Genomic DNA, 142417 nt, shown 5'->3' with positions numbered 1-142417 from the left:
CGGATGTAGTTGGGCGAATAAGAAAGAAACACCTTACACGACCGCTAAGTTGCGTCGCTCATAATATGAGAGGTTGTCAACATCAAACTTAGAGATATGATGTTCATCTCCGCCGAGACGTGCTCGCCATCACTGCTGCTCGTTGCCGAAGTTCGCTCAATGCCGAAATTCGCTGCCGCTGTTGCAAGCCACAGCTGATGCTGCTCGCAATTGCCGTCGATGGCCCGATGATGATGATCTTCCTCGCGCTCTGTTGAGCTGGCGTGGCTCAAAGGCCCGTCCAAGGCGGATCGTTGGTTTTTGTCCACGTCGATGGACTTATACAAGCAAAGCTTGTTTTGCTGCGAGTGAAAACTGGCCGCGCGGTGTAACGCATGCGAGCCAGAGAACCTGTTCCGTGTTCTCTCTGATCGAGATAATTGTTAACACGACGAAAAGCTTCGTCCTCGAGCTTACTCTGGCGAGAAAAAAATTAATTGGTATGCGTGGGTAGAGAAGACACCCTTTGATTGCTTTTACTTAGTTGGATATGAGTGTGTGTGTGTGTGTGTGTGTGTGTGTGTGTGTGTGTGAGAGAGAGAGAGAGAGAGAGTCGAGCGGGTAGACTGAATATTAACTTTATTACTTGAGCCTGGCAGGCTAGGCCACACGCAGCATCTCGCATTGACTCGCTTCATCGGGTCATAAGTAAGCTCGCTGCACAGAGCGATAGCTGCTTGTTCCGACAATCGGCATCCGATGCTACGACTAGTCGTAATCTCAGGCCTCGCTAATAGTCATAAGTGCTCATGTAGGGTCGCGAATACAGAGACTGCGACACCAAGCATACACGAAGCATGAGTTATTTCTCATGCGTGCGATCGTTCGATCGAGCGACTCTCCCGAATACTCGTATCGCGAGAGAGAGAGAGAGACAGAGTTATACAGGCCGCTGCATAGATTTTACAAAGCCAATGAGCGCCAAGCGCGTAACAGTAGACGAGCGCCTAATACTTGGCAACCCAAGCGGCTATATAACTATGAATTTCTATCGATCATCGCGATCGATCGATCAACGAACTTTCGTTTTTCACGTTAGCTTGATCTCCCACGCATAGCGTGATTAGAGAAGTTTTCATTTAAAAAAATGAATTCGTTCCGAGATAAGAAATATACAAGGCCCCTGATTGAGATTGAAAAGTAAATTATCTCAAATCAAAATTGATATCCTTCGTAGACGCGAGAATTTGTTAGAGACAAGTCTGTGCTGAACTTGCGTATACTTGTTTGCCGTATATATGCAAGTTAAATCTCGCTTTGCGTTGTGCGATACGTGTTTTGTTATTGCGCTATTAAAAGGCTGTCGACTCAAACCTATATACTCGTGGCCTGTGCGGCGGGTTGATGCGTGCGACGTGCAGATACCAGTGCCGCGCCGCCGCGCTCAGTTCGATACGCGACTTCGCAGCGTATACACCGACGAAGCAAGATCGTAGTCGAGTGCGGATTTACCTGTCGTGAAAAAAAAAATAGTCGAGGGTGAACAGTGAGAGTGCTGAACAATGTTTAAATTTAAATTGAAGAGCCTGCGCGATAAGTATAATTGGGAGATCGACGAGGAGCGACACGAATTTCTCCGTCGACTGGAAAAATTATTCAGCGAATGGAAGGGCCAACTTCCGAATCTTCGAGACTTTTTACGGCCCGATCGGATAGATTGGCTTCTTAAACATTCGATAAGGTCTGTGAAAAGAGACCAGGATGTCGACGCAGGAGAGTGTTTCATCGAGTTCGTGGCTCGCACCGGCTACAAGGACGAGCCGGAGCTAGGTGAAGACGGCAAGCCATCGTCGCGTCGCACCACACCTCTGCACGTCGCGTCTCGATGCGATTCGGACAAAAGCATCGTCAATGAGCTATTCAAGATATACGACAGTTTCGACGTCAATTTCACCGACAAGCTCGGATTGACGCATTTTCACGTGGCTTGCGAGTACGGCTGCGAAGATGCGATTCGAAAGTTTCTCGAGCTCGTGCCAGAAACCGGCGGCGGCGACTCGCCGCTTCACTCGGCCGTGATGGACGACCTCGACGACGAGGTCGAATCGCTGCTGAGACGCGGCGCCGATCCGAACGCGACCGATCGCGCGGGATCGACGCCTCTGCACGCGATCTCGCTGGGCCACGGTAGTTTGCTCATGGCGGAGATGCTGTTCGAGCTGGGCCGCGTCGAGTATCGTCCGATCGATGTAGACGCCCGCGACAAGTTGGGCCGGACACCGCTGGAATTGGCCGTGGCCAGTCTCATGCCGGACATGGTGGAGTTTCTGCTGCGTCGCGGCGCCGATCTGTCGAGCTTCGTCTTTCCCACCGAGAGGCATTTCGCGCTGTCGACGTTCGAAGAGATGGCGTCTTGGCCCAGCGGTTTTACTGAATTAAATTGCAAAAAAATAATACAGGCGTCTGCCTTGCTGGACGTCGTCGAGAGTCTTGAAAGTGGAGGATATGAATTGTGCCTAAGCGACGTCCTGACGATTATAAAACTTTTTATTGACCACGAATTGTTTGAGATGTTGCCCTACGTCGACGAGGAGTTCACGAGCGAAGCGAGAAGGCACACGGAGAATCCGGGTACGTTGATCTTCGATCATTATTTTCGAACTCGAAGTACTTCGGACGGTGAAAAAACAGCTAGAATACAAATTATAAAAAAATGAACTTACTTGTTATATTTTTCAATGTTTAATATAGTATACTGCAGATTTTTAAGATTATTTGAATAAATGAATAAATAAAATTTTAAAAATACGTCTTAGCATTTTTTGTTTAAACTTAAATTATAGCCCGTCTGCTCCTCTTTCACCATCACTCAGAAAACGCTGCGAGAAACCCCTTTGATCATGCAAAAAAATATAATTTAATTTTCTTGATGAAGCTTTTAAAATATTCAATGAATCTACGTTTTAGATATTAAATTAGCAGCTCACGCTGCTTTACGTTCACATTCCCGCTCAAATGTTTTCAAAAATAACTTCATCCTGGTAAAAAAAAACGTAAAAACCAAGCTCACCACAGAGCTTTGTAATGAATAATGTATTTGTAGTAAGAGTCAGGGTAAATCGGCAGTTCTAACCTTAGCCTGATGACACTTGAAAATAAATACTAATCGGAATTTTTTTTGTCAATTGCGAGTTTACCATGCTTCATATGTTGGCGCAATAATCTATTATAAAAAAAGTTATGAACACGCTAACTGATTTGCATGGGTCTACTTCAATTCAATATGATCTCTCTTTTGGCTTCACAACTAAATCGAAACTTCTCCGATCTGATTTGAATTAAATTTTTTTCGCTTCAAGACCAGAAAATGTCTATTTCAGTAACTTATCACACTTATGCGCTTGAAGGTGAGCTAATGCGAGTCCTTGATGAATCAACGTAGCGTTGTACTTAGTTTTGAATTAGTCCGCTAGATGTCACTTTCAAATCCACAAGTAAAAAATTTTAATTTCTACGTTATATGAGTAACGACAGAGCTAGTTTAATTTAAAATTCTGGTCATTGGGCAGCGCACGAGCAAGCGATATGCATTGGTAAATAGATAAGGAAATAAATGAGTACAAAGACTTATATTTATGTCAGTCATTCAAATTACTTCGGTCAGTAGTGTAATCACAATCACACCTATATAAATCAAGGGATCGACAAGTAAAAAGTCATCAGTTTTTGAGAACAGGTTACATTTTCCTCCTTCGAGCGAGCGGGTATTCAATATCGAAATGTTGCAATAGATACAGCCTGTAGTACGCTTGCAAAATAAAACTAGTTTATCGATTTCATGCTGCAGTTGACGATATCTTTCGCTGTTACTTACTCTACGACGTCGTATATGGAATTGGATGTAGGTTTTTTATTTTCAAGTAAAGTAATTTTATTGTCAATTTTACTTTTCACATACCAGAAGAATTTATTTACAAAATAAGAATACTTTTATAAATGGTAGAAATATTTCTACTATTAATAAAAAGATTGTTTAGTGTCGTACATTTTGGAAAAATATAAGTCAAAAAAGTCTAGCATCTACGGATTACCATGGTTAACTTTGGTGTTATTTGAGTCGCTGAATCTAAATGAGGATTCAATTTTTTAGTGATTTTAAAATTTTAGTATATGAAGTTCTGAATAAAGTTCAATAATCAGTATCAAAATAAAAAATTAATTTACAAAAAATTTCATTTCTCTTCAGAAATTTTAATGTTTGTGTTCTTGAATTTAGTTGCTATTAACGTATAAACTGTTCGACTGCAGTTTATTTTTTACAGTAGATGACGTCGATATAACAATTTTTATTTGCTTATTCTATAAGATACCTCAATCACTCCACTAATACCTTATTTGCTTTTACAATCCACGAAAGTCGGACAAAAAGATGTCACATTCTTCGGATGGCTAATTTTTAATTTTTCGATGGACTGCGCCCACATGTTTCTGCAAATCAATATTCCGACTGAAAGCTTTCCTACATTCTATGCACATGTGCTTTTTAAGTTTCAAATAAACTGCATCAATATTACTCGTCAGATTATCCTTTCGTCCAAAAAATTTGCCACATTCTCCGCATTTGTAATCTTTGATTTTTTCATGAACTGCGGAAATGTGTTCATTCAACTTATTTTTTTCACCAAAAGACTTTCCACATATATCACATCTCACTTATATTTCGAATAAACATTAAATTGTTGAAATTTAGTTTACGGCTCATCGCGTCAAGCATATTGTTTTATATATTTATGAGAACTATAATATTAGCGCTCATAAAAATTCCTTGAAGGAATTGTCAGCAAGTTAGACTATTCAATTTTTTCGAATATTTTGAGAATGATGTATAACAGATAAATCAGTAACTTGATTATAAACAATATGATCATAAACGATTTTCGCATCATTCCTTGACACACTGATCGTGTTTATAATAAGAACAAATTAGTTTGAATGCTTTGATTTCCGATTAAACGAGCTATAACATCAATAGATAAGTTTTACTCATTCAATTTCCTGAATAGAAGAATCCGTTGTTTATTTGAGGCACCAAAATGGATAAAAGTGAGAATAAATCAGAGGAAATTGTCTCAAACGTCAAGTTGAGTGATAAGAACATACTTTCTTCAGAAGATAAACAACACGTTTGTAATATTTGTCAAGAGGCATTCATATTAGAATCAAGTATGATAACCCACCGGGACACAATTCACAATGATAAAAAAAATTACGCATGCGACAAGTGCGAAAAGACATTCGAATTTCGAAGTCATTTGAATAGACACCAAATATCAGAACACAAAAGTCGCAATGATTTTGCATGCAACCAGTGCGAGAAAAAATTTGTGAAAAAATCGAGTTTATTTACGCATCAAAAGTTGGTACACAAAAGTCGCGAAGATTACTCATGCAACAACTGTATGAAGAAATTTGAAAATAAATCGACTTTACTCAAACATAAAAAAATATTCCACGAAGTTTTCAAAGATCACTTATGTGAAAAGTGTGCCAAGAGATTTGGAAGTAGAAGGAGTTTGCACTCACACATAAAAACAGTCCACGAACATTGCAAAGATTTTGCATGCAACAATTGCGAAAAGAAATTTGGGAAAAAATCCCATTTGCTCTTTCACGTGAAGACAGTACACGAGGGTCAGAAAGATTTTACCTTTAAAGTCCTCAAAGATTACTTAAGTGACAATTGCGGGAAGAAATTTGAAATTGAATCGAATTCGCTCTTACACGCAAGAACAGTCCATGGGAGAAGCAAAGATTTTTCCTGCGACAAGTGCGAAAAGAAATTTGGACATAAATGGCTTTTGCTGTCCCACCAAAAGACGATACACGAAGGTCGTAAGGATTATAAGTGTGACGATTGTGAAAAAAAATTTGGACATAAATGGCTTTTGCTGTCCCACCAAAAGACGATACACGAAGGTCGTAAGGATTATAAGTGTGACGATTGTGAAAAAAAATTCGGACAAAAAAATGTTTTGATCAGGCACAAAAAAACAGTCCATGAAGGTCAAAAAGATCACGAATGCAGCAAGTGCGAGAAAAAATTTGGACTTAAACATCATTTGCTTTTGCACCAGAAGACAGTCCACGAAGGTCGCAAAGATTATGCATGTGAAAAGTGTGAGAAGAAATTTGGGGATCAGAGCAATCTTATCAAACATCTAAAAGTAGTCCATGACGGTCTGAAAGACTACGCATGCGACAAGTGCGATAAGAAATTTGGAGAACGGAGCATTTTAGCAAGACACCAAAAAATAGTCCACGAGGGTCACAAAGATTACGCATGCGACAAGTGCGAGCAAAAATTTGAACGAAAATCGACGTTAAAGAAACATCAAAAGATAGTCCACGAAGGTCGAAAAGATTATCCATGCAATAATTGCGAAAAGAAATTTACACAAAAATCGAGTTTGCTCGTCCACTTAAGGACTGTTCATAAAGGTCACAAAGTATAACATAGGAGACAAATGCGAGATGAAATTTGGGATTCAAAGCCATTTGTGAAGAAAACAAAATACAGTCCACGAAAGTGGCAAAACACCAAAAAGTTTGCAAAGATGAAGCAGGCCACAATGACGAGAATAAAGGATGATTGACAATTGTAAATAAATACAGATACTTACAACCATGTTTTTAAAATTTCAATTTCGCCGAGATGATTGTGTCCAACCTGCTATCAACTATCCTTATACCTTCGCACTTTGTCGTTGAGATGTTTCATTTTTCTTTTCATTTTTTGTGAACTCGATTCGTGCAGCTCATAATGCTGAGAGCAGCTGAGGATTTTTCGCTCGTCTTATTTGGAACTGCGAATGGGGCGAGAACAAAGTTGTCTATTTTCAAAAATTTATTGAGAATTGCTATATTTATACAGATATTTATATTAATTTTATCGCAAAAATTTTGTTTTGAAATTAATTTTATAAAGTAATTTATTGGTTGCAATTAATTTTCAACTGTTTTTCAACTTAATAATATCATAAAAGCGTTATTTATAATTATTTGTTTTGTGCTTTTTTGGTTCGCGTTGAAGGTAAATTAATTTTTACATAATAATTTAAGCCTGAATTAAGATAAGTTCCAATGTTTGATTACAATTAATTTTAAATTGTTCGTTAATCTAATTTTAAATTTTATTATAAAATTGCGAAATATTATTTTTTATTTTTGACTATTGTACATTTTTTTATAAAATTTCAGCACATCGTAATTTCATTGTCAATGAGTTCCTAATTTTTTATATCAGAAAAATTTATTTACAAATAGGAATGAGCATTATTCTTAAACATGAGAATATTCTGACGATTAAAAAAATTTTTTAGTGTCGTATATTTTGAACAAAAGTTTGAGTCAATACAGGAAAAAATATTAAAAAAATTAATAATGTATAGTATTCGCAGACTACGATGCTATATTTTTGAGTTATTCGAGTCGATGAATAGAAGGAATGGCCAGTTTTTCGTCACTTTTGTGAAGAAAATGATTTAGGCAAATTTTTCATTACTCTTCAGATATTATTGTATTCGTGTTCTTGAACTCGGTTACAATTATACGATGTGCAACAGAAACTTTTTTCACGTCAGCAACTGTTTTGATTTATTCATTCATTAGAGATACTTGAATTCACTTCAATCGTGATCTGCTGTCAAACTGTACCCAAAAACACGTCAGGTAGCTAATTTTTAATTTTTTGATGGACTGCAATCATGTGTCTCTTCACATCTCTATTCTTTCTAAAGGTTTTTCCGCATTCTTTGACAGATGCTCTTTGAGTTTCAAATGAACTAAATCTATGTGCTTCATCAAAGAACCTTTTCGTCCAAAAGATTTACCACATTCTTCGCATTTGTAATCTTTGATTTTTTCATGAACTGCGGAAATGTGTTCATTCAACTTATTTTTTTCAACAAAAGACTTTCCACATTCTCCACACGTATGCTCTTTAAATTTCAAATGAACTACATCTATGTGTCTCATCAGATTGGGCTTTAGTCCAAAAGACTTACCACACTCGAAGCATTGGTGGTCTTTGATTTTTTCATGAACTGTAATAATGTGTTTATTCAAGTCACTTTTACGAAGAAAAGCTGTCCCACATTCTTTGCAAATGTTCTCTTTGAGTTTCAAATGAACTGCATCTATGTGCCTCATCAGAACACACTTTAGCCCAAAAGACTTGTCACACTCGAAGCATATATGCTCTTTGAGTTTTAAATGAACTACATCTATGTGTCTCATCAGATTGGGCTTTAGTCCAAAAGACTTACCACACTCTTCGCACTTGTGATCTTTGATTTTTTCATGAACTGTGGCCACGTGTGTTTTGACTGTACTTTTATCACCAAAGAACTTTCCACATTCGTTACATACTTTTTCTATGGGTTTCAAATGAACTGCATCTATGTGCCTCGTCAGAGTCCACTTTCGTCCAAAAGACATGCCACACTCTTCGCATTTGTGATCTTTAATTTTTTCATGAACTGTAGTAATGTGCTCATCCAAGACTCTTTTGTAACTAAAAGCCTTTCCACACGTATCGCACGTGAAATTTTTTATCTTTTGATGGACATTTATATCATGGATTTTCAAACCACGCCTTGTGGCAAAAGATCGTCCACAATTTTCGCAAACAAAATTTCTCTGTTTCAAATGAACTCCATTTATGTGATCGTCCAATTTTTTCTCAGTTAAGAAAATCTTACCACACTCGTCGCATTTGTGACGTAAATTGCCACTTTTACTTTCTAATCTTTGCTTTTCCGAAGCTGACATTGTAAAAATCTCTCAACTTTTTACTTTTAAATTATACCGTCTATCGACTGGTGCTACTATTTACATACTGTCTTCGTTTCACATCTTACGTATACTTTGAACTCATACATTCAGCCGTTGAAAGTCTGTTTACATCGAAACTAATTTGTCGAGTCACTACAGAAGTATATTTTTAGTTGCAAGTATTTCAATTTTAACACTTAATTTTCAAGGCAAACACTTTAATGAACTGTACATGCGATAATCATAAAAAATTCATTGTGATATTTTTTATATTCGCTTTTATGTACGAATATTTATGCATATTTCGTGTACTGTCTAATTTAATACTTATTTATTAAGTAACTTGTTATTAATTTTGGCCATCGTCTGCCAAGCAAATATGTAACAAATTTTCGTTCGAAAGCTTCTCGATGATTTTTTTGCAGCAGATAATTGGCAGCTTATATCGCGTCGGTGAGTGTGCAATACATGATTGACTACATTCAGACGTGATTAACCTTATTCGTAAATAATTTTTCCTTCCATTCGAATCGTAAGCCTTGAAATAACGCATTCTTCGCCAATAAATTTCTTCGGGATGAAAAATGTCTCGAAAACCAGGAATCGTGCCTGTCCAACAGCTGATCAAGAAATTGAGTTGACAAAGAATATCGTATCTTTACTTTTCTTCAATTCAATTTCTCTCCTTACATCTTATTTCAACGCGAAAAATAACTTACTTGTACGAGCTTCTACCTGTAAATATTTCAAACACGCGATGCAAAGTTTATAAAAATATGAAACCAGACGTTGTATCAAAACTTCTTAATTGATTTATTTTTAAAAATTCGCCGAAGTGAATACTTTTATTTTCGTAATTATATATACGCGAATACAGCTAGTAAAATAGCTTTACAGGACTGTCTTGCAACATTTTTCACGTTCTCATTCGAAACTTTCTCGAGTATCGTGCTCTCCTTTTTTTCATCTTGGCCAGTGCAGCCTTCGATACGCGGCGGTAAGCGTCCCAAGCTGTCTCTTTATTTTGGCTTTTTAAAGCTGGATCGGCCCCATTCAAAAACAATAATTCCATCAAACCCGCGTCGTCGTTGGCCGCAGCCAGAAATATCGGAGGATCGACCGAGTTCGCGCTCGGCTCTGGCGGGAGGCAATCGGGATGCACCCCTTCGCGGAGAAATTTGTCCACGAACTCCCGGAAGTTGTACTTGCAGGCCAGGTGAAAATGCGACACTCCGAATTCGTCGGTGTAATTCGCGTCGTATATCGTCATCAAGAGATCCCAGACGATCCAGTACAGGCCGCGTCTGTCCGCGTGATGTATCGCGGTGGTGCGACGCAACAGAGGCTGGCCGTCCTCGCCCAGCTCGGGCTCGTCCGTGTAGTTGGAGTCGATCACAAATTGGACCTTCGCCGGAACTATCCTCGCTCGAATTTCCTGTTCGGTCATGCTCTGGATTCCGTCGATCATGAGTTGTTCGGCTTCTTCGCGGCTCAGTTCTTGGAGCCTCAAGTTGGCCTTGTCAATTAAGTTTTGCTCTTCCGGGGCTAGCATTTTTCACGCACTCACTAATTGGCTTTTTTCCACGAGAATCGCTTGCTCGAGTCGATACGACTCGAAATACGATCCGATTTCTTACCCGTCGCGTCGAGTCAAGAGCCAAAGCAACAATGTAAACACATCGTACGATACAACACAAATTGAGAGGCTTGATATTAATTTCCGGTCTATATACAAATAAAGTTCATATTCCGAATCTATATACAAATAAAGTTTTTTTTATGCCTAAAACATGTAAAAAAATCGTGTCGATTGTGAAAAACATTTTCGTCGCTTTGGACGTTCATGGGTTAATGTACAAGAGCTGAGATACGCATACAATGGAAACAACGGGGAGCCATAAATGCGAATCATTATTCAATCAAATGATATGAACGGTTTTTCAAAATCGCGACTAAATTGATAACATGTTGACATACTTTATTTTTCACAAAATCAAAAGATATATATTATGAATGTTGTTATAAAATTTCGTAGCATACACCGTACTCATGTCATTGCAGAAGTTTTTATTTCGTCGCAAAATGTCTTCAGGAAAATTTCATATTCAAAAGGTTATTTCTGATAATGTATTGTCATTAAATGTTTCTTCAGGTTGCTTTTTAGTTGATGGTTTGTTTATGCACTGCCATTGAGGGACGTTTGAAGTGACTTCGAAAAAAAAAGATTTGTGACAGATGTCAAATTCGAAGAGTTTGCTCCAGTTATGTACTGAACTATTGTAATTTTTTGAGAGTACCTTTTTGTCCAAATGATTTATGACAAATCTCACGATCAAAAGGTTTATTTCGACTATGCACTGCATTTAAGTGAGATTTGAGATTTCCATGTTGTCCAAATGATTTGTGACAAATGTTACACTCGAATGATTTGGTCTGATTATGTACTGAATTTATATGTCTAGAGTTCCTTTGAGACAATATGATTATTGGCAAATCTCGCATTCTAAGGGTTTGCTACGCATATGTTTTATGAATTAATATGATTAATCTGGTGAATTTTTTGTCCAAATGGTTCCACATTCACATTGAGATTTCCTTGCTGTCCAAATGATTTGTGACAAATCTCGCACTCGAAGGATTGGCTACAATTATGTACTGTAGTTATATGCGTTTTGAGGGTATCCTTGCGACTAAACGATTTGTGACAAATCTCGCATTCAAAGGGTTTTCTACGTTCATGAACTGCATCCATGTGCCTTTTCAAATCGCTTGAAAATCCAAATGATTTGTGACAAATTTCACACTGGAATGGTTTGATCTGATTATGTACAGAATTTAAGTGTGTATCTAGAGATCTGTAGCTAAAATTATTTTTTGTACAGGCTGGAAAAGTTTATTTATTATAAGCGAGGAGCTTCAGTTTTAATAAAAAAGGAGTTTCATAATTAGGGCTGTGCGAGTACTCGAAAAAACTCGACTCGTCGAGTTCGAGTTGTTTCCTCGAGTTCGAGTCGAGTACTCGATTTTTTGAGTACTCGAGTTGATTCGGGTACTCGCGTTTTTGTCGAGTACTCGAGTTTTTTCGGGTACTCGAGTTTTTTCGGGTACTCGAGTTTTTTCGAGTAATCGAGTTTTTTCGAATACTCGCAATATATTCAAGTTTTAAGTGAATAAATGATGAATTAACAGTCTCTAGACCCCTCCTTTTGTGTGTACGTGATTGTTAGTGTGATGAAGTGCGGTACAATTAAATTATTTTCTTCTTCCAATCCAATCCGCTGCGAATATCAAACTTATAAGCATGTACACACAAAGAGAGGTGGTCTAGAGACTGTTGATTCACCATTTATTTACTTAAAATTTAAATACATTGCGAGTACTCGAAAAGAATCGATTATTCGAAAAAATTCGAGTACCCGAAAAAACTCGAGTACTCGAGAAAAAATCGAGTATTCGAAAAAACTCGAGTACTCGAATTTTCCCGACTCGACTCGAACTCGACTCGAACTCGGCGAGTCGAGTTCGAGTCGAGTAAAACTCAAAAAATCGGATACTCGCACAGCCCTATTCATAATATGAAAGGGTCATCTATTCTACTTCAGTGAGACTGTGGCACTGGCGAGCACAGGCTTTGTAAGATGGAAAAAATTAATATCGACGTGCTACAATGTTCAGTTTTGTCACTAAAAAAATGGACGCAAAAAAACGTGTTAGACCTATAGAGCAAGTCTGTTTCGACTCGAAAATTCGGATCAAATCAAATTTTTTTTCAAAAAAATCGTGTTTTTTATTGTTTAATTGTTCATAAATTTTCCACATCAACTTTTTTGACAATTGTGACGTCAGATTCGAAAAGTTCATAAAATTTTACGTCGGTTATGACTATTCTGACATTTCTCACATAATTTTTTCACAGAGTTTACAGCGAGTGAAAAAATAACTAAAATTTCGTCCGTTTGGCCCGAAACGGGTTAATAAAAGGACGTGCAAAACTCCCACAAGGCACGACTCTCGACGATCTGTACATATGTGCCTAAATTTTCAAGCTCTACCAAAGACACGCGAACTGAATGAAATTTCAACTTTGAACCGAGAAAGTATTCGGAAAAGTTTTGTAATCGTCGTCGCAATAGTTTATTTGTGTGCATGAAATTCAGTTAAAATATTCATTTTCGCTGTCAGTAAGAAAATTGAGAAGATTTACAAGGGTACATTTTTTCTTAACCATTTAATAACTTTTATGAAGTCTTCTTTTTTTTTGATTTTCAGTAACTTAATTAGTGAAAATTTATCTAAAAGCAAACGTAATTTAATTGTTTATCATAGTGGTAATCGTTTTTTTTTCTTTTTTCAAAAAAATTATTGTAGGTAATATTTTAATCTGGCCGTTACAACTATAATATTTATTTTAACTATGAAACTCATTTTTGATCGTCTATATCTTGAAATAATTATTTAAAACCGATTAATGTAAGACTCAGTTATAAAAATAATAAAATGAAATGTTTGTTAGAAAAAAACACATTTGAATGAAGTAGAAAAAATTAGATATACTATTATCTAGATATATCTAGAATATACTATTAGTTGAAACCAATAAATGAATAGTATATGGAAGAAAAATTGCAATGCAAGTAGCTGAAGTTCATCTTATGCTTAGCTAAAGGGTATGAGCCTAGCCCTCGAGGAATGAATTTAATACATCAACAGAGTGACAAGAGCTAACGAGAGGCGAGCGACTTTTTTTCGAGCGAGAAATAACGTCAACCCGCGTGCGAGCAAGCTTATGTCTCGTTATTGATTTCGGTCTGTATACAAGATGCCCAGAATCGATGTATCCTTGCGGCAATTGTGTATTTATAAAAACTTTGGGAAAAAAATAAATACGAAACATCTACTTGTATACATGCTGCATACGGTTGGTTGTTGTGTGCGCCGATGATTATGCCACTCGTTACACCGTATTATAGTGCATGGATCACAGACGCACGAGATATTACACACAGCACTTATGGCTAGGGCCCTGTAATATGCGTAATCGACGACGAGTTTCTTACTTTTTTCTTATCTGTGAGAAAATGCGACGTTAGATATGTTGTTGTATAGTTGGAACACATATTTTCGACGAAGAAGCGCGTGCGAGGGGGAGAACTCTTGTAATTCTTTTGGATTCGCGTGAGGCGTATCGTGAAAAATTGTGCGACAAATCGTAAAGTCAGCGATGTCGTAACGACGATTATGAATAATTAATTTGTCTTTTTATGCAAGATTCACCTTCTGCGAAAATCTTCATTTTATAATTTGTATGTTTAAGAAAACCGAACAGATCGATAAAAATTATAGATATAGATTGATTCAAATGAAACATCATGTTTTTTTGTAATAAAAATAGTTTATCAATTTACTTAAATTTGATCGTTTCTTAAGCAGTCAGATGGAAAACATAGAAGTGATCCAAAATATAATAGTAATTGTTTTTTACAAAATTTCAAAGTACACTTGATACATTTATTGGGTGGTAATGCGAGAGTGATGCGCTATTCGATGGCAGTTTTACGGCTACTCGTTTGTCTCGATATTTCATCATTTTGCATGGTACTGATAGACGTTCTATGATCTTTTGCTTTGATCTCGTGATTGGGTATTGCCCTTATGCTCACTTTTGATGTGTCTGTATAGATATTTTCTATGTTTAAATTTTTCTCCACAGATAACTTATGCAATGTCTTCATGCTGCGTTTTAATGTGAGTTACGTGACGATTTTTTTGAGAAAATGTCTTGCCGCACGTATTACATGCGTAAGTTATCTTATTATGCACTGCATCCATTTGGCGTTTGAGACTACTCTTACGTGCAAATGTATTACTACATATTTCGCAAGTAGGTGCCATACCTTTATGAATCACATCGATGTGGACTTTGAGATCTCCTTTTTGAGTATATGTCTTTCCACACACACCACACGCATGTTTAACACCATTATGTACTCCATCGATATGGATCTTGAGTTTATCCTTCGTTTGAAATTTCTTTCCGCACAATTCGCATGCAGGTGCCATACCATTATGCATCGCATCGATGTGAATTTTGAGAGTACCATTGTGTTTGAATGTCTTTCCACAAGTACCACACGCATGTTTAACACCATTATGTCCATCGATATGCCTCTTGAGATCTCCTTTTTGCGTGAATGTCTTTCCGCACACTTCGAAAGTAGGTGCCATACCATTATGCATTGCATCGATGTGTCTTTTGAGAGCACATTTTTGTGTAAATGTATTTCCACACATACCACATGCATGTTTAACATTATTATGTACTGAATCGATGTGGACTATGAGACTATCTTTTCGTGCAAATTTTTTACCGCACGCATTACATGTGTAAGTTATCTTATTGTGCACTGCATCCATGTGGAGTTTGAGACCACTCTTGTATGCGAATTTCTTTCCGCACATTTCGCAAGTAGGTGCCTTATCATTATGCATCGCATCGATGTGAATTTTGAGCTTTCCTTTTTGTGTGAATGTCTTTCCACATGTACCACACGCATGTTTAATACCATTATGAATTGCATCGATGTGAATCTTGAGATCTCCTTTTTGTGTGAATGTCTTTCCACATATACCACATTCATGTTTAACACCATTATGAACTGCATCGATGTGGATCTTGAGATTATCTTTTCGTGAAAATTTTTTACCGCATATATTACATGGATGTTTGGCACGAATGCGTAATTTATCAGTTTGAGTTTCGCATAGAATTTTTTGAGCAAATGTTTTTTCATTTGCATCAAATGCATCACTGAGTTCATCATCCGAATTCAATTCTTCTTTTATTTCGTCCTCAATTTCTTTTTTAATTTTCTTTTGGGTTTTATTATCGTAACTATTTTCCATATGCTGCAAATGATCTGGATAATCGTCCTCTATCTTTCTGACTGTTAATAAATTAATGTCGAGCTTCTCGTCCTTACATTCGAATTCTACTTCGATATCGTCAGGGCCACGAGTCTAGAAAAATAATTTGAATTCAAGATTAGGGAAAATTGTTGTTGAAAATGTCAGCTATAAACAGTGCTATATGAACACTTACAAAATTTTCTCGACATCGCAAGGATTCTTTAGTGTTCGCATCGTGTGCATTGTCAATTATCTGATAATCATCATTTTCGATCGGGGAATCATCATCTGGCTCCTCCTTCACTCTGCAATATTCCCAATAATATAAAGTATTATGCCATTTTTTTTTAAATTTCATTCTCCAGAAAATGAAAATTACCTGATATGTACGCCATTGAAGTCCATGTTTTTTACTCGGAACTTGATCAACGACTAATTGTTCTGTAATGATGTTACACATCGAACTAGGTAACTTGATCGTATTTACAAATCGTGAAATGAAAGTTTGAGAAAATTTATGTCAACAGAGACACTCTAAACTTACTATTTATTATTGGAGAAATCATACTATAGATCTCCGGCGTAATAATCCATTAGAAATTTTCTCTGAATTGTATTACAAAGAAATTGTGAATTGAAAAATATGTTTTCATCACAGCGTGCGGGAAAATCTTAAAATCGACTGCCTGAACTCGATGATGAAAAATAATATACGTAACTGAGGCGGTTGTCAATCTTGTACTCGTGTCAATGCACCCCTACCTCAGTTACGTAATGTTAGGCGCGTGTAGTTAAGTAAAGCGGCATATTTGTTGTAGAGATCTCGATTTTTCATTTCCCATTTATCTACGTTTTTAATTCGTTTAAATGATTTTCAGATCAATTTTTGCATGGCTTCGATATCAAATTTCGATATCCTTGTAGTAACGTAAGCGATGTATGCCATGAAAGCTGTCAAACTACAAAGTTTTTTTGCTTTCAAAGCTCATTCAGTAATACTGAAACTTAATTTTCTCTTAGTTTTTTCATTTTCTGCACGCACGATCGTATCTTTTCAAATGGTCAGTAAGCGCGAGAGTGGATCGCGTTTGCAAATGCCATCGCAATCGTCCAAGGATGAATCCAATATCAGAATGATTAATCGTAAAATAAAAATCGTTTACGCGTAGGCGAGTGGACGCATCGTGTTGTTACATCGAATTTCAAATTTTTTCTGCACACTCGTCAATTAATTAACGCCATGTTTACTTCTTCGGTGTGCAATTAATCATGCAACGACGGCTGCGAGGCTCGTGTCCAAGTGTGCTCGCATACGTATATAAAACATCGACGCGGCGCTCGTGAAATGTATCAGCATCGAGAGTAACTGAATCGAAATTTCTTCTTCTTTTTAATAATTTCGTCTATCACGATGAAGGTCGCATTTCTGCAGCCGATTTTTCTGCTCCTTGTCGCGTCGATGCTTTGCGCTACATCGACGATTGCAGCAGTTGTGAACCAACCCGAAGCCGACTTTATTCGTAAGTTTTATTGTAAAAAATATGATAATTTCGTCTAATAATTGGGCGGATCGTGCCGCGCGCGATCGATTGGACTTTCATAATTGCATACTGCACGTTACCGTGGTGCGTTTTGAAAAAAAAATGTTTCATATTGGCAGCACCGACAGAATCCTTTGGTTTGAAATAAGAACATGAAGTTTCTCTTTTACCTGATGTCGTTAGGTGCTTTATGTAGTTGTCGACCGATTTTTTGACTTTGATAACGGGGTGAGAAAATTTGATAGCATCGCTCAATAAATAGTATATTTTGTAACAAGTGCGCGAAGCAGTTGACTCATCCAGGAGTCTTTGCACCCTCGCTACGCTCGGGTGAAAACAACTCCTGGATGAGTCAACTTCCTCGCGGACTAGTTGCAAACGATATTTTCTAACTCTGCTTGCGAGAAACTAGAGTTTTCTGACGCTCTAAGGTTAGAAAACCCGTGTTCTGCGCCCGCAGTGTTAAAAAGATTATAGTTTACCTGCTGTGCTTTGAGGGTAAAATCTATGTTAACACGACGATTTCTTACGTAATTTTATTTGTAAAATCGAATGCTGCAATCAGTATCGACTTGTGAATATGATTTTACATGAAAAAATTTAATTTTTCGGTCATTTTTTTCTTAAATTTCGGAAAGTCCATTCATAAGTGCCCCGCATATGTTTAGAAGAAATCTGAAAAATCTGAAAAAATCTTTTTATATTTTTCGTAGAGTTCATACTTATTGAGATAAAAAATCGCAAAGTTTTATTGCTTGAAATTGTTTAAATTGGAATCGTTTATAGCTGGTACAAAATAGATTTTAGAGAAAATATGCAAGAGTACGTTTTTGTTTAGAATGACCCTAAAAACCTTTAATAGTGGGTTTCAGGTCAAACAGTTTAAATTTTTATTTTTGTAATGTTTTTACATTAACTTTTCTTAAAAACTGTATGGTCTAATTTTTCCAGTTTTTGAGCTATGTTTCAGTACATACTCAACAATCATCTTCTAGTTTTTGAAAATTACTATATCGATGCGTTTTTTTATAATCACACAAAATAGCGTCTTTTCGACACGCAAGCATATAGGGGTCCCGTGTTAAAGTACCGATTTTTGATTAATTATACTTCGAAAATTGTTTGGTTAAAGCTCCTGAAATTTCTCACACATATGAAAAGCACTGTCAATAATATTTGGTTAAAATTTCAAGACCTTTTATCGATAGTTACTTTTTTTTTGAGAAAACTACCGTAATACATTGCCAATGGTTCAATACTATAATTCGAATTTTATTATTTGTATCGGATAACTAATTTAAGATTATCCTATACTACACGATTCTAATAAAAAACTGCTAATATATTTTTCCTATATTCCATAAAAAAGTTCACCTTCAGAACGAAGGTTTTAGCAGTCGATGTACTCGATACGATGTTGAAATTTTTACATAAATGTAAATAATGCATGTGTACTATAGCTATCACAGCGAGAATGTAGGTTTATACTTTCATTTATAATTTAAGTGACACGCGTTCAAGTTTTTATAAACCTACATTTTATTGTTTTACTCTTTGTTTTTAGCGACGATAATAAATTATGTATGGATAAAATAAAGTGGTAATGAAGATAGTACATCGAGTACTTGTCAGTATAATAATCGAGAATCATTGATTAAATTTATTTATTTCAAATTAAAATAAGAAAAATACGACGATAACATTTTTTCCTATTTTGATTTTTGGCCTGCAGCCGCCAAGTAAATATTGTATAAATCTTGATTCGTAAGCTGTTTCAAGATTGGCTCGCAGCAATCGACTGGCAGTCGGTAATGCAGGAGATCCACGAAATAATCCAGGGCCCACTGCTGGAAAAACTTTCTCGAGGTCATCTCGCACAGATGCATGATACAAGCATCTTTGCTCTCTCTAGGAAGTGCGCACCAAATGTAAGATTCTTCGAGCTTCGAGTAGTCCGCGTACGTAAAAATTTTCGCCACCTCTTCGGCCGGTAACTGAATCAGTTCGTAGAGCGACAGGCTCGGATTGATCATCAACTTTTTTGCTTTGCTCGCGAACTCCTCGTCGTTGAGACAACATTTTTCAAGATGCCCCGATTTCTCGAATAATTCATGCTCGGAAAACAATTTCGCGATCATCAGCGCGTCGCTTTGGTCCAACTCGTATCCCCTTTTTTCGAGGCTACGGACGACGGCCGGAGCGCCGATTGCTAGTCTCAATTGATCACCATGAAGGAGATACGATTGTTTGCCAAAATAACTCTCGGTTAGGAAAACGAAGCTTGATAGATCGGCCCCACGATCCAAGAGGACATCGACCAAGCTCGAGTTGAAATCCGTCGCCGCCAATTGAAGGGGTGTCCGGCCCAACTTGTCCTCCACGTCGATTTGTACCAGCTGATTCATTTCGTCAGCGACCTCGAAGAATATATCCACCAAGTCATTGTCATAATAATCACGTGTAAGAAGAGCGTGTCTCTGGCAAATAGCGTGTAAAGGCGTCCATCCGTTTTTGTTGGCCAAACGCGGCTGGGCGCCCCGTCTCAGCAGCACTTCGACTTCCTTCTTTCTTCCGTGTAAATTCCAGAATATATTAACTCCTAAATGTCTATGATAACCATGTTTATCATGATAATACAATTTTATTGTAATGGCTTGCTGTATTACAAACTCTTTGATAATTTTTCAATCGCTTTTTTATCATAATCGAAAATTCACGTCAGATGATACTCTAGTATTTATGAATAATTTGTTACTTATACGAATTACTTTAACTCATTGCAGTTATATCTGAGCGCTGGATTTTTTCTTGACCACTGTAACAATATATAGCTACTTATATTACTGTTCAAGCACAAGTTTTTATAAAACTTCAATAAAAATTGTGCCAAAATAATCTCGTTAAACCTTTTTTTACTATCGTATTTGGTGCTTTATTTTTTAAACAGACGGCTGCCAATTACTACTCTCCGGAAAGTTTTTGTCTTGTGCAATGATCAACTAAGAATTCATAATGTTTTGATTCAAACCATTAATGAGGGTGAGCGTTTAGTTGGCAACTGGACTTTTTGTAAAAGTCACGTGGCTCCGATTTGATCAAACATGCCCTATAAGGTGTAAGATTTTGATAAATTTGCTGACGGACACTTAATTATATTTGCCAAGAGAGGCATGAAGAGAGAGTGTGACAATAATTTTTCACTGAAAATACCAATGTGAAAATCAGTTGAACAATTTAATTTAAACCCAAAAATTTTTTCTAATTGATAATTGATAAATCCTCATCCTCAATACTTTGATCCAATCTAAAATCTTATTTAAATGATTCCGATTTTCTTTCGTCGAGTTTTCAAAAATCAACTACCTTAACTGAGCGTATAATTGACGAAAAACGTTACAGATTCGCAGTGAGTTAATTACTGCCAAGCACGAAAATCGAGTCTAGAACTCTTCACTGTCGGATCGGTTTCTGTTCTGAAATTTGTAGCAGCGTCGCGAGGAGCGACCAAATTTATTTTCGTAAGTCATCCACTGGTAAAGACCGGGCAATGTGATTATGTTTTTTGAACTTTTCAGTTGCTTCCAGCGATGAAAGGGTAAAAATCTTGGATTCGTTCGATATTGTTAAAGATCGATTCAGACGTATACGTTTAGTATGAAATAGTGTACGATATTGAAATCAATTAGTTAAAGAATTATCATAAGGCTCGATTTAGGATGGATAAAAATTCAGGGGCAATTAACAACACAGCAGTTCAATTTTTTTTGCAGATTAAAAATACATATATTGGATCAATTGAGAAACATACTTTTTTTTTCGCAAAGAAAGAAACGAGATTGAACGAAACGGCCGCGCCGATCAGTATCGGCCGTACTTGCGCAGATGCCTGTTGTAGAGCTCGTTGGCCCGAACGTCCGCCGCGAAGTAGACGCTCCTGATGTAGCCGATGTCGTTTTCGAGGCTGTAGCCCTGCGCGGCCCAGCGCAGATACAGCTCGAAGAGCAGGTCGAAGTTGCGCCGGGCCTCGCGTCGGCGCGTGTCCAGGATCGCTATGGACTCGTTCTCGATGCGCTCGCCCGACTTGTACACCTCGCTGAGATCCGCCACGTAGTCGTGAAACGAGTAGAGCTGCTTCTCGGCCAGATGCAGCTGGAGCATGGCTTGATTGAGCCTCTTGAGGGCCAGCGCGGCCTTGGCCAAGACTTCCGGCTGATTTCCGAGGAGCATGGGGACGCCATCCATGATCAATTAATTACTCTGCGGCCTATCGTTGCCGATGGCGAGATCGACTGTGTGGCAGCTGCCGCGCGGCTGTTGTGTGCTCGACACGCGAGAATAATCGCTCGATGTAAATAAAATCGTTGAGAGCGTCGAATACAGGCGATAAACAAATACTTTCTTTGGGCGAATTATAAACCTGAATCGTATCGATCTTTTTTTTTAATTTTACATCGTCTCGGCACTATAGTTTCGCGACTAATATTTGATCTTCGGCGACTGATACTACTTTAGTTCGAAAAATTATTTCTCTATGGCGTGGAAAGAATACTTTATGGGACTCGTACATTCAAAATTGAGAGTTTCCACGATATGTTTATCAAAATGAAAACGCTCGTACGAAGCAATAAACGAAAAAAGTCGATTAATTCATAATCAACTTTCAGCTTTACATTATAATTTACGTTTGAATTTTGTTTTTCACGAAGAAATAGCGTCTGTCACTTGTGGAATTTTCGAATCATAAAAGACCGAGTTTGTTTGAATATCCTTTGTCCTATATATCGATGCCAAATTCAATATTAATTTTGATCTCCCAATTTTTCTTTTTCATCCTCCGATTTTTTAACACAAGTAAAGAAATTGTTCAATGTAGATTTTAAGCTGTGAAAAATTTTTGACATTTAGAAATATAGAGGGGGAGAAAAAATCCGAAATTGGAGAAGTCGTGTTCAATGAAAAAAGTTCTTGTGAACTTGTAGTAACGAAGTTTTACACGAGGTAAAATTTCAGGTTTTTTTAGATATAATCATTTCATTGCAAATGAGTCCGACGTATTTATATAATATAAATTTTCTAATTTAAAAAAAATTTAATAGTAAGAGATAGAAGGAAAGATAGACTTTGACGCACTTTTATAATGTACATCAGTCACTCATTGATAAAAGATTTAAATGCAAATTAAACGCGTGATTTGATAGTTTTTTTCGCAAATTTCGCAAAGTTTATTTTCGAGCGAGCGGCAAATGAGTAGAAAAACTCTAGAAAATTGTTTGACGCTACCAAAAGTTTTTGTGAAAAATCCAACAGTATGTATTATTATACATTTTACAATTATTTTAATGCAGAAAAATACGACTTTATCCCGAAAAACAACATAAAAAAATTGAAAAATAAAAAAATTTATTCGTTTCTTCAAGAAAATGTCTGAGTATTATTACTCATAAAAAAATTGATAACGTAATTTGTTTAATGTTGAAACTAATGTTGCTTCGTTTACTTTACTTTCAATTTCCACATCATAATAAGTAAATATTATTGAATTATTTTTGAGCTACTTCGACTCGTAACGTAAGTATTGACAGAGTAAGTCGCAAATGATATTTCCAGCAAGTAAGATGGAATCGAGAGATATCTTCAATCCTACCGTTAGGTAATTTTTATTTGAAAAGAATTAAACTATGGATATATTCAAACAAAATACTCAATCTTATCAAATCTATTTCAGAGTAAAAAAAGAGCCTCGTGAGGAGCCTCTCAATGATGATGATTATAAAATAATTGACACGACACCCATTACTCAAAATATTAAATACGAAAGGTTTTGGCTAGAAAATTCAGTGAGTGTTGATAATTATTGCATTCATCACAGTTTACTGAAACTTTCATCGTAATTTACATTTTTTCAGAACCGAATGCTTCAAGGATATGACGAAAATCATGCAAGTGAACTGGACGACCTAGAAATCGAAATGGAATGTACAGACATGAAGCCCAATTTATTGGCGAAAATTGAAGATTTCTCTCCAAATCACAGGCAGCATAGCGATGATTATAAAACTAGAAGCATCATTAAATTAGAAACTGTCGGGTCAGTGAAGAAAGAAATTTTTAGCGAAGAAGAAACTGATTTGAATTTCGGGCGTGAACTCAGCGAGATAAATGAAACAGGAAGTGTTTCAAAAGAGATTACTGGAAAAGAGATTAACAATAATCATAGGCTAAAAACTCACGTTGAATCAGCTCGAAATGGCAATATCACACCTGCATGTGGTACTTGCGGAAAAGTGTTCAAACGAAGAAGTGAACTCAATAGGCACATCGATTCGGTGCATCATAAAATAAGGCATGCATGTAATATATGCCAAAAGAAGTTCGCGGAGAAGAGTTATTTAAAAAAGCACATCGATTTGGTGCACAAGCGAGTGGGACATGCATGTGACATTTGTGGAAAGACATTCTCACAAAAAAGTCATCTCAAAATCCACACCGAATCGATGCATAATGGTGTTAGACATGCATGTAATATTTGTGGAAAGACATTCTCACAAAAGGTTTATCTCAAACCCCACGTCGAATCAATACATCATAAAATTACGCATCCTTGTAATAAATGCCAAAAGACATTCTCAGACAAGAGTAATCTTAAAAAACACATCGAATCAATACATAATGGTGTTTCACATGCTTGTGATGTTTGTGGGAAGACATTCACACTAAAAGGTAATCTCAAAACTCACATCGTTTCGGTGCATAATACTGTCAGACATGCATGTGATATTTGCGAAAAGACATTCGCAACAAAGTATTATCTCCAAAACCATATCGACACTGTACACAATGGAATCGGCTTTGCGTGTGATGTGTGCGAAAAGATTTTCACACTGAAAAGTCATCTCAAAATGCATATGAATGCGGAGCACAATGAAATCACCCATCCATGTGATTTCTATGAAAAAAAATATAAATATCAAGCTCTGCTCAGTAAGCATGTCAAATTGTCGCACAATGGTACCACTCATTTATGCGAGACATGCGGCAAGACATTCGGACAGAAAAGAAATCTGAGAGTCCACATCGATAAAGCGCATTGCTCGCTGAATATGACCTAATAAATGTTTATAATTTATGTTCAATCACAAATTCAAATGTAAGATCAAGTTGATCTCTTCAGACGACTAAATTAATCATTTTTATTAATTATACGATGAATTTCTCGGTGTTATGTTTTTTTCTGCCTCTATAATATGTCTATCAGGGTGGTTCGCTTTTGCAAAAATGTTGAAAATGGCGTTTACTTCATGGCGATTCTTAAAGTTCATGTTTTGAAACAACAAAAGCAGGGTTAAAAATCTTTGAAAAGTGTAGTGAACCAAATCGATCAACCATTCAATTTATTTAAAACTCTGTTCAGAGAGTAAAAATAATCTTAACAATATATATTTTAAGTGTTTTTGTCTGCAGAATCAAATGGCGTAGTCAGTTTTGACCCAGGAGTATTAAAGTGCATTCATTGAAAAAAGCACACTTTTTTGATATTTTTTTTCGCAAATTTCGCAAAGATTATTTTCGAGCGAGTGGCAAATGAGTAGAAAAAATCTAGAAAATTTTTTGACACTATCAAAATTTAGGATTTTTTATGAAAAGTCCAATAGTATATATTATTATACACTTTAAAATTATTTTAAGGCCTAAAAATGAGACTTTATCCCGAAAAGCGACATTAAAAAATTAAAAAATCGAAAAATATATTCGTTTCTTTAAGAAAATGGCTGAGTATAATTACTCACTAAAAAAATTGCATACGATTATCTGATAGGTTTTTTTCTCACGGCGTTTTCAGATTCAAAAAATACGCAAGTTTCGCTGAGATAAAAACCGCTGTACCTTATTTACATATCGTCAAAGTTAAGCAGAGAAAAAATTTTTTGTCTTCGCATCACGCGAAAACGATGAAGCTCGTCTCAAAAATTTGTAACAGAATCTTCTTTTACTCGAGTTTTCAAAAACTAAAAAAATAAGTAAAGGATTACACGCGATAATCGGCGCAAAATTCTTGTTAGCTATTTGTAAGAATGAATATTCTACCAGACAAAAGGCATTAAGATGAGAAAAGAAGCAAAAAAATATGCCCTCGCCAATACAAAGAGACACACAATGGCTCGGAACGAGCAGCAGCAGCAGCGGCAGTAATAAAAAGTCTATGTGAAATTTTCACCTAACTCTCATTATAGGTTGAACATCAATTTCATCAAACAATATTATTTCGATCGGAACCGTGCTTCAAGCATTAGGGCAAAAATTTTGATATGCTCATCACGATACGAACGATCGAGGAAAACATATGTAGTTAAGTGTTATTTATCAATCTTGTCTTTTTTTTGCTTCTACGTACAAATAAATTTTAATTTTGCAAAAAGAAAATAAGTTTTTGAGACTTCAATTTATAGCTAAGAATAACACGTTGAAAATCTGTAATTTTTTCATCGTATATTGACAAACAAATGTTAAATACATTGGAATATTATTTCCCCTACTCTTCTTTCATTTCATCAAATGAATCAATTACAACGACACAATGACGAGACAATCAGTGATTTTTTTTTTTAATTCAGAATGAATGATTTATTAGAACACGATTAAAAAACTTTTACAATCGAAGCGAATAATCTCAGTACACAATTAGTTCAGTTCACCGAATTCAGTAGTGACGAAGTTCCTCGCCGGCGGCCTGTGCTGCATGCCGTTCAGCTTGAGCTCGCGCTCCAACTGGGCCGCGGCCGTGAAGTAGTCGTTGCGCACCTCGCTGATGGACGTGCTCGCGGCGAAGGTCAGCTCGGTCAGCTGGAGGTTCAGGCCGAAGTACAGATTCCAGACGCCCTCGGCGTAGGTGCTCCACATCGACATCTCCTGGATCTGGTGGGCGGGCCTCTTGCGACGGCGACGATTCGTGCCAGCGCTGGAGGAGGACTTCGTCTCGTCGTCGCCGTCGCCGCCGCCGTCGCCGTCGCCGCCGCCGTCGCCGTTGTTGTCGAGCTGCAGGCCATCCACGTACTTGTTGAAGTCCTGCAGCTCGGTGCGGCAGAACGAGATGCGGGCCCGCAGGCTGTTGATCTCGCGCTCGTCGCTAGCCGCGGCCATTTCGGCGACCTTCTTCGGACTGGGACTGGAGCGGCGTCGCCGGTTCAGCAGCAACCTGGTGATTTCCATGATGACGATGTAGATGTGGTCGAGATTACAGAGTGTGTGTGCGTGTCTCGTGAGAGCGAGTCGAGAGTGAATTAACGACTGATGGGGGATATACACCGACGAAGTCAGCGATCGACGACTGTTTGCGCGAACGATACGTCGGTGTCGCTGGCGATCGGAGAGATGGCGTTGAGAATCGAGAAAATTTTAATTACGGACCGATTTGAATAAGACATTGAATGCTAAAACTTGAAGGAAAAACAGGCTCGAAGCGAGAAGATAAAAGAAAAGGAAGTGCACGCGACCAAGTTTACGGTTTTTTATCGCTGCTCGTTAAGTCAGGCAGCTTCTGCTCTTGAGTGATTTTATTCGGAGAAACTGGACTGTATACTCGCATTAACTTGTTAGGGTAATTTTTCTTCGAGCTTCTATACGTTCCGAGCTTCTATAGTTTTTGAGATATCTTGGAGCCCGTCTCGAAAAACATTCTCTAAACTCAATTGTTTTTAACAAAAAATTATATATTCTCACCCGTACACGATCTTGCGTGATCAGATGCATACAAATTTTACTTTATGACTGCGAAGTTGATTTGTCCCACAAATTTCTACATTTTTGTCATTTTAAACAACCATAACTTCTGAACGAAGCATTAAATCTTCAATTTGAGTCCGGATTCTAAGAAAGTATTCAATTTTACATAAAACAATGTCTGGTCAAAGTCTTTTTAAGGCCCAAAATGTGGAAAAAAATCGCACACGGAGAAAAAAATTTAACAAATATTATTAGAATTCACAGTAAAAATTACTATAATATCTAGTAAACAGGTGACATCGACACATTTTAGTAATTTTTACTATTTAATGTGGGAAAAATTTATTCTTTTGAATTCTATTAAAATTTCCTATTTATTACATTAATTTTTACATTATGAGTAACTATATTTCTTGTTTGAATAGTAACTTTTCTTATACAGATTTGTAATTATTGATATAAACTGTATCAAATTTTCCGTGGGTAAATGAAATTTTGAAGAAAAATTTTTTTCATTAATTGACTGATTTGATCTCATTGGTAGTTTGTAGGCGTATCTTTCGAATAACAATTTTGGAAATTTTATTCTTTTCGCGATTAGTCGTATCAACTCTAACCCCACGCTCGCTGTATCTTATTCCTACCTTATCACGCAGCAGATGGTCGCTCACCTAGATAGTAATACATTGATTTTGTGCTTGCACAGCAACATTTGCTAAGATTATATTATTTAGTATTATGTTTTTTAACATATAATACGTTACTCTAACATAAAATTTACGACGGTGAAATTTTTACCATACACTATTGCGTAACAGTTTATAGTAAAATATTTAATACCTTTAAGAATATTTGTTTTAATATTAGCAAAATTCCTGATAATATATAGATGACACACCGTTACTATTTAAAATAGTAATTGTTATTGTAATTCTAACAATATTTGTTACATTCTTTTCTCCGTGTGCATCGATCGCGATTAAAAAATTTCATCAATTTGGACGTTGATGAGTTTAAAAATAAGAATTATAATAACACTTTAAAAATTGAATTTTGTTTCTTTTTATTTAAAAATTTCTGACGTCTATTTACATGAAAAATACTTATCTGAGGAACAATGACACAAAACATGATTTCAATCATATTTGCTTATGTCCGAGATATACTAATATTGATTCTGTGAAATAATAAATACAAATTGCACAAATTAATTGAAACATTTTTTGCGATAATTAAATATTATTAAACACTACAGCTATTAAAAGAATGTAATAGTACACTTTTACATATGAGTACATTGTGTAGAAATTAAATAAAATTACATTAATTAAAATAAATCTTTGCTCAAACAGTCGTGTACTTCATTGGCAGGTGTCGTTTATTCTAGATCACTTTCTTTTGTCTGCTCACACAAGCGCCACAAATCTTCGTCGCTCATGTGTCCCGCGATTATTCGACAGGCAGTGTACGGCAGTTTCAGTTGACAATGATCCGCCATGAAGAGATCGGCGGCCAAAAGTTCAAATTGTGGCCTCAACAGAACGTTTGCTATGTGTTTTTTTACTATTTTTCGAGTGAAGTTTTTTAAACCATTTAATGCTGGTAAACGATAATCTTTTATTTTGCTCAAAATGGATGAAGCTTTCCGATAACTCATTTGACAAATTTCTAACAGCGAAACGTCTGTATTCACCATAATGCCTTTCATTTTTTCAACTTCGATTCGATTCGAAGGTGCACTGTAGATGAACATGCTTTCAGGAATATAATTGAGCATCGCCAACATAAGCGAAGGAATTGTTAATCTTGATTGTGCCCGTTTTTTACGTAAGTAATCGGCAGTTTCTTGATCCCAATAAAAACCAAAATCTTCATAAGGAGTCAGGCAAAGGTCAGTGCGTATTAAATCCACTTCACCGTTTTCGGTGTACCGAATCAAATCTTTTATATAAAAATCGCGATATTTCATAAAAAACTTCAAAATTTTCAGTCGAGTGTCAACTTTCCAGTAAAATCCATTCGACGACAACAACCGAATCATCTCAGCGATGTAAAAAGTAATGGGATAATCACGCAATTCGGATGATGTATGTTCTGTGCTAAACGTAATATTCTCGCTCAAATTGTCAAGACTCGCCCCTCGTTCCAAGAGTGACTTTGTCAGCTCATAGTCCAAAAGCGACACCGCCGATTCCAGAGGTGTGAAACCTCGAGCATTTCGTGCCTCGATATTCGCTCCTTTCGAGACGAGTAAGTCGACGATCTCCTCGACTGGTCTTCTCTTCTTCTCTTTCTTGTCGTCGTCTATATTGTCGGTACAGAACTCGGGACAGTCGCACACACGCAGTCGGGCCAACGCATGAAGCGGAGTCGACTCATCTTCTTTGTCCAGCTGATTTGGCTCCGCTCCGTTTTCCAACAGGACTTTCACGACATCCACTCGATGATACTTGCAGGCCATGTGCAGCGGCGAGCACGTGTAAGAGTCGACATTAACGTCCGCGCCTTGACTTACGAATCGTTTCACCGCCTCGACATCGCCACTGAAGCAAGCTCCATGTAAATAGGTGAATCCATGATCGTCGCAATGATTTTCCTCGGAATCTTTCAGAAAAAAATTAATAACGAACTTAGTTTCTGGTTTATCGTAAGCATGATATTTGTTCCATTTTATTTCGTCTTGCTCAACGTGAAGTGGTCCCCTGAAGTTTGGCAAGGAAGGCTTGTAGTTTTGTAAGTCCGTTTTGTTTTTATACAAATAATGAATAGCAGACTTTCCGTCAATGAATATTTTATCAATATTTAACTTCACGTGCTCTTTCATAAATATAAATACTTTTAAAAGCGCCTCGTCCAATGCCTTTTTGAATAATATAGATGGATTTTCACGTTCTATCATATTTGTCAATTCCTTTATTTGTTTAAAATCCATTTGAAAGGTATTACTTCGAAACATTTTCAATATATCTCTTATATTTTTCTCGTTGAAACAACTGTTTTTTAAATTATCTTCTGCCATGATAGATTTGTACTCTACTATACTGAACACTTAACATGTGGTCGAAACTAATGACTCAACTGCACTTGAGACAGATTAGTTAGAAGTTAAAATAAAGATATAAACAGCTTAACGCACTTATATAGACTGATGTAATCAAATGATTAAACACGTTTTTGAAAAATTAAATAAGATTTTTCAAACGAGTGAAATGTTAACACGTGGTCGAAACTGATGACGCAACTATACACTTGAGAAAGGTAGAAGATGAAGATGTGAATAGCTTCACGAACTTATACAGACTGATGCTTGTAATGCTCACTTCTAATGAATGAGCATTTATTTTAGAAAGTAGATTTAATTTTCCGAACGAGTCAGCCTCCAACACGTGCGTCGCGCATCGGCTCTTGGGCCTGTCCGTAGTACGAAATTCAAATTGAATTCCGAGTAAAACTTCAAACAGCTGTATCTCCAGTTCTAGAGGGCTTTGACTCTTTTTAAATATACCAAATAAAAGGTAATTTTGTATTCTTTAAAACCATATAACTATCATTGGGGTTCAAGTTTGTTTTAATCTAAAAACTGTCTTACCGACCGCAGGCTAGTGACACGAGTCGAGACTCGAGATACAAAAAATAATTAATAATCTTGTCAACCTTCCTATGACTATATCTTTGCTTCTAAGGCACCTAGAAGGCTAAAATTTTACAGAGAAACTCCTGTTGACATGTAGAACAAGCCCTGAAACTCTTAGCGCAATCGGTCAATCCGACGCCGAGAAATTTTGTTGTGATTTATTTCTGAAGCATAATGATATTGTTTTTAAGAAAATCAAACTTCGAGCTTCATGCGTTAACTGAAGATATCATTTGTATGCGCCTACCTCGCGGCTTTTCACTTTTTCAATGTGATACTTACGTTCTATTGCTATTACAAATCGATCGAAGAAAAATGTGGTTTTTCGATCCGCCCTACTGAACATTAATTTTTATCGATCTATTGGATTACGTATCTATTTTACACCTTATAAGAAGTGTTTCCGATTCGATTCGAATTCGATGTGTATTCCATACTTTCTCATGTTTTCTCATTTTTATAGCTTTGCTTTTCATTTTGTTCGATGTCGTTTGATCCCTACAGTCCGAGCCAGCGCATCCGCTCACAGAGTGAACTTTCCCGTTTGCTGTCATTTTAAAATACATGATTTTTTTTTATAATTATTTATAATAAGTTACACGGAAAAAAAAAGCTCCGTAAACGGTACGAAAACGCTAGTTGTGACAACAAAACTCATTTTTGTAGCCGCTACCAAAATATTTTAGTTGCGACAACTATTATCCTAGTTGCTGCAACAAAATGGATTTTTGTTGTCCTAACCAAGAAAATAGTTGCCGTAACAAATACATTTTAGTAGCGAGAACAAAAACAAATTTTGTTGTTGCAACTAATACAGCAGTGTACAGATGTCAATAGCAGACACCGTCGGCTCGCGGTAGCCGCAGCGGTATTCGACTGCATATCTTCGTGACAGTTGACCAATTTTTCGTTCGAACGTTCGAAGTTTTAAGCGGGAGAGGGCGCAATGGGCCAGTTAACGCATACATACGCATACATGTGATGTTTGAGCGAGCAACAGACACGAACACGGCAACGAGACGACGGCTGCGGCACGCGCCGCAGCGAGGCAAGAGCGAGCGTGAGAGAGATAGAGGTATCTGTCGCTGTACAGACAGTACAGAGCCGAGAAGTTTTCGTCCGTGCTACGCATCGTAGTAGAGGGGAGCGAACAAACTCTCGGTAGTTGGCAGCTGGCCCTTTTTTTGATATTAGTGAAGTGTGAGGTTATCAGTGTTTTTACTCGGTGTAAAATCAACATGCAGTGACCCTCGTATACTAAACTCGAAGACTCGCTGAAGATTAATCGGTTCCACTCATCACCAACGTCAAGTGTGCTAATCTGTTGGCCAAGGCGATGCTCATGAAGACCCACATGAACTGCGAGTGGTCGTGCCGTTTGGTTTTGGATGTGCAACGAACAAGGATGACTTTGCCTCGTGCCAAACTGCTGCCCTGGCCAACAGATTAGCACACTTGACGTTGGTGATGAGTGGAACCGATTAATCTTCAGCGAGTTGTTCGCTCCCCTCTACTACGATGCGTAGCACGGACGAAAACTTCTCGGCTCTGTACTGCCTGTACAGCGACAGATACCTCTATCTCTCTCACGCTCGCTCTTGCCTCGCTGCGGCGCGTGTCGCAGCCGTCGTCTCGTTGCCGTGTTCGTGTCTGTTGCTCGCTCAAACATCACATGTATGCGTATGTATGCGTTAACTGGCCCATTGCGCCCTCTCCCGCTTAAAACTTCGAACGTTCGAACGAAGAATTGGTCAACTGTCACGAAGATATGCAGTCGAATACCGCTGCGGCTACCGCGAGCCGACGGTGTCTGCTATTGACATCTGTACACTGCTGTATTAGTTGCAACAACAAAATTTGTTTTTGTTCTCGCTACTAAAATGTATTTGTTACGGCAACTATTTTCTTGGTTAGGACAACAAAAATCCATTTTGTTGCAGCAACTAGGATAATAGTTGTCGCAACTAAAATCTTTTGGTAGCGGCTACAAAAATGAGTTTTGTTGTCACAACTAGCGTTTTCGTACCGTTTACGGAGCTTTTTTTCCGTGTACGTATGACGAGACAGACTTTTTTCAATTTCCCAGAATCATATTGATAAATATTCAAAAAGTTTCAAAATAATCCTCGATTAATTCCGGGACTTTCTTTTCTATAAACTTTTTCTCGAAACTCAATTGTTTTTGACAAAATTTTATTCATTCTCACCCTTGCATGATCTTGCAAGATCAGATGCATAAAAATTTTACTTTATGAATGCGAAGTTGATTTTTCCCACAAATTTCTACATTTTTTCATTTCAAACAACCATAACTTCTTAACGAAGCATTACATCTTCGATTTGAGCCTGGATTCTAAGAAATTATTAAATTTTACATAAAACAATATCTGGACAAAGTCATCAATTTGGATAATGACGAGTTTCTAAATAAGAATTATTATAACATTTTAAAAATTGTATTTTTTTTCTCTTTATTTAAAAATTTCTTACGTCTATTTACATGAAAAATACTTATCTGAGGAACAATGACTCGAAACATGATTTCAATCATATTTGCTTATGTCAGAGATATACTAATATTGTTTCTGTGAAATAATAAATACAAATTGCACAAATTAATTGAAATATTTTTAGCGATAATTAAATATTATTAAACACTACAGCTATTAAAAGAATGTAATAGTACACTTTTACATATGAGTACATTGTGTAAAAATTAAATAAAATTACATTAATTAAAATAAATCTTTGCTCAAACAGTCGTGTACTTCATTGGCAGGTGTCGTTTATTCTAGATCACTTTCTTTTGTCTGCTCACACAAGCGCCACAAATCTTCGTCGCTCATGTGTCCCGCGATTATTCGACAGGCAGTGTACGGCAGTTTCAGTTGACAATGATCCGCCATGAAGAGATCGGCGGCCAAAAGTTCAAATTGTGGCCTCAACAGAACGTTTGCTATGTGTTTTTTTACTATTTTTCGAGTGAAGTTTTTTAAACCATTTAATGCTGGTAAACGATAATCTTTTATTTTGCTCAAAATGGATGAAGCTTTCCGATAACTCATTTGACAAATTTCTAACAGCGAAACGTCTGTATTCACCATAATGCCTTTCATTTTTTCAACTTCGATTCGATTCGAAGGTGCACTGTAGATGAACATGCTTTCAGGAATATAATTGAGCATCGCCAACATAAGCGAAGGAATTGTTAATCTTGATTGTGCCCGTTTTTTACGTAAGTAATCGGCAGTTTCTTGATCCCAATAAAAACCAAAATCTTCATAAGGAGTCAGGCAAAGGTCAGTGCGTATTAAATCCACTTCACCGTTTTCGGTGTACCGAATCAAATCTTTTATATAAAAATCGCGATATTTCATAAAAAACTTCAAAATTTTCAGTCGAGTGTCAACTTTCCAGTAAAATCCATTCGACGACAACAACCGAATCATCTCAGCGATGTAAAAAGTAATGGGATAATCACGCAATTCGGATGATGTATGTTCTGTGCTAAACGTAATATTCTCGCTCAAATTGTCAAGACTCGCCCCTCGTTCCAAGAGTGACTTTGTCAGCTCATAGTCCAAAAGCGACACCGCCGATTCCAGAGGTGTGAAACCTCGAGCATTTCGTGCCTCGATATTTGCTCCTTTCGAGACGAGTAAGTCGACGATCTCCTCGACTGGTCTTCTCTTCTTCTCTTTCTTGTCGTCGTCTATATTGTCGGTACAGAACTCGGGACAGTCGCACACACGCAGTCGGGCCAACGCATGAAGCGGAGTCGACTCATCTTCTTTGTCCAGATGATTTGGTTCCGCTCCGTTTTCCAACAGGACCTTCACGACATCCACTCGGTGGTACTTGCAGGCCATGTGCAGCGGCGAGCACGTGTAAGAGTCGACATTAACGTCCGCGCCTTGGCTTACGAATCGTTTCACCGCCTCGACATCGCCACTGAAGCAAGCTCCATGTAAATAGGTGAATCCATGATCGTCGCAATGATTTTCTTCGGAATCTTTCAGAAGAAAATTAATAACGAACTTAGTTTCTGGTTTATCGTATGCATGATATTTGCTCAATGCCCTTTCCGGTTGGAGATCATCTAAAGTACAATCGATGAGACGATTATCGCTTCGTAAGTCCGATTCGTATACGCAGTTGAGATAATGAATTGCAGACTTCCCATCAATAAATATTTCATGAATATTTAACACCACGTGTTCCTTCGTAGATGCAAATACTTCGAAAAGCTGCTGGTCTAATACGATTTTCAAAAGCGTAGATGGATCACGTATTACCGTATTTGTTAATTCCTGTATTTGTTTAAAATCAGTTTCAAAAGTATTTCCTCGAAACATTTTTAACATATCTCTTATATTTTCCTCGTTGAAAAAAATGGTTTCAACATTATTTTCTGCCATGATAGATTTGTACTCGGAACACTTAACGCACTTATATAGACTGATGTAATCAAATGATTAAACACGTTTTTGAAAAATTAAATAAGATTTTTAAAACAAGTGAAAACTTAACACGTGATCGAAAATAACACGCACCAAAACTTGAGAAAGGTAGAAGATGAAGATGTGAATAGCTTTACGAACTTATACAGACTGATGCTTGTAATGCACACTTCTAATGAATGAGCATTTATTTTAGAAAGTAAATTAGATTTTCCGAACGATTCAGCCTCCAACATGTGCGTTGCGTATTGCGCATACGATGTCGCGCATCGGCTCTTAAGCCCAGGCACACTACGAAATTCAAATGAATTTTCGAGTGCTAACAGTGGTTACATAGTTTTTTCATAGCTATAATTAAGTTTAAATGGGAATTGAAGTTGATATCGATTATTTCGTATATGATATAGAAAAATATAATATGCAATATGCATCTAAAAAATGTTCGATCCTTCATATAGCCTCGGTACGTTTACACATACGTATTACGTCGCGATCGAGTGTGAGCAATAATCAAATTGATATTAGTCAGGCGTGATAACTGATACAGTAGAGTTGTTGCATCAATAACTATTTAATTTGACAAGTAATTCAACATAAGTATTTTTCCCCTAAAATACGCAACTTTGCCGCTAGTTTTAAGAAAAAAAGTATCATCAATTAGCGCAGGTATGGTTTTTTAACAAATCTCAAAATCGATAAATATAGAAATATATATCTATACGGATTCTGAAGGCCATGTGCGATATCAGAGTCTAAAACTCAGTCTTTAGGACTATTTTTCCAGGTCTTATAACTTACCAGTATTTCAGGAAAATCTGTGGACCTCGTCAGCGCGTTTATTTAAAAAATCCCAAATTTGCCTCCTAAGTATTTGCTTGAATACAAGCTTAACATATTTAACAATTCATTAGTTTAAATAATACATTCTTAAAACAAAAAAAAAGTATTTTATATTCATATTTTTCACTGCTTATATTTTATTGTACTGGTAAGTTCAATTTTTATACTTAAAAAACATATTTTACAAACTCATAATAAGCATAATTTCCATCAAATTCTACAACTATGCTTTTCCCAACAATTTACATTTACCCCACTGAAATTGGATTTTCCTTCAACTTCGGATTCCAAAAATATTCAATAGATTTATAATAAATAAATAAAAAATATCAAACGTATAGACAAATGCTTATTTAGTACGTCTTGATACCTGATAGTGCGTGCGCAGAACGAAAGAGAACGAAAAAAAATCTTTGCCATGTTTTTTAAAAAATACCAGTTTTTCAATATGTATCTCGTCGTATTTGTCGATTAAAATGTTCAAAATGGAGAATCGAATGTTCCTGAGAACGTAAAAAATAAATTTTGATCGATTTTTTACAGCAAGCAAGCTTGCTGGGGTGGGGGTCGATTTCATCTTCGAGGCCAATCATAAGCAGCTTCAAAATGCATTATAACATGAGAAAACACGTGTAGGTATAGGTAGCAGTAGCGTTGTCGTCGCATTTCTGACAATACTGGTTATGAGGCAGATCCTGACATTTTATTGTTCCAACTTACTTTGATTTTTACTGTGCTTATAATTGTTATTAAAAAAATTTCAAAATGGCTGTTCCCAATAAAGCTTTGAAGAGGAGACAAAAAATAAAAGAGAAAAAAATGAAGTTGGTTGAAGAAAGTGAAAAAGCTAATGGTGCAAATATATTCTAAATATTTTTTCTTGGTTGGTTATAATATTGAAGTTAATCAAAAATTCATTGTTTTCTAGTTGTCAATCAGAAAAGTGAAGAAGTAAAAGTAGAAGAAAAAGATGAGCCAGTTGCAAGTAGGTTAACTAATTTCAGTGACATTACTGAATAATATTAAATTATAAACTGATATGATTTTTCTACACAGAGAAAAGCAAATTCACGCATGAAGTCAGCAAAGTTGAGTTGTCAAATGCAGGAAAAGAAAATGTATCCGGTGCAAAAAAGGAAACTAAGGGGAAAAAAAATTGCAATGTTCAGTCTACCTCAATAGTACTCAACTCATCTATTCATTCAGATGTTACGCAAGATAAATCTTTTTCTTCATTGAAAGATAAAGTTAGTAATAATACTTTGAAAGCAATCAAAGATATGGGTTTTACGCAGATGACTGAAATTCAAGCAAAATCAATACCTCCTTTACTAGAAGGACACGACATTGTTGGTGCGGCTAAAACAGGTTCAGGAAAAACTTTAGCTTTCCTCATTCCAGTTGTGGAATTGATTTATAAACATAAATTTGTACCATCCAAAGGTGAGACTATCTCAGAAGTTAAATCTACTGTTTTCAAAAATGTATATACATATAACCTCCTATTCTTTTTTTTTATCTTTTCCTTGGTTCATAGGAACTGGATGTATAATTATTTCTCCAACTCGTGAGCTATCGATACAAATATATGGCATTCTCAAGGACTTGATGAAATACCATAATCATACTCATTGTCTTATGATGGGTGGTACAAATACCAAAAAAGATCTCAAAAATTTGAAAATTGGTGTAAATATTATTGTAACCACACCGGGTCGTTTACTAGATCATTTACAAAATGCGACAAATTTCACATTTTCAAATCTTCAGTGCCTGGTTCTTGATGAAGCAGATAGAATGTTAGATATTGGATTTGAAAGAGATTTAAAACAGATTATTAAACTTCTTCCTAGTAAGTTCTATTTTTGCAATATTAATTAAATTATTTCTATGGTTTTAATTGAATGTTAACTTTTTATTTTAGAAGAAAGACAAACAATTCTCTTTAGTGCCACAAAAACTGAAAAAACCAAGGCATTGACAACTCTTGCATTAAAAAAAGAGTTAGTTTTTGTTGGTGTAAATGATGATGAAAATAAAGCTACAGTTGATGGATTGACGCAAGGATATATTACAGTAGATAGTGAAAAGAAATTTCTCATGTTGTATACCTTCTTAGCACAAAATCCTAAAAAGAAAATTATGGTATTTTTCATTTCTTGCAAGTCTGTAAAATTTCATAATGAAATTTTGAATTTGATTATGGATGAAACAGTACCAGTCATGTGTATTCACGTAAGTAATTCATTAAACTCTTGAACAAAAATTTACTTCTTTCTTTCAGCTATTTATGTATTACTTATGATATGCATTTTATAGGGAAATCAAAAACAAAATAAAAGAACACAAACATTTGATCAATTTTGTAAAGCATCGTCTGGAATCTTATTGTGTACAGATGTTGCAGCCCGAGGTTTAGATATTCCTAATGTTGATTATATTATTCAATATGATCCGCCAAATGATGCAAAAGTATGTATAAGAAAAAGTAATGATGAAAAATTATATTTTACTTTAAAATAATACTAAACTCTTATTTTCAAGGAATATATTCACAGAGTTGGTCGTACTGCTCGTGGAGAAGGTAATTGTGGAAATGCACTATTGGTTTTACGATCAGAAGAGCTAGGATTCTTAAAATATTTAGAAGAAGCCAAAGTTCCTATTCAAGAATTGGAGGTTGATCCGGAGGAATTTAAGAAAATTCAACTTCAGGTAGGCATTCAAATAGTTTTTTTTATTTCATTGTTTCAAGCATTAGATATTTTGAATTTTAATCTAAAATGAAATTTCAGCTAGAGAAGGAAATTTCCAACAACACTTTATTGAAGGAATTAGCGAAAAAAGCTTATATTTCTTATCTGCGAGCTTATAAATCCCATAGTCTAAAAAATGTATTTAATGTAAATACTTTGAATTTAGCCAAACTAGCTAAATCATTCGGACTCGAAGCACCACCACACGTCGGTGGCAACCTTTTCCAATCAAACAAGAATTCAAATGCAGCTCGCAGAAATAAGCGTACAAATGCGTTTCGAAACAACAAAAGCAACGGAGGCCAACAATTTAAACGTTAAAGCAGTACTTAAGTGCATTTAAAATGAATGTACCATTTGTATTTCAGAACTCACTAATCCAATCTTGGGAACTTATGAAGTGTCCAGTGACTGATCTATTTCTAGTCTATTTGAAATATCATTTAATGATATTTGTGAACTGTTAACATATTGTACAAATTTTATGTGTAAATAAATTTTTTTATGATAAATGCCCTAAACTAAAAGCTTTTTTCTTGCTTACAATAAAAATTTGTTCTTCGAAGCGTAAGCATTTATATGTTGATCAGTATTTTCATAAAAAATAATCAATTAATTAATGCACCCCAATGAAGTCCTGGGTATGTTACACGAGTAAAAAAACTTCATATCTCTCTTCAAGTCATGCGATACATGCTTATAAATTACTGCTTAGGCAGGCAACTTGATTAGCCAGGAGAACGTGCATGACGCGGAGTATACAGTGAGTAAGAGAAATCGACGCGTAGATCACGTATCGCTGCTGGCAACTTTTAATGCGCTGGGCTATCGTCGAATGACTAAAGAAAAGAGGATACGAATCGAATCAAAGTGAAGTTGACGATCACGAACATTTTTGCTAAGTTTAAAAAGCCTCGCTTATTTTCGTACTTTTGTTCACAATGTGCATTACACGAGAGGCTATGTGTCAGACTGATCACTGACGATAAGATATGAAAGAATTGCATTTGACGCACCTTTCCTTGAAGAGGTTGCGAGAATTTTTTTGACGCTGGGCGCTGGAATTTTCTTGACGTTAACGCGCCACCAGCTGCCGATTCTCTGCTTCGAAACAATCATCGATAATCTTTCGTACGAGGATTATTCAGGATATGACAATTGCAGTCGAGGTCGTTTCAATAGAGGAAAACCAAGTTCATGGTGCATGACAAAGATAAATCAATGTTTGCAAAGGTGAACTTCCCGATCTGCGTGCCAATTTAATTCAACGCTATAATAGATAATAATTGATTCAGCAGCTAAAAACGCGCACTAAGTGCCGTGCGTTCAGCATACAATGAATTCGGCACCGGCAGCAAAAGTAACAATCATCATCGGGCCATGCGTTCTTAAAAACATCGTGAGTCCTATATGATCTCGAACTTTGTGTTGTGCGATACATGTTTTATACGTTACTGCTTGCGGGCGCATGGCTCAATTCGTTTCTCAAGAATCTGTGTGAGCCGACGGCATACACATTGCGCTGTGCAGTCTGCCAATGGCGTAGCGATCGTTCAGTTCTGTTTAGACTTTGGCCTGTGCTACGACGCACCGTACGACGCCGCAGCGTACAACAAAGGAAGATCGTTTTTACGGTAACAAGTGATTCTCGACTTGGACTATTACACAATTTAAACGGTAACTCGTTCAAGTGTGCTATAGTGTAATTAAAGATGGCCCAAGACGACGATAGTAGTTTGAAAAAATTACAGACCATGCGGGAAAAGGTCGATTGGAGTAACGAAAAGGAGAGATATCCATTTTTTCACGATCTTCTATTCAATATGATTAAGACGTGGAAAGGACCGCTTCCGAATTTTCGAGACATGTTTCGAACCCGTGACATGGATTGGTTACTCACCGAGTCCTTGAATCACATGCATAACATCGACGATCTTTATTTGGGATGTCCGTTCGTCATTTTCGTGGCTAGCTGCGGCTACAGAGACAAGCCCGAAATGGATGAAAAGGGCAAGCCAATTTTGCGTCGCACCACACCGTTGCATCGGGCGGCCAAGCAGAAGAACTACGCCTGCGTGCGCGAACTTTTCAAGATTTACAACTGGTTCAATGCGAATTACATCGACGAGGATGGATTTACCCATTTTCACGCGGCCTGCTTGGCTGGCTGCGACGACGTGGTCGGGCAATTTCTCAAGCTCGGCCAGGATCCCGATTCTTCTTCTTCTTCTTCTTCTTCTTCTTCTGTGGCTCCGACAGTGAGCAAGCTCTGTGTCATACGGCCATTAACGGGCTAAGGATCCCGATTGTCTGGCTCAAAAATTCGCCTATCCGCCGTTGCACTTGGCCGTGGTACGCTGCTGGGAGAAGGTGACTCGATTGCTTCTGGATAGCGGCGCCGATCAAAATCGGGCGAATGTGGATGGATTCACTCCTCTGCACATGCTTAGCTTGAGTGAATTTCCTCTAACAGACAAAATATTCTTCAAGATCAATGATGAAAAAAATCTAACGGTGGAATTGGACGCCCGGGACAAGAAAGGCCGGACACCGCTTGAATGGGCTGTGGCGAATATTCGGCCGCTCGTGGTCGAAGCACTCTTGGATCGAGGTGCCGATCTGTCCAGCTTCGTTTTCCCAACCGAGGCTTACTTTGGCTCGAAATTTCGACGGGATTACAACATCTTAAGTTTCCGTGGATCGGCCAGACTTGCCACGGACGTCCTGCTCATCGTCGAGATCCTCAAGGAAAGAGGCTACGAGCTGAGTCGAAGTGACGCCTTAACTATCATGAAATTCTTCGCTCACATCGGAAAACCTCGTAAAATTGTGTACGAGGATGGATACAAAGAATACTGCGCGATGTGCGAGACTGACGACAAGGCGACAGCCGGACCTTTTTGTGGTGCACACCAATCCACGATATTGTCGAAGATGTTTTTCCAGCACTGGGCGAACGAGTTTTTGTCGACGCTGTCGTGCCATAGACTGCCAACTGTCTTTTGCGAAGTATTCCTTGATCAGCTGAAAAACGAGGATTTGTTGAGAATGTGCACCGCGGTCGAGATCGTTTTAAAAGAGCAGAGCCAAACTCAAGATGACCTTGAAAAAGGTATTTTCATATTTAAATTGTACCCTTCGTAATTATAATTTTTTTTGCTGCCGTTTTTAATAACTTGCCTTAATTTTTTGTTTTTCTAGTCGACAAGTTCGAAGAATTTCCAAAAATATTTCCACGAATAATGTAGGAATAATTTCATCAGCATTTTCCATTCCTATTATATAATCAATCAAGACTTTTTTATTTAAAAATACATAATGTAGTGTACCATTACTTTTGACAAAAATTCATGAAATAAAAATGTATCAAAATGAATAAAAAACGCTTAATTAGAAAAATTATTAAAAAAATATATATATCAACAGCAGTGAGGAGATCCAGATGATGAGTTAACTTTACTCATAAGAACATCAAATTATGAATATCTGGGCATCTGATCAATTTTACGGCTGTCTTGTGTAACATACGTCATTTCAAATATCATTTTGATATTTTCAGCAGATATCAAATGAAAGGCACTTTATTTTATTACTTGAATACAAGATTAAACAATTATACGGTTGATCAAACAACTAAATTGATGTACTTGCGTAGTTCTTAATATTGTTGATCAATGCGCCCACAAGAAATATCATGTAGCTTGCAATTTCTCAATTTTGACTGAAACATTTCCTTTAAATGATTTTACCCTTCAATCATAGCAGAGACAAAGAAGATATATAAATATCTATTTTCTTGGGTATAGATCTCATTTCTATCAAAGTAAGGCTAAACAGTTACCGTTTCTTTTAAAACATGAGTCGAATCCGGATTAACTTGTAAGTTCTGAAGGGAAAGGGCCCGAAACACCATTTTATTTTCATATCTTACAATTAATTACTAAACAACATCAATATGCTTATACTGTAATCAACTATGACAAATAATCTCCATAAAATAAGACTAAATAATCCAACATACTACAATATACATTGCATCTTTAAACTCATAAGCCTATTTTCAACTATTTACAATCTTGCTTTTACAGCAGGTTCAATTTTAGTGGAAGAATTTACTGATTTTAGAGAAGCCTTTCATCGTAAAATATTTTGTTTAATAATTTTTAATTTAAAATTGTACTGTATTTAATCATTTCCAAATGGATAATTATTTTGAGTTGAAGAAAAACAATAAAATTATAAAATGAAACATACAGCTTTCTAGTTACGCACTACTTTTAAAATTACATAATTTTAGAATTCAGAATAAGAAGAAATAAAACAATATGTTTTCGTTATTCTTCGTATATCATCGGTAACGACTCACATATCGCTTTGTATATGCGCAATCTTATAGAGTCTCAACTCGTCATTTCCAAGGTTACAAGTCGAGATTGTGACGGACGCTCAGTGTACGAGCATACAGCGAAGTACAGCGCCGCATTCCGCAAAGAGAGTGTTCCGGGATTTCCATTCGGAATGCACACACGTTATGACGCCGCACTTCAGTAATTCAGTTCACGTTACGACACAGCAGAGTCCTAAACAAAGAAAGATCGAATCGATAGCAGCGAAATTCTTTTCTTCCCTCTTTTTGGCTGTACAATTGCCCAAGATACCAATTAGTGATTGTCGTGAAAATTAACGAACATTCTAAATATACAAGCAATAGTGTGTTTGTGTGAATGTTTAAGAAGATGGCTGACGACAAGTGTTGTTTGGAAAAATTAAAAAGTATGCGAGAAAAGGTCAACTGGGAGTTCGAAGATGAGCGACGTGAATTCCTCCGTCAACTTTATCCCTTGATGGAAGATTGGAAGGGCCAGCTTCCAAACATTCGCGACTTTTTTGATAACGACGAGATGGATTGGCTACTCACGGAGTGTGTATCAACAATGGTGAACGCTATGTTAAAAAGTTATCGTTCGTCAAATTTGTGATCAGCGCCGGCTACAGAGACGAGCCCGAACTCGGTGAAGACGGCGAGCCATTGCTGCTTCGCCGTACAGCAGTGCATCGCGTTAATAAATTAGACGAGACTTACGTAATCCACAGGGAATCGATCACCCTTCTGTTCAAAATATACGCCAGGTGGGACGTGAACTACATTAACGAATACGGCGAGACGCATTTCTACGTAGCCTGCAAGTTTGCCTGTGACGAGGTCGTCGAGGCATTCCTGGAGCTCGGCCGGGTGGATCCCAATCTCATCGTGCCACAAACAGGTAATTCGCCGCTACTTGGCTGTGGAGGGTATGTTCCACGCATCGGTGATGATTGAACTGCTGAGAAATGGGGCCGATCCTAATTTGCCCAACAAAGCTGGAGAAACTCCTCTGCACATTATATGCAGTCACGACTATGATAAACTCAGTCATTCCTTGCGCCTTTTTCTCATTTTCAACGACAGTGCGAATCAAACCGTTCATATAGACGCAGTTAATATTAACGGCTGCACACCGCTGCACTATGCCCTGTGGCACAACAAAAATACAAATATAGTTGAATCGCTGCTGAGAAGAGGCGCCAACCCGAACTTGGCCTCCAGGGAGGGACTCACTGCTCTTCATTATGTCCATGATATTGAGAACGCGGAGATGTTGTTCCGCATCGCCTACGAACTTGATCAGCCGTTGCTAGTCAATGCCGGCGACAAGGATGGTTTTAGGCCACTACATCATGCTGTACTCATTCGCAACAAAGAGGTGGCCAAACTTCTGCTGCGAAAAGGCGCCAAACCTAATCTTGCTAACAAATACGGAGTGACACCTCTACACATGATTTGGGATGATAACTTTACGGAGACATTCCTCACGATCAATGAAGATCTCAATCTGCAGGTAGAGATCGATGCTCAAGACATTCATGGTTTCACACCATTGCATTATGCTCGGTACCATAAGCAACCAAGGGGTGTCAAATCGCTACTAAAAAGAGGCGCCGGTCAGAAGATGTGTTAAAGAGGGTAAAGATATTTCTACAAATTAACTAATATTCTTCAAGATCAAAAACGACAAGAATCAAATAGAACATTTAGCCTCGAACATGTTAGGCTGCACACTCTGCTGCTCAGACTCTGTTGTTTTCTTTATTAATGAGTGTTAAAATAAATGAATGCATTTGCCACTGTTGTTATTTTAAAATACCAAGTTATGTTTAGAAACGATTGAAAATCCATGGAAACCTGTATTATATCATGAGGCTTTATAGATCAGCCTTAACATATGTAATAATCATTAATTTACTATAATGAAAAAAAAATTCAATAAACCAATTGAGAACATTCATATAATGAACATATTTATTTTTTAATATAGCTACTACTGACATTAATTATAAAGAAAATTAGTAAAGTTTATTAAATTTTCATGTATTGACATGTATTGACATGTATTGACATAATTAAATTCAGGTAAATAACTGTTATTAAAAATTCTACCAGCCTGACACTTGCAAAAAGTTTACCAGCCACAGAAAATTCGCGAGCAACCAAACATACGACTTTACTCACATGCGCGTAAGAAGCGACTTCAATCATTTTCAATCCTTTCCTCTTTGCTGCTTTGAATATTACCAAGTTGTTCCTGATTACATTTATATTACTTATTTTCAACCTTTAAAATAATTTTTTAATTGCCGTGTCTATCTTAAAATTAACATTTTTGGTTTATGAAACTTTATGGACCCAAAATAAAGACCTGTAACTGGTAAATTGCATGCATACAAAATTTTAGCACCGACATCTGTCACTGCATATGCTCCGAAACTCGCGCGCGCGCACCCACACCCACGCCTGGCACGAGAATTAAAGTTGCTGCAAAATCGACCGGTCGATCTCGTTGCGGCGCGCAGTGCACGACACACGCCTGCCTCGACGCGGTGCTCGTCGAGGTCCGCGGTTCATTCGGCCAGCTGAAGAGAGCGCGAGGCACGCAAGATGTCTGTTGCTCGCGCCTCGTATCCGAGCGCCAGGAAAGTCGAGGAGCTCTCGAGCGCGGCCACACGTACAACATATACACGCGTTTTAGTTGACTCGTGGAACGGAGACGGGAAAAATTGATTAAAAATTCACCTTTTGATAAAAGCAATTGTGGTAAGGATATTTAAGACTCGAAGGTAGGTTATTTTGATGAATGAATCAGTTGAAATTTGCTTGACGTAATCGTAATTCATGGAGCTTTTTTTCATTTGCACAGAGTTTTATGTTTGGAAAATTAGTCAAGCAATTATCAACCCTGTAAGAATCTTTTTACTTCGAATCGCCGATTTAGACGCGACGAAATTTGAATTCACATCAATCTCTGTTACGAGCCTTTAATCCGTAATTCGTGTAAGAAAATCAAATGAAAACAAATGCGAAAAGCTCGAAATTACCACACACCAAAACGTATAAAATTCAAGTAAAAAACATTTAGTTTTCCTATATCAACTCAAATCGCCATCGTGAGTAAACTCCCAAACATATAATACGGCATATAGCACGATATACGGAGCATATACATATAATATATATATAGCCGAGCTCACGGCGAAACGATGAACTTGACCCCTTAACTTTCCGTCAATGTAAGAGAGAGAGAAGGAGCGAAAGTACAGTGACACACGACGTCCCATCGAGCTTCACTTTTTCGCAACGCGTTACAACAGTACATAGGCGATAATTATACCCTCGTTGATCTATATTTACTCGACAATAAAAGCACACAAAAAAAATAATTAGTAAAAAATACAGCAATAGGATTGATGCAATAAGCTTTTTTTATACATCGGTCCGAATATATATAAAGTCGCCGTATACTGCACGCGAGCTTGATGGTACAATTGCAAACATATGCACACATACATACACAGTACAATGATAATGTGTATACGTATAGGCCGTAGTACATTGCGCTCGCTATGCACCGCATGAGCAGCAGCAGTACAAGCTCTAGTGTGGTCCGTTGACCTTCCTTGAGGACAGAGCCATGTCCCCAGTCCGGGTCAGGCTTGACTCTTGCGTAGACAGGCGAACATGAAGTAGGGAAAGTTCGCACGCTGCGCCTGCTTGTCTGCTTTATATATACACAGCACAGCACACGTGCCTCTCTCGCACTACTACCGCTGCTGCCACTGCCGCTGCCGCCGCCGCCGTAGTAGTATATAATAGTTGGCGCGACTCCGCTCGTCGCTGCCGCTGTGAGCGAGGAATGCGACTGCACCTCCGACGCGCTCATGTTCGCTTAATTCCAAGTATTTGTTAAAGGCGGTACAATGCAACGAAAGACTCCACCCACCACCTTGGCCGCGAGAGAGATATCGCCCGCGGGGTTTATCGTCGCGCGCGTTATCGGAGGATGGAAATTGGCGCGCGTGATGGAGCGCGAAGACACCCCGATGCCCGTGTGGAGGATGGATGATGATGGTATAATAATTTGATGTACGCCCCGTGATGCGTTTTTTAATCAATTGTATGTAGTGTGCGCTGGTATTTCGTTTCGGCATTGTAGCGGCATTTTCTACATTTGCTATCGCAGAAATTTTGGAAATAATTATATCGAGAAAAATCTGGTGCGTGTTCGAAGCTTAACGATGATCTTTAATACTTGTTTTTGATGCTTTCATTTTCCCGCCCGAGGCTTGATTTTCCGTACACGAGCATAATAATTCGATCCTCATTATACACCGTGAAACATGACTGTGGGTTGGATGGTTGAAAGTAAAAGTGAAAATTTTGTGACACTTGACGAATAATCAAAAGGGGCTTTGAAGCTCGTTGCAATTGACAAACTTGTCCGAGAGCTTCATCCAATTTCTTCATTTCGTCAAAAATTCAAAGACTTCAAATGCACAAAATTCGAGATAGCAACGTACAAAACTGATCGTTCATTAGATTTCTTTAGCGTTCAAGTTGTTCTCTTATAGCCTACATTAATACGATACAATGTCGCGATTATTATACTCCCCAGCGTCGAAACTGATGCAGTCTAACGCGTTATAATATACTTACGCGAGACACCGGTACGTAATAACACCACGAGACCTTGAGCATGTGTGTGTGTGTGTGTGTGTGTGTGCGTGTAAGCATGTGCGTGATATATATAACACACTTATAACGCGTATATGTAAATACATGTTTGGCACACGATCGCGCCTCTCGAGCTTACGGAGCGGCCCGCGTCAAGCCGAGCGGCGATATATATCGGCCAAGCTCTAAGCTCGTTGTGCTCGCCTGGTATTCGACAAAATGTATTGTCACTTGATTGTCAATCTGACTTTTCGCTTTCGGTACTTGTGTATACATACTTGGTATAAGGTACGGTATATCTATAGGCAGAGATAAACGACTCGCTGCTGCTGCTGCTGTACAGCTCGACGCTCGCGCGCGGCTATAATTTGATTCTATTTCGAGAAGTCAGAGATTCTTACTGGAGGAAATTTATTTGTTCTTTTTTCGTCAATCTTTATTGTAAAACGAGATGTAATTGATAAGTAAAGTCGAGGCTTTTCCTCGACGTCGCGAAGTCGTCTATCTGGTTTTATGGCGTAATAAAGAACTCTACATGATATACATCGCCCCCGTAGGCAGGAAAGTCCGGAATTCAATTCTCGGCTCTTGACTTTATCTAACATTTTATGTATTTTCAATGGAAGAGTACAACTATAAAAACCGGACGCCTACAATATCAATCATAAATGCCAATCCTCCTCGTAGATACGACGATCATCATATTATATGTTTTAAATAAAGTGAAAGCTCGGACACCAGATCGAAGAGCCTTTCCCTCTCTAACGCGAGCTCCGTACAGCCGGGATGAATCCCCTAGGAAGAGGGTCGTACACGCGCCCGTTATACATTCAGCGCTACTTTCCTCTCTCTCTCTCCCTCATTCTCTCTCTCTCTCTCTCTCTCGGGGGGGTTTTTCGGAGCCTGCGCATCCACGGCAGCATCGAGCTTTGCTTTGCGCGCGCGCACGCAAAAGAGTAAAAGAGAGAGAGAGAGAGATGAGAGTGCGAGAGAGACGCAACGTTTACATGTCCACAGTGTGCTCGAGAGAGGCCGGCGACGCGACGGCGGCGGCTGTGTGTGTGTGTGTATGTTGGCGCCGTCCGACCACCAGCAGCAACGCGAGAGAGAGAGAGAGAGATCTGCCGCACGCGCAGACACACTGCACACAGCACTCGGCATATATACGTATACGGACACACGACGACGCGGCGAGGCGACGCGCGCGCGAGGGGGGAGGAAAGCGTGGAAATTTCTGCAAAATAGACGAGTCTCGTGCTAAAGCGGCTTCGGCGCGCTGCTGCTCTCCTGCTTCGATATATAACATTTTTCAGGGAAAAACTTGAAATTTCCGCGCTTCGGGGAAACCAAAGGCGTCCGCGGATTCGGTGCTGCTGGTGGCGGGTGCGTGCGGGCGAGATTTCGATCAATCGATTTCGTTTTAGCTCCGCGTGCGTGGGATTGGGTATTTTATAGGTAGCCCTCGAGTATATGGATGAGGTGCAGCGCGCTGCAGGGATCCGCGGATGAAGTCGACAGTCCCTTTCTTTTTTTCGAAAAAAAAACCCGGATTCGTAACGCGCGTTTTCCCTCTTACGAGAGATACATCATTGCCTCGCGCGATGATGTAATGTATAATTTTCCGGGCGCGGCTGAACGCGGCGCGCGATCATTTTCCCGCGACGGCGGTGTACATACATTCTCGTGTACATATACACTCGGGTAAAACTATACACTGCACTATGCACTATGCACGCGGCGTCTCTTCCTTCTGAAAGTAAAATGCGTCGCGGCGTATATATATAAGCTCGATCTCTCTCGTATATATACGTGTGCGTGCGAGTACAGTTAGAAAAAAGCTATAGCGGGAGGCTCGATGCGCGACGATGGTCACACTTGACTAAAGTTACTCGCTCGACGCATCCAGGAGAATATGAGCCTCGAGAGCTCGTGTTCTCTCTCTCTCTGCCGCTGCTGCTGCTTCTTCTTCTTCTCCGCACGCGTTTGTGTAGATATGTGTGTGTGATACCTCTTTCTTTCCAGCATACGTACGCACATTTATATAGTTATAGCGTGAGAGATATCGCGTGTGAGCGTTGCACTTTGCTCTTTGTATCGGAGTTGGAGCGAGAGTCTTGAGTCTCACCGCTCATCTCCTCTTGTATCACGAACTCGATTATGCGTGTTGAGATTTTGTCTGAATTCAACGATACGTTTGAAATGTCTTGATCTTTGTAATTATGTATGATTTTCTTTTTGTATTCGTACACGCCTCGATGCACTGGACTGACCGTAGATGCAATTTTTTTCTCTTGACAATTCGACCGAAACGAATTTCTAATGAACACTTTGAAATAAATCCGTGTTGGATAATTACAAAACTCCATCTCCAATTCGATAAAACTATGAGATACGCCGCTATCAACGCGAATTTCAGATCGACTGCTTTCCGAACGATACACGCGCGCGCGTAGTACGCGACCGACTCTGCGAATCTGCTCTCCTGGTCTGTGGGCTCGGTGCGCTCCTCGCGCCGTATTTGGCGGTACCGCAAGAACGCAACTGTCCGTCCAGCAGCAACAGCAACAGAGATCCGCGCTATACCAGGCAGGTGGATGGCACATACACAACGCACCCTTGCAAATATACTCAATTATATCGGCATGATGTTTTTCCATTTCGAAGAGATCGTTTTTTCTTTCACCCCGTTGGTCGCTCGTTCTTTCGTATCAATTTTTCGTTGTACATTCGTCACGGTAATTCAAAAATGCAACGAGTACACGTGTCCAAGGGGATAGCAGAAAAATTTTCATCATTTTCTTCAATGACGATTTATTCTGGACTCGTTTTGAAATCAAGGTCACACGCTACGCGCTTCTCATCCCTCGCCCGTGATATTTCGTGAGCCGAGCCTGAGCCCGAGTAGTTTTTTCCACATACACGCGTACTTGCTCGCGCATCTCCTCATCCCCTCCTACCCTGGAGTCAAAAAAAAAAAAAAAAAGAAAATTGTCACGCTAAATATCTATGTCAAAGTGTATACGACCATAAAGCGGTAAACGACGTTCGCCGGAAACGATATCGTGCACAGGGGGAGGCAAACATTCGTATACGCAATCGTGCAGAAAGCGATGATACACGCCGAGAGACGAAATAGAGCGAGAGAGATGTATATAAAAAGCGCGAAGGGTTCCGCGAGGAGTCCCCGTCAGGCCTTCAAATTGGCGAACTCGCGAGCAGGCGAGCACGTCGGTCGAGGAGGTATGCCGCGCTCGGCTTGGCTGCTATATATGTGTACTACGAAGGAAAGAGGTCAGAATATATATATAGAGAGAAAAGCAAGGAGGAGGGAGGCTCCCTCTCTGTGTTTTTCTCTCGAGCGCGAAGTTTATAGAGGAGCTGCATTATCGACCGGAGGCACGAACATAAATGCAGAAACGCAGAGCTGCATCATGAAAATTGCATCCGAAGCCGACATCTACAATTTCCTACGTATTAATATTTTGTGTGCAATAATTATTTTACGGGAATTTGCATCTCTGCCGTAAGTTTTTGCATAAATAAACGGATTGTATTATTCAACGAAACTCTTTATCTCGCTAGAAGCGAGACGACATCTCAGTTTACGTAATTAATCCATTCAGTTTTGGATGTTAAAAAATACGATTCATTTGAATTTGGCGCTCGTTGCATATACAATTGCATTTGAAATTAAAACGCGAGATTCTCGCGCCGCGGCACTGCAACACAGTGTGTATATATATCCGTAAAAGCCCAAAATATTCCGATGCAAAAATACACATACGTATATCGCGTTCGCGTCGAACGATCGACTGCAGCAGCCTCCGGAGAAAATGCGAGGACTCGAAAAAATAAGGCGTACGCATTACACAGCATATTATATCGAGAACGAGCATAAGGTTTGCCGTTGCCGCCGTCGCGCATATAATACGATACACACAATTGGCGATTTCGCGTCGCGCGCGCGCGCGTGCTACATATGCCCGCGACTTAATGCGCATAGGTCGCGAAAATGCTTCGATTCGATCAGGAGAACACGTACGTGGGGGAGCTCGACGCGACGCGAAGCGACGCTAACCCCACCACGAGCCACCCACCGCCTTGCCTGCCAGGCGTATCGTGTGTGCGCGTTATATAGCGGTACAGCGTGCTGAATAAGTTCAAGCGTCCGAGTCGTATGCAGTTGCCCGTGTATACCTATATATATATACGTCGATGCACGCAATTTTCACACTCGTCGTTTCGTTCGTCGAATTTTCACGACCGGACTCGGATCTCTCGGCGATTTTCGCTCGTCGATACGGAAAGTCGGCGAAATTTTACGAGGCCACGGTGACGATTACGCGCGCGACCGTGGGCTGGTTCACCGCGAAACGACCAACCGATTTTTTTCCCCCACCGACGACGCGCGCGGAAAGCCACATTATGTAAAATATCCTACTATACGCGTATGGCGAAACGAGGCATTGAAGTCTCTCCTCCTGGAAACGTGCACGCGCACGATAAATAATAATAAAAGATGCAGCAAGAAAAAATTCGCGAACTCTCGCGCGCCGATTTTCCGTATTGTGGCGTTTCATTTTCCCTCGTGCTAGCACTAGATCGTCGTGCGCGCGCGAGTATACACATAGAAAAAGGAGGCACAGCTGCCGATGATAAAGCCGCGCTGCAGCAGCGGTGCAATTGTGTGCACAATAGTAGTTTCGCGAATAACCTGTTGAGCAATTTTCGCGATGGAGGTAGCCGGAGAGCAGGAGCCGCGAGTTGGTAGACGCTCTACAACACACCGACGTCGTACACACAACACACACACACACGTGTACACGGACATTGTGTATACCTATATATGTTATTGTATATATGTACAGTCTCGCTTCTGCGCTGGCGCGACTCGTATATTGTATATATACATACAGAAATATACTACATAGGTATATACATAATGCACACGTATAATATGCAGCTGTACATAAAGCGGAGCTTTTTCTCTTTTACCATCCCTCTTATTACGTATTGTACCGCATTATATTCGCGCGTCGCGAGCGCGGCTAATTCGATATTGCGACTGGGAGAGCCCGTTATTATCATTAGACACTTGAATTCGTGTGATTTTGTTTTTTTCTGGTTCAATTAGCCACGCTTCGTACGTGTGATTACCGCGCGTAAAAATTTCAGGATTTTACTTTTGCTATTATGAAAATTGCACTAGCCTCGTTACGAATATAACATGAAAAGCTCATACGGCTATAATAAAGCTCATAAGCAGAGGCGCGTTTCGCGTTTGCGAAAATTGTTGAATTTTTCGGATTATTTTTTCAGCTTGCGTACGAAAAGAAAAAAAAATAAATGTTGAGTCGTCTGTCATCACACACGCGCGCACACTAACGTCCGTCCTTTTAACACGCGTGAAACGCGCGTGACAGAGAGAGAAAACGGGTCGTGTTATAAACGCGCAGAGGGAGAGAGAAGCGCCGCGCACGCAATACCATACAGAAGGGATTCTCAAACCGAAACGAGCGCCGAGCTCGGCCTGGCCACGGGCTTCCGTCGGGCGCCACGGGCCCGGTTGAGAGCAATTAAATATGTCGCGCTGCCTCCTCGGCTCCTGCTTTCGGCGGCTATTTAATAAAATGTATCCGGCATACAGGTGGCACGAGAAGTCGCGTGAGCTCGCCAACACCAGCAGCAGCAGTAGTGCACCGGTGCTGCGAGGCTCTCTCTGTCTCTCTCTCTCTCTCTCTCTCGGGCGTCGGAGTCACCAGCACAAGTTTGGCACGTATATATGTACGTCAGTGTGCTATATATAGATATATGCGTAAAACGTTGGCTTTTAGCTACCCACCTATATATAGATATAGCACGATACCGGCTACGGGCTTAACTGCACAGCGGGCGGCGCTGTCTCGTCTATAATACATACCTGTATACTCGCGCGAGCTTTTTAAAATGCAATTTTCGAGCTTGCGGATCTTTTTTCCTCTCTTTTTTCAGTCCAGCGAAAGTGAGAAACTCGATTAATCAACAGCTCGAGTGAAATAATTCGACGAAAATAAAAATCGCACTCGCGCGGCGCAACACGTGCGTACGGTACGTCTGCACTCGTGTGCGTTGAAAAGTTTCGAGCTTGCGGGATGGGTGACGAAATTTCATAGTTTCTGTGTATGTCACAGCAATGAAAAACGAGCTTGCGATCCTGTACGCGTTTATCGGTTTTTGTCATTCTTACTTTCTTCTAATTGCTGAGTTTTTTTTTTCCTTCTTCCACGACGAAGTAATTCTTTTAATGCTGCTGCAATATAAAAGCTCTGGATTCTCAAGAAGATTTGTAAAGGTAAAAAGTTTTTTTGCGCGCGTGAGAGTCTATAGCCGCTTTATGGAAAAGTTTTGTGCGAGAAATTTCGCGTGTATATTATAAACTTAAAATCTCGTAAAAGTATTAAATAAAACAAAAAACTTTATTTCAAATTTCTTTCATTTGAATTCCAAGAAAAACCTGCAAAATGTAATAACAGCAGATTTTTGAAAAATATACTCAAAATATGCTTATAAAAATCATGAGCTTTGACCTGAGGCAGCCAAGCAAATATTACACAGATCTTTGTTAATCAACTGCTCGACGATCATTTTGCAGCAGTCGAAGGGCAACTTGCATCGGGTCAGCTCCACGAAGAAAACCGTCGCCCAGCTGCGCAAAAATCCTCTCGACATCATCTCGCACAGGTGCAGCTCACAAGCCTCCCAATTCTTCTTGGGTATGATCCAATGATAAGATGAAAACTCGAAGTAGTCCTTGTATTTGAGTCGCTTCGGTGCCTCTTCGGGTGACCACTGAATAACATCGTAAAGCGACAGACTTTGACACACCGGCTGCTCTCTCGCATCTCTCGCGAACTCTTCGTCGCCGTGCCAAAATCCGGAAAAATCTGCCGACTTGTCGAACACTCGGTTCTCAGTTAACAATTTTATGACCATTATCAGGGCGTTGCTTTGGTCCAGCTCGTATCCTTTCTTCTCGAGACTTTCGCAGACGGCCAACGCACGAGATGCTAGTCTCAATTTTATGTTAACATCATAAGCTCGTGGTTCAATTTCTTTGCCAAAGTAATCTTCAGTGGGGAAAACAAAGCTGGATAAATTGGCACCATAACTCAAAAGTAAGTCAAACGTATTCGGCATGAGACTCGCCACGGCACATTGAAGCGGGGTTCGTCCCAACTTGTCCACGACGTCGACCTGCACCGTCCGCTGGATGTCCTCGCAGGTTTTCAGGAATATCTCCGCAAAGTCGTCGTTGCAGTAATTCTTGCAAATGATTTGCAGGGGTGTCAATCCGTCTGCATTGGCTAAATTTGAATCGGCGCCGTATCTCATCAGTAATTGAACTATATCCTTGTGTTCATTTTTTACGGCATAGTGTAGCGGTGTCTGGCCCAACTCGTCCCGAGCGTCAAACTGCAACGGCCGATATTTGTCGTTGCTGAGATCGAATAAAATCTCCGCGAAGCCTTTATCGCGATGTCTTTGACATATAATGTGCATAGGCGTCAATCCCTCTGCATTAGCCAAATTCGGGTTGGCGTCCCTTCTCAATAAAAATTTGACGACCTCCTCGTTGCTGTGACGCAGAGCCAAGTGCAATGCGGTGTTACCCTCGTTGTCCCGAGCATTGATCCGTACCAACTGATCTGATTCATCATTGATCTTGAAAAACATCTCCAACAAGTCACTGTTCTTGTAATAATAGTGCGAGCAAATCAAGTGCAGAGGAGTCAATCCGTGGTTGGTAGCCAAACTTAGGTCAGTACCGCTTCTCAACATTGATTCGGCCATCTCCTCGTTCCGATGCTTCAGAGCCAAGTGCAAAGGAGTCTCCCCATTCCTGTTGGCCAAACTCAGGTCGGCGCCTCTTCTCTGCAGTAATTCAGCCAGCTCCTCGTGCCGGTGCTGCGCGGCCAAGTGCAGAAGAGTATCACCGTTCTTGTTGGCCAATGTCAGGTCGGCGCCGCTTCTCAACAGCAATTCGACAATAATCCCCTGACGGTGCTTCAGAGCCAGATGTAGAGGCGAATCGCCCGTTTCTCGCCAAACGAGATTGGGATCCTGGCCGAGTTCGAGGAATTCTTTAGCCACGTCGTCGCGGCCGGACATGCAGGCGAAATGAAAATGCGTCAGGCCGGAATCGTCGGTGTAGTTCACGTCGAACCTGTTATATACTCAAAATTTTTCACCGTTTCCGCGAGAAGCCATTCGATGTCGCGAGGCTGAAAAATTTTTCGGAGGTCGGGAAGTTGACCCTCCCAATCGCTGACCAAGTCCTCGAGTTGGCATAGAAATTCGCGCCGTTCGTCTTCGTACTCCCAGTTAACCTCTTCTCGCATGGATTTCAATTTTCGCGAACATTCTTGGTCGTCTTGGGCCATGGCTCATATCAACACACGCTCACGATTCAACGTTTTTATGTTTATCACTTGTCACGAGATTCACTCAAAGTTATAGTCGATGTGCTGCGATCTTTCTTTGTTTTACGCTGCGGCGTCGTAACGTGTACCGAACGTGTTGCAACTAGTCGCGCCGCACTCGAATCGACGGCAGAAGAAACGACTGAGCACTGAGCAGTCCGGCCGATGGAAGGGTGTGTTATTTCTACGCATCTTATGCCGCCGAGAATGAAAATTATGAAGCTCATTTTTTCGAAATAGTACCAGAAAGATAGACAAAATTTAAATGCCGAAGTAAAACAAAGTAGTTTGTCGTCTATTGAGAAAGTTTTGTGCCAGTATTTTGTACACGTATATGATAAAAACATAAAAACTTATATCTAAGAAAATTAATGGAATCAATTTTTTTTTAATATCTTTTTATTTGAATGACATTATCAAATGTGAAAAATTAAATGACAAAAAAAATATGCTCATCAACATGGTGTACTTTGACGTTTGGCAGCCAAAAAAATGCAAAATAAATCGCCCTTCGTCAACGGCTCGACGATCATTTCACAGCAGAGAATCGGCAGTCGATGGCCCGTCAGTTTCAGCAAAGAATCGAGCGCCCATCGTCGGTAAAATCCTCGCGACATCATCTCGCACAGACGAGAGGCGCAGTGGCGACGTGACCACTCGGGCAGTGACTCGAACTCTTCGGTGAGGGCGTTGTAGTCCCTGAACGTGACTCGTTTCGCCGCCTCTCTGGGTCGTAATTTCACCAGGTCGTAGAGAAACAGGCTCGGATCGTCCTCTTCTACTACCATTATCTTTTTCGCTTTGTCCGCGAAATCTTCGTTATCGTACCAAAGTTCCTCCGAGTCCCATGAGAATTCGTTCCTACTCAATACTAGTATGATCGTCAAGGCATCGTTTCGGCTCAGCTCGTATCCTCTTTTTTCTAGGCGCTCGACGACGGTCAACAGGCCGGACATAACTTCCACCGCAGAGCTCATTGACTTCTCAAACTCAGCATCTTCGTCGAGCTCGGCATCTTCGAAATCTGTCTTCCATTTCAATGCGTCCAAAAAATGAATCGCAGTTGGAAAAACGAAGCTAGACAGATCAGCGCCATGATCCACGAGTACGTCGATGGTTTTCGGCGAATTATTCACCACCGCCCAGTGCAGCGACGTCAGGCCCAACTTGTCCTTAGCGTCGACCTGTACCACCTGATTTTTCTCTTCACTTATCTTCAAATACATCTCCGCCAAGTCGGCATACTGGTTGTCGTGCCAGTATATTTTTTGCTGGCAAATAATAAGCAGAGGAGTCAATCCGTCCTTGTTAATCAGATTCGGATTGGCGCCGTTTTTCAACAGCAGCTCGGTCGTCTTCTTGTTGCCTACGGCCAAGTGCAGCGGCGAGTCAGCTGTTTCTGGCACGAGAAGATCGGGATCCACCTGTCCGAGCTCGAGGAATTTTTCAACGACGTCTTCACAGCCGTACTGACCGCAGGCCACGTGAAAATGCGACAATCCAGTTTCGTCGGTGTAATTCACATCGAACCTGTCGTATATTTTAAAGAGATCGGAGATGATCCAGAACAATTTGCGTTTAGCCGCGTGATGTATCGGTGTGGTGCGAAGCGACGAAGGATCGCCGCCGCCGTCTTTTTCCGCGTTGAGCTCGTCCCTGTAGCCGGTCTTCACCAAGAACTTAATGATCTGTTCCGCTACTCTATCCCGACACTTGGCTATGTAATTCACGACATCCAAGAGAAGACACTCCATCACTTCGGGCTGAAAAATGTCCTTGAGATTTGGAAGTTCGCCCTTCCAATGGCAGACTCGGCGATGAAATCGCATGAGGAATTCGTGTCGCTCTTCTTCGCTGCCTTTGGGCAGTTCGCGTAAACTCTTTAATTTTTCCAAGCTCGTGACACCGTCGTCTTCGGAATCGGAATAGTAATCGTCTTTGTCGTAGTAGTAGTCGAAGAAATCTTCGTCGGACGACGAGTCGGACGATGAATCAGGCAACGGGTAGACCCACATTTTGCACGCTCGCGCAAAGACACACAGTCGCTCGTGCGAAAAAGTTTGTTAATTTTTTTCACTAGAATCACTCGCGGACGATGCGAACCTCTTTTGTCGTTCGAGCTGCTGCGGCGTCGTAACGTGTACTGAACTGACCGATGCTATGCACTGCGGTCTATGGAGGACAAACAAAGCCAAGCAAGCGTGAGAGAGACAGAGATACATCTATGCTAGATAACATAGACGAAGTCATCAGCGAGCCGTCTACACGTAAAGTTTGTCCCTTATATGCTGTAAGCATGCAGTATGTCACGCAAGTAAGGTGCAGAGACCGCCACTAGTCATACGCGCGATGTTCGCATACATTCTTTTATGCGCTTTTGCACGTTGCATCGAAGGAGTGGAATCTACGTTTTTGAAGAATAAACATTGAAGTTTCCAAATTCGCCCGAAAAAGTGTATAAAAGTGAATTTTTAAGAAAACGGTAGACGAGCTAATAGTTCGTAAATTTTATTTTAGCAAACTTGCTCGACAGAAGTCAGTTTTCGCATTGTTAGTCCGCAAGAGTTATTTTGCCGCGAAGACTCATTTCGTAAATTCGAAAAATTGAAGGAGTTGTGACTTTGAACATTTTTTAGTACATTTCCTCTTCTTTTCGGGAAATACTGACTCTATCGAGCCAACAAAAAAATTTTATTTTCACAAAGATGCCTTGGTTTTTAACTCATATCAGAAAAAGTGAAAAACAGGTAAAACTGTTTTTGTTTATTGTAAATAAAAAAAAATCATGTAGAAAATCGTGTCTTATTCCACCCACAGGTTTCTTAAACCCACTGTACTGCTAATTATTTAAAAAAAAATCGATCTGCATATTGGATTTTTTTTATTTCGTCAATTTTATGCCTTCAATTGTTTGATAAGTTTAATAAAAAGTAGATAACAGTTTTAATAAAAAGGATAAAACTCATATGTTTCCTAAAAAAGAATCTTTTTAAAAAAATGAATTGAGACAATGCTTGAGTGTTTAATTTTATTCATGGTTTGTGCGTCGGAATGATACAAGAATAATTACCGATTTTTTACGTGAAACAATTGATTTCCCGATAACCAAATGGTCGATAAACTTTTTTCCATGGTCAAACTATATTAATATAAAATTTGGTATTGGACATTTTTAAGAATTTTTTTGCATTTTTTAAAAAACTTTTATTTTAACGTCAAAGATTAATATTAACTAGTTTCAAAGCGACAACATTTTCCTTAAATTTTTGGTTTCATTTCGCTGTGACCCCTAAATATCTAAACAACATATGTGCTAGCAAACAAAAAGACATTTTTTATGTGATATCATTCATTTTTAAAATTTTCAAACACTGAATTAACATTCGTTTGGGGATCAGTTTTTTCCGAATGTTTTTTCGTATATTTCACATTCATAAGATTACAACTTTTTATTATGCATCAAAGTAAGATGTGAGTTAAGGTTACTTCTCAATCCGAATGTATTATATGACATACTGTACATTCGTGCAGCTTCATTTGAAATAAAAACTGATTTCGAGACGCATATTTCAGGAATGCTTATGTCGCATTCCTGAGGTTTAATTTTTTTATGCACTGAATTAATATGTATCTCGAGACCACTTTTTCTTCCAAATGTTTTTTCACATATTTTACATTCATGAGGTTTCAATTTGTCATGCACGAAAATAATATGCCTCTCAAGGGTATTTTTTTCTCCGAATGTTTTGTTACATATTTTACATTCGTGAGGTTTCAACTTATTATGCCTCAAATCAATATGCCTTTTAAGGTTAACTTTCTGTCCGAATGTTTTGTGACATACGTCGCTTTCGTGAGGTTTCAACTTTTTATGTACTGAATTAATATGTATCTCGAGTTTTCCAAATGTTTTTTTACATATTTTACATTCATGACGCTTTAACTTGTCATGCACCAAATCAATATGCTTGTAAAAGTTAGATTTATGTCCGAATGTTTTGTGACATATGTCGCATTCGTGAGGTTTCAACTTTTTATGCACTGAATTAATATGTATCTCGAGATGAGTTTTTCTTCCAAATGTTTTTTTACATATTTTACATTCATGAGGCTTTAACTTGTTATGCACCAAATTAATATGCCTGTAAACTTTACATTCACGAGGCTTCAATATGGAATCATCACTATAGAATTTTTTTTAATGTTGTCCAAGACTTCTTTTCCAAGTCCACCGTAAATACTAGCATCATTAGTTTCCTTATTTAAATAAAATTAATCAAAAATTTAGCCCTTTAAGATAATAGTAGTTAACATATTCACATATAATCTAGACAACTCACAATAAATTTTTCGGTTGTAGAATATTTTCCTTCGTGGCTCTCAAATTTGTCCTTTATTTGATGGTCAGAAAACTCTTTATTCTGGGCATTTTCACCATACCGATTATTCTGAAAAAATAATTAATATAACATTTAGCACTTCCAAATAATAGTAGATGACATATTCACATATAATCTAGTCAACTCACGGCAAATATTTCGGTTGTAGAAAGCTTTGCTTCGTGGCTCTCAAATTCGCATGTTATTTCCCCCTCAGAAAACTCTTTACCCTCTGAAATTTCACCATACCGATTGATCTGTAGAAAAATTAATGTATCATCTAGTACTTTTAAATAATAGTAGATAATAATATATTCTCATATAATCAAGGCAACTCAGAGCACTTTTACTTTGAAATATATTATTATGTAAATCTTTATCGTGAGAGGTTGAAGGTGTGTTATTTGGAATGATATATTTTCCTTTTCTCGTTGATAAGTCTAGAGGCTCTTGCTTAATTCTGTTAAAATTTGAAATTATCAAAAATTTATTTCCAATGTCAATTAAGGTGTAACTTGTTGCTTCTAAGCCAAATTCCGCGGTATCAACAGTACAGGGAAAGGGGCGCTTATAGTATTTTAAAAGTGAAAGTTTATTGAACAAAAATATATTGAAATGGTTCAAAGAACATTTTTAAATTCTTCCAAAATTTTCAAAAATGTTCTTGGAATAATTCAAAATTCAATGTTAAAATTGTTGAGAATGTTCTTTGATCAATTATAATTACTGAAGTAGATTATTGTTACTTTAGTGAAACGTTGAGCTCATTGATCGATTCCATTTTTCGCTATATTTTATTACTATTTCACCACGATAATTTTAAAATGAGGTCGAGTGTTGTAAGCTGCTATTAACCAATTCCTATACTTCAATTGTCACAGCGAGAAGAAATTTTTTTGTATCGGCTGCTCGAGTTCGATGATTTTGAGGTTTATTATTTCTATTTCAATTAATCTACTGAACTGCTCGATATGACGCTAAATAACCGGATAATTATAGTAAAAATTACGCTCAAAAAATAATGTAAGCTTCGATGGAATTAAAAGGGAACTTTATCGCAAATCCATAGTCATTGTGTTTACTGCGTGAAGTTCGAAACAGTACTGGACATGCAGCAGCGAATCTGTGCGCGAAGTAGTTAACTTACAGGGTGTGAAGGATTACAAGCTCCTTTTCTCCCGTTCCATCTCTCTTGTCCTGTTTGTTTTTCCACGTGGAGCAGTTGAGCGGGGAGAAATAGAGGCATCTCGTGTAGCTTGCGGCTAAGGTCCTGCCTCGTGCTATAATCAACGACCCGTCAGGGCAAGCCACGCGTTTCGTAGTTGACGCGCGAAAACGAGGAAGATAGAAGGGCACTATTACGCCGACTTACGCAGTCGAGTTCGTGTGGGATTGTGCGATTAAGATTCGATAATTGTGTTCGTCCGAGCGGCGTCGAGCTCTCTGGTACTAAATACTGCGCTCTAAATACTGCGTGTAAGTTAGTCATCTGCAGAACTCTTGGACAGTGTAATTTACGTAGATGCGAAGTGCGAACGAAATGCGAAAAAAGAAGTTATTTCGATTACTGAACTGTCGCAAAGTCGCTGTAGAGTCTTGCGGTTGGAAGTAGTGATATTATGCAGGAAGAAATAGTTTGTGGAAATAATATAGTTTACAATTAAGAAAGTATTGCCTTAAATTTCAGATACATGCTTATATTATGTTGGTGAATAGTTCTACTTACAATAACTAGCAGATTTGTTTTGATTGTTGCGAAAATTAGATGAGCCCACAATTAGTATGATATGGCAAAAGAGATAATCGAAATTAAGTGTGCTACGCTCTTAAAAAGTACAGAAAAAGAGGGACTACGTACTTCGATTTAATTTTGTGGTTGAACATGTTTTTGCCTACATAGATCGGACGTAACTCGAATTTAACTGTACAGGCAGCTGTACCTTACGACCACTTCTCTCTCTACATATACCTGTATAGTGTATATTCACTACATATACGAGCTTTTAAAAATGCAATTTTCGAGCTTGTGCATCTTTTTACCTCCCTTTTTTTCAGTCCAAGTGAGAAACTCGATTTATCAACAGCTCGAGTGAAACAATTCGACGAAAAAATAATCTCACTCGCGCGGCGCAACACGTGTGTATGTACGTCTGCACTCTAGTGCATTGAAAAGTTTCGAGCTCGCGAGGTGGGTGGCGAAAATTTATGGAATCCGTTTACACACACGAGTCCTCGAGAGAAAGCGTTGATAATTTCATCGGATGAGCTAAGTTAAAGCGCATTAATTCTTACTCTCTTATAATTGTCGTGGTCTTTTTTCTTCTTACCGCGACAAAGTGATTCTTTTATAATGCTGCGTAATAAAGAGAGACACCCATAACCGCTGCTGCTGTAATATAAAAGTTCTCGATTCCTAAAAAGATTCGTAAAAAGAAAAAGTTTTTTTGTGCGCGTGAGAGTCTATAGCCGCTCGATGGGAAAGTTTTGTGCTCGAAGTATAAACTTAAAATCATGTTAAAGTATTGGAGAAAAAACTTAAATCCAAGGAAATTAATTGCCTCAATTTAAAACAATTTTATTTGAATTATAAAAAAGTATACAGAAAATATGTTTATAAAACTTATGAGCTTTGACCTGAAGCAGCCAAGCAAATATTACACAGATCTTTGTTAATCAACTGCTCGACGATCATTTTGCAGCAGTCGAAGGGCAGCTTGCATCGGGTCAGCTCCGCGAAGAAAACCGTCGCCCAGCTGCGCAAAAATCCTCTCGACATCATCTCGCACAGGTGCAGCTCACAGGCTTCCCAATTCTTCTTGGGTATGATCCAATGATAAGTCGAAAGCTCGAAGTAGTCCTTGTATTTGAGTCGCTTCGGTGCCTCTTCGGGTGACCACTGAATAACATCGTAAAGCGACAGACTTTGACACACCGGCTGTTCTCTGGCATCTCTCGCGAACTCCTCGTCGCCGTGCCAAAATCCGGAAAAATCTGCCGACTTGTCGAACACTCGGTTCTCAGCTAACAATTTTATGACCATTATCAGGGCGTTGCTTTGGTCCAGCTCGTACCCTTTCTTCTCGAGACTTTCGCAGACGGCCAACGCACGAGATGCTAGTCTCAATTTTATGTTAACATCATAATACCGATGATATTCTAACTTCTCGCCGAAGTAATCTTCAGTGGGAAAAACAAAACTGGATAAATTGGCACCATAATTCAAGAGTGCGTGAACCGTATTCGGCATGAGACTCGCCACGGCACATTGAAGCGGGGTTCGACGCAACTTGTAGTTCACGACGTCGATCTGCACCGTCCGCTGGATGTCGTCGCAAGTTTTAAGGAATATCTCCGCCAAGTCGTCGTTGCAGTAATTCTTGCAAATAATTTGCAGATGAGTCCATCCGCCTGCATTCTCTAAATTTGGATTTGCGCCCTGTCTCAGTAGTAATTCGACTACATCCTTGTTTTTCTCCTCCAGAGCATAGTGTAGCGGTGTCTTACCGTACTTGTCCCAAACGTCAACTTGCAACGGCCGATATTTGTCGTTGCTGAGATCGAATAAAATCTTTGCAAAACTACACATAGTGTTGTAGCGTCTGTAACCTCTGCAAATAATTTGTAATGGAGTCAATCCCTCTGAATTAGCCAAGTTCGGATTGGCGTCTCTTTTCAGCAGCGATTCGGCCGCCTTCTTGTTTTCGTTTTTAACAGCCAAGTGCAATGCGGTGTTGCCCTCGTTGTCCCGAGCGTCCACTTGTATCAACTGATTCAATTCATCGTTGATCTGGAAAAATATCTCTAACAAGTCAATATTGAAATAGTGGTAAGAGGAAATCAAGTGCAGAGGAGTCAATCCGTCCTTGTTAGCCAGACTCAGGTCGATACCGCTTCTTAAAATTGATTCGGCTATCACCTCGTATCGGTGCTTTAGAGCCAAATGAAGAGGTGTCTCTCCGTTCTTGTTAGCCAGACTTAGGTCGATACCGCTTCTCAAAATTGATTCGGCTATCTCCTCGTATTCGTGCTCTAGAGCCAAGTGCAGAAGAGTATCTCCGTCCTTGTTGGCCAATGTCAGATCGGCGCCGCGTCCCAGCAGCCATTTGACCACCCCCTCATTGTGACGGTGCTCCAGGGCCAAGTGCACAACAGTATCTCCGTCCTTGTTGACCAAACTCGTGTCGACGATGCTTTCCACCAGTAAGCATACGACGATTCTTTCGTGTCGGTGCTTCAGAGCCAAATGAAAAGGAGTATCTCCGTCCCTAGTGGCCAATCTCGGATCGGCGCCGTGTCTCAGCAGCAATATGGCCTCCCACTCGTGCTGGCCCTTCAAAGCCAAGTGCAGAGGAGTGTCTCCATCCTTGTTGACCAGGTGCAGGTCGGCGCCGCTTCGCAGCAGCCACTGGACTACTTTAACCGCGTCCCCGTAGCTTCTCAGCACAGCCGAGTGTAGCGGCGAATTACCTGTCTCTGCAACGATGCAATTCGGATCTTGGCCGTACTCGAGGAATTCCTTGACCACCTCGTCGCAGCCGTACTCGCAGGCGATATGAAAATGCGTCAGGCCCGAATCGTCGATGTAGTTCAGATCAAATCTGTTGTATATCTTAAAGAGCTCGTCGATGATTTGCTTGCCTTGTCTAGCCGCGTGATGTATCGCAGTGGTGCGTTGCAGCAGTGGCTTGCCGTTTTCATCGAGGTCGGGCTCGTCCTTGTAGCCGGTGTCGATCACAAAGTTGATGAGCGGGAGCTCGCTAGACCAGTAGGATTTTTTCTTGATCGTTTCCACGAGAAGCCATTCGATGTCGTAAGGCTGAAAAGTTTTTCGGAGGTCGGGAAGTTGACCCTTCCAATCGCTGACCAAGTCTTCGAGTTGGCAGAGAAATTCGCGCCGTTCGTCTTCGTTCTCCCAGTTAACCTCTTTTCGCATGGATTTCAATTTTAGCAAACACTTTTTATCGTCTTGGGCCATGGCTCAACGCACACTCACTTTTCACACTTTAATAAGTTATTATGTTTTCTCTTGTTAGGAGAATCACTCACTGGAGTCGATGTGCTACGGTCTTTCTTTGTTTCACGCTGCGGCGTCGTAACGTGAACTGAACGGGTAAGCACTTGTGCGCGTCGCGCTATCGAGACTCGAGTAAGGCACACACACACACACACACACACGCGCGCGCGCAGTGTACTACCTGCTATTCTCCTTCTTTTTTTTTGGACGCGACAGGGAGAGAGTCCGCCACTAGTCAATGACTATAGTCAAATGATGAAATTGTCTATATTTATGATTGTTGTAAATGTAGCTTTTCTTTGACTTAAACAGGTTTGTATCATCACGTCCACAAGCAAACAAATCTCAAATCTCGTCAACGCTAAGCATTAGCCACACAACTGTTTTGAGTATTTTTATTAGTGTCGAAGTATACGGTGCGGTCGCCAAAAAAAAAACAGTTTTAGAGGATTCTGGGTGTACGTCGTCCTCGATTTCGTGGTTGGGAAATCCATAGTATAGTGAAAAAACAAATATATCGAAAAAATTATTACGTCATGTGTGTTGTACGAAATTCGAATGTCCCGTTTTCTGCTCGATATAATGATGTCCGCAGTGGCAAATTTCAATGGCTCGGTTAAATTTAAGTGCAGCTTATATTTCCCGAACGAGTTCGATATTTTCGTGTGTCTTAAAAAATTTATAATTCGTTTTGTATTCGTTCAAGATTTTAAGGAGAGACAGATCGTTGCAGATAAGTCGATAGGCGAATTTCGCACCAGCAGCGCGGGGAATTAAAAACCGACTCCGCTTCTTGTCGTATGGCAGAAAGCTGCGGCGTACGCTTCCTCATATACCTACAACGCAATTGAGTTTTTTGCATCCCGCGATTTAATATTCTTAATTGACAGCTCAGGGTTTTTCAAATACGTAAGCTAATTGTTTCTTTTTGTGGAATCACTTCTACAATAATCCGCGTGTTAAGTTTTTTTTCGAGCATCAAGTTAAATAGTATGAAACCGAGACGAACAAGAAATGAGAGATCAGTGTCGGTTTTGCTATGGCGTGCTTCGTGTTGTTTTGCGCAGTCGTTGCGCTGCTCAGCTCGATTTCATCGCCCGCCTCAGCCGTAAACCGAAGTTTGTTCCTCGAACGCGACATCGCGGTAAAAATTTCCTGGCCTTGAGGTCTCCTTCGTGAACACCACCATCTATTACGGCGCATGCGACTGATCCACAAATCAGACGTACTATAAGTCTGCTGCGTCGCGTGCGAGCGACATTCTCGGGAGAGTCGCCTACGCGAGATAAGAGGACAAGTGCTCAGATCGAATTGCGCTCCGAGTCCGGACCGGGCTACTTCGTCTTCAGGAACTACATCAAGGTCGATCCTCTGGGCCGGGATCGAGCGATCGTGCGCTGGCTCGAGGACAACGGCAGCGAGGATTGCGAACTCTCGACCGATCTCGATCGGCTGATTGAAAATTTAAATAGCGATTCACCGTCTATCCAGGCAGATTTGACGTGGTTCGATGGCTCTGCCAGTGAGAAATTCAACCAGTTGAGCTACAGCAAAAGAAAATATGATGTTTGAACTAGTCACCGATAGATGGCGTCGACGCGGATCGTCGCTCGCGCAGCAGAATTTTACTGGTTCAAGGCATATAAGAGAGACGATCTTCCGGCATAAATGTAATTTTTTTAGTACCTCCTCTATCTGGTAACAGCTGAAGTTTCGCGGTTGAAGAAGACTTGTCTTCTAGCCCGCTGGAAAGCTCGAGGAGTTGTCGGTAGAAAAAGACTTGTCTTCTAGCGTGCTGACGACTTCGAGAGCTGACTGTTGAAGAGGGCAACCCCTGACTCGCGGTCACTTGAGGGGCGATGTGCTGTCTGCTACTAGTTGGCTATTTTCGGTGCAGACCGGCTTGCTGAAAGCAAGTTACGGCTGTGTTTAGACTCGGCGTGTCCTAAGGCAATCTATAGAATTTAGATTAAGGACTGCGAGTATGACTCGATGGTAAAAGCGAGTTTTGAACTTAACACTATATTCTGATATACGACTTTATTCACACATTTATACTAAATATTGTACCATAAATTGACTATAGTTTGTTGATAAAATAAATATTATTTATATTTTTTGTTAAATAAAATTCTTGTCAAGATCATTTAATCAATCCTTTCTACCACAGCAAATTCAGTAAATAGAAAAGGTTTTATTGTTTTTGACCTTTCGAAGTAAAAAACATATGACTTTGACGCCTTTTTAGTTAGGGGTTTTCACGTTAATGTCGCACCGATCGATGTTGTGATATTTTCTTGATTTGATTGATCAAGTTCTTTCTCTTTTTTTATTCGTTTCTCGATTTGCTTTTCCTTTGCGTCACTTTCATCTTGTAAAGGGACCGGGGCAACAGAAAATTCAATAGGAGTCTGCAATTGGAACGGACGAATTTTTTTTGAAGTCGGTAGCAATCGATCTTCTATTATTTTAATATTTCTTTCCTTCTTTGGCTCTTCTTTTTTTACGTCCTTCTGCTCGTCCTCCTCATCTGAAATAATTATTATTTCTAGAAAAAAAAAATTTCAATTATTCTATCTAATACAACAATGAAAAAATAAATAAAAAAATTTACCTGGTTCTTCAAAACTTTTCTCTTCTTTTCTTGGTGCAGGAATTTTGCGTTAGAAATTGGCTCATAGATCTTTCTTTTTGGAATTACAGCAGACTGGTGCTTGGGAGGTTCACTTTCCACATTACTGTCCAAATCGTCACTGTATTCATATTGATGCACAATTTCTTGAATTTTGTTTCTTATCATCATTTTTTTTCTGACGGAACAAAAACTAAAACTAAAGCAGAGCAAAAGTATAAGTAGACGTATTATGACTATTCCTCTCAGCAAAGCAAAGGTATACGTCCAATGACAATTCTGTGAGCTTAACGAAAAAACTTATTACTATGCTAATGTTTAAATGTAAACTTACATATGAAAATAAAATCCTGCAAAAAGTCTTGTTTTCAACCGCATTCTGTAGATATTGATGTATGTATTGTAGTGAGCCGTGTCGCCGCAAGGTGGGAAAGAGTAAAAGTGCGGTTCACGCAAGTGAGTTTGTAAAGTCTGGGCGTTATATAGACCCGAGAAAAGCTTGTATCTTCGAAAGCCTCGACAGAGGCAAAAGAGAGGTGAATAAATAACAGAGTTCTTTGAAAAGAGAATCTCGACTAATTCTTTCACCTAAACACTGACTGGTGATTATCTTCACAAGTGCGAAAGAAGCTCTCGACGAATTCCAAGTCTCTGGGTCTTGCACATACCATGTGTAGAGCCGTCGACCCTTTTTTGTCGACAATGCTCGGATTAGTCCCGTTGTTTAACAGAAGCTCGGCCATCTCCTTGTGGCCGTAAAATAGGGCACAGTGCAGAGGAGTCTGGCCCCACTGGTCTACGGCGTGCACATTTACAATTTTACGCTTGACATTGTAGGCTTCCATTTCAAAGACCATCTGCAACAACTCCCTCCCATTAACCATCCCCTTATAGCCTAATTTCCAAAATTCAAAACTGACGAGATATTTTTCACGCTTCTCAAGTCAAAGTAAACTCTCAACTCGTTTCCAAGGCGAGTTCCCCGGTGAACACTCAGCCAGCTTCTACGAAGCTCGGATTTCCTTGGCCATGGAAATAAGTAAGTTTGACTCGTTGTACGCATTAAATTTTTGGAGTATGGCAGTGAAGACCGCTTCAACTATATCCGAATTTGGAGGTGATGATTGGACCTTTGAACCTGATTAAAAAATTCAAAAAATCAGATGAATGAAGTTTTTCGTTATATAAATTTTTTGAAAGTAAAATAGCAAAATAATAGAAAGTAAAATAGTGTTTACCTTGATTATTTTGAACTTTGGTCCTGCATTCTCCACCTTTTTTTCTTCTTTTTTCCCCTCATATTTTTCTCCAAGCTTACCGCAAAGCCCGGCCATTCCTTGTTGGAGAAGCAAGTGTCCCAGATTTTTCTCGACCTGGTGACGATATTATCTGGAACAGCTTCCTGGCCGACTAATACACCGGGATTCGAGCGGGTGGATCTTCGACTCATTGTCGCTGCTGCTAAATAAATCAATTGCAACAAAAAACAAAAAAAAATATCGAAAAATAATATATATAATATGTACTCTTCAGAAGAGAGGTACTGAGTCCTCGTTGATCCTTGGTCCTTGGTCCTCGATGAGCCGCTGCCGCTGAAGTCCTAGTCCGCCGATGATAGAGTCCCTCGACATGTCTAAGATATTCAATATGAAAGTCATTACCATCATTGTACTTGGTCTTTTCTGAATTCCAGGTGGAAGTTTCATATTCTCTCTTGATTTTTCTTCTCTGTGATCTAAGGGTGGGGGGGGGGGCTGTAGTGTTTTTTTCGTTTTCTTTTTTGGCAAGGACATGAGTGTTCTTCCTCGGAATCTTCATCTGGTTTCTGGTTTTTTTGATAAGTGTATTTATATACCAGATCAGTAATTTCATTACGAAGATGAAGTTTGTCTTCTGGTTTCACCTAGACTACGTGGTGCAAAATTGACCGAAAAAATGTCATTTCCTCCTCTTCTTCTTTCGTTAGGGCGGCCATTTCCAATGACGAATTTCCTTGGCGAACGGCTTGGTCGGCGTATGCGTACGATGGAACGACACGACGATGCTGTGCACGCAGTTCGAGCTCGGCGGCGACTAAGAGATCAGCTGGTTCGCCACCAGAATCCTCGACCAGTGGGAGAAACGAGCCATCCACAATTTGCCGAGAGGCCAAGGATTTTTGACCTACGTCGCGTTCAGTAAATTTTTTTACAATCGGTTTTTATACTTTGCCCACTAGATGTGGTCTCATTTCGTGCGATGAACCTTTAGCCACAAACGCGACCTCGAGCTAAGCATCACATCAATCCGATTACTCGTGTGTAAAATCGATTAATTCATTCCGATGATTTCTGATAAATTAACGGTACTCCATTGTAAAATAAATGTCAAAAACGGAAAAGGCAGAAGACAGCGCGCGAAGCACCCTGAGAGTACAATATAACACGATCCTACGTTATATTACAACTGCGAGTCGCTGCAGGCGAATAATTTCTCGGAAAGAAAGAATATCTAGAATACGAGGTTTCGCGGGCTGTGTATACGACGATAATACGACTCGTATATTTATGCACCCATGATCCGATAGCAAACGGAGCTTTATATCGTGCAGCACTCGTATGCTCTCGTGTATGTGTATGATATCTCTGCTGTTAAGGGCCGACATTTGTCGGTCGTCATCGGGGTTTGTACGATCGCCAAGAGGGAGAGAATTGCTATTGTGTGTACGTATATATGCAAGTGACAGCTATGCAAGTGATCGATCATCTCTTACTCTTATATATTTTTTCTTTTCTTTTCTCTTGCCTCCGCCGTCGAGACGAGGCGTCTGCAGCCCTTAGCAGTCTCGCCCGAAATCTCACGAAAATTAACATTGTGTGTAGAAAAAAAATTATACATATACCAACGTGGAGCGCAGAGAGCAGAGGACTATATATACGAGACTCGTTGTAAATTCATCGAGCGTAGGGTCTTATATACACCGAGATCGCTCGCTCGCGACGTGACGTAATTTATACCCGCTCGTAATACATATTGGCTATTACACACCGAGCTCGATTCCTAATTTTGTTTTTTTCTTTCCTGCTCACCCACACCTTCGGGCGGCGCCTGCGAAACCCGACGATCTTATCCATTGAAAAACGATCTCTCGTACAAGCGTATATACGTAGATTTCACCTTGCGCGCGCGCGCGCGCGCACGACCTTTGACAATAATAGAAATATATTTGTCGGGCTTTAAAAGGCGCATATAATATACGCGTATATCCGATACTGTACGAGCTAAGCAATTCGACGCCATTATTTTATTTACGTAGATACGTATGTGACGTTATGGTGTGTATATCGTGCGCAGTGTCAGCATGAGCAACAAACGGCAACAGCAGCAGATCTCGGTGTACGTACGGTGACATTATTAATAATAACATGATAAACATCACACATATACGTGACATAACGCGCTGAAATCGCGTTTGTATAACGTAACGCGTGTACTTGTGTATACGAAATATCCAAAGGCTCTCTCAAGGTAAGGACGATGTATGAACGCGGAATCGACGTTTTTCCGCGTTATGCCCTATACCTTACAAAAACATAACATATGGATATTATTATTATTATTTTATCTATAGCGCGCATGGATTATTTTTCAATAATATACAACGCCGTGATACTTGACCCTTCGAGTCGTCTCTATAACCACTGCAGTCAGCTATAGCGGCGTGACAATTGCACCTAGTCCAAGCGCGCGCGACGACGACAGCAGCAGCACGACAGCAACGAGCGAGAGACTTAATACGTCCGGACATCGATCACGCGTATACATCAGCTGCACACGCAACAACACACAATTCGGCCTGCAATGCGCTGCTGCTACTATAGTGCAGATTGTACACTATTATAATAATGTGTTTTCGTGTAAAGCCATTTTCGACGCGTGTCCAACGGCGCAGCTCCGATACTACTGCACATTGTTATAATATTATTTCTTCGCGTTGCGTGCGTGATTGAGGAAATTAAAAAAAAAAGGAATAGGAAAGGAAAGGAGCGAGAGAAAGAGAGAAAGAAATAACACGTTAATGTACACACACACACACACACGTTCGTGTATACTGCAGTCGAGCGTCGAGTTATAATAACGAGCTTTGTTTGGACAAGGCGTGTGTGCGCGCACAGAGAGGGTAGAGAGTAGTAAGTTTATAAGCTGCCTCAGCCTGCCTGCCTGCCTCGCGTCGACGAAATATTTTCGGGTCAAGGATTACTCGCTAAAAATTCCGAGCGAGAGGCGACGCTTCCTTGCTGCGAGCTTTATAATTTTTATTCTTCCTTACTCACTCTCTCTCCAAAGTCCTTTATGTTTTTGTTTTTGCGCTAATTCTAATAATTCATAGAGCTCTGGCAGCGAAAAATAATAATATACGAGTTAAAAAGAAAAAAAACAACAGCCCCTGGAAATATAAGCTTGGAGAGAGAGAGAGAGAGCCTCTCGAGATCGAATATTGTAATAGAGTCTACGTATATACATACACAAAAATATAAGCTGACGTCACGTCAAGCGAGTCGTGCGATATCACGAGAGAGGGTCGCAGCAGTCAACGTCGTCGTCGTCGTACCTACTTCTGATAGTTAGGGAGCCGAGGAGATAGGGTAATCACGGGTAGGTGTAATTCGATTGTGTGACGAATTGGCACAGGGGGGGTAGCTTAGGTGCTGCTGGTGGCACACGCACGAAATTCGATGTCATATCGCCGCCCCCTCGAGCGTGAACCGAAAATTTCGCGCTGTCGAGGAAGATGAATCAATTTGGCTCTTATATTTATAGATTGACCTAGTCGCAGAGAGAGCTGTGCTCCGCAAGCGCTAGAGGCAGCCCTCGATCTCTCTCTCTTGCTTCTTTTGCTCGGCTTCCTTTTTCCAGAGCCTGCTGATGATGAGAGGGTAGTGTGTGTGTAGTAGTAGCACAAACATCTCTCTCGTGTGTACACATCCTTCGATATATAGATACTGGTTGCCGACGTAATGAAAAACGATTTCTAAAGGCAACGCATTCGTGTATGTATGTATACAACATCGGCGCCGGTTGGGGATGACGTTCGTATTCGGTATACACCTGAGCGGGCGCGAGAGGGATGATAATTGGCTAGAGGTAAAATCAATGCCCTTTTTTTTCGTGCCGAGATAGAGAGAGAGAGAAAAATTTTGTTTTCGAGAATATGACTTTCAAAAGGTCGGGAGACACTTGAACGATGTTATATATTACAACGCGAGCTTTTATTTTTCAAAGTATGGACAATGAGTGAGTGAGTGAGTGAGTGAGTGAGAGGAAAGCGAGCGAGTGAGCGAGCGTTTCTCTCTATCGTCGTTATTATTAAAAAAAAAGGGAGATGAAGAAGAAGAAGGCGAACCTTGAGATCATCGCTTCTGCCTTTAGTTCTTTCTGCTCTTCTCAAAGAACAGCTCGCCTTCGTATAATACTTTTCAACTGCCTCGACGCCGAAGCGTTCCAATTTTTCTACTCCTTTTTTCATTACGGGCCGTATAGAAGAGAAGATCCTTCTTTTTTTAAATTATTTTTCGACACTTCCGAATCTTCTTTTCGAGCTCGAGATTATATATACGTATCCATCGGACATTTCAGGTGATCGCAATTGCGCACTCAAAGCCCCCGCAAAATAGCGACTAATTCTTCTCGACGTTTAATCTTCTCCTCACTCTCGGCCTTTTCTTCCATATAATAATTATTAAGAAAATATAGGTCGTGCCGCATCCTCTATGAATACACTAACGTGGGAACGTTAATTTAAAACGAAGTAATAAAGTTATATTCGAAACGCCGTCGTCGCCGCCGCTGCCCGACGACGACGACGATGCGATTTATCGCAAAGTTTATCCAGCTACACAGAAACGTATATTCAATGCGTCGTCGGTGTCGAATAATCTAATCATGAAGAGCGCCATAAATTTGAATTTTTGAACGTCTGTGTGCGGCTATATATACGAGCTTCAACTTGTCTCGGGGCTTAAATCGTTGCAATTTTGAAAGGCTCGAGCAGCAGTACCAGCAGCCGCTGATAACGAAGTACATAATATAACGCGTGACGGAAACTTTGAGAATTGCTCTCGACACACTGCTGCAACGACACCGCTGCACCCACACGCAGCAGCGAGATTGCCCAATCATTTATGCATCGTGTGTGTGTGTACAATACACAAGTCCATGCAATTTTTACTTCTTTTCATTTACGCTCGCTGGACACCGATATAATATATCTCGTCTTCGAATTTACGTGAAAAAAATAATAAATAAAAGCTCGCAGAGATCTCAAGAGACACGGCGCGTATTGAAGCTCGGCTCGCGGGAAAGACAATCGCGCGATAATCACTCGTTAATGATTCGTCATTGTCTTGGCAGGCTCGCCTCGTAGCGGTACGACAACAACAACGAGCTTGAACAAAAGCAGCTGCGACGTCGAGCGCAATCACGTATCCTGTATAGAGGCCGAAAAATGTCATTAAAATGCAAATCCATCCACTGCTGCTCCGGCGCGTGTCTTTCGGGCCGCGAACTTTTGTGTGCTGTACCGTGTTTGCGAAACTTGCGGACAGTCCTCTCCTCTCTCCTCTGCGTTGGAAGCCGTATACATATACACACATGCCTCCCGATCGTACACGTTGGCTATATAGATATACACGTGCTGCCGCGCGCGATGTGCACGCAGGGGTTGCTATACAGTTCGTATATAGTCGAGCTCGCGCACGCGTGCGGCAGTGAAGCAAAATCGGGAGTAGTAGTGGTAGGTATAGATAGTAGTCGTGTCGGGTCTCCGGGTCGTGTGGGGCAGCAGCGGCACATATACACACACACGCGCGCACTCCCTTCTGTGCAAATAAATGTCGGTGTGTGTGTGTGTGTGTACTGCGCTGTGCAGTACTTATACTATACTGGAGGGGCAGACCTCCAGCGCAGCAGCGGCAGCAGCGAAGCAAGTGCAGCAGCTCTAGCAGCTTTAGCAGTAGTAGCAGTGAGACGCGCGGCGAGAGAGAGCGAAGACGTAGGCCAGAGCAGCAGCAGCAGCAGCAGCAGCAGTAGAGAGAAGAGAGCCGCCGGCCTGCTGGAGAGCTCGGGCCGCGAAAAGCTCTCGTCTGCGCGCGCGCGCGCAACACCAGCTGTACTGGATGTGTGTACGTATAGCGGACCAAAAAAGCTCGTGCGAAGGAAAAAGGTTTTTCTGAGATCTTTTTTGTTACTACTGCTGAGTATAAATGTGGCACGCGAAAGTGAATAAATTAAAGTGAAGAAAAATTAAGTAGCCGTCCAAAAGTTTATAATAATAATAATAGTAACAGTGTGTATCGAGTGCGTGCAGATTCGAACGAGTATACGTGAGATATCGAAGGGGGTAAGTACCTGCAAGCACACAGACAGACACACATTTTGTACACGCCACCCCCGCGCACGCTGCAACGAGCGCAAAAGTGTCACACGATCTAACCTTTTTTTTTCACGGAGACACTTTTCTCTCTGTGCTGTCGCTTCTATGCGCGCGCGCGGTGGAAAGCCGGTTTTCCACACTCACAGAGAGAGAGAGCCTCGATTGTCGTGCCCTACGTATAGACGGCACACATCGATCCCTACGTTATATGCCCTTACACCCTCGCACACCCACACGCACACACATGACACTCCACCAGCTCGATGGCATTACACACATGCACATAATCCTCTCGTACGTGTGTGTCATGTGTGTGGGTGTGTGTGTGTGTGGTTCACGGCGAGAGCTTGATGTATCGAACTGACCCATTTATAATTACGATTGTTAGCGATATACGGCAAATAGCGTGTACTACACAGCGCTCGGTGCTGATGAAATATACAGCTGCGGTGTGTGCATCATCGCGATGACATCATCCTATCTACATTTACACTCGTATATACACCGCACACATCCACTTCCTCGTCCTTTTCGTGTACAGTACACGCACACACACACACGTATAAGCTCGGCTCGTGTGTATAAGGACTGCCGCACTCCGCTCGCTCGGGAGCCACTACTACTGCTATAACTGCTGGCTGTTCTCGCGTTATTGATTTTGCCGCAGAAAATTGTAGAAAAAGTTCTCGGCCCTCTCTACCCCCCCTCGAGATAATGTACATCATCGTCGTTATCGCGAACGGCTTTTTCGATTAGATACAATACGCGTAAAATATCGACGATGACATTGATTACATTACATTGTAAAAAATTGTGTGTGACACAAAGGTAAGGGGCCGCCTGCGCGATGACGTCGGTGGTGGTGGTGGACCCACCGTCGGGGTCAGCAGCAGCTGAATCAACCAGCGATACACCAGCACCAGATTCGTCGACGACGATGGATCAAGCGGCAGCGACGACGAGCTCGGCGGCTCCGCAAGTGGCAACGCCACCGCAGCAGCATCCGCCACCCTCGCCGCTGAGCGGCTGCTACCTGCTGGTCGTCCTGCCGGAGCCACATTGCTCCCAACACCGGGATTTAATACTCAACCGGCTCGCCAAAGGTGAGTCCTATGATGATGATGATAATGTGTGGCTACGTGTGTATGTGTAAGCCAGAGCTCTGGTCGCGCGGAGTATCGATCTTTTCTCTCTCTTCTTTCTTTTTTTTTTTATCAAAATTGGGTTAATATCCCCCGGCACGAGTGAATTTATGCATCGCTGTTTATGTACTGCTACACACTCATGTACACACACATAAAGTGTGTATTCGTCTTTCGCATAATGTACATGCAGTTATAACCTAATGCTGGGACCATTCGTTACGATCACATGTACGAAACAAATATTGTCGATAGCAGCAGCATCGGCATATAATTATATATTACCCATTATACAATTAGAATTTTAATAAGTCACACGTACGGACGCATACACACTCTATACTCTCGCCTCCGCCGCCGCAGTCACCTAGTTCGAAGGCGCGCGCGAGCGATATAATAAAAGCTCACTCGAGCGCGCAACGTACGAGGGGCTTCGTCGTCGTCGTCGCTTCCGTCGCTAATTTTTATTAAGACATCGGCGGATTATTTTTTTTTTCCTCCTTTTACTCTCTCTAATTTTTTTGTTCGATGCGGCGTTCTGTGTATCGATCCACGCTTGCCACAATATTATTATACTTATATATCTATACGAGTGGGCGAAAAGCGAAAAAAAAAATTGTTATAATAAGCGCGCACGATTTGCAGCAGCAGCAGGACACGCGTTCGTGTGTATATGCGAAAAAAGAGGTATATATACATATAAACGGCGCGCACGTATAATACAACTTCCTTGCGGAATACGTTTATATTCGCTGCTGCTGCTGCTATACCGTATTAAAGAAACGTTCGTTACGTGCGCACGCGGGGTCTATATATAGGTATATATGCCTACTATATAACGTGTGTAGCTCTGTTGCTAGGCGCGTCGCCGTCGACGCCGCCGACGCCGCCACTATACGCTAGGCTGCCGCCAGCCGTAAAGAAGGAAAGAAAAAACCCTCCCGTGTACATTACATAACACAGACGTAGACACACTTAGATATATAAAAAAAAAAGCTCCTTTTTTGAGACGGCCTTTTGTTTCTTCTTCTTCTTCTTCTTCGTCCTCGTAGTTTTCGGCTCTGTACAACTCCAGTACACGTATATACAATTCGATCCTTGCCGTCGTCCTCGCGACGACGACGACGGCGGCGGCAGCAGCATTCGAGCTATATATAAATATACAAGCGCACAGACACTCGACTATGCCGCGGCGCAGACGGCGGCTTTATTTATTGACGGAGTCCGACCCTTTAATAGACACAGAATACAGACGTATATAATATATAGAGATAGAAAGACGACGTATTTATCGCACGTATAGCCGTATACTTTCATTTTGACGTCGATTGTCAATTGCAAGCTCGCTGCTGCCGCTGCTGCTGGCGCCCGAGCGACGATGCACATTATATATCGCGTTCGTCGTCGCCGCTGCTGCAGGTAATAAAAAAAGCTGTACCGTACCGCGCTGTATTATAACGCGCGGCTCGAAATCGTTAAAACGTGCTTTATAACGGCGCAGCCTGCCGGTACATATAGAAAAGGAAAAAAGAAGGAGGAGGAGGAAGGAAGGAGAAAAAAAATTAACGACGAGAACGTGTGTATGCGAGCGAGCGTGCGTGCGTCTCTGCTACAACCCTCGATATACGCGACGCGAAGGGTTGTTCGCTCGCTCGGTCTCGGGGATGCATTAAAAAAAAGAGCGACTCATTTTTCTACGGTCATCAATTCACGCGTATGGCACGTTATTAGGACCGCGGAACGTTACGAGGTACAGCTCGTCTAATCGATTGGTTGTGTCTCGGTTTGAGCAATAGGACACGTCTGTGTGTGTATTTATAACTCGGAGAAATAAGGAATCTAGAACGCTCATGTGTGTGTACGTCTGTGTGTGGGTATGTTTGCGGCGATACACGCGGATACAGAGAGATAGAGACAAGGCTCGGTACATTATACCGATTGCCTATGTACATTTATAGAGAGAGACTAGACGAGCGCGACTTTATATACTCGCGGGGGTGGCGCAGTGTGTGTGTGTGTGTGTGTGTGTTCGCTGCGGCGAGAGCTTTTGCACACACAAACACACTGGCTTACAAATATAAAGTCTGCGAGCCAAGCCCGTCGGGTCTGCACCGCATTGCACATACTGCGATCGCATCTATGCAAATTGAATAAAAGTTGCATATCGTGCAGCTGCAGCACACAGCACACGGGTACACAGCTGTGCACAATTTAGGCTACGATATACACAATTCTGGGCCAGAGAGCTTAAAGTGTATATAGGTACAAAAACACACGTCTTACATCCTTATCTCGGAGAGCTTGTACAATAATATCGCGATCGCGCGCGAAAGCTCGAGCCTATATATATACGATATCGTTGTGTACACACGTATATGGACAGATACTCGATTCGACTTCCAGAGAGAAACTCGCAGCTTTATACTACTCCGCGTTGGACGTGTGTTATGTACACTTGGGTACTCTCTACGTTGCTGCTGTCGAATCGCATACATTTTTTACCGAGCCAGAGTGAGATTGGCACTAAGTGCATACGTACAGTGCAGTCCAGCTTAGCTCTGCAGCTGCAGCTGCAGCTGTGTCGTGCGGCAGTGGCAGTGTGTCGGGACTGGCAGGTCAGGAGTCAAGGTCGATATTATATGTACACGAGCTTTTGCACACGTACGTAGTATACTCTGACGAGCGTATGGAAGGCATTCGGATTTATGTACGATGTATACAATCCAAATCAATCTAATAATAATCGTTGTCGTCGTCGTGTAGTATCCTGTGTGTCTGCGGGCGATTATTTTTCCTCGCTCGCTCGCTCCTGTAGCTGCGGATGACACGATGCTCGAACATAACTCGCGAGCTTTTTCCTAGCTAAGGATTACTAAAGCTTCGTACACTTGTTATATATACTGGTGCGATTGTAGGTGTGTGTGTACGAGTGTAGGTGTAAACGTATATTATCGGAGCTTTGGTAAATCGCGTGTCCAGATACTCGCCTCGCGGCTTGTTCCTTAGGTATACGTATATATATATACGCGAGAGCTATATAGTCTCCGCAATGCGCTCGTAATAGCCCCTGCATTGGCGCTTTTATATTTCTCGCGTGTAAAATAATATATTTAGCTCCCTCTCTTTCTCTTTCTCACTTTTATAATATGTATATAAATATATATCATACACACGTACTTGCGGTGCGATCGACGCGAAAAAAGCTCTCGCAACTTCCCGCTCTCCTACTACTCTGCGCACACACGCACGCACGAGTGCGTCTTATTTATCGTGTCGAGCCCGAGAAGAGGAAAGGAAAAAAATTCACTGCAACCTTCTCCGTGCGTTACACGAAATGCATACGAGGAAAGAGAGGGAGCTTGCGATTATACGAAAAAATCCCAGCTGCGAGCCGCAGCCGCATACAGGAGTTTATATACAGCTTGATTCGCGCTCGTGTTTTAACAAGTACGCGAACTCGTGCGCTGCAAGCTCGCCCGGTATATGTGTAGCAGGTGGTGCGGCGCCCACTCGAGTTGTGGAGGATTCTGAAAAGGGAGAGAGAGAGAAAAAAAAGAGCTTGAATAAAATTAAAACGCGGAGAGATATTTTCACGTTAGCAAATTAATGAATTCAATTTTTTGTATTTCATTTATTTCGATCGCAACACTTTGAGTAACGATTGACTGCGGTAAAGCTATTGGATTTAACGAAACATAGTTTGTAACATTTAACGACGTAAATCACTTCGCAGTAAAGAATTTTAAACTAACAACGTGTCAGTATACCCAAAGCCGCCATTATCGTGACGCGAGGTAAAATAAGTGCGAGCAAGAGGCAGGCTTTTGCATCAACGCGTTGACATAAAATCATCACCAATGCCGAGCCGCGAGTATCAAGCTGTGACGGCTGAATAGCGTATACAAGCAACGCACCTATGAAAAAAATTCAATTAAAAAAAAACCCAGATATTATGCAGTGTATCGAATAGTGCGTGCGACTTTTTTTCTCCCTCCTCTGCATCACGTACATAGCGACGCAGCCCACGCCACGCACACAGAAAAGCTCGCGGCGTACACCCGTCGATCTGTATAGCCGCACCGCATATAGCAGCTCTTTTTTTTCACTCGTCGAGTCGCATCGTTTTTGGTGAAAAGCTCGCTCCGAGAGACGAGCGTCACATTTTTTTCTATGCTCCAACCAAGCCCCCGCTGGCGATTCACCGTGGCGCGCGTATTAACGCCGCGTCTATGTAGCGTAGGGCCTCGGAGAGCTCTTTTCTTTCATCGCTGCAGCTATCCAAGTGCATGGCTCCGAAATGTCAAGATCGCTCGCTCGTCTCTGCTGCGCACTTCTTTTAGGCTTCGCGCGTCACATATAAAATACATATATACGACGAGACACTTTCTCTTAAATACCTCGCTTTTTCCCTCCGTTGCTGCTGCTGCAGCTGTCTCTCGCGAGAGTTATGCATGCACGGACAAATTACGAACTTCGCTTGTATAGCTGCTTAGGCACGTTCGCATATACGTATATAATCGCTCGCGTATAATAAAGACCGATTTTCAAGTTCAATTAACGCCCAGCCGCGAGAAAAGAAGCTAATTACTCGGTGTGCATACGACAAGCCGAGCGAGCGTCGCGAGCAGCGAGTCGCGGAGCTTTAATTCATAAATAGGTGTATAGACTCGTGGGTAGGCAGTAGTATAGTGAAAGGCTGTGCCTCTCATTCTCTCGGTCGCGCTCCAGAGAAAGAGGGAATACGTGCCTCGTCGCACGACGCCGACGACGAGCTTGCACATACATTCTATTTCTGTTGGATGCGCTGCCACGCGGAGAGCTTCAGTACACACGTCGCACACATTTTGTATGTATACGTATGTGTGTTCGCGAGCGAGCGAGAGAGACTTATTATACGGAGGGCGTCGCGCCCGTCACATACACACACATACACACACGCGAGTTTATATGAACGCGTCTAGAGGTCATCGGCTCCACTTTCTCTCCTCTCCCTATAAGCGCGAGCGGGGCGTCGCGTGGATGTTATATATGTATTATGTGCTCCCCGTGCTGCTGCTGCTGCTGCTGCAAGTGCCTTTTGATACGAACGCGTCTATGCACACACCCTCCTTGGCGGCGGCAGTGGTATAGCGATGACGTCGATAAGTACATACTCTATTCGCATGCGAGTGTATGTGTGTGGGTGAATATGTATCCAATACCGTGACACATATTGTATCGCAAGCTCTCTCTAGAAAAATGATATAAAAAGGAGAAGACTGCGGTACAAGAGCTCTATGTAGAAAATGAAACGAAGAAAATGGCATGTACAGGATCCGATCGTTAGAGGTCGATCGACTGGAGGGATACATTCTCGCACGTTAAAGTATATATGTAATAGCTGCTGTCTGCCTGCAGTGCAGAGCTCGACGATCAAATCTCGGCGGGGTTAAATTCGCGCAGCGATCCGTAAACAATTATTCGACTCATCGATTCGCTCCTCTAGTTCTCGTTTTCTCTTCTATACACGCATACCTATGTATACACGCGCGAGCTCGTTCGCGCACTCAGACTCGTACAACAGTTAGTTAGTCTAGCTGCTGCAAGCTCGCAAGCTCGCAATTCCAAAAGTCGATCGACGTGTATATAGCGTAGGGTATATAGTACCTGCAACGCATTGCCAATTGCTACCGAGGTGCAGCGATCATGCGTTACATGTTAATAGCTGCTGCTGCTGCTGCTGCTGCAGATGTGTAACCGAAACGACAATAATGTAACCCTCGAGCTGTATAATACAGACAGAGACATGGAGCGGACGATGACGAGGTGGAATATAGTTGGATACGTTGTATAGGCGCATGTATATCTAGATGCGGCATGCGCGCCAACTTGCCATTACCTGCCTCTTTCACTCACTTAGATATATATATACTCGCTCTCTGCACTCACTAACTCTCTCTCTGTCTCTCCTCACACGTACGATCAATAAACTGGATTCGCTTCAAAACATTATATTATAACCTATACGTACACATGTGAGTGTGTAGAGTTGCGGAAACGGTCCGAAACAGTAATAATATACGTAATATCGCGATATCTCTCGTTTGTGTATACCAGTAAATAAAAACCATTACGACTGCCGCGAAACGATTCGCTCGTCGCGCATCTGGACTCGAGAGCTTTTCCTGCGCGTATTTGTTTATCCCTGTGTGTGTGTACAACGTCTCTCCAGTCCTGCCTGTATAATACGATCTACACAAAATGCAATAAACGAGAGTCTGGGCGCGGGCTTATTTGCCAAAAAAAAAGAAAGGAAGAGACGGTCTCGGAGCGAAATTATATGAGACTCGATGAAAAAAGCTCGCGCTCGCTCGGAGGGGTAAAAAGCTCGATATATATACAGGCCGCTGCCGTTGCTGCTGCTGCTGCTGCTGACGCTGAAGCTGACGCAAACTTCGAGAGTCTCTTTCTCTCGCTCTCCCTCGTTTACGTGTGTGTTAGTGTGTGTGTGCAGTACTTCGCAGAAAGTGAAGTATACGAACGCGAGATGTCGCAACTGCCGGCAGGGATGCTGCATATACACTGCAAAACTTCACTCTCTCGTGCTTCGGGGATGGTACACACTGCACACTCATACACACACAGATACACACACCCACGATTCAACGCCGATCGATCCTTCGCAGCTTCGCACGCAAACACTCTCGGGCAGCGGTTTACTTCGCTTTTGTTATACATTCGGTGTCGAGGCGCTTCAATACACATCATAATAAATTCATTCATTTCATTTACTATTTAACCGACCGATAGCTATTTATCCGCATTGTATTTTATAGTATACTGTAAAGTATAAAAGCCGATTATAACGATACGCGACACGTCACTATTCCGAGCTTATGCATGTTAATTTCGGCGTGCGCGCGCGGTCAATACCGAGAGAGCGAAACAGAGATGCGATATATGTAAACGGTGGCACTGCTGCTGCCGCTGCGTATTAATACCGACCTTCGTCTTAGGAAGAGGAAAGAAAAACAAAAAAGAAAGCAAAAAAAAAAAAATAATGTCAAGCACTCGACACGTGATCGCGCGGCGGCCCCTCCGCTACCTTCCATCAAGGTGTGCAGCAGCAGCAGCAGCAGCTTTTCGAACGCACGCGTTGATACACACATACGATATACGTATACAAAAGAGTCGGAGTTTTTTTTTTTGGTTGAATTATTATACGTACATTTGGCAGTTTTATAAGCCCGGCGCATTCGTGCTCGCGACACATATTACATATTCACGCAGCGCCTAGGCCGCCTCCAACCGAGAAGAGAGAGAGAGAGAGAGAGTAAGAGAGCTTTTGAAGCTCGAGCTTGCGAGGTATTATGATATATACATGTAAGCCGCGTATACTACAGGCGGGTGTATGCATGTACTTTTCGTTTATATATATGATAATAATAATATATCGATCCTCTCGTGTGCAGCAGCACACTTGCAGCGCCTTTGGCAACGTCTCGCGCACTGCACCGACTTTATATCACACACAGATATATATATGTAATATCGTCGAAAAAGCCGACGAGATAGATAGATAGAGAGTAAGAGTCCATAAATACGACGGATATACGTATATATAGCTATATGCGCAAGTACTACCAGCTATTGAATTAGCGTGTCCGCCTATAGCATTATATTATATATGTATATATGAAAACGTGGCACACACAGAGGTCTATAAAAGGACGAAGGAGTATTAAGAATAAAAGCGGGATAGATAAAACGCTTACATAGGCAGCTCCGAGTAAGTGTGTGTGTGTGTGTGTGTGTGTGTGTGTGCGTTTGTACCTTTGGTGTGACGCGAATCGCTTATAAGAGAGAAAAGTTACCTGTTAATACTCTCTCGTCCATATCCAGCGACGTACATTAGCCTTGTGTCTCGGGTGAGCGTCGAAATTGGAGTTAATATCGACATTATATACGCAACGAGTGTGTACGAGGATTCCGAGTTTCGTTAGAAACCTATATATACGCACTCGGACGTTACTCATCGTATTAGGATAATGTAGATACATAACGATCGCCAAGCGAACACACGCGTATTCATTATCATGGATATTAATTCAATGCAAATGTATAATTCCGCCTTATCGCGCTCTATAAGACTCTCTCTTTCTGTATTATATTATAATAATACGTGCCGAGTTTTCGAGAATTCGGGCGCGTGAGCAAGCTCATGCAGTCGAATCGTGATCGAGGACGTGATGAAAATTTATAATACGCCCTCACGAGCGAGAGCGTCAGCCGGCTACTTTGCATTATTTAAAGAGGATCTCTCTCTCCCTTTTTTGTGTGTGTGTGCGCGCTAGGCGTGGGACACATCGCCGATGCTCCTACTTATTTATATAACAACGGAATTTTCGATGACGAGTCGCATACGTACGTAGGTATATATAAAATACCTCGAACGCTCGTAAAGTCCCTTTTTTTTGTTTTTTTTTTTTTTTTTGCGGGACTCGTGGCACGCAGTTCTGCGGCTTTATAAATAGTATCTCTCTTATATGCGCGTACCGAGAGAGAGAGAGAGATAGAGACAGGAAATATTGTACTTTGGCGCGCGCGCGTGTCTAATTTTGCCATTGCCGCCGTTGCCCGCTGCTGCACATGGACGCGCGGCACACGACTCCCATAATTATAATATATATCTCGTGTACGCGTACGAAGTAATTGGAGAACTTCACTCGATCACTCGCAGCGCCGGCTATTTTGATACCTCTCGGATACGTCATTTTTTTTTTCGCTTCTAATCCTAGGTAATGCTCGCCACGCGCACACCCGATCGCGAATAGGTGTAACGTTTCCCGATCGTACACACCTCTGTTCGAATTGTTTTGTTTGTGTGTGGCGCAGCAGCAGCACTCGATATCAAAAATATAATATCGATCGCGACTCGTGTGTATGTTTGTACAGGGCGACAATATCTTTCGTCTAGATCAATAGCGGCAGCAGCTCGAGGCATTTACTATTTATTTCAAGAACTTTTTGACCTGATTTTGATATATATAGCGTATGCAACAACAATGACCGAGCGCATGCACACTACTCGATTCCGCGTTTATTGCCTGTCGAAGTATAATTGATCCTGCGCGATGCACGGAAACGCGTTAGGTGCTGCTGTTGTTGCGCTTGCAGCTGCCTGTATGTATGTATATCAAATTGGAAAATTCGAGATATTTTCCCGCAATATCGTGTTTGTGAATTGCGAGAGAGGACGAAAATAGAAGCTATACAGAGAGAGAGCAGATATCGCGGCAAAAAAAAAGAAAAAAGAAAAAATAAGAAAACCCACCAATACACGGCTTCGGGCCGTATCACCTTCAGGGCTTCCGATCAATTTGACACTGATGCTATGTACGCTAGTGTGAGAGAATGCATTTTGTGCCGATGTATAGGCAATTCAGAGTCTCTCTCTCTTATAAGAGGCCGACCCCTACGCGCGCAGCACTACTTCGCGATGTATATATTATATATACAGTAGTGCATCGCAGTCGGCCACTTTACAATAATATATACACGTATATATATCAACGTCTCGTATCATGTGCCTCTTTAGCGCGCGCAAAGTCAACACCTGACCTTACTTTCAGTGTCTATAAAATTATCGATTCTGCAGATCGCATCATCGTGTGTGTGTGTATTGTATATCTTTTTTTCGCGGAGGATTATATACATATGCCTCTCGTCGTCGTCGTCGTTATGTTATATAATTTTTGAATCATAAAAATGCAACCGCGAGCGGAGCTCTGTGCTCTCCCCGATCTAATTATGAATTTATGAAACTGTGCGCACCTTCGAAGCTTATAATAATATTATGCAATAAATATCATCGACATTCCGAACCATCGAAATATATACACGACTTTTCTTTCTCTTCCTTTCTTTATCGCAGGCTTTCTCTCCTGGGACAAGGACAGCTGCCACGTGGACTTGGAGAAGGAATTGCAGGCGCTGGTCGCGCAGGCCCCCGAGGGCGAGGAGGCGCGCAACGGCGAGCGCCTCATACAGTACGCCACCGAGAATCTCGTCACGGAGGTGCTCATCTTTCCCCAAAGCAATACGCTGCTGCAGTGCATGCGCAATCTCTTGGCCAGCTTCACCAAGCATCGGCACATCGTTCACGCGGGCTACACCTTCGGCGGCAACGGTTCCTGGATACTGCAGGTGTGTGGTGATACTTTGAAAAAAGAAATTGTATGTCGGAAAATGCAACGAGATCGGAAAGATAATAGTTTGAAAGTATTTTTTTTTTTGCAATAGTCGGAAAGATTTTTAGAGGTATCAGTAGCACTCTATAAGTTGCCAGCTTTTCTATAAGGGTGCAATCGGTTTTGCGAAAGCCTTATTCATTGCGTTTTTTCTCGTAGAATCCAATTATATCATTGATTTTACCTGAAAAAATCATTCTCAGTGAAGAAATAGCCTTTTTTTGAATTTACAAAATGTAATATATTAAAAAATTCGTTTTTCGATTGAAAAATCAACAAAAAATATTAGAAGCGTTTCAACTACATAATTTAATAGGATTTTTCCCATAGAACGAATACCATCATTGATTTTAGCCTAAAAAATTATCCTCATTGATCACTTTTTTAAACTATAAATATTGCAAATCGTCTTTTGGTCTTTTGGCGTCTTTTGGCCATGAAAAAAAGTTTCTACTTGCATAAAAGCGATGATTTGAAAAGTAAAGCCACTTTTAAAAGCTTTTGATTAGAGGAGTTACTTTTTACTCTGGTTGAAATGGGATAAAGTAACATACGGTCGAAATAGCAACTTTTTCAAAATACGACTGAAAAATTGACGAGAGCAAAGTGCGTCTGAAAGCTGTACTACTAAATTAAATAATCCAACGAGCATTTCAACGTGATTTTTGTTGGGATTTTTTTCGTGAAATCGAACGGTATCGTAACTTTTACTCTACGAAATCATTTTCAACGATAAAATGACGCATTTTTTTAATTAAAAAGAAAAAACATTACATTAAAATACAATTAATTTCGTCTGTGAAAAACAGGATGGAACGTTCAGCCTCGCGGACTTTCTCGACGCGTTCAGCGAGCACGAGGTGCAGCGCGTGCTGCGCGCCTACGAGAACAGCGTCACCGTGGACATACACTGCGCCGGGGTGGGCGACTGGTCGACGGCGCGCCTCGCCGAGGAGGCCTGCACCCGGGCCTGCCGCGTACGCGTCAATCCGGACGACGTGCTCACGGCCGGCTGTCCGGCCATACAGAGCTTCACCGCCTACCTGGGCCAGTATCTCGTCGCGCAGACCCTCGACCAGCTGATGGAGCCGTCGGACGTGGTGGGCAACATACGTTTCAGCCATCCGACCCTGTACGTCTTCCCGGGTGGCCAGGGCGACGCCGCCCTCTTCGGCATCAACGGCTTCAACATGCTCGTGGACGGCGGTTTCGCGCGCAAGGCCTGCTTCTGGGATTTCGCGCGACACCTCGATCGACTCGACGCCGTGCTGCTGACGCGCATCAACAACAGCAACATCGGCGGCATGGCCAGCGTGCTGCAGAAGAAGAAGGAGATGCATGTCTATCCGCAGATAGGGCACTTTTTCTGCAACATCGTGGTATACGTCTCTCTCTTTTTTTTAATTACGTCGAGCATACCCATTCATCGTTTTTTTCTCCTTCTTTTTTTTTTAGGAAAGAAAGAATTCCAACTCTCCCGACGGCGACAAGGACATCGACCCCCTGATCCTGAATCTGATCGACATCGGCCAGGAGATGGCCGTGAATCTGCGCCACATAAACCTTCGTCCGCATCTCTGTTACAGGGATCCAGAACCAATCAATTTGTATCACAAGGTCGGCCACGGCACCCTCGACATGTACGTCCTCAGTCCGAGCAAGGACAGCCGCGAGGTGCGCGACTTCATGGCCAAGTGGAACGCCTCGGACGCCAAACTGTTCGCCGGCTCGCACGGCACCCGCGGCGGCAAGTCCGGCGGCGGCGACTCCACCACGTCCAGCATGATATTTCCTGTCCAGAATCTCGTGTCGATCTGCGCCCTGCTCGTCTGGCAGCCCGCCAGTCCCGAGGAGACCATCACGCGGATCCTGTTCCCGGGCAGCACGCCCCAGCACAAAATCTTCGAGGGCTTCGGCCGCCTCAAGCATCTGGAGTTCCTGAAGCATCCGGTGTGCACGGCCAAGAGTCTGTCACCGTCCGCGTCGCTGGTGGCCCTCAAGGACAAGGCCGGCGCGGCGGCAACGTCGATCGCGATGAAGCCCAAATTCAGTCTGTACGAGCGAGAAACGAAGCGCTTGGCCGAGTCCCGAAAGAGAGAGTTGAGCTCGAAGAGGGACGCGACCATCGAGGAGACCGCGGCGAAAATTACCGCGGCCGCTGCTACCAAGCCTGTCGCAGCGCCTATCTCGGTGCTCAGAGCCGAAACCAAGACGAAAAAGATCGTCGAGAATAAGAAAATCGAGTCCGAGGCCAAGGAGGGCAAGCTCGCCGAGAAAGAGTCGAGAGAAATAATCAAGAAGGATGTTAAAAAAATTGAAAAGTCTGACAAAATTGAGGCGGAAACGAAAAAGACTGATACCGTGAAAGCGGATACAGAGAAGATCACCGTCACAAAGGAATCCAAAGTGCAAAAGATAGAGACGAAGAAGAGAGAAATCAAGGAGATCACAAAATCGACGGTCAAAACGACAAAATCCGAGAGTATCATCAAAGCCAGTTCAAAACCCATAGAAAAGAAGATCAAAGTTTCTGGGGAGAAAAAAGATGTTATGAAGCCATCTCCGACTACACCGAAAAAATCGTTAAACGTACTAGCTTCCAAAGTCGAAGTCACGAGAACGGTTATGAAAGCGAAGCCTAAAGCTGTTTCCAAAACCACATCGTCGGTACCGGCGAAAAGTGCAAAAGAGGCCAACAATCGCAAAGTCGTTGAACAAAAGAACATAGAATTATCGACTGCTGCAAGCTCAACAGCGGCGACAGCTTCAAGCGCGGCCAAATCGACAGTCAAAGCCAAAACGGTCGAACGGAAAGCCGTTGGTATCCGAGGAAGAACCATAAGTCCCAGCAAAAAGTTACCTCTCAGCCCGGCGAAGTCTACGAGAAGTACACCGTCGTCCGTTAAATCGGAAAAGGATGCGGTCATTCGTAAAATCAGAGGAGGCACGACCGATTCCTCGGCTGTTTCTACTCCTTCGGGAATTGACTCCGAATCAGCTATTAAAGTCGTCGATAAAAATCTAACTGAGAAATCAGAAGATATGTCGCTCGATTCCATTGAAAGCAAAGTTTTGGCGGATTTGAAAGAGGAACGCGAGGTCGTTGAAGAAATTGAAGCTGTTTTGCAAAAAGCCGAACGAATCGAAGTGGCTAAGAAAGAAGAGAGGTTCGGAGCCGAGGACGAAATACTGGTTGAAACTGTGGATAAGAAAGGCGAAGAAACGGAAGATGACGTTACAGCTGAAATGGATGATGCACCGAAAAAATTGACTCGAAAAGAAAGCCAAGAGCTCACCGAAGAGGAGGAATATTTGATCGTTGAAAAGGAAGAAATATACACCGAAGATTCCATGCAAAGCGGTGATACAGAACAAAAACATCATTTGGATGAAGTTGAATCCGAAAAAGCTCATATGAAAATAAGCGGTGAAAGCCACACAGCAGGAAAAGAATTGCAACAGCACGAAGAAAAAGAAGCCGCGGAAGAAAAATTGGATGAGGTGCCGGAGAAACTCCTTGCTGCAGCCGGTACTCATGAAGAGTTGCAAAAATCAGAAGACTCGCCATTACAGCATAAGGAACAGCTTGAAGAAGAAATGAAACAAATAATTGCTACAGCCACTGAAACAGTTCAACAGACTGAAGAAAAAGATGATTCTCCTAAAAAAGAAAGCGACGACGCAGCGAAAGAAGCATCTAGTAGTCCTGACAAATTAGATTCTCCGCCAAAACCAGAAGGAGATCAGAAAGACGTTCTCGTTGATAAACTGGTCGAGTCTCAAGAGAGAGTTTCAATACTCGAATCTGGAGCAACAACGACTGCGCCTAGTTTGCCCGAAGATGAACGCACTCCCTTGGATGAGATAAAAGAAGATATCGACGAGAAGCACGTTTTGGAGGACGTGAAGGAAAAAGAAAAGCCAGTTCCTGAGCCAGAAAAAATTGATCAAGATTTGCCGGTAGCCGCTCCGAAGCCCGAAGTGAAAGAATTGAATGTTAAGTCCGCTGTTGCACAAGGTGTTGCCAGAGATATTGTCAAAACGCCCGATGAAGTTGCCGATTTACCGGTGCACGAGGAAGTGGATCCAAAACTATATTCCTTGCAAAATATTGAAAAAGATAAAGAGGTCGATCAATCAGACAAACAGAAAGATGTTCCCATCAGTCCTACCGTAAAAGATCACAAAGAGAAAGGATTTTTCGGTAAGATGGCAGACAAGTTTGAGAAAGGTTTCGATAAATTAACAAAAAAACGACGGGATTCAGAAAAAGATATCGAAGAAAAGCCGAGTTCAAAAGCAAGTTCTCCAAAAGAGTCTAAGCCCGAAGTTCAACAGGACGTTGCTGACGAAATGCCAATTTTTGAAAAAATGGGGTCAGCTAGTATCAGAAAATCATCAGTACACGAAGATACTCAATTACATACTGACGAAGCTAAGACATCAGCAATCAGTGAAAGTGCCACGTTTATTGATAAAGAAATTCAAAGTGCAAATGTGATTAAACAAAGTGAAGAAAATGCTTACATTCAATCAATTATTGATGACAATAAAGCAGAAAAAGAGGACTGTAAAATTATTGAAGGTGTTACTGACGTTGAAAATATTGAAAGTGCAGTAAAAGAGACCGAATCAGAACCAGTAAAGTTTACTATTCCATCTAGCGAGGAGAACGATGATGACGAAGACATTTCTGATGGACCGGTTCGAGATTTTAAAGAAGCTGTTCGGGACGTTGCAGGAGTTCTAGTAGGCACAGCAGGAATTGAAATAGAAATGGAAAAACCAAAAGAAGTCGAAGAAATTGTTAAAACAGTGGCTGAAGTATTGAAAGATGATTTTTTGACAGAAAAAACATTGTATGCAACAGAGGAAGCGCGTAAATCTTCTGTAGATATTGATCTGATTCCTAAAAAAGTAGGCATTACCGAAGAAGTTACTTTACAAGAAGAAATCGAAGTCTCATCTGAAAAAGAATCAGAAAAGATTGTTCCAATTAGTTACGAAAAGGCTGAAATGGTACAAGAAGAAATTTGCACCAAAACAATAAAACGTGAAGATGTACATTTATCATCACCCGTTAAAGAAGAAGTTTTAGACCGCCAAGATGTCTTAAAAATCTGTGATGACTTGTTACAATATGACATAGTAGATAAACCGTGCGTTAAAAGTGAAAGTGATCATAAACTCGATGTTCTAGCTGCAGGTTTAGAAGAGGTTTGCGTGAAACAGGTTGCGAAACGTGAAGTACGCGATGAAAACGTTGGAGATCAATTGATTGTACAGTCTGAAATTAGTATACAGCAAAACCTGTCTCCAAGCGAAGCGGAATTAGTTATGGTTACTCCAGGTTCTACACCAACTTCACCTAAGTTAGCGACAGAGGAGCCCACTGACTTTCCTACTCACAAAGATGATAAAATACCGAAAGAACTAACGATGGATGAAATTACAAGTGCGATTGATAGTCAAATTGTGGAAGGTACAAGTACTATCATTGATAAAATTTCTTTAGAGGGAGATGAAAAAGTCGTCGAGTCAAAAGTTGAATTACAATCTGTCTCTCTAAAATCCGAGGTTCAATCAGAACTGTTTGAAAGTGTTGATGTACCTACAACGGAAAAATATTTGGACGAAGCTAAAGAAAAAGTAATTAGTGAAACAACCAAAGAACGAGATGAAAAGATATCAGAAACTGTTCAAGAATCTCAAGATAAAACTGTTACACGCATGGTAGTTACAGCTAGTAGCGAAGATGGTGGGCACGAAATAGAAATTTGTGAAAGCGGTACAATTAGTTTCACAAAATCTCCAAGTCCAGAAGATTCACTAAAAGAATCACGTGATAGGTCACCGCCAGAAAAAGATTCATTGCGATCGGTATCTAGTACGCCTGAAAGAGACAGTATAGCATCAGAAAAACTCGATACAGAAGATCAAAAAGTTACATTTGATGATAGTTTGGAAAAATTATCTAAATTGGAAACAGATACTACAGAAAGTGCGGTTTCTGTTGATCAAAAAGTTTTGGTTGAAACATTTTCCGTTTCAACTATTGAAAGCGGTGAGGCAGCTAAAACGCCTGAATCATTGCGCTCTGAAGATGCTTCACCAGCTGAGAGTATGTTTGCAAAATCACCAACTGATAAAATTTCTCACGCGTATGAGTTTGAAGCTACTACTGATCAGTTACATCAAGAATCGATTAAATCCAAATCACCAAGTGAAGAGAGAGATCTCGATCAAAAAAATACAGCATCTGTGGTTCCTGAAACAACGGAAATATCATCAGATAGAAAATCACCTAGCGTAGAAAAAGATTCGAGTCGAAAAGAATCACTCTCCCAAAAAGTTGATATTTCCATTCAAGAATCATCTCAATTTATGTCAAATTTGGAAAAAGAATCTACAATGGAAGAAAATTTAACAGGACAAGAAATCCAAAGTCAAGATAAAAAGTCCGATACAAGGTCTAAATCTTCAAGTGCTGAAAGAGAACTAAGCCATAAAGACGAATCAAAATCTCCAAGTGCAGAGAAAGATGATTTAGACAGGTCCAAGTCACCAAGTGTAGAAAAAGACAAATCAGATCGATCGAAATCTCCAAGCGCAGAGAAAGATGATTTAGACAGGTCTAAGTCACCAAGTGTAGAAAAAGACAAATCAGATCGATCGAAATCTTCAAGCGCAGAGAAAGATGTTGCAGACGGGACTAAATCTCCAAGTGCAGACAAAGATCACTTGCACAGGTCTAAATCTCCAAGCGTAGAAAAGGACCAATTAGATCGATCAAAATCACCGAGTGCTGAGAAAGATAATTTAGATGGGTCTAAATCACCCAACGTAGAAAAAGACAAATTAGATCGATCGAAATCGCCAAGTGTAGAGAAAGACAAATTGGATCGATCTAAATCTCCAAGTGCAGAAAAAGATGATGTAGACAGGTCTAAATCACCCAGTGTAGATAAAGACAAAATAGATCGATCTAAATCTCCAAGTGCAGAGAAAGATGATATAGACAGGTCTAAATCGCCCAGTGTAGATAAAGACAAATCAGATCGATCTAAATCTCCAAGTGCTGAAAAAGATCTTAGTTCAAAGGAAACTTCTCCGCAGAAATTGATTACTGCAGATGATATTAATATTTCATCTGTGACAGAATCGAAAGATAAGAAAGTTGATCGATCAAAATCGCCTAGCATTGAAAAAGAATCTGCTTCAAGAACATCAATTTCTTCAGTTCTTGCAGAATCATCTAATATTTTGGTCGGCGAACATTCTCAATTTCCTCAAACTTCGGATCTTGAAAAGCAATTGGCACATGAATCATTTGCGGAACAATTCAGTTCTTCTATTAATGAAAAAGGCACAAGTTTGGATAAATCTCGCTCTCCGAGTGCTGAAAAAGAGTCAACACAAAAAGAAACGACACCTGAACCACTTCAGTCAAAATCGCCAAGTGCAGAAAAAGAAATAAGTCGGAAAGAGTCTGCGTCAGGTAAATCACAGTTGCCGAGCGTAGAAATAGAAGTTGATCAGAAAGAACCTTCACCAGAAAAAACGATTTCTATGCACACTGAAAAAGAATCAGTAAAAGAAAAATTAGCTCAAGACGCAATATCGACAGAAGTAAGTTCATTTGATACTTTCACATCGGTTAGTCATGAATCGAGTACTTTAGTAAAAGATACTGGGGCTGCAGAAATAGCACCGACAGAATCTTCACAAGAATCAAATGTTCTGGAAGAGTCTTTGTCTTCTGTAAAAGCAATCAGCTCCGATATTTTTGCACAATCATTTGGTGATAATAGTCAATTAAATGTAGATGACCAAGTCAGTTTAGTCAAAGAGTCCAAAGTTTTAAGGGATGAATTTACTGCTCTAGGGAGTTCACTACTCGGAAAGATCGAGACCGTAATAAAAAAAGAGGAAGTATTAGTTGATAAGGTTGCTACTGATATTATTTCAGGAGGTGAATCATTGATTGACTCATTCTCTTCGAGTTTCAAAGAAGTTATGGACCCAATTACCTCTCATATTTCAACGTCCGAGCAAACTATTGCAAAAATAGATGGTAAATCAGAACTACCAGATAGTTCAAAAGGTATATCTGACATAGATTCGTTGATAAAAGGTATTGAATCACATGTAACAAGTACAATCAAAAGTGAAGTGGAATCAGTATCGAATTTTATGAGTGCTAAGTTAGAAGACAGCTCAAACAAACTTTTAGCGACTGCATCGGGTATTTTAGCCGATACCGAATCACAATTATTAGAAACAATCAAAGCTGTGGAAAAAGAGGAGTCCGAAATCATTAAGTTGGAAGAACAATTAATTTCGGAAAAACCCTCATCTAAACAAGAATCAAAGTCACCAAGTATAGAAAAAGAAATCAAAGCCCATGAAGCGGTGACTGAGATATTACAAGTTGCAATAGCAGATGACGTAAAGTCACCAAGTACCGAGAAAGAATCGATTTCGAAAGAAACTTCTCCTGAAAAATCGATTGAAAAGGAGTCATCTCCAATAAAATCGGTTTCAAAAGAGGCTACTCCAGAAAAGTCGATCGAAAAAGAAGCATCTCCTGCAAAATTAATTTCAAAAGAGGCTTCACCGGAAAAATCGATAGAAAAAGAGGCATCTCCCTCAAAATCGGTTTCAAAAGAGGCTTCACCAGCAAAATCGATTTCAAAAGAGGCTACTCCAGAAAAATCGATTGAAAAGGAGGCATCTCCCACAAAATCAATTTCAAAAGAGGCTTCACCGGAAAAATCGATTGGGAAAGAAGCTTCCCCTGAAAAAACTATTTCAAAAGAGCCTTCGCCCGAAAAATCGATTGAACGAGAAGCTTCTCCAGCGAAAACGATTTCAAAAGAGACTTCTCCAGAAAAATTGATTGAAAAGGAAGCATCTCCGGAAAAATCGATTTCAAAGGAGGCTACTCCAGAAAAATCGATTGAAAAAGAGGCATCTCCCTCAAAATCGGTTTCAAAAGAGGCGTCACCAGAAAAATCGATAGAGAAGGAAGCTTCACCCGAAAAATCGATTTCAAAAGAGGCTACTCCAGAAAAATCGATTGAGAGAGAAGCTTCTCCAGCGAAAACGATTTCAAAAGAGGCTTCACCGGAAAAATCGATTGGCAAAGAGGCTTCCCCTGAAAAAACTATTTCAAAAGAGCCTTCGCCCGACAAATCGATTGAAAGAGAAGCTTCTCCAGCGATAACGATTTCAAAAGATGCTTCTCCAGAAAAATTAATTGAAAAGGAAGCATCTCCTGCAAAATCGATTTCAAAAGAGCCTACACCGGAAAAATCGATTGAAAAAGAAGCATCTCCCACAAGATCAGTTTCAAAAGAGGCTTCACCAGAAAAATCGATTTCAAAAGAAGGTTCTCCAGACAAATTGATTGGCAAAGAAGCGTCATCTGCAAAATCGATCGAAAAAGAGTCCTCTCCCGCTAAATCGATTTCTTCAATCGATGAAAATCTTTTGGTTTCGCTAGCACAGAGTGAAGATAAATCGGATCGATCGAAGTCCCCTAGTGTGGAAAAAGAATCGGGTCAACAAGAAGGTACATCATCGAAATCTAAATCACCAAGTATAGAACGTGAAGTTTCACTCGATAAAAGAACATCTTCCATTAGTATGGAGTCTCAGGTAACAGAAATTGCGAATTTCCAAACGCAAGAGAAATCAAAATCACCTAGTGTCGAAAAAGAAATAACGAAAACTGAGTCATCTTTGCTGACTAGCATCCAACACGAACACGACGATGCATCAAAATCGAAATCTCCGAGTCCACAAAAAGAATTAAGTACCAAAGAATCATCTCCTGCTAAATCAGATACATCTGATGTTCACCGATCGAAATCTCCTAGCGTCGAAAAAGATTCCACGAAACATTCCGAAAAAGAGCCATCACCAGCCAAGTCCACTTCGACCGTCATGGATCAAGAACAATCGGTACTAAGTCAACATGAATCGTCACCCGCCAAATCTCTCGATGATAGACAAGCTCACGAACGCAAACAATCCATATCTGAGGCAGAAAGAGTCAGAAGGGAAAGTCACAGTGAAGATGCACCGGCAAAATCTCTAGATGATAGACAGGCCCACGAACGTAAACAATCCATTTCTGAAGCAGAAAGAGTCAGAAGGGAAAGTCACAGTGAAGATGCATCGGCAAAATCTCTGGATGATAGGCAGGCCCACGAACGTAAACAATCCATTTCTGAAGCAGAAAGAGTCAGAAGGGAAAGTCACAGTGAAGATGCACCTGCGAAATCTCTGGATGATAGGCAGGCCCACGAACGTAAACAATCCATATCCGAAGCAGAAAGAGTCAGAAGGGAAAGTCACGATGATTCGTCTGCAGCAAAATCTATTGACGATCGTCAGGCTTATGAACGCAAAGTGTCCATATCTGAAGCCGAAAGAGTCAGAAGGGAAAGTCACAGTGAAGATGCGCCTGCAAAATCTCTGGATGATAGACAAGCTCACGAACGTAAACAGTCCATTTCTGAAGCAGAAAGAGTCAGAAGGGAAAGTCACAGTGAAGATGCACCTGCAAAATCTCTGGATGATAGGCAGGCCCACGAACGTAAACAATCTATATCTGAGGCAGAAAGAATGAGAAGAGAGAGTCACAGTGAAGATGCTTCAGCCAAAAATATTGACGATCAGCAAGCCTACGAGCGTAAATTCTCTATTTCTGAAGCCGAAAGAATCAGAAGGGAAAGTCACAGTGAAGATGCTCCAGCCAAAAATATTGAAGATCAGCAGGCCTACGAGCGTAAATTCTCCATTTCTGAAGCCGAAAGAGTCAGAAGGGAAAGTCACAGTGAGGATGCACCTGCAAAAAATGTCGATGATAGACAAGCCTACGAACGCAAAGTATCCATTTCTGAAGCGGAAAGAGTGAGACGAGAGAGTCACAGCGAGGACGCGCCGGCAAAAAATCTCGACGACAGACAAGCCTACGAACGCAAAGTATCGATTTCCAGCAGCGTAGAGAGTCAATACGGCGACAGACAAACCGACCGCTCGAGATCTCAGAGTTTATACGAAACCGGCGAGAAATCGCCCTTCGTCCTGTCTCGAACGGCCAGCTCGATCGAGGAGAGACACGCCGATGAGTTCGGCGCCGTGGGTTACTCCTTCGACGAGAGCCAGAAAGAAAGCGACGAGAACGAGGAGATCATAGCCAGTTACATCTTCGACGAGTATATATCGAAAAACAAGAAGATCAGTCTGAAGGAGCTGGAGGAGCTCGCCCGAGCTCAGTCGATTCCGCGCCAGTACATCATACTGATCATCGAGAACGTGATAACGCGCCGTAAACTGTCGCGTCAGTCGATCCTGGCCGACGACTTTCCGTCGAGTCAGGGAGCTCAGCTACCTCCCCTGATGGCCGACATCTGGTTCGACTCGAGCGATGATAATCATCATCAGCAGCAGCAGCAACATCAAGAGTCGAGTCGAAAAGCGTCCTCGTCGGCCACCGACAAGGAGCTCAAGGCCTTCATCGAGTCCGAGACGATGGGCTCGAGTCCCGAGCCGGATCAGTACAAATTCTCGAGCGCCGATCGTCCGGAGCCGCACATCGACGAGGAGATCGTCATATCCGAGGAGAAGCGCACGGACGTGGAGTCACTCATCTTCGAGGAGTACATCAGACACAGCCGGAAATTGACTGATCTGATCTTGGAGGAGATCGTCCGTAGGACCTCGGTACCCAGATACATCATTCTCGAGATAATCGAGGAGATCGTCGTCAAGAAGAGCCTCAACAGAGAGGCGATAGCCGACAGTGGCATCTTCCAGGACGTCGACGACGACGACAACTCGCAACAGCAGCAACAAACCAAACAGCAGAAATCGGGCCAATCGTCGCCGGACTTGCTCGAAGAGCAATACGAGGACAGCGTAGACAAGAGCATCCCCTACACGGATTACGAGAGTCCCTTCCACAAGGCCTTCGTCGGCGGCATGACGGAGATACGCACGACGCACATAACCACGACCCTGTCGGGTGGAAAGTCGACGACGCCACCGGATTCGGACGAAAAGAGCAGCAGCGCCACGGGGACGAGAAGAAAATCCTCCGCAATTTCGGAAAAATTACTGGCTGATGTTAGCGAAGAAGCGACCTCTCAACAACAACAGCAACAACAAATTGGCTCGACCTTCGGCGCGACCAGTCTCGAGGACATCACGATCGTGACCACGACCACCGTGAAGACCATCATCAGCGAGAGCACGGCTCAACCGATAACAGCCCCGTCGTCGGGTGGTGCTGGCGCCGATCAGCAGCTGATCTCTCTGGAGAGTCATTCGACCGCGGCTGGTCTACCTAGCTCCTCGTTCACCAGCAGCAGCAGTACCTTCTGCCAGGAGACTCGAACCATCCTGGAATCGGTGATGGATCACGGCCTCGCGGAGCAGCCGCTGATACGCGACCTGATCAACGACGACAAGAGCACCTACTCGGGCAAGTCGTCGCCCGACGTCTCCCTGCCCAAGGACATAGTCTACGGCAGCGGCGGTGGCTCGACCGGCAAGTCCACCCCCGACATCACCATGTCGCCCCTGATTCAGGCGCACTTCTCGGGCCGATCGACGCCCGCCTCAGCGGCCAGCACCACCGGCGGCGGCGGCGACAAACAACACCCCCTGTCGAGAACGGCCACCCCCGAGGGTTTCCGCAGCGGCGAGGTGATCAGGACCATCGTGACGACGACGCGCACCATGAGCGACGACGGCGACATCATCACCACGACGCAGGAGGTCACGGAGGCCACCAACGAGCGCGGCGAGACCGTCGTGCTGGCCCAGAAGACCGACGTCAAGGTCGACGAGAGAGCTGGATCGGCTGCAGGTGCTGGACCCGTGGCCGAGATCAAATCCCTCGAGTCGTCTCATCACGCCAGGACGCCGAGCGAGGGCTCGGATCTGTTCGACAGAGAGGTGGCTGGTGGTGGTGCACTGCCACCGGTGAGCCCGAGAAGCGACCTGAGCACGGCTGGCAATAGCCGAGCCGTGACCCACGTCTGGGGCAGCAGCGAGGAGAGACACACCTTCTCCGACGACGATCCAACGGGCAGTCCGATGTTCTCGTCGTCGCCTCTTCGCACCGCCACTACCGTCACCGCTGACTCGGGACTCAAGAAGCAGCTGGACGATTTCACGACTTCCGGCCTGATGAGCAGCAGCTTCTACGGCGAGCTGCCCGACGAGACCACCACCACTACTGTTTCCACGGAATTCATGGTGGAAAAGGAGCCCATGATAAGCGGCGGCAGCTCCAGCTTCAAGAGATACATCGACGAGGCGGATCTCGACTTCGAGAAGGCCTTGAGCGACGTCTCGACGAAGGACGAAGCTCCAGCAGCTCAGAGCAGCAGCAAGGACGACGAGAGCAAGGACAAGAAGCGAGATCCGCTGGCCGACTGGGGCAGTCCGCTGGGTCTGCCGTCGCCTCGGCCGCCGCGCAAATTCAATCTCAAGTCGAGCCCGGTGCAGCCGTGCAGCTCGGCCGATCTCAGCCCGGACAGTCTGAATTTCGACGTGATCAACGACTGGGGCGAGCCGATGCGACTGCCACCGACCCCGGCGCCGGCTCAGGCCACGGCCGGTGCAGGTAGCGAGGCATCGTCCAACAAACCGTCGCCCGCCACCCCGAAAAAGGAGCCGCCCCGACAGCCCAAACGAGTGCTGGCCGAGAATATAAAGAACAAGAGGTCCGAGAGCCCGGGCAAGTACGACAAGCGCAGCAAGGACTCGCGCAACAAGATACAGCCGGTCTACGTGGATCTGACCTACGTGTCGCATCACGGCAACTCGTTCTACACGGCGCTGGACTTTTTCAAGAAGGTGCGCGCCAGGTATTACGTGTTCAGCGGCACCGAGCCGAGTCGCGAGGTCTACGACGCCCTGCTCGAGGCCAAGAAGACCTGGGAGGACAAGGATTTGGGTAAGATTTTCAGATTTTAACTTTGACCGAAGGTGATGCATCTGTTGGTTTTCTTTTGTTCGAGTTAAAAACAATGCAAAGTATATTAATAATTTTAACCTTAATATAAATTCTCATTATTAATTGGTTTCATAACAATTTTTTGTTTTCTGGTTATTTAAAAAAATTTAAATCAGTTTTTAATCACTTGTGATACAATAATAATACTTTAAGCTGCCACCGCTAGATGGCGAGTACCTTTATAACCGTAAACCTGCAAGTGTCAAAGTCGGAATAATTGTATAAGTAAAGAGCGATTTCAATACAATCAGTGTCGCCTGATCTTCCATATTTATAACGGTACGGGCGGCAGAAACGATAGAAAAAATGTTTACACGTTAAAGTATAAAAGCATATTTGGAAACTCACAGCGTATAAAAATAATTTGAACAAAAATACGCTCTCCTCGCGTGGCGAAGCATACGATATTCACACTTATCGTACGCAAACGAAACTCAATTTTTTATTTCTTCTTCTCTTTCCCGCAACGCAGAGGTGACGATGATCCCGACCTACGACACGGACACGCTCGGCTACTGGGTGGCCGACAACGAGGAGGCCCTCGCGGCCCACCACATCGACCTGTCGCCCTCCGCCTCCAGATGCACCATCAATCTGCAGGATCACGAGACGAGCTGCAGCGCCTACCGTCTGGAGTTCTAGGCGGCACAGCAGTGCGGCGGCGGTGGCTGCGGCGGCGGTGGCGGCGGCGCCGGCGGCTACTCGGCTACCATGATACAGTTCCGAAGTTAGAAAATCGAGAGGCAGCTGCAGCAGCAACAATGAGAGAGAGAGAGAGAAAAAAACCCGCGGCGCTAACACGTATACATAATTATCATTACGATTATATTACATTATATGACTCCATGTACCAAGGCCTAAAGCTGTACACGATGCGTATGCGAGCGTGAAAAATTTTTTCAAATTAAATACACGGGCTTTCGAAAATTAATCGTCACACACGATCCACGCGCGAACAGGAAATATCGCATAATTATATTTATAACGAAGCTCTCAAGCACTTTCCAAAATTCCCGTCCTTGATAAGAGAACAAACAAACAAAAAAAAACAAGAATTTTTTGCTCAAAGTGTTACGCACTTCGCGGTGCACGTATTTATAATACACAAGCATTACACACATACTCTCTTAAATGAACCACTGACGAACTGATTTAGAGAACCGTCTGCGTGCGCGATATATACATATACGCGCACGTTTAAATTCACGATGAGTCGATAATCAAGCCGCCCTTGAACTTTTTATTTGCGTCTATTTGTAGCACTCGGAATGGCGAACGTTTGAGTCCTCTTTTTTGGAGCTTTTATATATATACACAGACATTAAGTAAACGTATATTCCGTAAGCGACTGAAAAATTAATCCAAAGCGTGGAGAGCGAGAGGAAGAATGGGGGAGGATGAATCCAAGATTATACATTCACAAACACGATTATAGCCGAGAGACAATGATTATAGTTAATATAGGACAACGAGTCGATTTGAGTTCGCGGATACCTGTCGCGATATGTAATAACATCGATCCGCGCGACTAATTAGCACAAAGTATATTAGAGGCAGAAAATAAAAAAAAAACAATTTAAATAATTAAAAATGCGTCTTCCTTCGAGACGACGAGACGGGGGAGTAATATCATCTTGTCAGTAACTTATACATTAATAATAATGATACGCAATAACGTGTGTACGAATCTTCGAAACGAGTCCTCGATATATCCCTCGGGGATCATACATGCCACGAAAGAGCGAGCCGAAGCATGCTTCGACTCGAACTGTAACTGAACTTAAATAATATAAAATATCGTCCGAAATTCGATTATAGATTTTTGCCGCTTTCGAGTTGTATCGATTCAATAATTTTCAAACGACAAGTCATCTCAATAGCAATTTCGACGTTTGTAAAAAAAAAACGAGAAAACTCACAATTGTTGATATAAAAAGTAAGCTTTACAAATATATGTGTAATTTTTAAGTCTAAGAAAAGGGACGATTTACCGGGGAGCGAATAAATTATGCATGAATTCGCCAGTGTTACTTTGAGAGCGAGAAAAAAAATTTTTCAATAAAGTATTTACAGCATTATTATTATATTCCACTTCACGATTAACGAGCATTTGCAAAAGTCCTTTAAACTGAAACGAAAAATGAAAATATTATATATAATAATATAGCTTTTTGAACAACCTTTTTAAATTGCTTCGATACTGTAGCCGAGTATGTAAAGAGACTTTAAACATCTCCAAATAATAAAAAAAAATAAACCAAACACACGTACGTAAGGATAAAAAAAATTACGATTCTAATAATTGTACTCAAGAGTTTTGCGAGTCTCTTTAAAATGACAAAAAAAAATGATAAAAAAATATACGTAGATGGCAGTGCGTTTCAAAGTATAAACATTATTTATAACGTGTAATATCCATCCAAAAGATCCGTTTGAACAAGCAATTACTTTTGTACTGCAAAACGAAAAATCCGTAAAAAAAGTCGTTGTTCATTGTAGCCAGGAATGCGCGGCGCTGACGCGACAGAAGAAGGGCGATATAAATATCGATGAATAATAATGATGATAGTATGCGAGTGCCCTATGATATCCAAAAGAAAAACAAAACGATCATCTAAGTTTTGGTCGAAAGAAGAAAGAGTTAAAAAAAAAAAATCTACAAGATCATTTTCATTATTGTAAAACAAAGTTTTTACCTCGTTGAATCGTAGATACTTATTCACGTATTAATCCTCTGATTGTATTTGGGAAAAAAATTAATCGATGAGTCTCGAAAAAAATAATGAGCTGATTATCGTTGAACGACTTGTTTTGAAATGGACAGAAATTTAAAATTTAGTGCCTCGCCGTAGAACGCGACGCGCGAGAAGGAGAGAGTGATTAATAAAAATTTAATCGAAAATGAAAAAAAAAAAACTTTAAAAATTGTGCGGCAAGGAGAAGGAGAATAAAGCCTGATCGACGAAGATTAACGAAGCAGTGGAGTGATGATGACGGATTGTGACGACTATGTGCGCTGGACGCGCGCCTCCTTAAATAGTCTAACGTAAATAAAATAAAAAAAGTGCGATTTTTACAAGTAGAACCGAGGTAAAGTGACAGACGAGCGAAAAAAAAGTAGCAGAAACAAAAAGTGAAGGAAATTGAACGAACGAGGATGAAAGAGAGAGAGAAAGACAAAGAGAGAAATAAAAGTGACAAAAATAAAAGGCGAAGTATTGTGATCAAACGATGTCAGGCTCAAGTGGAGTTTGATCTCGTTCAAGTTATTGTAATAGGATTATATAATCAAAGCCTGACAGTTATTGCCTGCCTCGAAAATTAATAATCGCAGCGTAGCTATATACATAAAAAAAAGGGTGTCACGTCGAGAGTGTATTCGTTTTCTTTTCTTTTTTTTTACATACAGTAGTACTTAATAATAACAATAATTAATAAATATACACCATACGATTAACGATAACGAGAAAATTTTTACTAGAATATCGCGCATGATTTTTTTATACTAAAAAAAACCAATCACCACCCAAAAGAAAAGTACTACCCCTTGTCTTCGGTCGTGTTTATCGTAACATTTAGAAGTACTAAGTAAATAAGTGTGTTACCTTTGATTTTTGGTGTCAGTCGTACGTGGAGATGGGGAAGGGGGTTGATCAATAACTGCCAGGCTTGACTTTAAAAAATGAAAACTTTAGCTATTAGGTAAGTTTTTTACCGCCTATTTTTCAGCTGGCCTTAGAAAAAAATACCTTTACATAAGTATAATATATTGTAAACGCTGTACCACAATTGATTTCGTCGGTGGAACTCATAATACCATATGTATTTATAATTTTTCATAATAATAATAATAACGACACGACGAAATAATTATATTTATATCATTGATTGAGTATTAACACAGGGATATAATATTTATAAATATACGCGTAGTTAGCTTTGATGCGAGGTAACGAAGGAAAAGAAAAAAAAAATATTATTGATTGTATTGTTTGTTGAGCAAGCTTCTTTGAGTAAATGTGCTGTTGCATATGTTAAGATTACATAATTTATTGATTTTTAATGATTGACGAAAAATAAAAAACATTCAGTAGGCGAATAAAACTCATATTAAAACGCATTTAGTGGATAAATCTCTAACGAATATATATTCATGTTGCATTGGTGATTGTCATCGTCGTTGTTTTCCTTTTTGTAGCATTTCGCGTGAAAAAAAATCATGAGCTTTTTATATGAATAATAATAAAAAAAAAATGATGAAGCGAAAGCGAGGAGAAGAATATAGGGAGCGTAAAATAATGAAAATGGGTAATAAGGATGAGAGAGTGACGACGAGTCATTGATGTCCTTGTACACTTATGTCTTTCTTTGATTGAATATTGTTGATTTGTTTTTTTATGTTCATTTTATTGTAATCGACCAGCTATTTAGGTAGGAATTATCAATATAAATGAAGTATAAATAAAAATATATTATATATATTATACGAAGTAAAAGTTGCGAATTGTCTCACAACCAAAACACACTCACACATTAAAAACGAAATAAAATATTTAAAAATAGATAAAACTTACAATTATTGCGAGAAAGAAAAAGTAACAAACGTGTGCTCATTCAAATTTTTTTTGTTCGCTTCTTCATAAAACGACTAACAAAAAAAAAACAATTGACCTCAACAATTGCATTGTTGACGTGTACCATAATGATATTATTAATATTATACAATTAACTAATTATACTCAGGACATCACAAAAAAACGACGACAAATGCGTACCTACGAATTACAATTAATTATATATTATTATTATTATTATAACAATTAATTGCCATTGGTGTGGAGATTAAAATAAAAACGAGCTTGAAATCATTGAAGATTTGTATAAGTAATTGTCAAAAAAAAACTACAGGAGCGTTGTGATAATAATAGAGGAAAGGTAAATATGAACACCCCAAAATTGAGAAATAAAATTAAATATTATGCGCGCGATGCACAACCAACACACACATCTCCATCACATATACGCGATCGATACTAGCTCTTCATTGGATAAAATATAGCAGAGATTAAAACTTACAACTATAACAAAAAAAAACACATTATTGTAAATGCGAATGATAATATTTTCGTAATTATAAACGTAAAATCGTTGCATCCAAATTCTCGTCGCACATTCGCATTCGCACGCATCCCCCACGACGCCGCAATATATAATGCAATAGTTTTTTTTTCTCCAAAAAATACTCTCGTATTTACAAGTTAAATAGCTAAAATCGGGGATCGGATCGAGACGAGAATCGGAAGAGAGAAAATAAAAATTGTTGCGCGAGCGCATCGCGTTCTCGTTCCAACACACACACATACGAACTTACCAGGCACACAGGCAAAAAATGGGCTAAATTTCACGGATGGAGTGTTCATGGTGCTAACGACGATTAATTATTATTATTATCGATTATAATCCATTATTAAAAATTATGATTAATTATTAAAATTATTCTATAGACGAACAAGAAAAAAAAACAAATACTGATGTTATAATATACAATTAAAAGGATGAAAAATAAAAGTAAAAAGTAATAAAAAAAAAAACTATCATGAAGCCTCGTGATTATCCTTATTATATCCTAAAAGCCCCTCTAGAAGCGCATGTCGTCGGGCATCTTGACGAAGTAGGCGACCTTGTCCTCGGCCACGCGATAATTGTGTATCCAGCGTGATCCCTTGCGCAAGCTCTTGTCGATGCCGTCCTTCCAGACGCCGGCGGGCAGATAGACCTCTCGCTGTCTGCTGCCCGAGTGCAAGATCGGCGCCACTATGAGCTCCTCGCCGACCGAGAACTCGTCGAGCACCAGGTGACAGGCCGGATCGGCCGGGTCGAGCATCCACAGGGGTCGAATTATGGGCAGACCCGTGTCCAGGGTGACGTTGGCGTACTTCTTGAGCAGCGGCGTCACGGTCTTCTGTCGTAGACTCGTGAGATTCTTGGCGATCTCGAGGACGCTCTCGTCGGCGTACTTGCTCGGCAGATGGCTGAATCTGATCACCGGCAGGAAAGTGGCGAGCTGAAGCCATCTCACATATAGCTCCTTGTCGGGCAGCTGCAGCTCCAGCTCGTCGTCGTCGTCGTCGTCGTCGTCGCCACCACCGACCGAATTATTGTTATTGTTGTCCGACGAGGTGGGCAGAGCCACGTCACCACCCACGGCTCCGGGCATCACGAACGGAAAGCCGATTATGCCGTAGCTCAGCACGGTGGGTATGACCGTCTTGATGGCCTTCCAGCTGGAGGCGAAGGGCGGCAGCGAGACGAAGACGGGACCGCGCGGTCGTTGGACGGCACTTGAGACGCCGATCACGGGCAGGGGCGAGCCCAGCAACGCGTCGACGAAGAGACTCTTGTAGTGATCCGGGCTGGCTAGGGGCCGCGAGCACTGGAAGTAGTGCGGCATGTCGTGGGCCGTGCCGAGGTCCAGATAGAACGCGTCGACCTCGTATTTCTTGACGAGGGCCTCGAGCTTGGCCTGGAGCCAGGGCAGCGTGCGATTGTTGGTGATGTCGAGGACGCCGGCGCTGGACACGTCGCGGTAGCGAGTCAGGGCGGGTATGCGCGGATCGCTGCCGCGCTCGCCGACCAGCAGACCCTCGGCGACGGCCTGGCGAAACGAGCTCGACTCCGTGCTGACGAACGGCTGCAGGGTGAAGACGATGCGGAAGCCACGGCGGTGCATCACGTCGATGGTGTGGCGCATCGAGTGGAAGCGCGCCTCGTCGAGGGCCAGGTCGCCGCTGCTCGGCTGCCACTGCTCCGACAGCAGCACGTGACCCTGGCGCAGAAAGCCCAGCGCTATGACGTCCTCGGTGTAGTTGGCCACGTCGGCCTCGCCGGCGCCCGGTGCTATCTGCCAGACGGGCTCGCTCAGCAGAGCTTGCACGGCTTGCAGCTCCTCGGGCCTGAGTCCGTCCCACAGGTATTTCTCGGCCAGGGTGGCGTGAAGCTTCTTGGCGCTGTCGTTGCTCGCGCACACGCTGTAATTCAGTCGAGCGAGCTCGCCCGGCTGCGCGACGAAGGCGAAGCCGTCGTGTCTGGCCTCGAGGCAGAGCTCCTTGTTGCTGTTGCTGCTGCTGCTGCTGCTGCCGATGCCACCGCTGCTACCCGGGACGATCTGAGGCTCGACCGCCGGCAGTATCGACACGTAGAGCGGCGTGTCCGGGTCGACGGTGATGGTGGCGCCGCGCGAGCTCAGAAAGTATCGACGCAGCACGTTGCCGAACGGCTGGCCCTTGCGCACGTCGCCCGTGATGAAGGCCGCCGACTCGAGGCGCGACTGCTGCTCCAGCGGATAGGCCATGTCTCTCAACTGGCCCGCGCCGTACCAGTGGCCGCCCCGCTTGGCCGACCAGTCGAAGCAGTCCCGCGGCCAGACGCCCGGCTGCAGCGCCTGCCAGGTGACCTCGTAGCAGTCCGTCGCGGGATCGCGACGACGATGGCTCAGATAGAGGCGCGAGTGACCGCGCCACTCGAGGCAGACCTTGTCGGCGAGCTCGTGCTCGGGCAGACACGGAAAGACACCGACGTCGCCGGGTATGCCGACGCCCAGGCGCGCCGACACGATCTCGCCCCCGGCCGAGTTGTACACGTGCATCTGGCGCTCGTTCTTGTTGAACCTGTGGACATGAGGAGGGCGCGAGGTGGCGATTAATCTTCTTTTGTTTTTGGGGGAGTTTCGAAGGGTTGAGAAGGTAGAAATCGTGAAAGAAGGACTTTCTCCGACTTATATACGTTTATTTTTACGCTGACACTTGCAGATTTGCTGGTATAAAGGTACTCGCCATCTAGCGGGGGAGGCTTGAAGTAGTATTATTTTCAACAGAGTATACTGAAAGGAATTTTAGAGGCAAGTCCAACAGAAGTGGACAGCTGTATCAGAAAAAGATATTTTGCTGCCACAGCAAATAATTTAGAGAAATTTAGCATTGAAATATAGCCCAATAATTTTGCTGTGGCAGCAAAATATCTTTTTCTGATCCAGCTGTCCACTTTTGTTGGACTTGTCTCTACGATTTTTTTCAGTGTAGTTTTCGAACAATTGAGTTGTCTTTTTCAGGGCATTCAAAATGTACTCAATGGTTATGATATAATTGTCTAATAATAATCGCCAAAAAAAATCAATTAGTAATAATGTTAGTATATTTTGAAATATCTAAAAATTTATCAAATGGCCATTTTGTGATAATTTTTTGAACTTATAGTCACGATGGTTTATTTTATTTTTTTTTGAATTATAAATAAAATGATACTAGTATCCAACCGTTAACTTATAAAAATCAATAAAATAATTATTATGTTCTAAATTCAATGAAAAAGAGTTAATGGATAAAATTTTAATCGCCGAAAAATCTAATTGAAAGTGAAGTTCGAGTTCCAGCGTGAGGGGCCCGATTTTATTCAAACGAGATTTATTTCAATAATATTTATCACATTAACGTTTTTGACACAAAAATCTAATGATTCGATGGCGAATGACTCGAATTCGATGTTTCAATATAATTTAATGGTAAATCTTGCATTCCCATACTAGTCAAAAAACTCAACATTTCATGGCCAGTCTTCGGCCAACGAAAAAGTTTCTTGACCATACAAGGCCATTAAAACTGGATGTATACTAATCAAATACAAAACGTTTTTTTTTTACTTTATGATCATTTTTCGACTGTGTAAAATTAGAGAAAATTACCATTGAAACACTTCTTCAACAGTTTGTTCTTAATTTTATTCTTTGGCAATTAACATCAGGAAAATACTATAAATGAAAGGAGCCTCTACTTCGACTTATACAATTATTTTGACTTTTCTACTTTCGGATTTACTGATTTAAAGTTACTCGCCATCTAGCGGTGGAAGTTTGAAGTAGTATTATAGTATTTAAAGTGGTTGAAAATTGACCAAAAATGTTTGAACCAATTAAATCTTAATTTTCAGGTCATTCAAAATGTCCTCGATAATTGTAACATAATAATTGTCTAAGAACAATCACCGAAAACAAATCAATCAGTAGTTATTTACCAAAATAGTCATTTTTTTTACCAATGCCTGACTCGAATAAAAGTAAAATCAGATTACGTATATAGCGTATTCATCTTTACACTGCCCTCACCTGAATTTATCGAAGTAGGCCCGCTGCAGCACATGCTGGGTATAGTAGATGTGCGCGAAACCCACGAGAAACACGATGCAGAGAAATAGAAAGCCGACGAAGGTCTTGAGCCGATAGTCGGCGTTCTGACGCTTGGCGCTGTTCCTCAACGCCTGGGGTATCGTCCACTGGAGCTTCTCTTTCAGTAGACTGCTGATGCTGTTCACGCTGGTGATGGTCGAGTTGGCGCTCGGATGAGTCTGCGAGTAGTCGCCGCTGCCACCCAGCTGATCACCATTGCTGCCGTTGTTATTGTTGTTGCCGTTAGTGTGACTATTGTTGTTGTTGTTATTGTTGTTATTGTTGGCGCTATTGTTGTTGTTGTTGCTATTGATGAGTTTTTTACTGCGCGAAGATTGATGATTATGATGATTTTGGGGCACGATGACCCCGATCGGTTGACGCTGACTCTGCAGCGGTATCCTGTATCGAATTCACATTATTATTCACCCATATGAAACGTTCAATTAATTTATTTAACTTGCACGAACCACCCGACAATATTAAAAAATAAAAAAAATTGACGACAATTGTACCTGTGTAACGACATCGCACTGCTGACATCGTATCTCGGCATCATTTTGTCAACGGCAACTATAGCTAGGACGATCGGTACAACGATATTTAAAACGTGCTCGCCCGCACGAATCGTAATAAACGTTTCGTAAACGACGGAGCTCTACTACTACTGTCCGTCCGCGTGTTCAAACTTTGCATGCAGATATAGAAAAAGAGACAGAGAAGAGGAGAGTCTGTTGCTGCGCGATAACGACAACTGATGTTATTTTGCGAAGACGAAAACGATGACTACGACGATGATCTCGTCTCTAAATGTGTACGTGTGCGTTTATGCAATTCTGGGGGATTATTATTTAGCTTTGGGAGACGATAAGAGTATGAAAAAAAAAATAAATCTTTCCCTCGACAACAACAGCTAAAACAAAAACAAAAAAACGAAAGCAAAAGAAGAAGAAGAAGAAGCAAAGACTCACTTGGCCGCGTCGTGCTCGTTGAGATCGTCTTCCGTGTCGGAGCCCAGCGTGCTGCCATTGAAGGTCGAGCCGCTGTTGCTGAACGTCACGCTGCTGTCGCTCTCCTGCCTCGCGAACTTGGACGAGACGCCCTTTACAATAATAATAATAATAATCATCAAAATTAATGATAACAAATATATATTACTTTTACTAGACTACTATAAAATGTCATTGAACTACTTTGATATATTTTTATATGCATGCATCCCAGAGCAGCAGCGGCATCAAACCGAATAGTACAGTATTATAACGATAACAAAACGAGAGATGCGCGCGGCGCTTATCTCTAATCATTGCCAATTGAGGCATGAGACAGCAGCAGCTGATCGTTTCAGAGAGCTAAAAAAAAAAAGAAAAAGATACGAGTATACCTCGACAATGGCCTGCATCGGGTGATTATGCGACCAGAGTAAATAATGCTGCTCGGCGGGCGTGAGAGCGCCCGGGTGTTTGTAATAAACTCGCGTAGCGCGACCGTACATGATGGCGATCGATTTGTTGACTAAATCCGTGTGTTTGTATTAATTATAACGTTTCGATGTTTATGTCATATATATTATTATACCTTGTCGTTACCGATCCGCAGATCGTCCATGTCGTCGAGCTTGCCGGGCATCGACGAGCTGAGCTTGCGGCCGCCCCTACGTTGCTGCTGCTGCTGTTGCTTCACAGCCGCGTCCACGTCGACGATGGTAGCAGCCATGGTCGTCGTCGTCGTTTCGGTACCGGCCCTGACTGCGACGGTATCTATTATTCCGTCGTCATGTTTGTCCTCGACCTCGACCTCGACTCCGTCACCTGCGAAATAATCGTACGGCGCAATCGGACGAATGACAAATTACTCGTTGTTTTATTTTATTTCGTATTTTATATATAGCGTGTGTGAGATTGTGTGTGTACGTGTGATCGGTAGCCGTTGGTGTATATGTATTTAACCCGAAGGCAAACCTCGCAGCGCTCAAATACGTCGAGCACATATTTATTTAGCGACGATTTTTTACGTCTCTTCTTTCGCAAGTCGCTATCTACATACACAAACACGTGTTGATATATACAATGCGCGATATCGATACGCGCGTGTTTGTATCCGATTCTTAACCTAGAACCCGAAATTCAGGCTGCAAAAAATTCGACATGAGCTGCTCCGAGCCTCAGTCCACCACCACCACTGAGAGCGAGTCTCAACAAGAACCCGAGAACCCCGTCACGTACATCGAGCTGCCGGCCTCCTCCTCGTCCTCCTGCGATGACCGATCCTCGATCGTGCCACCGGCGGACGAGCCGCCGGAAAATTTGCCCTTCACCGTCGGCGCCAACATCGGCGTCACCAAGACCAAGTTCACCCTCAAGCAGGACTCGCCGCGTCAGCGTGGCGTGCTCAGTCCCCGCCAGCACCTGCAGCAGCTGGACATTCTGGCCTTCGATCTCGGCGTCGACTCGCAAGCCTCCGCGTCGAGCAGCAGCAGCAACGGCAGTATAATCACCGCCAGCCACGATGTCGGTGACCCCGCCGCCTCCTCCTCGGAAACAGCCTCGAGCGGCTGCCGCTGTCCGCCCGTCCGCGAGTACGACGACATCGGCGACGCCGAGATCGAGTACACCCTCTGCATCGTCAAACCCGAGGCGATGATGCATCGCGCGGCGATCGAGGCGCGCATCGAGGCTGAGGGCTTTCGCGTCTGCGGCCAGCGTCTGGTCCACCTGACCGAGGACGAGGCGACGGACTTCTATCTGGACCAGGAGCCGCCGCGCGACAAACAGACCAAGTGCCTGATCCAGCATCTGGCGAGCGGACCCGTGCTGGCGATGATACTGTCACGGGTCCGCGCCATCGACGCCTGGAAGAGGTTGGCCGGCCCGAGGGGCAGCAACTGGCAGCGAACGAGATCGGGCTGGCTCAACAGTATCCGGGGCAGCTTCGGCACGCACGAGAAGACGAGCGAGGAGCCAGTGGTGCACGCGAGCGAGGACAAGAGGTCGGCCAGGCGCGAGATTCACTTCTTCTTTCCCGATCGTGAGTAGGGTATATACCATATCCGAATGCGCGAGAAAAAAAAAATAACGCGAGTGGATCTTTGTTACAGATGAACTCGACGACGTGAGCGTGGAGGCGAGACTCAAATTTTACAAGCGCGAGATCAAGAGCACGCTGCTCGAAGGATTGGTCAAAGTGCGATCTCAATTTGTTTTTTTTCATCTTTTCACTATAACTTTTCTATTTATCGTACACACGCGCGTTACAGTGCTTCCATCGAGACCCGAAGCCGAAGAACCCGGTCAAGTGGCTCGGCTACTGGCTGCTGGACAACGATCCCAGGGCGCCGAGATTCCACTGCTACTACGATCCGCCGACGGGCGACGAGGACGACAGCGAAATGATTCAATCGCAGTGTTAACAAATATAATAATAATAATAAAGAGAAAGAAACCGAACGAACCTGAGATAGTGCGATGCTGTCGCTGCTGCCTCGTAGTAGTCCGCACGATCGGGCGTTGAAATTTCCTCTGTATCACTGGCGGCCTATTATACCTGAGCATACGTAGATGGGAAGAAATAATATCGCGCATTAAAATCATACATGCGGATCGTTGGCGCAATTTAAGCTCGTTTCGCGCACTGTGCAGCATATATATGTATGATGATACTTATGATATAAAGCGAGAGCGAAGCTGAAATATTATTTATTTGTTGCCTTCTTCCATCTGTCTCTCTCTCACCTGGCGTTGACCAATCGCTCGACGATCTCCTTGGGATCTTCGGCTTTTACTGCTGCTGCTGCTGCGTCTCCGTCGTCGTTATCGTCTTCCTTGGGAAATACGTAGGTCTGCTCGATGAGCCGTTGACGATGATCGTCGTCGCTGTGCCTCTGCTTCTGTTTCTCCTGCCGCTGCTCGTCGTCGTCGTCGTCGTCGTCGAGCTTAATTGAAACATCCGCAGTCGGAGTCGCAGTGGTAGTAGTAGGTGCAGTCTGCAGCTCGCTACATGCAATTCACACACACACATATACACGTACACTTTTAGTCGCGCGTTAAAAAGCTCGAGAGGCGCAAAGACAAGATTGGCAATAATTCGATGCCTTTTTTCTTTCTCGCTACTACTGCTACTTACTTACTTTATTAATCTTAGCTCTTTGCACGCGATTCGATCGAGAAGTCGATCGTAAAGAGAAAAAATAAGAGAAGAAAATAATCTTCACCGAGAGGAGTAGTACTAGTAGCGAGCGCAAAAAAAAGTTTATTATACGAGAACGAGTATGCATAGAAGCGGTATAATTTGAAAGACACACGGTGCAGACGGTGTGTGCGATCACGCGCCTGCCTTGCAAGTGTATATGTATATTCAACGAGAGGCGTCGAAAGGCTAATAATACATACATGTATCGGTGATAAGCCGAGAAAGAGTAAACCGCACATCGATCGACCGACAGAGTTAAAAAATAATGAAAAATATGTACGACGAGTCGCACCTGTATCGGGGCTTGTACCAGGGCCAGGGTGTCCTGATGCGTCTCTGCTGCTGGTCCGGCGTCGTCCTCGTCGGAGGTGTATCTCTACAGGCTCGATTAGAAGACGATGACGATGTTGCTGCTGCCGCCACCTCCGCCGTGGCAGTAGCATCCACTACTACCGCTGCCGCCGCTGCTGCTGCTGCTTCTTCTCGACGCGCGGCGAGATCGAGCGGATCGACGCTGGCTATGCGATCGTCCCACGGGTCCACTATGGAGAGCAGCACCTTCTGCGCGTGTGACAATGCAGCTATATGTAATACGTGTGTACGACTTTGCGATGCGCGCGAATGTATTTCGTACGCGTGTGCGTGACGATATCGGTGTGCAACGGCAGCGACAACGCCACACACGCTACACATGAGTATGTATGCGTTCGCGACGGTAATATCGGCTCTCTTTTTTATCCGAGCTCTGCGCTTGTAGAGAATGCGATGTACCGATGAAGCGCCTGCGGTACCTTTCGTTACTTTTATATAGTGTTTCCGCACATAAAATGTTGGTCTAACTAGGAGTAAATTTTGAAAACCCTCGATTTATATAGTTACTCGTGCTTTACCACTTGCGGATTCGAGGATAGAGGCGGGTACTCGCCATCTGGCGGCGAATGCTTCGAGTAGCGTTGCCGTACTCGATTATATTATAATTGTCATTTTCAGTCGAAGAGCTCAAGTGATCGTTGTATATAATTATTTTCATTTAACCATACTTGCACATTTAAAGATAAAGGTGTCCGAAAAATGATCTTGTCTTTTTGAAACAATTCTACTGTCGTTTTCGGTACGATCAGAATGTACTTGAAATTTTTTTACAAAATTCTAAGAGAAAAATTGCCGTAAACGAGTCAATAGTATTGTAGTAGTTGCTATCGGATGGGCGGGGGAAAAAATACAAAAACATATTTTCCTGAACGTAGAAAATCGCATTTCTTGAAAAGCTAGCTTAGACTTTAGTGTATGCGAGAGAGCTCAGTGTACTTTAGAACTCCAACGCGTGCGGAACATTACCGAAAGATCGCATCCATCGCGAGACTTTTGTGAAATAAATTGAAAATATCTCAAGTTATAAGTGAAAGTGTTTAGCGAGTGCGCAGAACGATGTCTTGTCCTTCCTCAAAAGAATTGTGCGATGTCAGCAATGAATCCTCAAAGGTGGTGAATAATAAAAAAGATTGGCTGAATGACTTCCGTGAAATTAAAACCAAACTATTTAGTTTGGTCTGGGAGGACCAACTCCTAATTTTACAGGAGTATTTTAATATTTTGGAGTATTTTAATAGCCAACAAACTCATCGGTTTCTCATCGAATTATTTCATTGCCACGCGAAAGACGATATTTATCCAGGAGAACGAATCATCCACATATTGTTCGAGGCCGGCTGCTGAGCCGAGCCTACGTTTGATAAAGACGGTAGGGCACATGTTCGGCTGCGAGGCAGTGGTGATGAACTTTTTCGATGCGATAATTTTGAATTTTGTTCGATTTAAATCTATTTATTTTCACTTAACCACTTGCACATTTAAAGATAAAGATTTGCTTGCCATCTAGCGGTGGATGCTTATAATAGTATCATTATATCCAAAGTGGTTGAATAATGTTCTACTTTTTTTCTAAACGATTAAATTGTTTTTTTTTCCAAGTTAATCAGAATATGTTTAATATTTTTTACGCAATTGTAACAGAAGAATCACCAAAAAAAAACAGGTCAATACCATTCTTGCCTCCATCGGATGCATCGGTATCAGATGAAAAAAAAAAATACGTTCGTAATATTCAAATATACACGAGGAAGATGTTTCTGGAAAAAATTGGCCACGCCACGTGTACACACATGTACAGACGCGATCATGGTAATCGGATTTTTTTCACTTTCCTCCTTAAAACAGTCAGCGCGAAATTCGAGCTCTCTCGCGTGCGCATTGTGACGCAAATCGAGGATATAGAGAAAAAAAAAATAATCGCGTATAAAAAATTAGCATCGACTTCTTTCTTATCCGTGATCTCGAGCAATACTCTTATACCATCGATACATTTTTTAACTTTTTAAGTATTCTTCAAACGGAATACTTCGATCCTCGCAAAGAATCATACTGCACACCAACCAATTGAAGGCTCGCAACGATCCGTATCCAAGTTTACGTATTATTTTTTGTTTATTCCTCTCCTTTACCTCGGCCTCTCTTATAATAATAATCGTCGCGCGCGGGCAATTTAGTTAACGAGCGCTGCAGTGTCTATACCGACTCGCTATTCATATTTCCGATATTAATACGAAGTCGCGCGTACACTGCATCGTATAGAGCGCAGTGATCGCGCTGATTCAAATTTTCGAATCAATCGTTAATTATTGTCGCGCGCAGGCTGTAATTATAAAAAAAAAAAAAAACGTGTCGTGCATTACAGCATCGTCGTGCACGGTGCAGTGTCGAAAAGCAAATCGGCACGACGACGCGTGCAGCAAAAAAAAAAGTATATCGCGCACTCCTGCGCGTTATTGCATTATTTGGATGAGTTAGCATCGTGTCGATATACATCCAATATATCGAGTGTCGGAAACGATATTCGTATGATATTTCCTTCATCTCGATGCATCGTGTACAACGAGAAACTAATGTTACAGTATGCAGTGCACACAGAGTTCGCGTGTGCGCATGCGATCGTAATGTCGTTACAGATAATGCATCGGTTTGAGTGACGTAATCTGGAATACCTCATAATGAGTTAGATACCGATTTTCAATCGCGGAAATAGTGATCGTTGTCGTATAGCCAGACACACATGGCTTGCATTATTTACTATTTTTCTTTCTCGAAAAGTAAAAGCTAAAACTCTTCGATCTCGTTTCGATCGACGTACGCCTAGCACGTCGCGCACTTTTTAATTTTTCGTAATCTCGATCGAGTAATAATGCCGCGCTCGCGCGAATTCGTCATCGCACGCGCGGATTTTTTTTTTTTTTTGTGGTAGTTGTTACAGAAAAGTGTCGCGGAACTATTGTTATCGATACGTGTACGTATGCGTATTGCTGCTGTCAATGTCGGAGTTTCGATAAAGCAATGTCCCGTCGCGCGTGTAAAACTCAAGTAATTGTCTTGTACTTTACAAGTGTATACAGATAAAATTTCGGCATCACCAAAGAACGAAGAAGCCTTACCTTTTTTCTTCCGCTGTGCTTTTTCTGCCTCCTCACTCCGTGAAGTCTCTGCTCCATTTTCTTGCACCACCACCCTCGACGCTTCGATGCTTTTACAATACTTATTTATTTATTATTTATTAATAGCCCCCCCAGTGCACACCATACACTCTCGAGCCGCGTCCCGAACTGATTAACCGAGCGAGCTTATTAATACCGCTGCTCCGATCGCTATGGTCTCCGGCCGTTTCGCGCTTGTGTAGATAGGTATGTAGTAGTCGCGTGTCGCGCGGCTCGTACGTACACCGCGCGCACAGGTGTGCCGCGCATATTACTTTATCTCCACCGCCGTACGTCGTTGTATATGTATGTACACACGTTTACCCGAAATCAGTGTCGGTAGTGGTAGTGGCTGCTGGCATCATCCACCCATGAGGTTTGCAATTATAATCTCGAGTTCTTGGGCACAGACACTTTACGAACGCGATGATATATCGTTATTGGCCTCGGATGACACTATATACACGACTGCACAGCCGAGATTTAACGTCCTATAATGAGATTATTACGCGCTCTTTGTCTCTATGTGCCGTTTAGTACCCACCGGTGCAGTTAATTAACAGCTGCAGCGGTTTGCGTCATCGTCGGCGCGGAGCAAACATTTGCGCTTAAAAATTACAACCATTGTAACGCGTGCGCGCGCGTTATCGCGACCTAGTCCTGATTAATTTAATTTTTATTTATTTTTTTTGTTTAATTTTTAATTTTGTATACGCGACAATAATTATACTTGTATAGGGCTGCTATTATTCAGCCGCGTGGCGCGCGAGAAGCGCACGCGAAGCGCACTACTGAGAGTCGATGATGATGCTGCTGCTCTTCCGTCATGTTACACATAAAAATGCGGAAAAAGAGATGCATTAATCACTCGACGAGAGAGAAGAACTCGTGACTCTCTCGTGTACAACTCGATTGAGAACATGTAGAGTATTTACTGCTGCTGCTCTTGCGCTCGTGCATTATTTATTATAATTATTACACATTGCGCTCTATCGTCGAATATACGATGGATGTGCTTTTAAATGATTTTACGCGCGTGCACACGCACTTGTTCTCGATAAGACCCCCCCGACAGTAAGAGAGATGAAAAAAAGGAGATGTGAAAAATGGATATACAGTAACAACACATGGACGGTTAATATTTACGAAACTTAATATATTATTTGATTATAATTCATAGAACGATTTTCTATATATATACTTATTGGATGTATATAACGTTTTGCGTATAAGTGATTATAATACATAGGTTTTTTTATAAGTTGTTGGATTTTCGTTCGTTTTGTTCTCGCGGCATCAATTTTTTCAACTATATACTTTGTATATATTATATATTGCTTTCCGTCGTAATATTCGTCTACAACAACAGAAACGTGTCGTTTTCTTCTTTACTCATTCATTTATTTATCACAAAAAAGGAAAACGTATAAACTAATAATAATGCTATTTATATACGTATATATATACGTGACAAAAGTGATCCCTTTTCTTAGGCGCCGTTTTTTTTCTTTTTTTAGATCGTTCGCGGAGAAACAAAAACAAAAATTTTTTGCGGACCATTTTTGTCGATACATACACACAATATATACGATGGAACAATTCATATATAAATGGGTTTTTTTTCTTTCATTTTGACGCTGAAGATTGCTTAGAATTAAAGAACGATTTGTTGTACAATATCATAATACAGGCGTTCGAATGTCATGTTACGTCATTGCACTGCCGCTTCGGCAACCATATCATATTAGTATATTGTATACGCGGATGATGTACGCGCGTATACACTTCGTTATACTTCACATTTCGAATGTAAAACGTAAAAAGTACAATGATAATTACAATAAGTGATGAAAAATGAAACGAAGTGGTTTTTTTTCAAATATACGCGATGATAGTTCCGAAACATGATCGATATAAGTTACAGTTAATAATTCGTATTCTTTAAACAGGAACGATGCAATAAATATATATTCAATATATAATATAATAAATATAAATAATAAGAGAATGTCTCGCTCGATGCAGTAGCAACAGTAAATATATTTAAGGTGAAAGGATTTTTTTCTCGCTCATTCCATGTATATTATAACAAGTAATAAAATGTCTAAAAAAGTGATGCCTTCCTTCCGCGCGTGATTCGGCTTCGAGGAATCGTTCTTTTCTCTTTCTCTAATTCGATCGAGAAAAAAAATTTGTCATTCGGAGTCTCTGATTTGCTGTTTTGCAGTGATGTGTGTCAGCTAGCGCACAGAATACTGGCGTGTTTGTGTGTGTTTTGTGTATTTTTTTTTTTTAAGGAGAACGAGCACCGTTAGAAAAATTGACGCATTAAGGTTCGCATTGGTGCAGAGCGCGCGCGAATCGTCGAAAAAAACTCGATTCCCATTCGACTACTACTTATTTTTGTATATGCAATTGTTGAACTATTCGCTATAACCTTATGTACGGATAGTTTTTCGTAGTTTTATCCTACAACCTAAAAAGATTTCTCTTTCGTTTTTTTTCTGGAATAGTTTTCTCATCACATTTAAATCTGCTTACACACGAGGTTCATCGTGTTTTCACTATACAATTACGCACATCTTTCTCATTCGTTTAATTATTTGCACATAGACATTTTTTTTTATTTCATTATAAAGTTTACAAACTTTAACGACACACACACACGTCCGTGCATACCCGTACGATTAACTCATTCGAACAAAAAGGAAATCGTCGTACGACACAATACGTCACACAAGCTAGACGTACACCGCGCGTACAATGGAAAAACAAATAATACACGCAAACGTAAGTCAATGAAAAAAAATCTACTAAATTCGTAATTTTTTTTCTTCTATATGTACAATTTTTTTTCATATTCTGAAATGCAACACTCAACGTCGATACAATGATCCGACGCGGAAAATGAAAACTTATACTCAGCATTATGTATACATACTTATCATAATAAAAAAAATGTGCTCCGACAATATACGCTATCGGTGAGATGCTCACTCCGAACTTACTTCTTTTTTATATTTATATGTACAATACAACGATTAGAATGAGTATTACGTCTGTTTTCAGGATAAAACGAGTTATTCAAAGGAAAATCGTTGCAGCAGAATTTTTCCAGAAAGAATCTTGGCTGTCAACGTGATTAATAATTTGACAATTATACGAAAAAAAGTTTTTTTCCTTTATGGCACAGCTTGGAGAGCTGAATGATGTAAGAGAAATGAAAAAAAATAATAATAATACTTTTTCCATCTGTACAATTTTCAATTGCAAACAAAACCCAATCCGAATACAAATTAGACTAGTGCAAAAGGAGCAAAAATACAATAGTTTCGCTATCGTTCTACTTTTTAAGCTAAAAAACTTTACGTTACGATAATCAAAGCTCCACAATGTACACACACACTGAGAATACCATGGGAAATTATTGAACTAATTCCAGTGAACGGAACGACGGCGGAGCTTCCGAAATCGCAAAGAAAATCTCTCTGAGATTCTAACGCAAACAAACAAAAAAACGAAGGATTACTTATACCGAGATAGGGACGGTTTAGACAGTCTGTATTATCTGAGAAAGTATTTATCATAGAGATGCGCGTTTTACTCCTATATATGCAATGTACACTCTTTCGTCGTAACTTTCTCCATTGAAATGCTCCATCCGACGATGACCACGATGTGCGATGATTAATTGCGACTCTTCTGTCATTCGCTCGGACGATTGTTGTCCTCCCACTTGGCCTCCTCGGCGATGCGATCGAAGCAGTCCGACAGGAAAACGTACTGCAAAGGGAAAAATTCACATGGGTCAGATATATCATTACATAACATGATTAATTATTATCAAAGAAAAGGACATACGTATGGCGTAAAGACTTTGAGCCACCTGGGCGGCCTGTTGTCCGTGCGCGTGTACTGAAAGCAGAAGGCCATGGCCTCGTCGTCCACCTCCCAGCGCTGAATCGTGCTCCACTGAAACTCCACCACCTGCGACTCCAACGTGCCGTCCTCCTTCGCAGCGTGAAGCTTGAAAGCTCCGGTGCCCACCGCCGCTATCACGTGGCCGACTTTGCGCGAGTCGCACGGACAGTGCGGAAACACGATGTCCCCGTAGCCGCTCAGCTCCTTGGCCAGCTTCAGGTACTCGTGCTTCCTCGACGCGTCCTGCAGCGCCTTCAACTGATAAAGTCGCTCGCCCGCCGATATGTGGCCGCGATTCACCTCGTCCACCGTCTGCCAGAATATCCAGGTGAGCGCCTGCTCGCCCAGCTGCGGCTGCCTCGCCAGATCGAACAGCCAGCGACGCACCGCCAGGCACGTGGCGCTGGCCGTCGAGTAGTTCTGTATGTAGAGCGTGTGCGGATGCTCGTGCGGCTGCAGCTTGCGCTCGAAATTGTACTCGACGATCTCGAACAGATAGAAGTACTTGGCCGTGTCCGGGTCGAGCTGGGCGCGCCGCGTCACCGCCTCGTACACGTCCTTCGCGGTGGCGGCCTTGGGCACGGTGACGGTGACGAGCTCGCGATCCGGCAGCAGGACCTTGAGATCGACCGCGGGACCCTGATCGCCCGCGTCCTCGTCGAGGCGATCAGTGAGGAACTCCTGCATGGAGTCGCTCTCGGCGATTACGCGCACCGCGCAGACCTTTTCCAGGTACTGCTCGAGGCCGCGGCGGCGCGCGTCCAGCTGCTGCTCGCTCAATCTGTGCGTGGGGGAGAAGAAAAAAAATTACGACGATGAAAGTACTCGAAATCAAAAGTATATATCATTGATAATATGGAAAAATTGTTACTATTCATAAAAAACAAACAAAAATACGTTATGTCGTTTCTTAAGTAATACACAGGAAAAATAGCAAAGAGCATCGTGAACTGTGCGTGCTCGTATTCTATTGTTTACGTCGCACGCGTGACCTTTCGGTGTGTTGCTGTATTTTGCCCAGCATACCGTAGTGCCACACGAAGGACTTGTACCTATGTGTGATGCTGTTCATGCGTGAGACGCAGTTTTTCCAAATTCCAGCGAGTACAGATCAACGATTTTCAACGATATTTTAGTGCATGTAGTTAGTTTGTGATGCGTAAAATCATCGAAGAAAGATCAATTGTTGACGCGAAAGATGGAATCCAGAGATACACTTAATGGCGCTGTCAGGTAATTTTTATGTTATGAAAATGAAATTTTGAAAGTATTATAACCTAACACTTCTAAGTTTACTGGATTTATTTTAGGGTGAAAGAGGAGCCCAGCGATGTGTCGCTAAGTGAAAACGTTTGTAAAATGATTGACGAGAAACCTGATCTAAAAAACTTGCAACTCTTATCACATCCATTGGAAAATTCGGTAAGTGTTGATAATTATAAGTATTCCTTCGGGTTTTAAATGAAAATTTTAACGTAGTTTTGATTTTTCAACAGATCAATATCCTTCGAAAATGTGACATTAAACTTGAAAATGAACTCGATGACGAAGTGGAAGTAGTTGCTGAATGCGAAGATGTCAAGCCTAACATTCATTTATTGGCAGTCAACAAAGTTGAAGAAGACTCTCAAAATTTCTTGCAGGATCTGAAAGATACTGATGGTTATAAAATTCAAAACTCAATTAGAATAGAAACTGCGGAGGGAACGAAACCAAAAAACGAACGAAATAAAAAAAGTTCTACAGAAGAGTTAAGTAACGAGGACAACCCCAAAGCACAAATCGGTACAGTGCATGACGGTACAGCCAACGTATGTGAAATATGCGGGAAGAAATTGGCACATACAAGTAGTCTGCGTAGGCATGTCAAATCATTACATCAGTGCATTACCCACTCATGTGATAAATGCGAAAAGTCTTTTACTCAAAAATGTAATCTCAAAATCCACATTGAAACAGTCCACAACGGTATATACATACATGCGTGTGATGTTTGCGGAAAGACATTTTCGCACAGACGTAACGTGAGAAATCACATCGAATCGGTGCACAACGGTGTCAAACATGCGTGCGTAATTTGCGGAAAGATATTCAACTTAAAGGGCTCTCTCAAAAAACACATGGATAAGGTGCATAACGATATCAACCACAGTTGTGACCGATGTGGAAGGAAATACTCAAGAAAGAGCAATCTCAAAAAACACATAGATGCGGTGCATCGCTCACTTATTACAACTTGATTATTTATTTTAAATTTCATTCACATGTTCGGAAGACTAATTCAGCCATTTTCATTTATAATATCTCGAGTTCCTCCCATACTATTCATCGTGTAAGAACTACGTTTCTTTTGTGCAAAAAAAAAATCAATAAATTTTGGCAAGAAAAACGAAACACTTTTTCAATCTCATAACCCTCTAACCCCCCTTCCGACCCGCCGGTAAAATCCACATATATTACTCACTGGAACGGCCACTTGCCGGGCAGCTTGGGGAAATTGTAGCCGATGAACTCCTTCTTCAGGGCCATGTGGAGCGCCGCGAACTCTCGATAACGCCTCGAGCACAGATGTCGGCCGGCCATGTGCACGTTGAAGACGACGTAGCGCTCGTGCTTCTTCTCGCGCACGTGATAATCCGGCACGCTGATCGGCAGCGAGCGCTTCTCGCTGTAGTCCACCGATACGTAGCTAAAACGACGAGAAAAAAGAAAAAACAAGTCAGTATATACATCCGCCAGTATTGCGTTATCGTTCGTCTTCGCGAAAGATATAAATAATATTGTTGTGTTTGTACGAACCTCAAATCTTCACAGGGCTCGAGTCGCTCGGCCTCCTGGGGCGTGACCGAGATCACCGTGAGGGTGAGCACGTCGCCGCCCGACTTGATCAGGTCCACCACCTGCTTGTGCGTCGCCCCCTCGACCGTCACGTTGTTTCTGCGAACGTAACAAGAAAAGTTTAATAAACATATGTCAAAACTACAGAGGCGCACACGAATGTACAGGCCAACTAACTTTTTGCCCTTATTTTGAAACAAATCCGACTGCAGGGCAGTCATCTGACAACTCAACATGATTATATTGTGCGGGTGTAAGTGCGTGTGTGTGCGTATACACGGCAGTAGCTACGGTGCTTGTGGTGATTTCCGTTCGCGGGTATACTAATACCAGAGAGAGAGAGAGAAATAAAAATATCGCGAGGACTGGTTTTCTCCGCCGAGCGTCGCAGCAGCAGCAGCAGCAGTGGATATAAAATCTCGAGTGAAAGGTGCACCGCGTCTATATAATACGATATATTTATATAAGGCAGGTATCGCGGCACGCACTACGCGAAAACCGTCAACGAAATATCGTCGAGGAGAGTCTCTCGAGCGTGTTGGCGATGCAACGACAATCGCATCGATACTAATGCTGAATTTATAAAATCCGAGCTGCGATGCAGATTTAAGAACATGCATATAATACGAGTGTATTATAATATATAAGCCGCTGCTGCCGCGAGGATGATAATCGGGGTTGGCCATTCATCATTTCGCTATCTATCGTCGTTTCTTCTACTCCTCTTCTCTTTCGTATATATGTGTATGTATACAGATAATCCGCGACTGATAAGAAAAAGACACGTTGTTGAACGTTTTGATATATCAACATTATACAATGTTATATGCGCACAACAAATACATTACATATACAGAGGCTGCGACGCGTTTGCTAATATCACACAAGAGATATCTTTTCGCCGCCGCCAGTAGCAGCTGTTGTTGCAGCGGTACATACTTATGGATAACAAAAGGATCGGATTTGCTGCTCGTTGTTATTGTTATTATTATTTTTTCTAGCTTCCGTGTTTTCGCGATTCGGTGCGGTGCATTGTATACGTACACGTGCGACACGCAGCGTAGCTTAACAGCATGAATGAATGGACGCGACGATGACGAATAATCGTGTAAAAGGAAATTCCGACGCACACCGACCTATACGCACCGAAGCTTTCGTGGAAAACGATATCGTTGTATATGTCACCGTTAAGATAGCGTATTTCTCCGCACACCGCGGTAATCCAATAATTGCGAAATCAAAATTGGGAGAGATTCACCCCACTGGTTTCGGTTGGAATGAGAGTGCGCGATGATATTTTAGTCGGCCCTCCCCGATTAATATCGCGTCTAGATATACATAGCATGTATATATGTGAACCTTGACCGACTGCCGTGTAATGTAATACAAAACGTTGGGTCTCGAAAGTATAACGAGAGAAAGAAAAAAAAAGAGGCAAATGAGTTGAACGAGCCCTCGTGTATATAAGCGGGGGTAGTAGTGCTCGATATACATATATGAATCTTCGTGCTCGTGTTAAAAGTCAAGCGAAACCCTAAAAAAGTCTCGAGGTCTAGAAAGAAAAAATTTGCGACGACTGACCTCAACTCAACATGTGTGTTTGTACGTACATACAATATAACATGTTAAAAATCGCACACGAAATATCGCGTTACACGCGCGCGAGCACACAGCTGTGTGTTATTTTTCACTCTTCTCGTCTTTTCTTTCTTTTTTTTTTTTTTGCTTTTGCTCGTACATACTCGGGAACGTTATGCAGCGGTTTTCGTCGAAGTAGAGAAGAACAACTACTACCTATTACGAGACGACTGCTAATTATCGTGCATAGATGCTGCTGCTGCTCATCTTCGTAAAGTAAAGTAAAGAAGAAAAAAAATCGACATCGTCGTCGTCGTCGAGTCACGTGTGTTCTCTCCGCTCGGCAGATCGCGTCGCCGATCGCACCGAGTTCAGTGGCATCTCTCTCTCTCTCTCTCGGTATCTATAATAATATAATAATACACGCGTATACCCGACGATAATTACCTCTAAAGGCTCTCGTGCCTTATATACGTCGCGTCAAAAGGAGAAGACGCGCACACGCGTAATTGAGGCTCGTTTAATGCACTCGATCATATACATATAGAGAACATCATCATCGGTGGCATTTAACAATAATAATCGCGCGACGATGATCGAGTTCTCGTTATATATATTTATTATAAGAGAGAGAGGGCGGATATGGCTCACGTGTGTGTGTCGTTCTGCAGATATTCAAGGACACTTTGCGCGCACAGTAACGTATAATGGTAATTCGATTCGGGCGATATAAAAGTAGCCTCCCGCGTGTATATATATTTGCAAGCGCGTCCGTCCGTCTGTTATACCGTTTCTGCCGAGTTGGGATTTATATATACATATGCACAACTAGAAAGAGCGAGCGAGAGAATCTACACATTAGGTAATCCAACGCTGTGACTCGGTAACTTTTCTTTATGCCGTGTACGTACGTACGTACGTACTATATAATAAAGCCTCGAAACGAGCACCGACGAGATAGCTAGAAAAATAAGAAAAGGCAAGAAAAAGAAAAATGAAACGAGCTAGCTCTGTGTGTTGCTCCGCTTTTTTTTTCTTCTTCCTCGTCGTTTTACCTGTCCCTATTATGTACCACCGCTGCTGCACTATATACTATATGCTACGTGTATGTGTGTGTGTATGCAGTTGACTCTCTAATTTCTGCTGCAGCTCCCCCCACACACACTCATTCATATACACACTCACAGAAGAGATTCGCACACATATAGCATCATCATGTACAGGGCAGGTACCTAATACCTATACCATAGGTCCTATCTATCGATCGTCTAGTATATATGCATCCCTAGCCTAAATATATATAACGCAGGTAGAGAGCAAAAAAAAAGGGAAGAAGAGAACAACACTTACACCTCGAGGATGCGATCGCCCTTGCGCACGCCGGCCTTCTCGGCGGCCCCGTGCGGCAGCACGGCACTGACGTGCTGGAGCGGCGCGTACAGCTCGCCGTTGATGCTGCGCAGCTGGCCGCCCTCGCTCACCTGGCCACGCACGTTGAAGCCGAAGCCCGTCTCGGTCTTGCTGATGGTGACGCGCCGCGGCCCGGCCAGGGCTTGCGCGTGATGTTGCTGTTGCTGCTGCTGCTGTGGTTGTTGTTGTTGTTGCTGTTGATCGCAGCGTCCGACCATGTTGTTGACTTGTTGTTGTTGCTGTTGTTGGTTGTTGCTGCCCACCATGGCCGATACCGTGGCGTTCATAATATACCTATGATATGCACCACCTGCACTCGCTCGCTCGAGTCACTGTGTGTAAGGTGTAAACGTATGTGTGTAGCACTAACACGGATATAGGCAAACGAAGCACAGCTGAATTCTGCACACACACACACGCGCACACACAGTCGTACGGTCGACGATTACGTCTAATAGGCCGTTACAATTTATTTTTATTTATTTTTTTCACATAAACACACACTTGTATATAATTACTCCACGAGCTGCTCCGTGGAGTACGATCCTCGCCTGCCTCTTCTTCTTTTCGGAGTAGACGTCGCGTTCATAATAACACGTCACACGGGTTATGATACATACACACACATACACTCGCGCGCGTATTACTGTATAGAGGAGCTGAGAGAGAGAGAAAAGAAGAAGAGCTGCTGCTGATTCTTGATTTCTTCCGATGATGATGCACACGGGGAGAGAGCGAGAGAGGAGAGAATCGACGCCACCTATATTATAATGCACTACTGCTCTGTGAGAGAGAGATATATACAGAGAGAGACAGAGACAATCACATACACTGCACGTCACTCACTCGTATACACACATACACACAGACACACACTGTGCGAGATAGCAGAAAATTTACGACATTATTACACACGCGTTCCGTTCTCGTTGTACCATAACTACTATACTACGCGAAGCTTCTTCTTTTTCTTTGCTTCGGAACGATTTACTTAAACTCGGACTAGCTAAACGATACGATGCTACTCTCCTGCTCTCTTGTTGTCGTCGGCGCACAACGCGACGGCCGAGCGGCAGCACACATGTAGCAGCACTGAGGAGCTGTATAGCATTAACTATCCACTACGAGGCACAACACCACCGCTCGCGCGCGGCTCTCTCTCTCTCTCGCAGACGCACGCATGCAGCAGCACTACCTATAAGCTGCCAATGTCTCGCGCGGGCATGTATATAATAATACACCTATGGTGACACTGTACTACAACGTCCAGCTGGATAGTGTATTTTCACAGGGTAAGATATTACAAATATATATAGTATACAGGCACCTCATTGTTATTATATAGGTAAGGTCTGCTGCTGTACGCCACGAGTATACGTGCGCATGTGCCCGCAGTCGAAGACACTATATGCAGTCGAACAGTCGAGGAATGTATATCAACACATCCATATATAGGTATAGAAAATATATAAAACGGAGCAACTCGCTTCGATACCGCGAATGCGTGCGGCGATGACTGCGGTCTCTATTTACACTTTCTTTCTTTCATATGTACATAATATTGCGTCTATACCGCTGTGTAGTGTACGTCGGATATTACGAGCTGCTGATTTATAAACTCTCTTTCGTTTCGATATATAATAGACGTCTGACAATACAAGCACGCATAAATATTAAAACGTGGGTGTCGAGTTCTATCTCTCGACAGCTCCTTTTTCTTTGCGCGCGAGACAGCACGACGAGATGTACTTCACCGCACACTTTCTCATGCCGCAGCGGCAATGACGTTTTATCGACCGAACGCCGCTTTTTCGGGCGATCGTGTACATCGATGCGCTTCGTTGCTCCGAAATTTCGAGGCGGAGTAGGGGCTATTGATACATCGTACTTGTACCGTTGATTCTTGAATGAATCGAATTCCACGCGTAGATCTTTTTCGAAGTCAAATCGAATATTAACGCGTATGGATACTAGCAGTCGACAAGTACGATCGCGCACTTATCTCTCGTTGCTCCAGCAGCAGCTGAATATATATAAGAATATATTATCTTTCCAGACGATTGCGAGATAATTTTTCGAAATTACCATTGTTTCTTAGTTTTTCGTTGGTTGTTAGAGAGAATAAAAATTTCCCCGCTTGAGAGCTTGAATTGTGACCCGAAAAAGCACTTTTAAAAACCATTTTATTAGAGTTTACTGACAATATCACAGACAAAAAAGCCGAAATTTCAATATTTTTTTATTTACAAACTAAAGACTTTAACTAAAAACCGGAAAACTAATTACAAGTACTTTTACCGTAAAGTATACCGGCGGTCGCTTTGTTTGGCCTCCAGGCAAATCAGCTGGTCTATCGGTGACCATCACTGACGACTGTGAAAACCGCCCATATGTCGCTCTTAATAACAACACTTAAAAGAGCGTTTTTTATTCGTTCAAAAACTTATAAGAAATAATGAGATTCCATATTCATTTTCTTTACTAAGTTAGTTCAATTTCATTCTAATACTAAGTAAATTCATCCGCGTGAATTATATTTTCGCTCTGTGCCACCTAGCGGCCACACATCTGCTTCATTATACATCAAGCGAGTTTGGGCAGATGTAGTAACTGACTGATCGATTGTTTCATCAATTTTTTCGATGTCCTCGATATTTATTTCAAATAAGCGCATCTTAGCGGACGATTTATAATTTCTATCCCGCAGTAAAAGTACCTAATTAATTGCCCCTAGAAAAAAACTATTTCATCTTTCTGATTGAAAATTTCTTCAGCTTTCCGATGGCGAGGTCAGATTTTCCGAAATTATTCCGATCATCTCAAAAACTTCAATTTTAAGATTGTTCCAATAGTATAGATCAAAGCGCTGAACATTTCCCGTTGGAATAGCTATTTCCCAAAAATTGCTCTTATAATTTTCACGAGATATAGCGAGGGAAAGAAGAAAAAACTTGGAGTTTTCATGGCCGGCCGACGCGGCGCGTACTATTTGAAAAATCTTAAAAATGAGTTTTTTTAGATAATTGGCCTTAAAGGGTTTCCCTCAATTTTCCCCGGGAAAAAAAAAATTTAGACCCACACTGACGACTGTGAAAACAGCTCATACATAACACAAAAATGTCGCTTACATGCATGTGCATCACAGGCTTAGGTTTTTTTTTTTTTTTGTAAGTTTTTTATTGGCATTTAATGATACATTATGCTGCCAGAACACTGTAGTCTTTGTCGCGAAATACAAAAATACAGATATTTTACATCTAAGATTAAAGCTTAATCTAGGTACAAAATATTTAAATAAATGAATCACAATATGATTTAGATAAAACGCTAGGTGAACAATATTATAATATTAAGGATAAATTATACATGATAAATTATAAACAGGTATATACTTATAAATTAAAGTGCGTATTTATAGAATTATAATCATATGTTTATGTCTATTTTGTTTATAAACGAAGAGAAAGCATACATAATGTTTGGTTCATTTTTTGACAAGAGTGCAGTAAGATTAAAGGGTTTGAAATAGTTAAGAGAATGAAGTTGTGAAATAAGCTCTTTTCTTTCTTTTGAATATTTTTTACAATGCCAGAAAATGTGATCGATGCTTTCAATTTGTCGAGTTTCACAGTTACATAGATTGTTATCAACAATTTTATCGGGCTTAGGTTGTTCTTTAGATTGTCGCCGCGCCCCCTTGAAGTTGGTTTTGGTATTATATGAGCCATGCGCTCAAACGCAGTTATAGTCATTAAGGCCTCCGCACTTAAAATGCATAGCGAGCACAGCGATCAGCGACGCATAGCGCCGACGCGCCGTCGCTATGCGTCGCTATGCATTATAAGTGTGCAGGCCTTTATAGTCGCTGTTGAGTGTGTCTCACGCACATGTGCTTCGCCCACGTGTTTAGATCGTAATAAAAGCGTATATTGTCAATGTACACGTTCCTTAACAAAAGAAACCCAGCAAGTGATTCAAAGTGAAAAATATTATTCACATTATCGGTGATATTGTGTGTGCGAGTGTAAGTGCGTAGAAAAAAATGTTCGGTATTCGAGGCAAAGGTTGCGAGGTTAACCTCGATGGACGCTCAAACTTGAAAAAATTAAAGAACTTGCGAAAGAAGGTTAATTGGAACATCAAAGAAGAAAGACTTGAACTTATCTATCGACTTGACAAATTGTTCAGGGAATGGAGGAGCCAATTGCCGGATATCGGCGACATCTTTCGTCATGAAGAAATCGAGTGTATTCTCTGGGAGGCCACAACCAAGGGGAAGAAAAGTAAAGAAGAGTACAATCGAGGAAAACGAATTATTGATTTCGTAATCCGCACCGGATACACAGACAAGCCTAAAATCGGTGAAGACGGCAAGCCATTGTCGCGCCGTACCACTCCACTGCATCACGCAGCTAGATACAATTGTAAAGATTTAAAAATTATCTCTAATCTTTTTAAGATATACAACAATTTTTATGTGAATTACACCGACGAGTCAGGCCTCTCGCATTTCCACGTGGCCTGTAAGTTTGGTTGCAAAGACGCCGTCGAGAAATTTCTCTTCCTCGGTCATAATCCCAATAGCCTCGTGACGAAGACAGGCGATTCTCCCCTTTACTTGGCTCTGAAACACGAACGCGTGGACGTATTCAAATTACTGTTGAGAGGCGGAGCTAATCCGAACGTGGCCAAAAAAAACGGAACGACTCTTCTTCATATCATTTGTGAAAGGGAATACGACGACGAGTTCGCCAAGATTCTCTTCGAAGTCAGCAAAGATCTCGGGCGGACGGTAGAAGTCAACTCCAGGGATCACTCTGATCGGGCACCTCTTCAAGTGGCTCTCGCTCGTGGCCGCAGAAATTTGATCGAACTATTGCTAAGAATGGGCGCCTGTCCGAACTTGCGCGACGCGGACGGATTAACTCCGCTCCACAAGATTTGCCAAAAAAGCGTCGAGTCGAAAAAACTCTTGAAAATGTTTTTGGAAATTAATAACGACGCGAGTCGTCAGCCAGTGCGGGTCGACGCTAGGGACGGGTTTGGTCGGACACCTCTGGAGTGCGCTCTGTTGCGCGGCTACAAAAGTTTGGTTAAATTATTGCTGAGACACCATGCCGATCCGAATTCGATCAACTCTTTTAGAGAGACTCCTCTACACTTTATGTGTCAAAATGACCTCAATCGCATGATGGAAGTATTCTTCGAGCTCAACGACGAATTGAATCAGCCGATTCGGATCGATGCCCGATCCAATACGGAACTGACACCATTACTCTTGGCTCTGTTCCGTAAAAACAAGGAAGCGACCGAGTCGCTGTTGAGACGAGGCGCGGATCCGAACTTGGCCGGTACGGACGGCGCGACTGCTTTGCACATTATTAGTACGGATTGCAAAAGCTATAAAATAGTGGACATGCTTTTCAAGATCAACGACGAATTGAATCGGCAGGTGCACATCGAAGCTCGGGACAAGTTTGGCGATGCGCCATTGCACTCGGCTATGAAATGCGGCAACATACAGGTGGCCGAATTACTATTGAGAAGGGGCGCCAATCCGAATTTGGCCAATAGAGATGGATCGACGACTCTGCACGATATTTGCCGAAGAATCGGACAGGATAACGACACGGCGGTGAAGAGGTTCTTCGAGATCAACGACGAATTGAATCAGCGGGTGCACATCGAAGCTCGGGACAAGTTTGGCGATGCGCCGTTGCACTCGGCTATGAAATGCGGCAACATACAGGTGGCCGAATTACTATTGAGAAGGGGCGCCAATCCGAATTTGGCCAATAGAGATGGATCGACGGCTCTGCACGATATTTGCCGAAGAATCGGACAGGATAACGACACGGCGGTGAAGAGGTTCTTCGAGATCAACGACGAATTGAATCAGCGGGTGCACATCGATGCTCGGGACCAATTTGGCAATACGCCACTGCACTTGGCTTTGAGATGCGGCAACGATAAGGTGGCCGAATTACTATTGAGAAGGAGCATAGATCCGAATTCGGCCAATAGAGATGGATCGACGGCTCTGCACGTTATTTGCAGCAGAAGCAACGGCGACTGGATAGTAACGTTCTTCGAGATCAACGACGAATTGAATCAGCGGGTGTGCATCGACGCTCGGAACGAGTCCGGTAACACGCCTTTGCACTTGGCACTGGCCCGTAGCCATCGGATTGCAATCAAAGCGCTGTTGAGGCGAGGCGCCGACTCGAGTTTGACCGATGCCGAGGGTTCGAAGTCTCTGCACATTATCAGTAAGAAAAGCCACGGCTGCTGCATTTTGGGGATATTTTTCGATATCAGCGACGAACTGAATCAGCTGGTTCGACTGGACGAGCTCGACCGGTCGGGTCATACAGCGCTACACTGGGCTGTGATTAATGACAACAGATCGGTGATTCGACTTCTACTGGCAAGAGGCGCCGATGCAAATTTGCCGAACAACGACGGATCGACCGCTCTGCATTTGATTTGCGACAAGAGCTACGATGGCGGATTAGCAAAGTTATTTTTCGAGGCCAACGACAATGTCCATCAGGCGGTGCAGGTCGATGCCTCGGACAAGTTCGGCCGTACACCGCTGCGATTGGCCGCAGCGAGTCTTTTTCCGGATGTCCTCGAGGTACTCTTGGAACGTGGCGCCGATTTGTCCAACTTCGTTTTTCCCACCGAAGATTGCTTCAGCGAGAAATCTTTTCCCCTGGATGGTAGCGACGAATTCAAATCGAGGCTAGCTTTTCGCGCTCTCTTGGTCGTCGAGCGTCTCGAAAGAAGAGGATACGAGTTGGACCAAAGCGACGCCCTGACGATAATACAACTATTTACCAAGCATCGATTGTTCAAGAGATCGGTTCACATCGAAGCTGGTTGGCACGACGACGAGGAGTTCGCGAGCAAAGCAAAAGCGTCGATGATCGATCCGAGCCTGTCGCTCCACGACCTGGTCCAGTTACCGGCCGAGGAGTCGGCAAAATCATTCACGTGCGAGCGACTCATCGTGTTGGCGGACTCGGATTATGTCTCGGTGCAAAACAAACCATACCGTGAAACCTGTCTGTATCGTCTCAGCGAGATAATGTTGAGAAGATTTCTACGCCCATGGGGTCTGGATGCCTTCTTGCGACTGACGCACCAACGTTTGCCAATTCTGTGCTGCGACATGATCGTAGAAGAATTGAGTAACGAGGATTTGTTGAAGATTTTCCTGGCTTCTATGGGCATAAACCAGGGTACATTTAATAAATTTAGGGTTTTTTGAATTTTATTGAATTTAAACAAGTTTAATTGTAGAAAAACCATGAGGAACTATTATATCTTGCAGTTTTATATTTGAAAATAATCATCATATGTAACATAAAGGATTTTTACTATGTATAGTTATAATAAAGTATATTCCAATCAGAAACAAAAGAATAAAGAATCAGTAACCTACCATTTCAAGCGAATAATCGTAAACTAACTTTCGTCAACATCATCATTCTTGGAATGTTGGAGAAGTAAAAATTTTAACGCGAAGCTGAGGCCTGGACTTCGAAAGAGGCCAGAGCTCGAATATGCGCTACTACACTGAGAAAAAAATTCACTGATTCAATGAAATCAAATTTAATATTTTATTTACTATTAATTTAATCAAATGATTGATTGAAGCAATGAAACTTTGGTAAAAACAATTAAATATTTTATTGGGTGAAATAAAAAAAGATTATATCAATAAAATTATTTAATAGATTGTATTTAAATTAATAAATTTTTTTTTCTCAGTGTACTGGACTCGCAGGGTCGACCCGAGACAAAGTTTTACAAAGACGACGACGACGATGGAAAATTTCGTCTTTCTAATTTTTTCCCTACATCAGAGCGTATACCATAGCAGCCGCGCTAAGAATCTCTTATTAGGCGAATTTGAAAAATCTTCGACGCGATGCCGGTACGCGAAAAATAATGTCGAACGCGCTGCAGGCTGCAGCACAAATACACATAAACACACGCATAAACACACACACAGCCGAGCGGACGATCTCTGTTAGAATGACATCTTCGACGACGACGACGACGATCATGACACGAAATATAGTAGATATCGAATGATATAGACGACTAGCAGTCGGCAAGTACGATCACGCACTTATCGCTCGTTGCTCCAACAGCAGACGAATAATAACATATCCTTTTGTTATTGTTTCGATCTCAAGTGGCCGGTCCTTTAAAAATCCGCGCGTGTGACGATCGTCGTTTTTGCATATTATATTTGATCGTGACATTTATTACTGTGCAACCGGTGTATTATTTACTCGTTTATCACGATGCCGGGGTGCGCCGCAAACACCAGCAGACGCTTTATAACCTCTACCAAACAATATGCGTGTGTGGTGTGTGTCACTGTCATCATCGCCGCCGCACCGTCTGTTATCGCAGCGGCTTTTGACGTTCGCTGCAGCCTGCCTCTGCACAATTATGTTTATCGAGCGGATCTAGCGTTGTATTAAAGTGCACAAAAAAATTAAAAGCATGTCGTCGTCGTCGGAAAAGTACAGCGAGCAGAGCATCGAGAAGCTGTTCCAGGAACATTCCATACGCGAGATCGAGCAGATACAGAAGAAGATACAGTATGAGAGCGATCGTAAACAAATCGAGCTGCGCACACTTGTCGGGTAAGGTTATTTATTAACACGCTTATATGTGGCTTCTTTCGATGAATTTTGGTAAATGAATGCAATTTTTCATCCAGGGAGAGGTATCGCGACCTGATCCAGGCCGCGGACTCGATCGCCGAGATGAAGCAGACCTCAGAGTGCGTCACCGACAAGATCAGCCGCATACAGCAGACCTTTCAGGAGCTCCAGCAAAAGTACCTGATCGGCTTTAAGATGGACGTCGAGCAGTACGATCCTCACAAGTATGTGTATCGAGATGGTACCAAAATCAATTACTGAGAACTCGTATGATTGTGAATGTCTTTCTAGAGAAACCAGCTCGATATCCGACTCTGTAGTCATTCAGATTAAAATATTAATGGACATTCCAGAGCAGATTTGGTCGGCCATCGACGAGAAGGACTTCCTGGTGGCCACTCAGCTGTTTTTAATAGCGCAACACATCAAGTTCAGCTTGAGCTTCGAGGTCGGTGAACAGGACTTGACCAGCAAGTATCCCATTGTGTTCAAGCAGTGGGGTATCATCAATCAGTTCAAAAATTTGATTCTCACTTGTTGCAACGATGCCTTGCTGTCTGTGGAACTTACTATTCAGGTAGCTTAAAGTTCTTTGACATGTATGTCATATGTGTGTGTGTTATTTAATGTTTACTGTGCACTATTTACAGACTGCCGCTAACTGCCTTGCTGCCTTAGTATTACTAGATGGCCTGAATTCAGCTACACTATTGGATAGGCTTATATCGTTAAGAAGTCAAACTTTGCAATCAATTTTTACATCAGAAAGTGATCTTAGCGTTAAAAGTAGAATAAAACTAGGTTTAACTCTTTTGATAGAAACTATACCACTCATTGCCTGTTGTTTTATATGTAAGTGCATCAAAATTAAATCATTCACGTTAAAGTGTTTATTTAACATTATTGAAAACTATTTTAGATCATAACGATGAAACTAGCGGTCTTGTTTCATTGTCCATAAATGGAATCAAAGATACAGATGCTTATAGCATGTTGTCCAAGCTGGATTTCAACACGGATCTATTGAATACATTTTTGCCAACAATTACAAAAACTCACAAACCATTTGTTCAGCATGAACTGGAAAATCTTGAACTGTCCGAGGTACAAGAGAAAATGGCCAAATGGTTGCAGTGGGTAAAGGATGTAACGAGAACCGAAGTAACCCAGTTACTCAATCTAATCACTTCGATCAAGGGAGTATACAGTATTCGAGAAGAATGTCTTGCTATCAATATTCCTGATAATTGGGAATTCATTTGGGAAATATTTGCTCAACCAAGTATTAATTTCTGGTCAGAATTTTTTCATCCACTCTTGACGGAGAGGGTGAAGCGTATTTTAGATCATAAAATGAACGTTTGCTCGTCGAATTTGAAACAGACCACGTCACAAGTATTGAACGAAGTCTCATCCGGTGACAAATCGGAGGCCGATTTAAGAAAATTCATGTGGAGCGACAAACCCACGAAATTGGATCTCTCTCGTTACAGTCTGCTGAGAATGGGCACCGTGGACACGAAAAGCCCGCTACTCATGAAAGCCAAAGGCTACTCGCCGAACGTGATAAAATTGTGCGACAGATTGGATGCCGACCTCGCGGACGTTCTCAATCATCTGAAGCAGTACCTGTACGAGGTCGAGCAATCGATAGGACTGAAGGACGATCTGCTGGCCGCTGACATCTATCTGTCGGCCAATAAATTCTGCGACCGCGGCGAGATACAGGACTACCTGCAAACCATCAGCAGCAAGCTCGTCGACGACTTCGTGCAGTACGCCAAGAGCAACTACGTCAACGACGAGCCGAGATGTGGCGCTCAAGAGGTCAACGTGCTGGTACTGGCGAGATTCTTGGAGGCCGCGCCGCAGCAGTGCACCAATCTCAAGGAGTGCTTCGCGATCTCGAGATCGGCGGGCATCGCCCTCACGAGCATGAAGTGGCAGGAGATCTACGACAGGCTCGGGGCTGAGAGCACGGCCATGTGGCTGATCTGGGCCAAGTGCTTCGCCAAGCAGGTGGCCAAGCACAGGCAGTCGCGTCTACTGGAGCAGAGCACCGAGAACCTGATGGGCAGCATGATCGTCGCAGAGTGGGAGACGATCAAGATCGAGGAGGAGGCCGAGGAGGGCAAGAAGATCACCTCGGAGATCTCGATACCGTATTATCTGACCTGTCACGTGGACTCGTATCTGTCGGCCGTCAACGCGGATCTCAATAAAATTCTACCCCACACCATACCCAAGTAAGTATACACAAAAGTTAAAATTTTACTAGCAATTCGTTAATCTCTCGTTTTCTCCCTCCAGAGCCGCCAAGAACGAGATGATCAACGCGGTCGCCGGCGAGCTACTCGATTACTTCTCCACCCTGGCCAGCAACGAGTCGGTCAAGGTGCGCCAGCGCCAGGCCATACAGATACTGTTCGACGTCAAGTACGCGACGCTGCTCATGGTGCCGCGCGAGAACAAGCCCCTCACGGAAAAATCGGCCAAGATCTGCGCGAGCTTCGTCGCCAAGATCGATCCGTTCGACTTCGACGTCTTCATACCGTTCATCAACGCGAACGTCAAGAAGGCGGTGCAGAGATCGCTGGTGAGCTATTCGTAAAACGATTTATTATAATACTGGAAATAAATTCATTTTTCTCTTTCTCGATTCGACAGATGACGTATGGAAACCTCGTGCCGCACATGGAGCAGTTGCACTCGATTCTGGGCGCGCGAATCGATCATTCGGACGGGCAGCAGCAGCAGCAGAACCAACAGCAGCAGAGGAGCGATCCACCGAAAATAATAGATTTTGTCAAGGACGTGCCGTACTTTCCGCTGCTGCCCATCGCCAAACCGACGACCAAAGAGACAGCCGCTAGCGGTGCCGCTGGTACTACTGCCGGCGCTGGTAGTGCCTCTGTCGCCGCTGGCCAATCGACGTCCGACAATACCCAGGTACTCGTATACGGATTAGTTGCATCGCGATAACGACGAAAAAATAATAATCGACGTGAGCACGTCTCTATACCATGTTATATTCATCACCATTTTCGTATACTTGTGTGTCAGATGGAATTGTTATTTTCGTCCTTTTAAAGAGAAAAGAGAGACCGAGCTGTCGTTGTTGTCTCGCTTTTTTTTCTACATCGGGTAAGATTCGAGAGCTGGTGTATTGTGACGTGTATTGTGCTCCTAACCGATTTTTCGTTTTGCCGCATGACGTTTTTTTTTCTCTCACTCATCCCCTCATTGACAGCATAGAAAAATAAAATAACGATCGCTCGATATATCGATGAACAAGAGTGTTTATGGCTTATTTTTTTGCAGCAGAAGAGAAGAGCAGCGGCCGTCAAGGAGCACTCGCGCAACGACTCGACCGGCTCGAGCATCAAATCCGGCGCTGCGGCATTTTTCGCCATGGGAAGCGACTGGTTCAGCGGCGGCGGCTCGTCCAGCTAGTTTTTTTTTATTTCATCTATCATAAGGTACAAAAAAAGAAAAAAAAGAAAAGAAACGATGGAGGATTGTGTACATATAGGAGGAATAAAAGAATACGAATTTTATGAAAATTTTTATTCTATCAAATCCGAGTATTTTCATTCATTTCGAGACAACCACCCCCGTCACATGGTCGAGCTGAAGGTATCCAAAAAACTGATCGGACACTCGGCGTTGAAGGGCGCGCAATCTCCGGCGTGCTCGGCCGCCTCCAGTTCAGCGCCGTTTTCCAAATCCTCTTTCAGCGTGGTCGACGGTCTGCGCAACAAAACAAACAAACAAACAAACAAAAATAAAAAGCAAACAAAGAAAAAAAAGAGAAGAAAAATTGAACGAAACGGGAAAATAATTCGTCGATTTTTTTCCCCCGATTATATCGCGGGGGGGTCTCGTTTACTCTCAAAAAATTGTTAATTGCAAAATAACCACTCGGGCCGAAAATGATTTATTTTGCTTTTATACCTAGGTACGAGTGAAATAGAGAAAGAGAGAGAGAGAACATCAAAAGAGACCCAGCGAGGCAGCTGCTCTCTGTATAAATTCGATATTCTTTTGCCGTCGCTCGCGTACATTTGGCGCACAGAAAAAAAAACATACATATATCTACGTATGCGATTGCGGAACGGATAATTTTTTTTCCAGTTCTCTCTCTCGAACCCACCCACGTACGCGCGTACACACGATTCGAGCGCCTGTCCGTGTGTATAGATATCCTTTTTTTCCATCTGTTTTTTTGTTATACTGTCCAACCCTTTGCTTGCGCCCGAGTGGCACGTATATAATATGTTCCCAACTATTTTACCCTCGGATCCTCGCTCCCTTTTCCGATCTCTCTCTCTCCCTCTCTATCTATATACAGCATGCCGAAGTTTGAAATTTCTTCGTCGTCCTCCTCCTCCTACTCCTCTCAATCTCCCGCTGTAGTGTTTAAACAGCGCAGCGGGCACTGCACAGCTCGGCCCGTGTTTTAGTTCGATGAGTGTGGCCCGCGCTCGGGTGTATCTTGAAAAATTTTTCCTTCGCGATTCTCGATCTACTCCTCTCTTTCTACCTCCCCCGCTTGAGTGTGTATACACTGTTTGCTGCCCCCGCCGAAGTTTATATACGAGAGGACATAAGCAACAAATTGTTGTCGTTCCTGCCGCTGCCTCTCGAGAGACTTTCGAGAGTCGAGTTTTATTTATTTTAATTTAACGGTGTACCGCTCGCGTATCGCAACCTCGCGTGTACACACATGCTATACTACCGGCGCGCTTTATTTTTAATAAAAAAGAAAATATATATAAAAAAAACGACCCTGGAAAAATTATATTATGATGTCGGTAATAAAGCGGTTGCGGGACGCGCTCGACTTTCGAGCTTGCGAGTATATACGACACGCGCGAGAAGGTAAACTTTATCCCCTTAGCTCTTTTACGACGGATGAGTTTCCGCACATATTTTTTTTTACTTGCTTACTTTTATTTTTCTATATTGCATATAATACGATGTTATATACCTGAAGGCAATTCGTAGCAAGTCGCCGAGCAATCCATTACGATGAAAGGGATAGGTCGCGGCCTCGCACACGGTGCGTAGCAGACAGGCCGTCCCGTTGTATCCTGAACTGCTGAAACAAACGATCGAAGAAATAAAGTAAAGGGGGGAAACTGTAATTCGTATTCGTTCGTTTTGTCGATTTTACAATATATATATAATATATAAACTGCTTCTGCCTGCTGACCTCTCGAGTTTGTTCTGCAATAGGCGATAGAATAGACGCCTGTCGATGGCCTCTCGTTTCTTCCTGCCTATCTGCTCTTGCTGCTGCTGCTGAAGCAATATAGAGGCCGCGTCGTCGACGAGAGTGGCGTTGAACGGCGGCATCAGATAGTTGGCCTCGAAGTAAAACGACAGGGAGACCGATTTGTCCGGCACGTCGATTGGTATTGCCACGGCGAAGAATATCTGCGTCCGATCGTATACCGGACGTTTCATCGTATGGACTCGATTTTTTTTTTTTGTAACGAATAATGATGTAAAATCGTATCTTACCCCCATACCGCTGCCCTCGGGGAATCCCAGCGAGCGGATGTGTCGGCGCACACCGCTGGCCAATTTGCTGCTACTGCTGGCATCGTTCTGTTCTGCGGCCACCGAGGAGCAGGCCCAAAGCCAACAGCAACAACAACAGCAGTTGCACAGCAAGAGAAACCAAGGCGACGTGGATTTACTCTTGCTTTTACTGCGGACACAATCGCACGTTTCGCTTTTATTCATTTATTTATTTATTATACGTTCGTAAAAAAGAGCAAAAAAGTTGAAGTAGATCTTATGTACACGAGCGTAATATAACATTTATGTAAGGCCTCTTTGCTTTTTCCTCTCTCTCTCTCAGCTCGAAGAAAATGTTTAATATAAAATAAAAAAAAAAAGAAAACAAACAGGCGAGTAAAAGTTACGGGCGAGCGACAAAAAAGTTTTTTAGTCTAACTCTCTCGCCCTCCTCTTGGCTCGGCTCTCGATGTAGGTCGAAATAAAAAGCGTACAAAAAGCACAAGCGAATTT

The 142417-nt window shown here is 41.8% G+C and overlaps 12 protein-coding genes across 17 annotated transcripts; 7 read left to right on the top strand and 5 right to left on the bottom strand.

Annotated features, from left to right (window-relative positions):
- Positions 1-7752: 7752 nt before the first annotated feature.
- On the bottom strand, positions 7753-8808 carry LOC106653640 (zinc finger protein 99-like). The gene has a single exon (XM_014373157.2). The coding sequence runs from the start codon at positions 8806-8808 to the stop codon at positions 7753-7755; it is 1056 nt and encodes a 351-aa protein (XP_014228643.1).
- A 5540-nt stretch (positions 8809-14348) lies between these two features.
- On the bottom strand, positions 14349-16182 carry LOC106653578 (gastrula zinc finger protein xFG20-1-like). Its single transcript, XM_023458714.1, has 4 exons — positions 16097-16182; positions 15911-16022; positions 15375-15828; positions 14349-14482 (listed from the first exon to the last, which is right to left on the bottom strand). Exons 1-4 carry the CDS (start codon positions 16120-16122, stop codon positions 14349-14351), a joined length of 726 nt encoding a protein of 241 aa, XP_023314482.1. The 5' UTR covers positions 16123-16182.
- Positions 16183-22822: 6640 nt separating this feature from the next.
- Positions 22823-24445, top strand: LOC106653580 (zinc finger protein 658B-like). The gene is made up of 3 exons (XM_014373078.2): positions 22823-22908; positions 22984-23095; positions 23165-24445. Exons 1-3 carry the CDS (start codon positions 22853-22855, stop codon positions 24365-24367), a joined length of 1371 nt encoding a protein of 456 aa, XP_014228564.1. The 5' UTR covers positions 22823-22852; the 3' UTR covers positions 24368-24445.
- Positions 24446-36570: 12125 nt separating this feature from the next.
- LOC106653637 (ATP-dependent RNA helicase HAS1-like) lies at positions 36571-39200 on the top strand. The gene is made up of 8 exons (XM_014373155.2): positions 36571-36765; positions 36841-36897; positions 36993-37355; positions 37450-37764; positions 37837-38147; positions 38232-38384; positions 38457-38627; positions 38708-39200. Exons 1-8 carry the CDS (start codon positions 36678-36680, stop codon positions 38987-38989), a joined length of 1740 nt encoding a protein of 579 aa, XP_014228641.1. The 5' UTR covers positions 36571-36677; the 3' UTR covers positions 38990-39200.
- A 931-nt stretch (positions 39201-40131) lies between these two features.
- LOC106653581 (ankyrin-1-like) lies at positions 40132-41957 on the top strand. Its single transcript, XM_023458704.1, has 3 exons — positions 40132-40875; positions 40967-41780; positions 41870-41957. The coding sequence occupies exons 1-3, from the start codon at positions 40381-40383 to the stop codon at positions 41914-41916; spliced, it is 1356 nt and encodes a 451-aa protein (XP_023314472.1). The 5' UTR covers positions 40132-40380; the 3' UTR covers positions 41917-41957.
- Positions 41958-43273: 1316 nt separating this feature from the next.
- On the top strand, positions 43274-44994 carry LOC111693606 (ankyrin-1-like). The gene has a single exon (XM_023458705.1). The coding sequence runs from the start codon at positions 43963-43965 to the stop codon at positions 44665-44667; it is 705 nt and encodes a 234-aa protein (XP_023314473.1). The 5' UTR covers positions 43274-43962; the 3' UTR covers positions 44668-44994.
- A 23492-nt stretch (positions 44995-68486) lies between these two features.
- LOC111693607 (acyl-CoA-binding domain-containing protein 1-like) lies at positions 68487-69613 on the bottom strand. Its single transcript, XM_023458706.1, has 2 exons — positions 69437-69613; positions 68487-69336 (listed from the first exon to the last, which is right to left on the bottom strand). Exon 2 carries the CDS (start codon positions 69080-69082, stop codon positions 68783-68785), a length of 300 nt encoding a protein of 99 aa, XP_023314474.1. The 5' UTR covers positions 69083-69336; positions 69437-69613; the 3' UTR covers positions 68487-68782.
- A 5627-nt stretch (positions 69614-75240) lies between these two features.
- On the top strand, positions 75241-103268 carry LOC106653583 (microtubule-associated protein futsch). Of its 2 annotated transcripts, XM_023458698.1 has the most exons (7): positions 75241-75576; positions 76438-76712; positions 86665-86936; positions 87790-88359; positions 88436-93534; positions 93613-100955; positions 101488-103268. In XM_023458698.1, exons 2-7 carry the CDS (start codon positions 76457-76459, stop codon positions 101655-101657), a joined length of 13710 nt encoding a protein of 4569 aa, XP_023314466.1. In that variant the 5' UTR covers positions 75241-75576; positions 76438-76456; the 3' UTR covers positions 101658-103268. The 2 variants fall into 2 exon arrangements, with proteins under 2 accessions (XP_023314466.1, XP_023314465.1); XM_023458697.1 differs by having other exon boundaries at positions 88436-100955.
- A 3267-nt stretch (positions 103269-106535) lies between these two features.
- On the bottom strand, positions 106536-118821 carry LOC106653636. Of its 4 annotated transcripts, XM_014373153.2 has the most exons (8): positions 117906-118821; positions 114713-114981; positions 113964-114224; positions 113684-113775; positions 111811-112043; positions 111204-111334; positions 110173-110634; positions 106536-108682 (listed from the first exon to the last, which is right to left on the bottom strand). In XM_014373153.2, exons 1-8 carry the CDS (start codon positions 117960-117962, stop codon positions 106654-106656), a joined length of 3534 nt encoding a protein of 1177 aa, XP_014228639.1. In that variant the 5' UTR covers positions 117963-118821; the 3' UTR covers positions 106536-106653. The 4 variants fall into 4 exon arrangements, with proteins under 4 accessions (XP_014228639.1, XP_023314467.1, XP_023314468.1 ...); XM_023458699.1 differs by lacking the exon at positions 117906-118821 and having other exon boundaries at positions 114713-115139; XM_023458700.1 differs by lacking the exon at positions 117906-118821 and having other exon boundaries at positions 110173-110478; positions 114713-115139.
- Positions 118822-120227: 1406 nt separating this feature from the next.
- Positions 120228-129207, bottom strand: LOC106653638 (sorting nexin-27). Its single transcript, XM_014373156.2, has 5 exons — positions 127632-129207; positions 124665-124802; positions 124330-124554; positions 121806-122646; positions 120228-121727 (listed from the first exon to the last, which is right to left on the bottom strand). The coding sequence occupies exons 1-5, from the start codon at positions 127976-127978 to the stop codon at positions 121650-121652; spliced, it is 1629 nt and encodes a 542-aa protein (XP_014228642.1). The 5' UTR covers positions 127979-129207; the 3' UTR covers positions 120228-121649.
- Positions 122783-124181, top strand: LOC106653641 (zinc finger protein 710-like). Its single transcript, XM_014373158.2, has 3 exons — positions 122783-123098; positions 123176-123287; positions 123362-124181. The coding sequence occupies exons 1-3, from the start codon at positions 123064-123066 to the stop codon at positions 124103-124105; spliced, it is 891 nt and encodes a 296-aa protein (XP_014228644.1). The 5' UTR covers positions 122783-123063; the 3' UTR covers positions 124106-124181.
- A 6786-nt stretch (positions 129208-135993) lies between the features above and the next one.
- LOC106653622 (conserved oligomeric Golgi complex subunit 1) lies at positions 135994-139910 on the top strand. 2 transcript variants are annotated; one of them, XM_014373134.2, is made up of 8 exons: positions 135994-136357; positions 136435-136602; positions 136670-136955; positions 137029-137230; positions 137298-138624; positions 138689-138974; positions 139046-139327; positions 139700-139910. In XM_014373134.2, the coding sequence occupies exons 1-8, from the start codon at positions 136215-136217 to the stop codon at positions 139829-139831; spliced, it is 2826 nt and encodes a 941-aa protein (XP_014228620.1). In that variant the 5' UTR covers positions 135994-136214; the 3' UTR covers positions 139832-139910. The 2 variants fall into 2 exon arrangements, with proteins under 2 accessions (XP_014228620.1, XP_023314462.1); XM_023458694.1 differs by having other exon boundaries at positions 135995-136357; positions 139703-139910.
- The last annotated feature ends 2507 nt before the right edge of the window (positions 139911-142417 follow it).

The sequence above is a fragment of the Trichogramma pretiosum genome, unplaced genomic scaffold, assembly GCF_000599845.2.
Source record: "Trichogramma pretiosum strain Unisexual culture from Peru unplaced genomic scaffold, Tpre_2.0 scaffold75, whole genome shotgun sequence".
Lineage (NCBI taxonomy): Eukaryota > Metazoa > Arthropoda > Insecta > Hymenoptera > Trichogrammatidae > Trichogramma > Trichogramma pretiosum.
Note: the sequence above shows the minus strand (reverse complement) of the source record. Positions and strands in the feature narration are given on the sequence as shown.

What these genes read in the sequence shown, in the direction of transcription:
- LOC106653637 (XM_014373155.2), top strand. Translation starts at nt 36,678, where the DNA reads ATGGCTGTTCCCAATAAAGCTTTGAAGAGGAGACAAAAAATAAAAGAG. An exon ending in GATTATTAAACTTCTTCCTA is followed by an intron (nt 37,765 to 37,836) that starts GTAAGTTCTATT and finishes TTTTTATTTTAG; the next exon opens with AAGAAAGACAAACAATTCTC. An exon ending in ATCCGCCAAATGATGCAAAA is followed by an intron (nt 38,385 to 38,456) that starts GTATGTATAAGA and finishes CTTATTTTCAAG; the next exon opens with GAATATATTCACAGAGTTGG.
- LOC106653640 (XM_014373157.2), bottom strand. Translation starts at nt 8,808, where the DNA reads ATGTCAGCTTCGGAAAAGCAAAGATTAGAAAGTAAAAGTGGCAATTTA.
- LOC106653578 (XM_023458714.1), bottom strand. Translation starts at nt 16,122, where the DNA reads ATGGACTTCAATGGCGTACATATCAG. An exon ending in TTCAATGGCGTACATATCAG is followed by an intron (nt 16,023 to 16,096) that starts GTAATTTTCATT and finishes GGAATATTGCAG; the next exon opens with AGTGAAGGAGGAGCCAGATG. An exon ending in CATCGATGCAATTCATAATG is followed by an intron (nt 14,483 to 15,374) that starts GTATTAAACATG and finishes ATATCTATACAG; the next exon opens with ACACATCAAAAGTGAGCATA.
- LOC106653636 (XM_023458699.1), bottom strand. Translation starts at nt 115,113, where the DNA reads ATGTGTAGCGTGTGTGGCGTTGTCGCTGCCGTTGCACACCGATATCGT. An exon ending in ACAGCATCGCACTATCTCAG is followed by an intron (nt 112,044 to 113,683) that starts GTTCGTTCGGTT and finishes ATTATTTCGCAG; the next exon opens with GTGACGGAGTCGAGGTCGAG. An exon ending in TGCGGATCGGTAACGACAAG is followed by an intron (nt 111,335 to 111,810) that starts GTATAATAATAT and finishes ATTATTGTAAAG; the next exon opens with GGCGTCTCGTCCAAGTTCGC.
- LOC111693606 (XM_023458705.1), top strand. Translation starts at nt 43,963, where the DNA reads ATGTTCCACGCATCGGTGATGATTGAACTGCTGAGAAATGGGGCCGAT.
- LOC106653638 (XM_014373156.2), bottom strand. Translation starts at nt 127,978, where the DNA reads ATGAACGCCACGGTATCGGCCATGGTGGGCAGCAACAACCAACAACAG. An exon ending in GGCGATCGCATCCTCGAGGT is followed by an intron (nt 124,803 to 127,631) that starts GTAAGTGTTGTT and finishes TTACGTTCGCAG; the next exon opens with AAACAACGTGACGGTCGAGG. An exon ending in GAGCCCTGTGAAGATTTGAG is followed by an intron (nt 124,555 to 124,664) that starts GTTCGTACAAAC and finishes TCGTCGTTTTAG; the next exon opens with CTACGTATCGGTGGACTACA.
- LOC111693607 (XM_023458706.1), bottom strand. Translation starts at nt 69,082, where the DNA reads ATGGTTAATGGGAGGGAGTTGTTGCAGATGGTCTTTGAAATGGAAGCC.
- LOC106653641 (XM_014373158.2), top strand. Translation starts at nt 123,064, where the DNA reads ATGGAATCCAGAGATACACTTAATGGCGCTGTCAG. An exon ending in ACACTTAATGGCGCTGTCAG is followed by an intron (nt 123,099 to 123,175) that starts GTAATTTTTATG and finishes GATTTATTTTAG; the next exon opens with GGTGAAAGAGGAGCCCAGCG. An exon ending in CACATCCATTGGAAAATTCG is followed by an intron (nt 123,288 to 123,361) that starts GTAAGTGTTGAT and finishes ATTTTTCAACAG; the next exon opens with ATCAATATCCTTCGAAAATG.
- LOC106653622 (XM_014373134.2), top strand. Translation starts at nt 136,215, where the DNA reads ATGTCGTCGTCGTCGGAAAAGTACAGCGAGCAGAGCATCGAGAAGCTG. An exon ending in CTACCCCACACCATACCCAA is followed by an intron (nt 138,625 to 138,688) that starts GTAAGTATACAC and finishes TTCTCCCTCCAG; the next exon opens with AGCCGCCAAGAACGAGATGA. An exon ending in CGACGTCCGACAATACCCAG is followed by an intron (nt 139,328 to 139,699) that starts GTACTCGTATAC and finishes ATTTTTTTGCAG; the next exon opens with CAGAAGAGAAGAGCAGCGGC.
- LOC106653581 (XM_023458704.1), top strand. Translation starts at nt 40,381, where the DNA reads ATGGCCCAAGACGACGATAGTAGTTTGAAAAAATTACAGACCATGCGG. An exon ending in AATTTCTCAAGCTCGGCCAG is followed by an intron (nt 40,876 to 40,966) that starts GATCCCGATTCT and finishes TAACGGGCTAAG; the next exon opens with GATCCCGATTGTCTGGCTCA. An exon ending in TCAAGATGACCTTGAAAAAG is followed by an intron (nt 41,781 to 41,869) that starts GTATTTTCATAT and finishes TTGTTTTTCTAG; the next exon opens with TCGACAAGTTCGAAGAATTT.
- LOC106653580 (XM_014373078.2), top strand. Translation starts at nt 22,853, where the DNA reads ATGATATTTCCAGCAAGTAAGATGGAATCGAGAGATATCTTCAATCCT. An exon ending in ATCTTCAATCCTACCGTTAG is followed by an intron (nt 22,909 to 22,983) that starts GTAATTTTTATT and finishes AATCTATTTCAG; the next exon opens with AGTAAAAAAAGAGCCTCGTG. An exon ending in GGTTTTGGCTAGAAAATTCA is followed by an intron (nt 23,096 to 23,164) that starts GTGAGTGTTGAT and finishes ACATTTTTTCAG; the next exon opens with AACCGAATGCTTCAAGGATA.
- LOC106653583 (XM_023458697.1), top strand. Translation starts at nt 76,457, where the DNA reads ATGACGTCGGTGGTGGTGGTGGACCCACCGTCGGGGTCAGCAGCAGCT. An exon ending in ACGGTTCCTGGATACTGCAG is followed by an intron (nt 86,937 to 87,789) that starts GTGTGTGGTGAT and finishes TGTGAAAAACAG; the next exon opens with GATGGAACGTTCAGCCTCGC. An exon ending in ACTTTTTCTGCAACATCGTG is followed by an intron (nt 88,360 to 88,435) that starts GTATACGTCTCT and finishes TTTTTTTTTTAG; the next exon opens with GAAAGAAAGAATTCCAACTC.